Below are 144,179 nucleotides of genomic sequence, written 5' to 3' on the forward strand. Positions count from 1 at the left end.
CGACACTAAGGATATGTCCCAAGTATTTCATTACATCCATTTCTAAGGGATATTCCTATGCTAGCACCTGCATCTTTTGCACCCCTGTGAGTTGTCATGTTTGGTGTGTCTCATGGATACAGTGTCTCTTTCCTATTGATTTCATGGGCAGCTGCATTTCCTGACCTGAGAACAAGAGATGGGCCATGCCATTTGAACCAGTCAGGGTTTCACTGAGTGCTGTGAGCTCATTCACACAAACCTCCCCACAGGCATCTCTGTCAGTGAGGAGACATGCTGCCCTCTCCTGGTCGTGTAGCAGGAGTTCCTGCAGAGCCTTGCAGCTGGCCTGTATTCTGTAGCACTGGGCTTTGATCTGCCATTTGTGATTGTTATCTTTTGTGTTGGATACCCTCTGTTTGAAAAAAGTATGTAAATCTTATCGCAGTTCTTCCTGAAAGGTTCAAACCTGTACATGACTTGGCTGTAGTGGGTATCAGAAAACTGAGACATCCTGGACCTGAGAATGGCTTTGGCATTTGTCTTCTCTGGGAAACTTCAGATAAGAAGTTTTGGTATGGGGAAATTGACTTGCTAAGGTGTAAATTGTATAATAATAAAAAGCTTCATGTGAAGCAAAATTCAGTTCACCAGAAGATGGTTCCCCTACCCTGGCAAAATCCAAAATTCATCCTGGTGTGACCTTATTTCTTCCACTGACCTCCAAGAAACTGAACATCCACACTTGACATGGTGAGATGAGCTCCATGTGATGAACTTGCCTCAGATGACTGACAGCCACACTTGGCATCTCATCTGTCCTCTCTGACCCAGATGGTCAGATGTAGAGTTCCAGCAGAGGCATCTTGTTTTGTGGATATGAACTCCCCAGGATGTAGGGTCAGGATTCTTCTCCAACCTTGATCCATGGTCTCCATCCACAGCACTCCACATGAACCACAACTACTGACCACATAGCCAGATAGACTCTGCTGGGGGAGTCCTGTAACCTGTGTGTCCATCAGAGTGTGCCCAGCTGAGGACACTTCTTCTTGCTTTTCACAAACTCCTCATGGTGGAATGCAGGAGAGTCTCTCTCTTGAGTCCACCTCACTACTGGGCAGAAACTAAATGCCTGGAACTTGAATGTAGACTGTGTTTGTGTGACTCTGAATGTAACCATACCATGTCTTGTGTCTTGTTGTTTGAGGCAGTGATTGATTTTCTATCCTTTCCAAGTAGGTTCAGGTCTTGATTATTGACTTTTAATGAATTTCTTTTTCTTCTTCAGTTTGAGGAAACACACTTCGCATTATTTATATCATGTGAATGAAGCACATACATTACACCCTGCCACACATGCACGCGCACGCGCACACACACACTGACACACACACACACACACACACACACACACACACACACACACACACACAAGTGGAAATTTTAAACCCAACCTTGAATTCTGGAGTTAGCTTGTTTGGATCAGGTCTATCATTCCATTCACATTCCTAGGTGAGTTTTCTGCTAATAATTTTTCAGCATTTTTAGTCCCTCCCTAGACAGGAAGAAAATTTCCACCCAGCTTCACGATGGAAAGAGCAGGCTCCTGTCTTCTCCTAAGGACACCATCAGGCCTGGCTGCACCGACAGAGAAGGCTGTATAGAGAGCTGTGGGAGAGAGAAGAAGGGTGTTCAAATAGCTTCCTACATTTCCTCAGCTGAAATCTCACCATGCCAGCCACTGAGGACTTGTGTTTCTCTGTCTCTTAATACTTGTCCACTCCCATCACTCTGCTCTCCAACTTTCTCCCTCCAGGAATCCATCCTTACTATGCTTATCACCTTCTGGAATCCTCCAGTGGCACCTGGGTCAAGTGTAGACTTCTGACAATTCCTGCTGGACTCACCTTCTACAATAGAATGTCCAGCAGCTCACCGGGGGCAGAGAGAACAATACAGCTCTGTGCATTATATTGTTTTGTCTGCCACCAGCTGCTCAAAGAGTCCAAGGGGAGGTCACACTGAGAGAACCCAGTCTAAGCTTTTGTCCAGAGAACACAGGGTTGTCAATTTCTCCATCTCTGGCCATCAGAGAGACACCGGACTGTCAGCCTCTCCAATAGTCTAGTGATGAATTCCTGGAGCCCTTCTGATGCAGTTACCATAGGGTCACCGTAGGCAAGAAATGTCCACTGTGGAGGAAGGGTGAGTTCTTTTTAAAATATGTTTTTAATGGAAATAGAATTACATCACTTTCACCCTCCATCCATCCCTACCCTCTAGCCCCTCCCAGGCACCTTTCCTCCAAAGTCTCACATGCCTCCCACTCTCAAGTGTATAACTTCTTTTTATTTGTCTATCATTATTATTTTATGTGTGTACATATGTGTGCACAAATATATAATTACGATCTGCTGAGTCAGTCTGTTTTTGTTGTTTGTGTGTATCATTTCAGATATACACAATTTCAGACACCCTCATCAAGAAAGCCTGTCTTTACAGTAAATGGAGGCAGTCATAGAAAATCACAACTGGATACAAGAGGAGAGACCCATGAATTGTGGGGAGTACAACCACATAAGGTACTTCTACATCATAACTCCTGCATCCAGGTTCCAGGGAACATGACAGAAGAGGGTGCAGAAGGATTGTAAGAGTCATAATACCAAGAATTCTTCAAATTCTTCAGCAAAACACTTCCTCTTTCTTTCTTTCTTTCTTCCTTTCTTTCTACCTTCCTTCTTTCCTTTCTTTCTTTTTTTCTTTTTCTCTCTTTCCCTTCCTTCCTTCCTTCCTTCCTTCCTTCCTTCCTTCCTTCCTTCCTTCCTTCCTTCCTTCCTTCCTTTCTTTCTCTTTCTTCTCTATCACATTCTTTCTCTCTCATTTTATGCCTTTGTAGGCCTCTCCAAGCCTCCGCTTCCCTGTCTCTATCTTCTTCACTCTCTCTCCATTTCTCTCTCTCTCTCTCTCTCTCTCTCTCTCTCTCTCTCTCTCTCTGTGTGTGTGTGTGTGTGTGTTTGTGTGTGTGTGTGTTTGTGTGTGTGTATTAGATGCAGCTTGTGTCCTGATCTGAATTTGCCGTGTGGGGAGAATAGGTTTGCTGGGGATAGATTGGCTCTCCTGATTGTGCTCATCAGGAAAGGATTCTGTGACACTGGAGGAAGAAGAGCCTTTGGGATATTATCAGCATGGCAGAAGGTAGGGACCAGAGCAGAAGGATAAAGTATATAGTGTAAAGGATGAAGTGGGTACAGAGGCCCAGAGTGCTGCAGTGGTGGATGAATCAAGAGTATAGACAGATTTCTTGAGTCTTCACTGCACTTGGGCTGTGCTGATGTCCCAGGGTCAGTATCACAACAGCTCAGATTTTGACTGTTTGTGGTTATTATCAGAACGAGAATGGAAGGATGGATAAGCTGAATAAGGCTCTTCACTCCTGAGATTGATTGCATCATTAACCATGGTCATCACAGATAGTGACAGAGCAGGTTTCCAAAGTTATGCAAGCCCTAGATGACTCTGGGGAAGCTGACTTCCCTCCTTGCCTGGCCTTGTGATTTCTAACTGGAAATTTCCATACCCTTCTGACTTCCTCATTTCTGGCACAGGGAGCCCCTCCTACTCCATCCTCTTCTTCCACACTTCCTGACTCTTTCTTTTCCCTGTGTTACTTTTCTATCTGGACCACACTTCCTGATATCACACTGCAGATAATGTCTCAATGCCCTCATGTGATCAAATAATCTGGCTGCTCTGTAAGGTACAAGAATATCATTTGCTGACTTTTGAGCTCAAGATGGTATTTATCTTTGGGTACAGTGAGGCAGTGCCCTGTCTTTCAGGGTTAGTGTGAGAATCAACTAGTTCAGTGGCATGTGAGGATTCATATATAGATTCTAATTTCTGAGCATAAGAATCAGGCTGGGAGAGTGCAATGGTTATGTTTTTCATCTTGAGGTAGACTAAAGTCACCTGTGAAATAGGGAAGCTCACCTGAGGATGTGCTTTGATCAGATTACACTTTAGTCATGTCTGTTGGCCCTTCCTGATTAATGAGTCTAAGAGACATCAGAACCTGATGCTACCCTCTCAGAGGAAAACACATGGAAGCAAAGTGTGGGACTCCTGACTTGGTCACTTGTATCTGATTCCAGAAAGTACTTTGCTGACTTCGGTATAGGAGGAGGGTCTATAATTTCACAGATACTAGGCATCTTTGCTGGATCCAACCAGCCCTTTCTCTTCTGGTTCACTTTGGTGTTGCTCATTCCTTCCCTGACAGCTTCATGTGGAAGTGGCTGAACTATTAGGGAGTATTGGTAGTGGCTGAAGATAGGACAACCATTTCTTTCCTGAGGCAGAGACAATAGATTCTGCTCATGCTTCCATTAGCAACCTGTTCCCCTCACCACCTTGCATAACTTCCTATAAACTAGTGTTGTGCACAGAGTAGAAAGGACCTTAGAGCATCTAGGCTTGGTGTTGTCATGTAGCACGCCAGTTCCTTGTACGTCTCACTTGACCTCCAATGTAGTAACTATCAGAGTATCAATTTCTACATTTATTTTAGGCATCATGTTTCTGGACCAGGACATATCTCCTCCCTCCATGGGCCTCCAAGATTCAGACGAATGTCTGACAGGTCCAGGTAACATTTTCCATGAGGACAGAGTGAGGTGGTGTATTGATGGGGTGGACAAGTGTAGTCTCCTAGGGCCTGCTCAGCTGCTAGTTCTGGTGGCTCATTCTTTTAAACTCAGACTTCTGAGGCAGAGGAAGGTGGATATCTGTAAGATTAAGAACAACCAGGTCTTCATAGTGAGTTACAGGACAGTTATGACTCTGCAGAGTGACCTTGTCTTGAAAAAAAACCAATAACACACCAAAAAGCAAAAAGGATCTGCTTATGTAGAGAAAGAAATTGAGTACAGGCTACCTAATTAACTGGATATTTAGGTCGAGAGAATGGAATTTGTAAGCTAATCCATGCTGTAAAGACAGCATCACCTAATTATAAATCAAGAAAAAGAAATTAGAAGAAACAAATTATAGGCTAAAACCTCCCATGAACACAGATGGAAAATCTACAAAAATATCACTCCTGCAACCTGTAGAGACATCCTGAAGAGCAAGTAATCTGTGGCATCATATTCATGAGACTTTGCTAAGTATTTTACAATGTTAACAATGTAAAAAACATTGACTAAATGTGAGTTTTTAGATGATATCCTGCTGTTAGCCATGAGTATGTGTTATAAAATGAAAAGAACACCTCCTGAAAAAGTAGAATTTATCCATTCATGTAAATTCCATCCAACAATGTAAAGCATATGGTATTAATGATAGTAACAGGGTTAAAATAAAAAAAATATATAATGGAGGCAGTTTTTGATGAAGAGTTAGTATTTGTGAGGTTCCATAGCCATTTATCATGAACAGTCACAGGAAATTAGTCACTGAGACCCTCCAGAGTCAGACTAATTAATGTATCAAAATACCAATGTTAGTATCATACTGAATTGTGAAAAAGTAGAAATTTTTCATTAAGTCTTGAAGTTAAGAGTCACCTCTCTTTACACATTGCAGCTTTGTACTTAAAGACTTAGCTAATACAGAAACAGAAGTATAGGATGAGAGAGAGAGAAAGTGAGAGAGAGAGAGAGAGAGAGAATGAGAGAGAGAGAGAGATGCCACTGTCGTTGTGTGAACATAACATGATTGTCTATGTAGAAATTATGAATCATTGTATGATAAGTCTTTCTAGCAAGGTGAATCTGGGATGATTGATCTGCAAGCCATTTGTTTTTCCATATATGAGAAATAGGCATTGGAAAATGCAATGAAAAACACACCAATTTCATTCAGGGCTCACCACCCTCACACCTGTCATGTTACTTTGCTGTTGTGAAGGTTTCTTTGATGGGGTTATTTACAGTGGTTAGCAATTGCTACAAATCAGAAATTTGTGTTAAGAAAACACTGTCCAAGTCCTGCCCACACTGTCTTGTGGGACAGTCCATATTCCAACAGTGTGGTAACATTGGCTTTATATTTCAAGAGAAACTCTGTGAAGAACATGTGTTGAAGACTGAAAGGATGGAGGGTCACAAGGAGTGTTTTGGGACATCATAGGCAGAGTGACTTTGAATTACGGGCTCTGACTTTCCTTGTCATTTTTTGTTATTGAGGTACATTCTTTATTTCTAATTCAATAGAGAGACACTTCTGTCAATAAAATGTGACAATTTATTAAAATGGAAAATTACACATGGGGAGGGGGAAAATGTACAGAAATGAGCTAAGCCAGGCAGATGGGACAGGATATTCCCTCACTATATAGATCAATAAAGGAGTTGGTTCAGTCAGCAAACACCCACAGTAGGTGGAGGGATGTAAACTCATTTGCTGAGGAAGGATCTCATCACACCCAAGGTTACCTCTGCACCCAAAACACATTCGCTCCCTGGACATTCTCTCTCCAGTTCCTCAGTGTAAGAACTGGATTTTCTTACAGAATTCTTGGGATTGTCACATTTATTTCCCAGACTCTGGAACCTTGAGAGATGTACTTCTTTCTTCTCTGATTACTTCTCAGCTGCACGTTGGGCCCACGTCTGGCTGCCCCAAGCCTCAAAGACCAGAATCCCAAGGACTATGAGGATCATGACAGCAAACCCCATCCTGATGAGATTCTCCACTGTGTGATCCTGGATCTCTGAGGCTGCGGTTGTGGACAAACAAGTTACAGAGGTTACTGATGGTCAAATGTTCTCAATAGAACTATATGTTCCCAAGTAACTAAATGTCCACCCAGGTCCCCTGCCTTACTTTGACAAAACCTGGAGCCCCTGTTTCCAATGTTATGACTTTAAATTTTCTTTGTTTAACTGTGTTGGATTTAGGCATGTTCTGGGATGGACTGAAAATCTCAACTGATTCTGAGAACAGAAGAGGAGAAATAGGATGTGTGCATGCTTAAGAGAGCTGCAGGATGTTTCTTCTGTATTCTACTTTCATTTATTGTAAATACAAATAATTCTTATCCTAAAAGCTCATAAAGTCTTAAATGAATCTTTTCACTGTTATAGCTGGGCTCCCTCTCTTATTTTTTTTAAAAATGCATTCATTTACTTATTTGTTTGGTTATGTTACATCCCAGCTACAGTTCCCGCCATTCTTCTCAGTCACTCCTCCTCAATCCCTCTGTTCTCACTCTTGAATCCACTCCTCCATTTCTCCCATGAGTATCAACAACACATGATGTATAGTCGAGGTAAGACTGAGTACTTCCCCATGCATTAAGGTGGGGTTGTAGTATTGTATTCCCCCAAATATTGTGCATGCTAATAAACTTCTCTGGGGTCAGAGACAGAGCAGCCACAATATTAAACATAAGAGATACGCAGTGGTAGCACATGCCTTTAATCCTAAAATTCCAGAGACAGAAATCCATGTGTTCAAGGATACAGACAGGTATGGTGACTCATCACACCTTTAATCCCAGAAAGCAAACCTTTAATCCAAGGGAGTGATAGTAGAAGGCAGAAAGATATATAAGGCATGAGGACCAGAAACTAGAAGCATTTGGCTGGTTAAGCATTTGGCTGGTTAAGCATTCAGGCTTTTGAGCAGCAATTCAGCTGAGACCCATTCCGGATGAGAACTTAGAGGCCTCCAGTCTGAGGAGACAAGACCAGCTGAGGATACTGCGAGGTGAGGTAGCTGTGGCTTGTTCTGTCTCTCTGATCTACCAGCATTGACCCCAATAACTGGCCTCGTGTTTGATTTTATTAATAAGAACTTTTAAGATTCATGCTACATGGGTTAAAGTACCAAGTATTAGGAGTAGGGTCCCCAAAGCTGGTAAAAGATTCAGAGACAGTCTATGTTCCCATTAGGAGTTCTTATTATATTCTTCAGGACCACTGTGAAAACCCCTGAAAACAGTAAATTCAGAGTAGAAAAAATTGACAAGACATTCCAGGCACGGAACCCTGAGTCATGACACTGAGCAGCCACAGGGCCATTCTGAATGTGGTGTCTCTGTTTAGCTCAGAAGAGGTTGTGTGGACAACATTCTCAGTTTGGGATGATTTCCTAAATGATTTTTCCTGAGTGTTTGTTCTCTTGTCCCACATAGACCTCCCATCTCTCCTGTGATCTGAGACTTTCACTGATCTATTCTGAGTACCCAGGGACCACCCAGGGCTGGTCAAGAGAAAAGAACTTACAGTATCTCAGAAATGAGATATAGTTCCTGCTAAGACAGAGAACATGTGTCTTGTTCATAAACTTTCCCAGAGGTTCCTTCCCACATGAGACCAAGAAACTTCTCTATGTCCAGTTCAGGTAAGAGCTCATCCTTCGGATGTAGATTGTCCTCCATCTCTTTCCTTTCATATATCATGTGGGGAAAAATGGTGTGGAGCCTAGTCATGCAGAGGGTTTGCAGTCCTGGCTCTCAAAATAAGATGTGAAGTGTGTGTGTGTGTGTGTGTGTGTGTGTGTGTGTGTGTGTGTGTGTGTTTATGTATGTTTATGTGTGTGTATGTGTGTGTGTGAAACAGGGAAGAGTATATTGTACATCTCTGCGCTTTCACCTAATATTTCCCTCAAAGGCATGGCTAGCCCACACTAAGTATAAATGCCAAGACTGACATGAAAGCTAGTCCTCAGGGAGGAGGCTTTCAGGTTAGCTCCAGTTAGAAAGGATTTTTCTGTATTTATTTAGACAATCATGCTATTTTTGTCATTAAGACATGTATGTGGTTTATTACATTTATTGACTTGTATACTTTCAAACTTCCCTCCTATTTCTTGGACAAAGGAAACTTGGTCATTGTGGGTCCACATACACACACACACACACAAACACACACACACACACACACACACACACACACACACACACACACACACACCTATACCTCTCTAGTTGGGTAGGTCTTATGTTCAGGAGTAGTTAACCAAAAACTAGTTGACTATATAGTTTTTTATGTACTATTATTGGTTTAAAGCTTGGTGTTTTATTTTGCTGTTATTATTGCTGTTACACTGTTTTATTTCTTTTGAGGTATTGTATTTTGTTTTCTAGGTTTTGTGGTTTTGTTGTTGTATTGGGTTTTTGATTTGTTTTTTTTAGAAAGAACTTATACTTGAGGGTAGGGAGGAAGAGAGGACTGGAAGAACTTGGGGAAACAGGAGAATGTGACCAAATACATCTAAATTTAAACATTATTTTAAATAATAAATAATATAATAAAAAGATGGCCAAAGTATGGTTGAATAAACAAACAAACAAAAAACAAATAGTAGTTACTTGGGACAAACAGGACAGTTATAGTGTGAGGAGAGAGTGGTTTAGGTCTCTCATCACTCTAGGAGACTCAAGGGTCCATGGTTCATTGTCCCCTGAGGTCCTGTCCCTAAAACTTCTCTTGTTCAGATGAGCACACCAATGGCAGGGGGAGGACATTCTTATCTGTCACCCCTCAAAACTAGGCTGAACCCATACAGTCTCAGTTCCTCAATTTCACCCTGAAGAGAAATGTTTCAGACTCCACAAAGCAATAGATTTTGACTGGGACTGCTGGATTTTATTGTGCTTAATGTGATCATTTTTATGTTCAGGTTCTTATGACAAATTCTATTTGGTAGGGTTGAGCTATGGATGTGGATCTGTTTTGAACAGAAAAAAAGCATAGCAGGATTTGTACTTACTACACCAAGGCTGCCTCCTACCATAGATACACCATGGGTCATAGATACACTGAGAGTAACTGAACTCTCTTTTGGGATCTCTGTTCACTCCCACATGCATAAGCTGAAGTGACAGTGAAATGAGAACTTTTCTGGCCTAACAGCCAGGAGCTCCATGAGTATGTAACACACTACCTGCACTGAAGTGCCTGATACTCACCCGCTGTTGGCATGGGCCTTGAGGGTGGCAGGCTGGAAGTTCCAAAGAATCCTAGGAAAATGAACAAGAGGAGAATAAGAGTTAGGTGAATACCCAGGGAACTGCCTCTGCTAACTATTCAACATCTACTATGAAACATCCCCATGATCTTCATGCTGTCTTCCCCAAACCTAGATTGCAATAGAGGATGGAGTGGACATCATTTGTGGAACCTATGCTGGCGTCTATTTCTTTAGATAAGAAAATGCCATCTGACTAACCTTCCTATTGTCCCCTTAATCCCACCCAAGTTAAGGACTCTTATGGTTTGGATTTTATGTCACTCTGAGGGGTCACGGTCACCTCACCTGAGACAGTGAGCTCCACAGGGGCACTGGCATGTGACAAGAGGTAGGGAGATGAATCTTGAGAACCATAGCACCTATAGGTGCCTGAGATGTCAGAGGTCACAGCACTCATGGAGAATTCTGCCTGGAACTCCTGAACTTGAAACTTTGATTTTAGTCGCTGGGGTTGTTGGTCTGCTCCCTCCTTGGACAGAATGAAAGTGTCCACTTTGAATGTTGACTGACACAGCAGGGTCACGTTGTCTCCAGAGTGTACTGTGGAGTTAGGCTTCACTGAGAGGGAAGGACTGAAGGGAAGCTGTCCTAAAGAGAAGAGGGATGATGAGAGGCTGCCTTCAATTACCTGAGCTGAGGTATCATCTCATCTGCCCTGAGCTCCTGGGACTGTCTCTTTTCTCTGTCTGACCCCCCTCTTGGTCCTCCATCTCCCCATCTGTTCCTGCCAAAGGTGTCTGTCCCTCAAACCATCCATCACCTTCTTAACTTCCCCATGAGAACCCATGCATAGGTTAGATATCTGAGGGAATCTATTTAGTTCCTCACCTGTGATCAGGATGTCCAGGGGGTCACTGGAGGCTGACCACTCAGAGGAGAGGTTGTGTGCACCATAGCATCTGTATTGGCCTCCAGTAGAGCTGCTCACGGGGCCCAGTGTGAAGTTGGCCAAGGAGAGGCCACTCTGGGTCCACTGGCCACCATACTGCGTGAAATCAGCTCCCCCTAACTTGTACAGAGCAAATCTGTCATAGTTGATGTCAGAGCAACACTGCAGGGTGAGGCTCTTCCCAGGGTCCAGGATATGGCCTTGGTGAGTCAGCAAGGAGGGTTTCTTGGACAGGCCTAAAGATGGTGACAGGCTAGTGATTGAGGGGCTGGATTTTTACCACTTATCCCTGCCCATCTCCTGGGCACATGCCACTGCTTTTTTTTTGGAGTCAGATTCTGTCTCAGCCACCAGGTTATTCCATTTTCACTCTCTACCGGCAATTACCCAGTGGGACAGGTCCATGACAAAATGCTCAGGGTAACAAAACTTGATTGGTCAATGATGGGACTGACTCACCTGAGATGTGTATTTCCAGGGGTTCACTGGGTACTGACCAAAGCTGTGGGGTATGGTTGTAGTAACCGTAACATCTGAATGTCCCTCTGTGGTCTGGTGTTACATGATCTGTAGAGAACAAGGCTTGCCACTGCCTAATACTGTGTATATACTGTGTGTTCTGAGAACTGAGGAACTTCTGATCTTCCTTGGTGAGAACAAGTTTTTCATATCCCTCCCATGAGACACACTGGAGAGTGATATTCCCTCCTGAAGTCACCACAGGGCTGGACAGGGATGACAGCCTTGGTTTACTGTTATAGATTCCTAGGAGAAAAGGAGGCAGCCTGTTACATGGGCTTACACAGCCTCCACATTTCCAGGACTAGGCTGAGGGAGGGCAATATTCCTGAGAGCAGAGCCTGGGGCTGAGACCTTGACTGTCCCCTCACCTGTCACCACCAATTCCCAGGTGTCACTGTGCTCTGACCAGCCAGCTGAGCTGTAACAGTAACAGCGATATTGTTACCCATGTTGCTGTGTCACAGAAGGAATGGAGAACTTGGCCTTGTTCCCAGGCTTCTCTGGGGTCTGTGTGCCCCAGGGTTTTTGGCTTCCCTCTTTATGCAGAACACATATTTCTGCATCCAGGGTCCCCTGACACCAGATGGTCATGTGACTTCCTGATGTGACCACAGAGCCTGGCTCAGCTTTGATTGTGGGTTTGTGGAGAGTCCCTGCAAGGACGTAGGACATAAGGAAGTGTGTATATCTGACAGTGGCATGGAGAAAGTCTCACTTGTGGATGGCACTAATATTTTCTTTTAGTTTATTCTTCTGTCATACTATACATCCCAACAGCAGCCTCCGACCTCCCCTCTCCCCCAGATCCGCTGCTCTTCTGTTTCCCATTTAGAAGAAAAGAGGCTTCCCAGTGATGTTAACTGAACTGGCATAACAGCATGCAAGAAGACTAGACACACCCTCGTATTAAGGCTGCACAAGGCAACCCAATAGGAGGGAAAAAGATCCCGTGTGCAGGCAAGAGTCAGTGATTTCCTCACTCCCATTGTTATGAGTCTAACAAAAACCCCAAGCTAGCCATGTGATGCTGGTGCACACCTTCAATCCCAGCACCCAGGAGACAGATGCTGGGAGATCTCTGTGAGTTCAAGGCCAGCCTGCTCTACAGAGTGAGTTCCAGGATAGACAGGGCTACATAGTGAAACTCTAAAAAATACAAACCAAAAAAGAACCCAAGGTAAAACACCACAGCATTGTGCAGAGGGCCTAGGGAAGACCCGTGCAGGCTCCGTGGTTGCTGTTTCAGTCTCTGTGAGCCCTCATGATCCCTGCATAGTTTATTCTGTGGGCGGTGTTCTCCTGATGTCCTTAACCATTGTGGTTCCTACAACACTTCCTCCCTCTCTTCTCTGGGGTATTCTGAGCTCTTGTGAATGGTACATGAGTTCATCCAGAGTAACAGAAGGCCCCATAAGGATTCATCGCTGTCTTGGACCTCCTGGGCTTTGCTGTCATACTTTGCCTTGGACTCTATCTTGTGTTCCACTCTCTACCATGCTCTGTTGTCAGAGGGCTCAGGAGCCCTGGCCCCTCACTCACACCACACACCAAGACCTCCCTGAGCACCTGTATCTTTTCAGCATCATTCTAAGGAAAGGCTGGGGTTCCTCACCTGAGACCAGGAGCTCCAGGGGGTCACTAGGTTCTGACCACAACTGTGGTCTGTACTTGTTAAAGCTGTAACATCTGAATGTCCACCTTTGGTTGGAAGTCACAGGGCCCACAGAGAACAGGGCCTGGAACTGTCTAGTAGAGTAGTGTGAGTCCAGTGTCCAGAACAGCCTCTGTGGTCCTTCCTTCATCAGTATGAACCTGTCATATTGCCGCCATGAGGCACACTGGAGGGTGACATTTCCTCCTTCAGTCACCACAGGGCTGGGCCTCGCTGACAGGCTGGATTTACTATAGGCTCCTGGGAGAGAAACAGGAATCAGTTAAATGTATCAGGCCTCATTATCCTCCAGGGCTGTGAGGTGGAGAGGGCATCCTTAAGAGCAGACTCACTTCTTGACCGTGAAGCCTGAGGCAGGGGACCTTGTGCATTCTCTCACCTGTCACCACCAGCTCCAGGGTGTCACTGTACTCTGACCATCCATCACGAGTCTGATATTGACATTGATATCGTCCTGCTTGGTGATGGGTTATTTTTGAGATTGAGAATTCAGCCTTGTTCTTAGGACTTTGTGGATTCTCTGTTTGCCTTAGATATTGGTATCCATCTCTGTAGAGTCTGTACACTTTGGCTCCTGTGGTCCCCTCACACAAGAAGATTACTGTAGTGTTCTTGTAGACCACTGAGTCTGGCTGTACTGTGAGGACAGGCTTAGGGAGGGCCCCTGCAAGGAACAGAACATATAGGACCCAGGGCAGCCAGCCTCAGATTGCAGACCCAACCCCAAACCTCCAGCCATCCCAGGGCCAGCACACATATGTTGTTCTCCATCCTCACTGCCCAGGCATGGCTGCAGGAATGATGAGAAGTGAAGGTCAGGACATCGGCAGACACTGACTCACCTGCCAGCACTGGGGTCCCCAGGCCCAGAGTCAGTCCTGGAAGAGAGTTCCCTGTGAGAGGTTTGTCCCTGAAGCTTGAACAGGTCCTCCCCTCTTTAGAACCTCCTGAGACCCTGGGGTTTCCTGATGAGCCAATTCTGGGCTGTGGGGCAGCATCAACCCTAGACCACAGTACCCCCTCCCCATCTCCACATCTCACCCAGACAGAGCAGGGCTGTGCAGGTGAAGGTCATGGCATCTCCTCCAGGAGGCTGTAACTGTGCTCATGGGCAGAGCTACAGAGACTGTGTGGAGGGACAGGTGACACAGGGTGTGGTCTCTGGACCCTGGACATTCCCCATGACATGGTTGTACTGGAGCAGCCCCACAGGAAGGGGAAGTGCCCTCCTCAGGCTCCAGTCTCTGACTTCCCCAAGGCTGGTGCTAGGTCAGGTAGCAGAGTCTGCAACCAATTCTTTGTCTGTTTCATCTGTCCTCATCTTTGTCTGTTCCAATTGGAACTGGCAAATTAGCAGACATGACTGAATATTACACATATGAAACACAAATTTACATATGGGTTTGCTTTATTCTTTTCACACTTTTTATGTGAAACACTTCTTCGCATTCAAAATGTTTAAAGGTTTCTGTGAAGAGTCTCACTGTGTACATCTGCATGCAATGAAATTTACAATCCTCTTCCTCATAGTCTCAATGCTGGGTTTCAAATGTGTACCTCTATTTTGGTTTTTTGTTCATTTTTGGTGTGTGTAGTTTTCATTACAACCTTAAATTGGACTTGTTTATTTATTAAAACTTAATTTTTAAAATTGCTATCATTTAATATTAATAAAAATTACACTTATTTTGTTTTTTTATGTGTGTACATTCACATGTGCCACAGCACACATATAGAGGTCGGATTTCTATTGAAGGCAGATTTCTGCTTGCACAATGTAGATCAGAGTCAGGGCTGAAGTTGGCAGCAGCACTTATATACTGGTTCATGTTTTTAGCCCAACTTAACCTCATCACTTTCCTTGGTCCTTCTGCTTCAGTCAAGAAATAATATTCCTTGGGTCCAGAGTGCCTTGGGCCAAACAAGGTCTAAGCATTATTTGACTTTCTGGGAGAAAAGTGGTGGTACTTTGTTTGTACTCTAATAAACAAAGCTTGCCTCAAGATCAGAGGGCAAAGCCAGTCACTAGTTAACCACAGAGTCCAGGCAGAGGTGGCAAACAACTTTAATCCCAGCATGTGGGTTCTCACGCCTGTGATCTCAGTACTCAGGAGGCACTCATGCACTGGGGCTGGGGTAGAGAGAGGAACTGATATGGCTGGGCAGAGAGAAGAGTATAAAGCAGGAGGAGACAGAAGCTCAGCCCTTTTGAGGATTCAGTCGAGGTAAGAACTCTGTGGTGGATGTGGCTTGCTCTTTGGTCTCTCTGATATTTCAGAATTTACCCTGATATCTGGCTCTGGGTTTTTATTAAGACCAATTAGAATTTTTTCTTCAGAGCACAGGCTGGTGATATGGTCACTCTTCTTCTTAAGGCAGATGACCACACAGGGCTACGGGTACGTGCAGCACTTGTGGGCAGCAGTGCACGGCCTTGCTACAGTTGTATTTATTGAGGAACTGGCAAAGGGATGGATTTTTGATGCCACCACACAGGCACAGCACCAGATCAAGGGTGGGACTCTTTGTGGACCATGCTATTGGGCAGGGTGCAGCCACCCTCCATCTAATGGCATAAATACCAGCCACTACTGGTCAGATGGGATTCTGTCCTTGTCTTGGATCTTAGCCTTGGCATTCTTGATGGAATCACACACTGAGATGGACCTTGAAGGTCTTGGTCTCACCCTTCTGGACTTTGCCAAAGACCTGTATGCTGGTGTCTGTTTGGATGCCTAGTTGAAGAGAATGAGGGCTCAGTAAAAATATTTTATTTCCTTTTTTTAGTGCTAGGGTTTGATGGAAGGGCCTCCAATATTCTACTAACATTGAGCCATAATCCACCCCTGAGCTATTTCTGATCTTACTTTCAATTTTCTTCATATGCTATCTTTTTCTTTTCTTTTCTTTTTTTCTTCTTCTTTTTTTTTTTTTGGTTTTTCGAGACAGGGATTCTCTGGCTTGTTTTCTGGAGTGTAGTACAAAAGCTAGTAGCTTTGTGCCTTTCCTGGAACTGGCTTTGTAGACCAGGCTGGTCTGGAACTCACAGAGATCCACCTGCTTCTGCCTCCCGAGTGCTGGGATTAAAGGTGTGCACCATCGCCGCCTGGTGCTATCTTTTTCTTATCCTTATGGATTAAATTATTTTTGTTGATTTGAGACAGGCTCTCTCTGTGGAGCCTTTGCTGTCCTGGAGCTGTTTGTATAGACCAGGCTGGGCTGGAACTCACAGAAATTCTCCTTACTCTAATTCCAAATGTTTGGATTAAAGATGTTGTCCACCTCACCTGGTGATGGGTTTAATATCTTAATTGTTTGAAAATGCCCTATCAGTATGTATTGTGTTTTGATGGAATCTACCCTCCCTCCCCTTCCCTTGTCCCTCACCGTCCCTTGCTGGTTCCCTCCTCACTGACCTGATTTTCTTTTTGATTCCTTCTGTGACCTGTTAGTTGTCAAAAATCCACTGCCTTTCCTTACACACCTAACTTTCTGTTCTCTTCCTCCCATGCAGCTCAATTTGTGCTTCCCATAGTCTTGGTCATATTTTCAGGGTAGACACCATTAAAGAAAACTGACTTTCCCTCTCCCAGTACACCTCAGTTGCCAATAGCTCTTCATCTCTGGGTGGGATTTTGTCCCCAACTCACATCTCCATACTCGATTTGTTCTGCACTGATATTACATAGGATTTATAGATGTCAACACAACCACTGTAGCTCAGATGTTCAATTGTTCTGCAGTGCCCAAAAAAGTGTACATTGTCATCATCCATCAGACCTAGGTCTTAAAAATTTTCAACCTCCTTTTCAGTAATGATCCTATGCTAGGAATATGTCACACGGGGAAAATTGTCTAACCCAACATCACTCAAAGGATGGTCCATGGCACAAACATGTCCTGTTTATCACATACAGAATGGGACAGAGGTCACTGAGTATTCTCCCAGTTTTGTTTCTGAGCCCAAAAGACTTCCTTAATTTCCTTTTTGTATCAATGTCAATATGAATAATTACCATCTTGTATGTCTGCCTGTGTATGTCCTTTACTACAACAGAAAAGAGCTCAGTTGGTAGTGTACTTGTTGTGTGACATTCTTAGATGTCTGTCTGGGTTTCAATCACAGTACTGCATAAATCTGATATTGTGGCTGAAGCTTTGACTTCAGCATTCAAGAGGCAGAGCTAAGAGTATAGAGAGTTTAAGAAAACTCTTACTATGCAGTGAATTTGGGGTCAGCCTGGGCTATATCAAGACCTATCTTCTACAAGGAAAGAAAAAGTCCCCTAGAGTATGGGATGAACATGATCAAATACATTTTATGCATGTAATTATCTTCATAGAAATAATGACAATATATTTACTATAAAGCCCCCACACTGTGGATATGTTCCAAGTATTTCATCACATCCATTTCTTTTTTATTTTAATTTAATTTAATTTTATTTGTTTTATTTTACAATACTATTCAGTTCTACATAACAGCCACAGATTCCCTTGTTCTCTCCCTTCCTGACCCCTCCCCTTCCCCCCAGCCAACCCCCCATTCCCACCTCCTCCAGATCAAGGTCTCCCCTGAGGACTGGGATCAACCTGATAGACTCAGTCCAGGCAGGTCCAGTCCCCTCCTCCCAGATTGAGCCAAGCGTCCCTGCATAAGTCCCAGGTTTCAAACAGCTAGCTCATGCAACGAACCCAGGACCTGGTACCACTGCCTAGATGCCTCCCAAACAGATCAAGCCAATCGACTGTCTCACCTATTCAGAGGGCCTGATCCAGTTGGGGGCCCCTCAGCCTTTAGTTCATAGTTCATGTGTTTCCATTCATTTGCTTATTTGTCCCTGTGCTTTATCCAACTTTGGTTTCAACAATTCTCACTCATATAAACCCTTCTCTTTCTCACTAATTAGACTCCCAGTGCTACACCTGGGGCCTAGCTGTAGATGTCTGCATCCAGATTCCTCAGTCCTTGGATGGGGTTTTGGGCCAACTGTTAGGGTGTTTGGCCATCCCATCACCAGAGTAGGTCAGTTCAGGCTGTCTCTCGACCATTGCCAGCAGTCTTTTGACATCACATCCATTTCTAAGGGGATATTCCTATCCTAGCATCTGAATCTTTGCACCCCTGTTAGTGGTCATGTTCGGCATGTCACATGGATATAGTGTCTCTTTCCTGTTGATTTTATAAGCAGCTGTTTTTCCTGACCTGAGAAGAAGTGATGGGGCATGCCATTTGAACCAGTCAGGGTTTCACTGAGTGTTGTGAGCTCATAATTACCTACCTCCACTAATCATTGTCGGTGAGGAGCGGTGCTGCCCTCTCCTGGTTGTGTACCGGTAGTTCCCACAGAATATTTGCTTCTGTCCTGTATTCTGGAGTGTTAGCACCAGGGCTTTGCTCTGCCATTTGTGATTGTTATCTTTTGTGTTCTCTACCCTCTGTTTGAAGTATGTAAATCTTATCTGAGTTCTTCCCAAAAGGTTCAAACCTATACGTAACTTGGTTGTAGTAGGTATCAGAAAATCGAGATATCCTGGGCCTGAGAATGGTTTGGCATTTGTCTTGTCTGGCAAGCTTCAGATAAAAGGTTTTGGAATGGGGAAATTGACTTGCTAAGGTGTAAATTATATAACAATAAAAAACATTGTGGAAAGTAAAAGTCAGTCAGTTCACCAGAAACTGGTTCCCCAGCTGTAGCAAAATCTAAAATTCATCCTGGTGTGACCCTCTTTCTTCCATGGACCTGTGAGAAACTGAACATCCACACCTGACATGGTGAGATGAGCACCATGTGGTGAACTTGCCTCAGATGACTGACAGCCACACATGCATCTCATTCGTCTTCTCTGACACAGATGGTCAAATGTAGAGTTCCAGCAGAGGCATCTTGTTTGCTGGTGGATATGAACTCCCCGGGATGTAGGGTCATGGTTCTTCTCCAACTTTGACCCAAGGCCTCCATCCATAGAACTCTGCATGGACCATAGTTACTGACCACATAGCCAGATAGACTCTGCTGGGTGAGTCCTTTAACCCTGTGTGTCCATTATTGTGTGCCCAGCTGAGGATGGTTCCTGTTGCTTTTCACAAACAGCTCATTGTGGAATGCAGGAGAGTCTCTGTCTTGAATCTACCTCATTATTGGGCAGAATTTGAGTGGTTGGATCTTGAGTGCAGGCTCTGTGTTTGTTTGACTCTCTTTAATGTTACACTGTATGTAGTGTTTTGCTCTTTTGGGCAGTGAGTGATTTTCTATCCCTTTCCAAGTATGTTTAGATCTTGATTAATGACTTTTGATAAAATTATTTTTCAGTTCACGGGAACACATTTCTCATTATTTAATCCCTGTTAATGAGGCACACACATCCACATCCTGGCACACATGCACATGTACTCACACACACGAGTCTATAGTTTTACCTTTGTAACCCAAATTTGGGAGTATGCTCATGTTGATCATGTCTGTCATTACATCCACTTGCCAGGATATATTTCCTTCTTATATTTAGCTCAGGATTTTTCATCAACCACTAGACAGGAAGAAATTTTCCACCCAGCTTCATGATGGAAAGAGCAGGCTCCTGTCTTCTCCTAAGGACACCATCAGGCCTGGCTGCACTGACAGAGAAAGCTGTACAGAGAGCTGTGTGGGAGAGAAGAAGGGTGTTCAAATAGCTTCCTACATGTTCTCAGCTGAAATCTCACCATGCCAGCCTCTAAGGACTTGTGTTTCTCTGTCTCTTAATACTTGTCCACTCCCATCACTGTGCTCTTCAACTTTCTCCCTCCAGGAATCCATCCTTACTATGCTTATCACCTTCTGGAATCCTCCAGCGGCACCTGTGTCAAGTGTAGACTTCTGACTATTCCTGCTGGACTCACCTTCTACAATAGAATGTCCAGCAGCTCACCGGGGGCAGAGAGAACAATACAGCTCTGTGCATTATATTGTTTTTTCTGCCACCAGCTGCTCAAATAGCCCAAGGGGAGGTCACACTGAGAGAACCCATTCTAAGCTTTTGTTCAGAGAACACAGTGTTGTCAGTTTCTCCATCTCTGGACATCAAAGGGACACTGGACTGTCAGCCTCTCCAATAGTCTAGTGATGAATTCCTGGAGCCCTTCTGATGCAGTTACCATAGGGTCACCTTAGGCAAGAAATGTCCACTGTGGAGGAAGGGTGAGTTCTTTTTAAAATATGTTTTTAATGGAAATAGAATTACATCACTTTCACCCTCCATCCATCCCTACCCTCTAGCCCTTCCCAGGCACCCTTCCTCCAAAGTCTCACATGCCTCCTACTCTCAAGTTTAAAACTTTTAATTTCAGAAGATTGTAAGAGTCAGAATACCAGGAATTCTTCAGCTAAATAGTTTCTCTTTCTTTCTTTCTTTCTTTCTTTCTTTCTTTCTTTCTTTCTTTCTTTCTTTCTTTCTTTCTTTCTTTCCTTCCTTCCTTCCTTCCTTCTTTCTTTCTTTCTTTCTTTCTTTCTTTCTTTTTTCCTTCTTTCTTTCTCTTTCTTTTCTATCACATTTTTCTCTCCTCACTGTATGTCTCTGTAGGCCTCTCTAAGCCTCCCCGCCCCCCCCCGTCTCTGTCTATTAGATGCAGCTTGTGTCCTCAACTGAATTTTCCATGTGGAAAGAATAGGTTTGCTGGGGATAGATTTGCTCTCCTGATTATGCTTATCAGGAAAGGATTCTGTGATATTGGAGGAAGAAGAGCCTTTGGGATAGTATCAGCAAGGCAGAAGGTAGGGACCAGAGCAGAAGGATAAAGTATATAGTGTAAAGGATGAAGTGGGTACAGAGGCCCACTTGCTACAGATGGTGGATGAATCAAGAGTATAGACAGATGTCTTGAGTCTTCACTGCACTTGGGCTGTGCTGATGTCCCAGGGACAGTATCACAACAGCTCAGATTGTGACTGTTTGTGGTTATTATCAGAATAAGAATGGAAGGAAGGAGGACCTGAATAAGGCTCTTCACTCCTGAGATTGATTGCTTCATTAACCATGGTCATCACAGATAGTGACAGAGCAGGTTTCCAAAGTTGTGCAAGCCCTAGATGACTCTGGGGGAAGCTGACTTCCCTCCTTGCCTAGGCTTGAGATTTCAAAATGGCAATTTCCTTACCCTTCTGACTTCCTCATTTCTGGCACAGGAAGCCCTGCCTGCTCCCTTTTCTTCTTCTACACTTCCTGACTCTGTTTCTTTTCCCTCTGTTACTTTTATATCTGGGCCACAGTTCCTGATATCACATTGCAGATAATGTCTCAATGCCCTCAGCACTAATGCTCAGGGAATCAAATAATCTGGCTGTTATGTAACGTACAAGAATATAATTTGCTAACTTTCGAACTGAAGATGGTATTAGTGTATATCCACCCCTCCTTGGGTACAGTCAGGCAGTGCTCTGTCTTTCAGGGTTAGTGTGAGAATCAACTAGTTCAGTGGCATGGGATGATTCATATATAGATTCTTATTTCTGAGAATAAGAATTAGGGTGGGAGAATGGAATGATTAGTCTTTTCATCTTGAGGTAGACCAAAGTCACCTGTGAAATAGGGAACCTCACCTGAGGATGTGCTTTGATCAGATTACACATTAGTCCTGAGTGTGGGGCACATTCTTGATGAGTCTAAGAGATGCAGAACCTAATGGTACCCTCTCAGAGGACAACACATGGAAGCAAACTTTGAGACTCCTAACATGGTCACTTGCATGCCAAAATGTAATTTGCTGATTTAGGTATAGGAGGAGGGTCTATAATTTCACAGATACTAGGTGTCTTTGCTTGATCCATCCAGCCCTTTCTCTTCTGGTTCACTTTGGTGTTGCTCATTCCTTCCCCGACAGCTTCATGTAGAAGTGTGTGAAATATTAGGGAGTATTGGTAGTGGTTGAAGATAGGACAACCATTTCTTCCCTGAGGCAGAGACAATAGATTCTGCTCATGCTTCCATTAGCAACCTGTTCCCCTCACCACCTTGCATAACTTCCTGTAAAGTAGTGCTGTGTACAGAGTAGAAAGGACCTTAGAGCATCTAGGCTGGGTGTTATCATGTAGCACGCCAGTTCCTTGTACATCTCCCATTGACCTCGAATGTAGTAACTATCAGAGTGTCAATTTCTACATTTATTTTAGGCATCATGTTTCTGGACCAGGACATATTCCTCCCTCCATGGGCCTCCAAGATTCAGACAAATGTCTGACAGGTCCAGGTAACATTTTCCATGAGGACAGAGTGAGGTAGTGTATTGATGGAGTCGACAAGTGTAATCTCCTAGGGCCTGCTTAGCTCCTAGTTCTGGTTGCTCATTCTTTAAAACTCAGACTTCTAAGTCAGAGGAAGGTGGATATCTGTAAGATTAAGAACAACCAGGTCTTCATAGTGAGTTCCAGGGCAGCTAGGGCTCTGCAGAGTGAATTTTTCTTGAAAAAAAAAAACCAATAACACACCAAAAACCAAACAAAAGGATCTGCTTATGCAGAGAGAGAGAAAATGAGTACAGGCTACCTTATTAACTGGACATTCAGGTCAGAGAATGGAACTTGTAAGCTAATCCATGCTCTAAAGACAGCATCACCTAATTGTAAATCAAGAAAAAGAAATTAGAAGAAACAAATTATAGGGTAAAACCTTCCATGAACACAGCTGCAAAATCTACAAAAATACCATTTTTGCAACCTGTAGAGACAGTCCTGAAGAGCAAGTAATCTGTGGCATTGTATTCATGAGACTTTGCTAAGTATTCTATAATGTTAACAATGTGAAAAACATTTACTAATTGTGAGTTCTTTAGATGATATCCTGCTGTTAGTCATGAGTATGTGTTATAGAATGAAAAGAACACCTCCTGAAAAAGTAGAATTTAATCCATTCATGTAAATCCCCTCCAACATTGTAAAGCATATGGTATTAATGATAGTAACAGGATTAAAATTAAAAACATATATAATGGAGGCAGTTTTTGATGAAGAGTTAGTATTTGTGAGTGTCCCACAGCCATTTATCATGAACAGTCACAGGAAATTAGTCACAAAGAACCTCCAGAGTCAGACTAATTAATGTAACAAAGTACCAATGGTAGTATCATACTCAATTGTGAAAAAGCAGAAATTTTTCATTAAGTCTTGAAGTTAAGAGTCATCTCTCTTCACACATTTTCAGCTTTGTACTTGAAGACTTCGCTAATACAGAAACAGAAGTATAGGATAAAAGAGAGAGAGAGAGAAATAAATACCACTGTCATTGTGTGAATATAACATGATTGTCTATGTAAAAATTATGAATCATTGTATGATAAGTCTTTCTAGCAATATGAATCTGGGATGATTGATGTGCAAGCCAATTGCTTTTTCATATATGAGAAATAGTCATTGGAAAATGCAATGAAAAACACACCAATTTCATTCAAGACTCACCACCCTCACACCTGTAATACTACTTTGCTGTTGTGAAGGTTTCTTTGATGGGGTTATTTACAGTGGTTAGCAATTGCTACAAATCAGAAATTTGTGTTAAGAAAACACTGTCAAAGTCCTGCCCACATTGTCTTGTGGGACAGTCCATATTCCATCAGTGTGTTATATTGGCTTTATATTTCAAGAGAAACCCCATGAAGAACATGTGTTGAAGACTGAACGGATGGAGGGTCACAAAGAGAGTTTTGAGACATCATAGGCAGAGTGACTTTGAATTCTGGGCTCTGACTTTCCTTGTTTTTTTGTTGTTATTGAGGTACATTCTTTATTTCTAATTCAATAGAGAGACACACATCTGCCACAGAGAATATGAAAATTTATTAAAATGACACATGGGGAGTGGGAGAAAAAAATGTACAGAAATGAGGAGCTAAGCCAGGCAGATGGGACAGGATATTCCCTCACTATATAGATCAATAAAGGAGTTGGTTCAGTCAGCAAACACCCATAGTAGGTGGAGGGATGTAAACTCACTTGCTGAGGAAGGATCTCATCACACCCAAGGTTAACTCTGCACCCAAAACACATTTGCTCCATGGATATTCTCTCACCCGTTCCTTATGGTAAGAACTGGATTTTCTTACAGAATTCTTGGGATCATCACATTTATTTCCCAGAATCTGGAACATTGAGGTATAATTCTTTCTTCTCTAATTACTTCTCAGCTGCATGTTGGGCCTGCTTCTGGCTGCCCCAAGCCTCAAAGACCAGAATCCCAAGGACTATGAGGATCATGACAGCAAATCCCATCCTGATGAGATTCTCCACTGTGTGATCCTGGATCTCTGAGTCTGTGGTTGTGGACAAAGAAGTTACAGAGTTTACTGATTGTCAAATTTCCTCAAGATGACTATATGTTCCCAAGATAACTAAATATCCACCCAGGTCCCCTGCCTTACTGTGACAAAACCTGGAGCCTCTGTTTCCAGTGTTATGATTTTAAATTATCTTTGTTCAACTGTGTTGGGTTTAGGCATGTTCTGGGATGGACTGAAAATCTCAACTGATTCTGAGAACAGAAGAAGAGTAATAGGATGTGTGCCTGCTTAAGAGAGCTTCAGGGTGTTTCTTCTGCATTCTACTTTCTCATTTATTGCAAATACCAATAATTCTTATCCTAAAAGCTCATGAAGTCTTGAATGAATCTGTTCACTGTTATAGCTGGGCTCCTTCTCTTATTCTTTTTAAATATCCATTTATTTATTTATTTATTTATTTATTTATTTATTTATTTATTTGTTTGTTTGTTTGTTTGTTTGTTTATGTTACTTCCCAGTTGCAGTTCCCACCACTCTTCCCAGTCACTCCACCCCAATCCCTCTGTTCTCACCCTTGAATCCACTCCTCCATTTCTGTTTAGGAAAGGGCAGGTCTCCCAGGATCATCACCAACATATGATGTATAGTTGAGGTAAGACTGAGCACTTCCCCATGTATTAAGGTGGGGTAAAGTACCAAGTATTAAGAGTAGGGTCCCCAAAGCTGGTAAAAGATTCAGAGACAGTCTATGTTCCCATTAGGAGTTCTTATTAGATTCTTCAGGACCACTGTGAAAACCCCTGAAAACAGTAAATTTAGAGTAGAAAAAATTGACAAGACATTCCAGGCACTGACCCCCGAGTCATGACACTGAGCAGCCACAGGGCCATTCTGAATGTGGTGTCTCTGTTTAGCTCAGAAGTGGTTGTGTGAACAACATTCTCAGTTTGGGATGGTTTCCTAAATGATTTTTTTCTGAGTGTTTGTTCTCTTGTGCCACGTAGACCTCCCATCGCTCCTGTGATCTGAGACTTCCCCTGACCTGTTCTGAATACAAAGGGACTAACTAGGGCTGGTCAAGGAGAAAAGAACTTACAGTGTCTCAGAAATGAGATACAGTTCCTGTTAAGATTGAGAACATGTGTCTTGTTCAAAAACTTTCCCTGATGTTCCTTCCCACATCAGACCAAGAAACTTCTCTATGTCCAGTTCAGCTAGGAGCTCATCCTTCTGAGGTAGATTGTCCTCCATCTCTTTCCTTTCCCATATCATGTGGGAAAAAATGGTGTGGAGCAGAGTCATGCAGAGTGTTTGCAGTTCTGGCTCTCAAAATAAGATGTGAAGTGTGCATGCGTGCGTGCGTGCGTGCGTGTGTGTGTGTGTGTGTGTGTGTGTGTGTGTGTGTGTGTTTGTTTATGTGTGTGTGTGAAACAGGGAAGAATATATTGTACATCTCTGGGCTTTCACCTAATATTTCCCTCAAAGGCATGGCTAGCCCACACTAAGTATAAATGCCAAGACTGACATTGTAACCCTTACTTGTCTCCTCTTTACAAATAGTAGTTACCGAGACAAACAGGACAGCAATAGTGTGAGGAGAGAGTGGTGCAGCTCTTCCTTCACTCTAGGAGTCTCATGGGTCCATGGTGGATTGTACCCTGAGGTCCTGTCTCCAAACCTTCTCTTATTCAGATGAGCACACCAGTGGCAAGGGGAGGACATTCTTATCTGTCACCCCTCAAAACTAAGCTGAACCCATACAGTCTCAGTTCCTCAATTTCACCCTGAATAGAAATGTTGTAGACTCCACAAAGCAATAGATTTTGACTGGGACTGCTGGATTTTATTTTCCTTAATGTGATTATTATTATGTTCAGGTTTTTATGACAAATTCTATTTGGTAGGGTTGTGCTACGAACGTGGATCTGTTTTGAACAGAAAAAAAGTATAGCAGGATTTGTTTACTCTACCAAGGCTGCCTCCTACCATAGATACACCATGGGTCATAGATACACTGAGAGCAAGGGTCTGAGAATATTGATAAATGGAGGGTGATGAGCAGAGGTTGTCACTGGGGACTGGTTTCTGCCTAGTATCTTATATCTGTCTGTGGTCTTCTCAAGATGGTCTTTTAGACAACCAGAAAGCATTCTGGGTTCCATAAGCAGGGACTGAAGTGAGCATGCCTAGAAATATCCATGTTGGCCTCCACCATCACGAGGGTGAATATATATCTGGCTGACTTCTGCAGGATTTGTAACCCAATCCTAGCCAATAACTGTTGTAAATGTATAAGACTGATATACCCTTTAGCTCAGAAAGATCTGGATCACCTCAACTTGGACAATGAGCTCCATATGGCCACTGGCACCAGACTACAGGTACAGAGGTGAGTTGATTTACTCATAGTACCTGTAAGTGCCCATGATAGTGTAGGTGATAGAACTCATGGAGAATACTAGAATCAACACCCTTGATCCAGAGGGAGGGGTCCTGAATCCCCTGATGTGGCCCTGTGCCTCACCCTTGCACATGTCACCACAGCTGTGGGACAGCCCCACTGCAGAATCAGGTGTTAGAGGATTCTTCTTTCAAGAAAAGCCAAGGCCAGAACTGAAAGTAACTTAAGGGTGTGGGCCTCAAACTTCCATTTATAAACAGAGGAGCAGCTTTCTGGAAACAGAAAAATTTGTCCAGTTCTGCATCTCTAGAAGCAACTGTATTAAGCCGATAACTAGCTACTGTCCATCAAGGCCCCACATTCCAATAGGGTATTTACATAGCCTCCTTGGGTCTGACTCCATGCAGCTGAGATGTTTGTTCTCAGATCTTTAGTGGCAGAATGGGGAATTGAGTGTCTGGGTTTCCTTTTCTCCATGTCACCCACCTGGCCCATCCTCCAGGCTGAGCCTAAAAATCTCTGGAATCCACCTTCTGTAGCACTAACTAATCCCTGCATTTCTGAACTCTCAATTGAGATCTCTGTTCACTCTTACATGCATAAGCTGAAGTGAGAACTTTTTCAGGCTAAGAGCCATGAGCTCCATGAGTATGCAGCATACTCCCTTCACTGATACTCACCATCTATTGGAATGGGCCTTGAGGGTGGCAGGCTGGAGGCTCCAAAGGATCCTAGGAAAAAGAACAAGAAGAGTGTAGGAGGTAAAAACCCAGGGAACTGCCTCTGCTAACTTCTCAATATCTGCAATGAAACTTTCCCATGATCCTCATGCTGTCTGCCTCAATCCTAGATTGCAATAGAGGATGGAGTGGAAATTACTGGAAAGACCGCTGCTGGCATCCACTTCTTTGGCAGGGAAATCGCCTTCTGACTAACCTTCCTATTGTCCCCTTAATCCCACTCAAGTCAAGGGCTCTCCTAGGGTTTGGATTGTAAGTCACCCTGAGAGTTCAGGGTCACCTAACCTGAGACAGTGAGCTCCACAGGGACACTGGCTTGTGTCAGCAGGTAGGGAGATGAGTCTTGAGATCCATAGCACCTGTAGGTGCCTGAGAGGGCAGAGGTCACAGCACTCATGGAGAATTCTGCCTGGAACTCCTGAACTTGAAAAGTTGATTTTAGTCTCTGGGGTTGTTGGGCTGCTCCCTCCTTGGACAGAAAGTAAGTGTCCACCTGGTCTGTTGACTGACACAGCAGGGTCACATTGTCTCCAGAGTGTACTGTGGAGTTAGGCTTCACTGAAAGGGAAGGACTGAAGGGAAGCTGTCCTAAAGAGAAGAGGGAGGATGAGAGGCTGCCTTCAATGTTCTGAGCTGACACCTCACCTGGGTCTGCACTGAGCACCTGGGACTCTGTCTCTTTTCTCTGACTTAGCCCATCTCCTGTTCTCCTGTCTCTGTATCTGTTTCTGAATAAGATCCCTGTCCCTCATCCCAGCCATCAACTTCTTAAATTCCCCATGAGGACCCAAGCAGAAGCTAAGTACCTGAGGGAAAGTGATTAGCCCTCACCTGTTATCAGGATGTCCAGGGGGTCACTGGAGGCTGACCACGCAGAGGAGAGGTTGTATGCACCATAGCATCTGTATTGGCCTCCAGTAGAGCTGCTCACGGGGTCCAGTGTGAAGTTGGCAAAGGAGAGGCCACTCTGGGTCCACTGGCCCCCATTCTGGGTGAAGTCAGCTCTCCCTAACTTGTACAGAGCAAATCTGTCATAGTTGATGTCAGAGCAACACTGCAGGGTGAGGCTCTTCCCAGGGTCCAGGATCTGGCCTTGGTGAGTCAGCAAGGACGGCTTCTTGGAGAGGCCTAGAGGGAAGGGGACAGGCTACTGATTAAGGAGCTGATTTCTACCAAACACTTATCATTTCCCATCTTGCTTCCTCATGTCACTGCTTCTCCCCAGGAGTGGGGCTCTGGCTCAGCCACCAGAGTCTTCCTCAACCACTGTTTTTTTTTGATTTTTCGAGACAGGGTTTCTCTGTGTAGCTTTGGCACCTATCCTGGAACTCTTCCTGCCTCTGCCTCCCAAGTGTTGGTATTAAGGTGTTCACCACCACCACATGACCCTCAACCACTCTTTACCCAAAACTACCCAGTGGGACAGGATTGGTCAATGATGAGGCTGACTCACCTGAGATGTGTATTTGCAGGGGCTCACTGGGCACTGACCACAAGTGTCGGGTATGGTTGTAGTAACCATAACATCTGAATGTTCCTCTGTGGTTGTGTGTTACATGATCTATAGGGAACAAGGCTTGCCACTGCCTAATATGGTATATATGCTGTGAGTTCAGAGAGCTGAGGAACTTTTGATCTTCCTTGGTGAGAATGAACTTGTCATATCCTTCTTGGGAGACACACTGGAGGGTCAAGTTCTCTCCTGAAGTCACCACAGGGCTGAGCAGGGCTGTCAGGCTGGGTTTATTGTAGTAGATTCCTAGGAGAGAAGGAGGCAGCCTGTTTCATGGCCTCACACAGACACAGTGTTCTCCAGGACTAGGCTGTGGGAGGGGAATATTCCTGAGAGCAGAGCCTGGGGCTGAGACCCTGACTGTCCCCTCACCTGTCAACACCAGTTCCAGGGTGTCACTGGGCTCTGACCAGCCAGCTGAGCTGTAACAGTAACAGTGATATTGTCCCCCATGTTGCTGTGTCACAGAAGGGATGGAGAACTTGGCCTTGTTCTCAGGCTTCTCTAGGGTCTGTGTGTCCAAGGGTTTCTGTCTTCCCTCTTTATGTAGAAAACATATTTCTGCATCCATGGTCCCCTGACACCAGATGGTCATGGGGCTTCTGTAAGTGACCACAGAGCCTGGCTCAACCTTGTTGGTGGGTTTGTGGAGGGTCCCTGCAAGGAAGTGGGAGAGAAGAAGGTGGGTATGTCTGAAAGTGGCACAGAGAAAGTCACAGTTGTGGATGCCACTTTTTTCTTTTCAATTTATTTTTCTCTCATACAATACATCCTGACAGCAGCCGTCCCACGTCCCCTCTCCCCCAGACCCACTGCTCCTCTGTTTCCATTCAGAAAGAAAAGTTTTTTTCCAGTGATATTAACTTAACACCAAATAACAGCATGCAATAAGACTAACCACACACCCTCATATTAAGGCTGTACAAAGCAACTCAGTAGGAGGAAAAGATTCCACATGCAGGCAAAAGAATCTGAGACATCCCCATTCCTATTGTTATGAGTCTAACAAAAATCCCAAATGAGCTAGGCAGTGGTGGTGCATGCTTTTAATTCCAGCATTCAGGAAAGAGATGCAGGCAGATCTCTCTGAGTTCAAATCCAACCTTGTGTACAGAGTGACTTCCAGGACAGCCAGAGCTATACAGAGAAACTCAAAAACAAAACAAAACAAAAACACCCAAGGTAACAACCACAGCATGTGTGCAGAGAGCCTAGGACAAACCCATGCAGACTGCATGGTTGTTGTTTCTATCTCTGTGAGTCCTCATGATCCTTGCTTAGTAGATTCTGTGGGCCGTGTTCTCCTGATATCCCAAGTGCTCTGGCTCCTGCAACCCTTCCTCCCTCTCTTCTGTGGGTTTCCCTGAGCTGTTGTGGATGGTACATGAGCTCATCCAGAGTAACAGAAGGCCCCATAAGGATTCGTCTCTGTCCTGGACCTCCTGGGCTTTGCTGTCACTGTCTGCCTTGGATTCTGTATCTTGTGTCCCACTCTCTACATGCTCTGTGTGAATGGGCTCAGGAGCCCTGGCCCCTCACACACACCACACACCAAGCCTCCCTGAGCATCTGTATCCTTTCAGCATCATTCTAGGGAAAGGCTGTGGTTCCTCACCTGAGACCAAGAGCTCCAGGGGCTCACTAGGTTCTGACCACAACTGTGGTCTGTTCTTGTTAAAGCTGTAGCATCTGAATGTCCACCTTTGTCTGGAGGTCACAGGGCCCACAGAAAACAGGGCCTGGAACTGTCCATTATAGTAGTTATACTGTGAGTCCAGCATCCAGGAGAGCTTCTGAGGTCCTTCCTTTGTCAGAACAAAACTGTGATATGACTGCCCTGAGACGCACTGGAGGGTGACATTCCTTCCTTCACTCACCACAGGGCTCGGCTGGGCTGACAGGCTGGGTTTACTGTAGACTCCTAGGATAGAAACAGGAATCAGTTAAATGTATCAGGTCTCATTATCCTCTATGGCTGTGAGGTGGAGGTAACCCTGTTAACAGACCCACCTCTTGACAGTCAAGCCTGAGGCTGGGGAGCCTGTGTGTCCTCTCACCTGTCACCACGAGCTCCAGAGAGTCACTGTACTCTGACAACCATCCATCATGGGTCTGATATTGACAGCGATATTGTCCTGCATGTTTTTGGTCTATTTTCGAGATTGAAAATTCAGCCTTGTCCTTAGGATTTTGTAGAAACTCTGTGTGCTTTAGTTTTTGGTTTTCCTCTTTATAGAGTCTGTATACTTTGGCTCCTGTGGTCCCCTCATAGAAGAAGGTCACTGTAGTCTGCTTGTAGACCACAGAGTCTGGCTGTACTGTGAGGACCGGCTTAGGGAGGGCCCCTGCAAGGAAAAGAGCATCTAGGACTCAGGTCAGCCAGCCTCAGATTGCAGACCCAACCCCAACCCTCCAGCCATCCCCAGGGTCAGCACACATGTGTTGTTCTCCATCCTCACTGCCCAGGCATGGCTGCAGGAATGATGAGAAGTCAAGTTCAAGACATCTGCAGACACTCACTCACCTGCCAGCACTGGGGTCCTGAGGCTCACAGTCAGTCCTGGAAGAGAGTTCCCTGTGAGAGGTTTGTCCCTTAAGCTTAAGCAGTCCCCCCACTCTACAGAACCACCTGAGACCCTGGGGTTTCCTGATGGACAAGTGCTGAGCTGTGGGGCAGCATCAATCCTAGACCACAGTATCCCCTCCCCATCTCCACATCTCACCCAGACAGAGCAGGGCTGTGAAGGTGAAGGTCATGGCATCTATAGTGGGAGGCTGCAACTGTGCTCATGGGCAGAGCTACAGAGACTGTCTGGAGGGACAGGAGACATAGGGTGTGATATTTAGAGCCTTGGCACTCCCTATGACATGGTTATACTTCAGCAGCCCCACAGGAATGGGAAGTGCCCTTCTCAGGCACCGGGTTCTGACTTCCCCAAGGCTGTGTCTAGGTCAGGAGGTAGACTGTGCAATCAATTCTTTGTCTGTTTCATCTGTCCTCATCTTTGTCAGTACCAAGTGGAACTGACAAATTAGCAGACTTGAATATTACACATAAGAAACACAAATTTACATGTTGGTTTGCTTTATTCCTTTCACATTTTTAATGTGAAATAATTCCACATATTCAAAATGTTGATGGTTTCTGTGAAACATCTTGCTGTGTACATCTGCATGGAATAAAATTTATAATCCTGTTCTCAAAGTCTCCAGTGCTGAGTTACAAACGTGCTTCATTGTTTCTGGATGTTCGTTCTTTTTTTGATGTGTGTACTTTCATTACAACTTTAAATCACACCGATTTATTATTTACACTTATTTTAAAATTATACTCACTTAATAATAATAAATTACACTTATTTTCTTTACTAAGTGTGTAGATATACTTGTTCCACAGCATGCTAATGGAGGTCAGAGGTCATAGAAAGCAGTTTTCTCCTTGCATAATGTGGATCAGAGTCAGGGCTGGCAGTTGGCAGCAGGTACTTATATACTGATCCTTGTTGCTAGCCCAATCTTACCATCATCACTTTCCTTAGTCCTTTTTCTTCAGGCAAAACAGTAGTCACTGGGCTTGGGCCAAACAAGGTCTCAGCATTATTTGACTTTCTTGCATCACAGGTTAAAGGTAGGGCCACATTTCTTCTTGAGGCAGTTGACTGCACAGTATTGCAGTTGTGTGCAGAACTTGTGGGCAGCAGTGTACAGCTTTATCATAGTTGTGTCTCTGGAGAAACTGGCAAAGGGATGGCTTTTTGATGCCACCACACAGGCACAGCACCAGGTGATTTGTTGGACTCTTTGTGGACCTTGCTGTTAGCCAGGGTGCAACCAGCCTCTATCTCATTGTCCAGGAATGTCTAAGTATTTAAAACATTTTAAATGCCATATTCTGTAGGTCTTTGAAGTGCTTGAAGATCATATACCTAATTGAAATATATCTATATATACCTAGAAAACTTAACTAACATGATTTTAAGTTTGATTATCATGGATGGCTAATTATTAATCTGTATTTTTTAATTATTCATTACAATTTCAATGAGCTACACAAACATATTACCTTAAACAAGAGTAGAAATATATATACAGTATAAGAAAATTAACTTTAAATTTGTATCAATAAACTAAAATCCATAGCAATGTGAAACAAGTTGTTCTTTAAAAGTAGATTCATTAATCTACTCTTTCATCCAATTATATCTGTATCATACCCCCTTTTTTCTTTTAGAAAGATATTGACAATGACCCATAGCAACTTGTAACCAATCTCTAACAAAGACAAATATCTATAATCCATTTTTTTTCTGGAATGTGGGTGTAGTGTTCCAGGTTACTTCCTGCTGATGGAGGGCACCGTATTCTTATGGGGATCCTGAGAAAATTAAGAATTATGATCAAGTCTTGAGTGGAATAGTCTGTGATGCTGCATTCTATGAGCCAGTTGCCTTGAAGCCGCTCTGGATGTTGGATCATCTGGGCCATGATGCCATCAGAGACCTTTCAGAGGGCCTTGGATGATCAACCATATCAGCCTGGAAGTAATCCACATATGGTGATATCATATTTGTGCTGAAATGTGATTTTATTTGTATGTTAATAAATAAAGTTGCCTGGGGGTCAGAGCTAACAGCAAGCCATAGCGGAAGACTGGCATTGGTAACACACACCCTTAATCTGATCACATGGCATGCAAAGTCTCTGTGTTCAAGGACATAGCCGGCTTGGAGACACATGCCTTTAATCTCAATACCAACCATAGAGACCTGGAGGTCTGTATAAACAGGCAGTGACAAGGAGGTCATGTGGTTAGGTTTAGAACCAATGAGAAGGCAGAACAGAATAAAAATACAGACACACAGGAAATAGGTCTCTTTTCTCAGGGGAAGGATGGCAGAGGCTGGTGCACTAAGGGCTACTCTCTAGTGCTCTGACCTCTTGGGCTTTTAAGTCTATATTTGGCTCTGTGTTTCTTTTTTAAAAAGACCGTTAAGAATTACATTTACACCTTCGGCGTAAACAAAAGCAGAACCTCTTTTCCAAAGTAGCATATCTTTAGTCATGAACTTTGAAGTCCAGACACTTTTAAAATATATATAGTGGCCTAACTCAACAGCCTTTACAATCAAATGTCTTTCTATAGTTAAAAATCCCAAAGATAATACAATCCAGATTCTCTGTGTTATTTCCATCTTTATGTGGCTTATGTTTTTTATTACTTTTAATTTCTTTAAAGATTTTATTTTTTAAAACTATTTCTTTATATAACTGTCTATCTTCCTTTTCCTCTATCTTCCAAGCCTACGTACATTTTTACATACATTGTAAACTATTTAGGGTTTTATTTAATACGAAAATGTTTTACTGTGAATCTATAATTCTTCTCTGACCAGGAGAGATTTTACACTGCTGAAATTCTTGGCTAGGGCCAACTTGACAGCCTTGGGTGCTGACTCATCCCACCTCAGCTTCCAATCATGGCAGATAAATGCTTATCACCAATTCCTGGAAGCAGTATGTCTATGTTTTTAAGAAGCAACATGTTGCCCAGAAACCTCTCTCTCTCTCTTTTTTTGTCTTTACTAGCAAAAGGTAAATCCATCATGTTGCGTGCTGCATGGCTTGCAGAAGCCACTGTGTACAGTAGCAGGAATCTGCCTGCTGCACTCAAGGTCATATACTATGAATCAACCATTTTGTAGCTCAAGTCTGTATGCCACAGCCTCTCTGTACCTTGGTGTCTCTATATCTCGACCTACATGAGATATAAAGTAGAAACCTTTTTGGCTTCATTATTGTGTGTTTAGAAGCCCCTTTCAACTCTTTTCAGCCTTATGAAACTCAAGAGGTCCATATTGGTACACCAAGTATAGTTGGAAGTTTTTCTGTGTCCTGCCTGGCCCATAGTCAAGACAAATCTCTGACCCACAGTCCCGCAGTCATTTATAAAATAATCACCCAGAAGCTTATATTAATTATAACTGGTCAGCCATTATCTCAGGCTTATTACTGACTAGCTCTTACACTTAACTCAATTCTTTTTTGTTTAGACACACGTGGCTTGGTACCTTTTCTCAGTTCTGCCTTGTCATCTTGCTTCCTCTGTGTCTGGCTGCTGACTCCTGACTCTGTTCTTCCTCTTCCCAGCATTCTCCTTATCTACTCATCCTGCTTATACTTCCTGCCTGGCTACTGGCCAATCAGCATTTTATTTATCAACCAATCAGAGCAACACACATGCACATAATTTAGAACGACATTTCACAGCACTCTATTCCCCCCCTCAAAATACCCTTCCACCAAGGTCTCATATGCCTCCCACTCTCAAATTGATAACCTCCTCCTCCTGTTTCTCTTCAGAAAATGGAGGGCCTTCCATAGATATCAGCCAGCCATTGTATATAAAGTTACACTGAGACTAAGCACCTCCTCTTCTATTAATGCTAGATGAGGCAATCCAGTAGGAAGAATGGGTCCCAAAAGTAGGCATCAGAGCCAGGGACAGCCCCTGCTGTCACTGTTAGGAGTCCCATAGGACCAAGATACACAACTGTAATAGATATGCAGTAGGTCTAGGTTAGTCTCATGCAGGATCTCTGGTTGTTGGTTCATTAAATTTTTTTAGGGGTCAAGTCTAGGCTGATGTGAAAGAACTTTCTTCCTAGGTTTTCTTTGTCAGGTTTTGTTAATAATTTTCTGGTCTGATAAACTATGTTGGGCTATATTTCCTCTTTCTCTAGTTTTGTAATGTCTTTATTTCAAATTCCCAAACATTTAGAAAAAGCTTCCAGAAAGTGAATTTCCAAAGGGGAACTTTTCTATAAAATTATTCATAGTGCTCTGCTGTTATTACAATTTTAACTAATGTAGGGAGGCTGGAAAGGTAGCTCTGTGGTTAGGAACATGCACTGCTCTTGCTGAGGACCTGAGTTCAGTTCCCAGCACCCACAGCATGTAGCTCACAAACACATATAACTCCAGCTCCTATGTTCACTCTGGCCTCCATAGGAACCCGCATACACATGGCATAAAAACACACAAACACATATACATACACATAGATAAAACATAACACACCTTTAAGAAAATAAAGTGAATATATGTTGTACATATGGGAACCCAGGCAGAAGGACAGCAGGTTGGAGGCCAGCCTTGTTGGGATCACAGGCCTACACCACTACACCCAGCTTTCATTTATGATTGCTAGTCTATATTTTAAATTGTTTTAATTATTTCTTGGGTGTGGGGAAGACACCAAAGACTTAGGTGGAGGTCAGCGAACAAATTGTGGGAGTCAGTTTTCTCTTTGCCCGATTCCTGCTGATTGAACTTAGGATGTCAGGCTTGGTGGCAAGTACCTTTACTGGCCAAGCCATCTCACTGGCCCTATTTTATTTACTTATTCTTTGAGACATGGTTTCTGTATGTAGCTCTGGATACTTGGAACTAACTATTAGACAGGTGACCTCAGATTCAGAGAGACCTGCCTGTCTCTACTTCCTAAGTGCTGAGATTGAAGGCTTGCACCACCATGCCTGGCTTATTTATTTTAAAACAGTGTCACATGTGTTCTAGGCTGGCCTCTTACTCCTGTGCTAAGAAGGTGAAGATGACCTTGACTTCTTGATCCTCCTGTCCACACCTTCAAAGTGCTTGGATTTCAGGTGTATACCTCCACCCTGGCCTTTGGTGGTTAATGTGTGAAACATGTTTCATTCTGCAGCTCAGGATGTCATGAAATTCAGTAGGTATGTCAAGATAACCACAAAACAAAGGCAATTCTCCTGCCTCAGCCTCCCAGGGGTTGGGATTATGGATCTGTGCAACCAAGCCAGTAAATTTTCTCATTTCACAGCTTTGATGAGTGATGTCATTAAAATTAGTACTCAGTGTGAAACCATTTCCTTCTATTTAGTTTCTCATTTCACGTGTTTATTGAGAAATCTGCTTTATTTCCAAAATGTATGATGTTAGTTAAAATGCAGTCGTATTCACAAAAGTTCACAGAACCCCTTGGAGGTCTCTGTTCGGTCTCCCGGCAGGCAGAGGGTCATTGCTCCTTGTTACTGGGAACAGAATCCAGTTGAGTGACTGCCAGAGCAGCATATACAGTGGACTCCTCTGGGGCCTCCCCTGCCTGGGAGGGAGGAGGTGCAGCTGTCCCCTGTCTAAGTGACCTGATGCATACATAGTTGGGCATAGGTCACATCCTGGGGCTCCTTGGATTCAGCAACCTGTAGTGGGAAGGAGTGAGAGGAAGGTTATGCTTGGCTTGGGGGATACTAAAGTCCTGGTGAGGTCAGGACTCACCTGACTGTCCATCTCTCTGTCATCTTCTGCTTGTCCATCTTTGGTGTCCAGGACTTCTGACATGACAGAAGGAAGGATAGCTCCTGCCCTCCTGAGCCTGGAGCCTTTCACCTGGGCATATTTCCCTCCCTGGGGGTCTTCCTCAGCTGGTCTCTGTAGCTGGGAAGTAGTGAGGGACAGGCAGTGTCTCCCTGTTCCCCTGGGTATCTCTGGCCAGTTTTCCACAGCATGGCCAGAGTGACCCATTTAGATAACAACATCCCTGATGGGATCTTCTCGGGCTTCCTTCCTACATTTCTGGTCACCTATCCTGACATTCTAAACCTTGCTGTCTTGGCTGTACTCACACAGTCCATCTACCTGAAAACATGTTTCTGGGGGCTGGAGAGATGGCTCTGTGATTAAGAGTACTGACTACTACTTCAGTGGACCCAGGTTTGGTTCCCAGAACCCACAAGGCAACCTATATTCATATATAACTCTCATTTCAGGGTATATGGCATTCTCTTCTGGCCCCTGAGAGCACCATGCAGGCATGTGGTTCAAAGTCATACATGCTTGTAAAACATCCACACACACAATACAAAACCCCATGTTTCTGCCCAAGTCCCTTTGATTCCTGCCTATAGCTGCTACTTCCATAAATGTTTCTGTGGGTTTTCCCTTCCAGGCTTCCCCTCAGAAGACAATCAGACAGATGCCAAGGAGCCAGAAAGGGGATAGAATCAATGAGACACATGATTCCGGGAAACCAGGAGAGAGTGAGGCAGGTTGTACTTGCAGAAGAGAGGGAAGGGTCAGCTGTGGTTGATTCTGATGGCCAAGGGATGGAGAACAAAAAAGGCTCTCTGGACTAAAATGGGTCCTAAATTCTTAGCACTTCAGATAAAGACAGAAACCTCACCCAATTGTCCAGATTGGCACCATCCTCAGGTTGTGTGTCCTCTACTGAAGTGTCTGTCCAAAGAACAAACTGAATGTCTCCTGAGCAGAGTCTAGGGATGACCCTGACCCCTGGTTTCCTACATTGCCCCAGGTGTGGACAGAGAATCAGGGAGTGTTGTGATTTCCAGGGTCTATAGTGAGAAGTTTAGACCCAAATAGCAAAGACCCCAGAGCCTCTCCTCCACCCCTGCAATGCTGTGTCCTCAGACTTCTCCCTCCCCAGGACCCTCTTTATCTCACAAAGTCTTTCTTCCTGGGTGGCAGCAGCTGGATTGGATCTGGAGAGACAAGAAGATGTCAGTTGTCAGTGAGGTGTGTCAGGAAGGTGGGGTCTATGTCTCTGGCCATGAGTTACCTCTTCTGGGAGCCTCTGTCTCTGGTTACAGGCTCTGCAGCTCCTGTAGTAAGTTGCAACTCCATATCTTTATGGCCTGCAAGAGAGAGAAGAGTCTCAGCTTCCTCCTCCCCCCAGGCATGTACAGGCAAGGAAAGAAGGAAGGAAGGAAGGGACCTTTACATCATGGGTGAGAGAGCAAATGTCCCAGGACATGGTGAAGCTCATAGAACACCTGAAATTGCACAGTTTCTGAGATCACGTTCTTTCTGATCTGAGATCAGCAGTGTTTCTAAACTACCCAGCCCAAATTTGAGGGTTCTCTGAGGCTGGTGTCCTGATCTTGTGCTTGAATGTTCACAGGGGAACCTGAGACCCAGGTCACCCACACCATACTCACCATCCTTCCTGAATTTTCCCTGATGCCTTCGTTAGAGGAGGAAGATGAGGATGAAGAGGAACAGGAGGAAGGCCACAGAGACTCTACCCAGAGCCTCAGGTACCCTTCCAGTCCTGAGACACAAGTGACGTCATGAGTGGGGAATGTTGCTGCTTAACTGAGTACCTACTGTGTGACAGACACATTCTGGGTCTTTGCACTCATCATCTCTTCTCCTCAGAATCATGCAACAAGGAATTGTCTCTTTTTCTGTCCCCACATTTCACTGGCCTCATGAGGATCACCTGACTGGAAGTGGCAGAGCTGGGAGCTGAACTCAAGGACTCTTCCAGCTTTTTTTCTCTCCACCTGAGCTGAGCTTCCTGAGCTGGAGGGGAGGAGCCTGAATGTCCTGCCCTGGCCCTGTGACTCACCCTTACACATGTCACCACCACTGTGGTACAGACCCACTGCAGAATCAAGTTCTGAAGGTTTCCTCTCAGGAGAGGTCACAGCCAAGGCCAACATTGAAAGAAATGTGGGCCAGGCTTCTCTCCTTTTTACTCAGGAAAAGAGCGGTCTATCCAGAAAAGGAAAGTTGGTCCAAGTTAGCATCTCCAGAGTCAGCTGTGTATCAAGCCCATAATTAACTATTGCCCTCTTGGTCCCATCTTCTGACAGAGACCTTATTATCCCTCTGGAACCTCACTCCATCCATGCTTTTGAGAGGTTTGTTCTCAGGGCCTTAGAGGCAGGATGGTGAGGCAAATGTCTGAGATCCCTCTTCTCCACCTCACCCACCTGCCCCGTCCTCCAGATTGAGCCAAAACATCTCTTTCTGGATGCCAACTTCTGTATTCCAACCTCAAGTCCGGGTTTCTAGGGTCTCTGTTTGGATCTCTATTTGCCTCTGACACTCACAAATTGAATGGACATAGAAATGAGCACCTCAATGGGCTAACCTGTGGTGGGAGCCTACGTCCTGCACTGAGGTGTGTTATACTTACCGGCCCTTGGCATGGGTCTTGATGGGGGTGGTCTGGAGGCTCCAGTAAGTCCTAGGAAACAGAACAAGAGGAGGGTGAGAGTTAGATGCTTACCCAGGGACCTGTCTCTGCTCACTGTCTTACCTTTGTCCTGTAACCTCCCCAAGATCTTCATGCTGTCTACCACAAACCTAGATTGCAGTAGAGGGTAGAGTGGACATTACTTGAGGGATCCCTGCTTGGATCTACTTCTTAGAAAGGAAAGTGCCTTCTGACTGATGTTTCCTACTGGCCCCTTAATCCCATCCAAGTCAAGGGCTCTCTTACAGTTTGGATTGTAAATCACGCTGAGAGTTCAGGGTCACCTCACCTGAGACAGTGAGCTCCACAGAGGCACTGCCATGTGACAACAGGGAGATGAGTCTTGAGATCCATAGCACCTGTAGGTGCCCGAGAGGGCAGAGGTCACAGCACTCACGGAGAATTCTGCCTGGAAGTCCCAATCTTGTAACTTTGACTTTAGTCGCTGGGGTTGTTGGGCTGCCCCCTCCTTGGACAGAATGAAAGTGTCCACTTTGTATGGTGACTGACACAGCAGGGTCACGTTGTCTCCAGAGTGTACTGTGGAGTTAGGCTTCACTGAGAGGGAAGGACTGAAGGGACGCTGTCCTAAGGACAAGAGGGATGATGAGAGGCTGCCTCTATTATTCTGAGATGACACTTTACCTGGATCTGCCATGAGGATCTGGGTTTCTTTTGTCTCTCCCCGACCTCCTGTCCTGCTCCCCATCTCTGCATCTGTTGCCGAATAATAATATCCTTGTCCTTCATCCCAGCAATTACCTCCTTAACTCCACCATGCAGAAATTAGGTGTCCGAGGGTAACTGTTTAGTTTCTCACCGGTGATCAGGATGTCCAGGGAGTCACTGGAGACTGACCACCCAGAGGAGAGGTTGTGTGCACCATAGCATCTGTATTGGCCTGCGGTAGAGCTGCTCACAGGGCCCAGTGTGAAGTTGGCCAAGGAGAGGCCACTCTGGGTCCGATGGCCAACATTCTGGGTGAAGTCAGCTCCCCCTAACTTGTACAGAGCAAATCTGTCATAGTTGATGTCAGAGCAACACTGCAGGGTGAGGCTCTTCCCAGGGTCCAGGATCTGGCCTTGGTGAGTCAGCAAGGAGGGCTTCTTGGACAGGCCTAGAGGGAAGGTGACAGGCTAGTGATTGAGGAGCTGGTTTTTATCAAACACTGATCCCCTCCCTTCCTGCCCTGCACATGTCACTGCTTCTCCCCAGGAGTGGGGCTCTGGCTTAGCCACCAGGCTCTTCCTCTCCCACTCTCCACCCACCACTACCCAGGGGTACAGTTCCATGGCAAAGGGCTTAGGGTGTCAAAAAAAATTGGTCAGTGGTGAGGCTGACTCACCTGAGATGTGTATTTCCAGGGGCTCACTGGTCACTGACCACCAGTGTGGAGTATGGTTGTAGTAACCATAACATCTAAATGTCCCTCTGTGGTCTGGTGTTACATGATCTATAGAAAACAAGGCTTGGTACTGCATAACACTTTGTGTATACTGTGAGTTCAGAGACCTGAGGAACTTCTGGTCATCTTTGGTGAGAATGAACTTGTCATATCCAGGATATGAGACACACTTGAGAGTCATGTTTCCTCCTGAGGTCACCACAGGGCTGTGCAGGGCTGTCAGGCTGGGTTTATTGTAGTAGATTCCTAGGAGAGAAGGAGGCAGCCTGTTTCATGGACTCACACATGTAGAATGCTATCCAGGGCTAGGCTGTAGCAGGGGAATACTTCTGAAAGCAGAGCCTGGTCCTGAGACGCTCACCTGTCACCACCAGTTCCAGGGTGTCACTGTGCTCTGACCAGCCAGCTGAACTGTAACAGTAACAGTAATATTGTCCCCCATGTTGTTGTGTCACAGAAGGGATGGAGAACTTGGCCTTGTTCTCAGGCTTCTCTGGGGTCTGTGTGCCCCAGGGTGTTTGGCTTCCCTCTTTATGCAGAACACATATTTCTGCATGCAGGGTCCCCTGACACCAGATGGTCACTGCACTCCCGGAGGAGACCATAGAGCTTGGCTCAGCCTTGGTGGTGGGTTTGTGGAGGGTCCCTGTAAGGAAGTAGGAGAGAAGGAGTTGGGTATGTTTGGCAGTGGCACAGAGAAAATCTCTCTGTGGATGGTACTGTTATTATCTTTTCAATTTATTCTTCTGTTATATAATACATCCTGATGACAGCCTCCTTGCCACCCCTGTCCTCGAGATCCACTATGCCTTTGTGTCCTTTCAGATTAGAGAAGGCTTCCCAATAATCTTAACAGAACAAGGCATAGCAACATGCAACAAGACTAGGCACACACCCTCATATTAAGGCTCTACAAGGCAACCCAGTAGGAGGAAACAGATTCCACATGCAGGCAAGTGTCAGAGACATCTCCATTCCTATTGTTATGAGTCTAACAAAAACCCCAAACTAGTCAGGTCATGCTAGTGCATGCCTTTGTTCCCAGCACTCAGGAGACAGAATCAGGGAGATCTCTGTGAGTTCAAGGGCAGCCTGGTCTACAGAGTGAGGTCCAGGACATACAAGGCTACGCAGTGAAACTCTAAAAACAGAAACAAAATAAAAAAGAACCCAAGGTAAACCACCGCAGCATGTGTGCATGCTAGGTCAGACCTAGGGCAGGCTCCATGGTTGCTGCTTCAGTCTCTGTGAGCCCTCATGATCCCTGCTTAGTTGATTGTGTGGTCCATGTTCTCCTGATGTCCTGAGTGCTCTGGCTCCTGCAACCCTTCCTCCCTCTCTTCTGTGGGGTTCCCCGAGCTGTTGTGGGTGGCACATGAGCTGATCCAGAGTAACGGAAGGCCCCATAAGGATTTGTCTCTGTCCTGGACCTCCTGTCTTTGCTTTCACCGTCTGTCCTGGAATCTATATCTTGTGTCCCACTCTCTACCATGCTCTATGTCATGGGCTCAGGAGCCCTGGCCCCTCACACACACCACACACCAAGGCCTCCCTGGCACCTGTATCATTTCAGCATCATTCTAGGGAAAGGCTGGGGTTCCTCACCTGAGACCAGGAGCTCCAGGGGGTCACTAGGGTCTGGACACACCTGTAGGATGTTCCTGTTAAAGCTGTGGCATCTGAATGTCCACCTTTTTCTGGAGGTTACAGGGCCCACAGAAAACAGGACCTGTAACTCTCCAGTAGAGTAGTTATACTGTGATTCTAGTGTCCAGGAGTGCTTAGGTGGTTCTTCCTTAGTCAGAACAAAACTGTGATATGACTGCCTTGATGCACACTGGAGGGTGACATTCCCTCCTTCAGTCACAACAGGGCTGGTCGGGGCTGACAGGCTGGGTTTACTGTAGACTCCTAGGAGAAAAACAGGAATCAGTTAAATATATCAGGTTTCATTGTCCTCCAGGGCTGTGTGGTGGAGGTAGTCCTGTGAATAGACACACTTCTTTACAGTTTAACCTGAGGCTGGGGACCCTGTGTGTCCTCTCACCTGTCACCACCAGTTCCAGGGAGTCACTGTACTTTGACCAACTTCCACTATGGGTTTGATATTGACAATGATATTGCCCTGCATGCTGTTGATCTATTTTTGAGATTGTGTAGACAAGCCTTCTTCTTCAGATTCTGTGGAATCTCTGTGTGACTTATTTCTTCATATTCTCCTTTGTAGAGTCTATATGCTCTACCTCCTATGGTCCCCTCACAGAAGAAGGTCACTGTAGTCTGCTTGTAGACCACGGAGTCTGGCTGTACTGTGAGGACAGGCTTAGGGAGGTCTCCTGCAAGGAAAAGAGCAGCTAGGACTCAGGGCAGCCAGCCTCAGATTGCAGACCCAACCCCAACCCTCCAGCCATCCCCAGGGTCAGCACACAGGTGTTGTGCTCCATCTTCACTGCCAGGCATGGCTGCAGGAATGATGAGAAGTGAAGCTCAGGACATCTGCAGACACTCACTCACCTGCCAGCATTGGCGCCCAGGACCCAGAGTCAGTCCTAGAAGAGAGTTCCCTGTGAGAGGTTTGTCCCTGAAGCTTGAGCAGGTCCTTCCCTCTGCAGAACCTCCTGAGACCCTGGGGTTTCCTGATGGGACAGTGCTAGGCTGTGATGCAGCATCAACCCTAGATCACAGTATCGCCTCCCCCTCTGCACATCTTACCCAAACAGAGCAGGGCCTTGAAGGTGAAGGTCATGGTATCTCCTCCTGGAGCCTACAACTGTGCTCATGGGCAGAGCTACAGAGACTGGAGGGAGAGGAGACACAGGGTGTGGCCTCTTAAGCCTGGGGACTTCCAATGACATGGTTGTACTTCATCAGCCCCCAGGAAGAGGAACTGCCCTACTCAGGCACCAAGCACTAATTTCCCCCAAGGCTTTGTCTAGGTCAGGTCGTAGACTCTGTGATCAATTCTTTGTCTGTTTCATTTGTCCTCATCTTTGCCTGTTCCCCTTGGAACTGACGAATTAACAGACATGTCTGAATATTACACATAAGAAACACAAATTTACATGTGAGTTTCCTTTATTCCTTTTCACGTTTTTTTATGTGAAATACTTCTTCGTATTCAAAATGTTTGAAGGTTTCTGTGAAAGGTCTCACTGTGTACATCTGCATGGAATGAAATTTATAAATCTCTTCCTCATAGTCTCAAGTGCCAGGATACAGATGTGCACCTCCATTTCTGTTTTTTTTTGTTCTTTTTGATGTGTGTACTTTATGCTACAACTTTAAATTACATATATTTAGTTATTTACACTTATTATTTTAAATTACACTTATTTAGTCATAATAAATTACCCTTATTTTTTTCTTTATTTTCTTCTTTCTTCTTTATTTTCTACCCTTATTTATCTCCACAGCAGATGCATGGAGGTCAGAGGACAACTGCCGGAGGCAGATTTTTCCTTGCACAATGTGGATCAGAGTCGGGGTTGAAGTTGGCAGCAGCACTCATACGCTGATCTGTGTCAATCACCCAGTCTTGGCATCATCACTTTCCTTAGTCCTTCTGCTTCAATTCAAACATTGTCATTGGCTGCCTGGAGTCCTGGGCCAAACAAGGTCCCAGCATTATTTGACTTAATTGTGGTGCAGGTTGTTGGTGTGGTCCTTCTTCTTCTTGAGGCCGTTGACCACACAGGGGTGCCAAGGTGGGAAGCACTTGTGGGTAGCAGTGCATGGCCTTGTCACAATTGTATTGCTGGAGAAACTGGCAAAGGGATGGCTTTTTGATGCCACCACACAGGTGCAGCACCAGGTGAAGGTTAGAACTCTTTCTTGACCTTGATGGTGGATAGGGTGAAGCCACCCTCTATCTGCTGGCAGCAAATACCAGCCACTACTGTTCAGGTGTGATGACTTCCTTGTCTTGGATCTTGGCCTTGCCATTCTTGATGGAGTCATTCTTTGGGCTGGACCTCTAGAATCACGGTCTTGCTCTTCAGGACCTTGCCAAAGTCTGTGTGTTGGTGTCTGTTCGGCCATCTAGGTGAAGAGTGGGTGCTCAGTAAAAATATTTTCTTTGCTTTTCCTTTTGGTACTAGGGACTGATGACAGGAAGGTCAGTATTCTACTACCCTTGATCCATACACCACCCCTGAGCCACACCACCTTATCCTGTAATTGTAAATTTCTGACCTTACTTTAATTTTTTTTTGCATCTGTCTTTTTCATATACTTATAGGCTTAATTATTTTGTTGTTTATTTGAGACAGGCTCTCTCAGTGGATCCCTGGCTTTTCTTGAGCTGGTTATGTAGGCCAGGTTAGGCTGGAAACTCACAGAAATCCTTCTGCCTCTGCTTTCTAAATGTTTGGATCAAAGATGTGAGACACAAAACCCAGCAATGGATTCAATACCTTAAGTGTTTCAAACTGTCCTATCAGTGTGTATTGTGTTTTGATGGAATCCACCTTCTCACCCTCCCCTTCTCCCTCACTCTCTCTTGCTGGTTCCTTCCTCACTGACCTGATTTTCTCTTTGATTCCTTCTGTGACTCATTAGTTGTTGAAAATCCACTGCCCTTTGTTACATACCTAATTTTCTGTTCTTTTCCTCCCATGCAGCTCAATTTGTGCTTACCATAGTCTTGGTCATATATCAAGGGGCCACACCATTAAAGAAAATTGACTCTCTCTCTCTCTCCCAGTAGGTTTCAGATACCAATAACTCCTCGTCTGTGAGTGTGAACTTGTGCCCATCCCCATACTGGATTTGTTCTGCACTGAGCTTACATGAGACTTGTAGAGGTCATCACAACCACTGTGATCTCAGATGTTTGACTGTTCTGCAGTGTCCAGAAAAGAGATTATTGTCATCATCTATCATGTGTGGATCTTAAAAATTTTAGCCTCCTCTTTAGTAATGATCCCATGCTAGGACTGTGTCACATGGGGAAAATTCTGTAAGTTAGCATCACTTCAAAGGATGGTCCAGAGCACACACATCTCCTATTTGTCATATGGAGAATGACATAGAGGTCATTCAGTATTTCCTTCTTTTGATGCTGAGGCCAAGACATTAGTAATTTCCTCTTTGTATCAATGCCAATATGAATAATCACCTTTTTGTAAGTCTGCTGTATATGTCCTTTACAAAATCAGAAAAATCCTCAATTGGTAGAGTGCTTGTGTGACTATTCTTAGATATCTCGGTTTAATCCCCAGTACTGCATAAATCTGATGTTGTGATTCAAGTCTTTGACTATATCATTCAGGAGGTAGAGCTAAGATTAATAAGAGTTTAAGGAAACTCTTACTATGCAATGAGTTTGGGGTCAGCCTAGGCTATATCAGGCCCTGTCTCATCAAAGGAAAGAAAAGGTCCCCTAGAGTATGTGGTGAACACGATCAAATATATTTTATGCATGTGATTATCTTCAAAGAAATAATGATAATATATTTATTATAAAGCTCCCACACTGCGGATATGTCACACGTATTTTATTATATACACTTTTATGCTTCCCTTCAATTATTCTTTTTCCCCCATTTCTAACAGGGATATTCCTATCCCAGCCCCTGTGTCTTTTGCACTCCTGTGAGTTTTCATGTGCAGCATTTCACATGGCTATAGTGTCTCTTTAGTATTGATTTTATGGGCTGCTGTTTTTCCTCACCTGAGAATAAGTGAAGAGGCATGCCATTTGAACCAGTCAATGTTTTACTGACTGCTGTGAGCTTATTCACATCTACCTCTCAACAGGCATCATTGTCAGTGAAAATGGGTGCTGCCCACTCCTGGTTATGCAGTGGAAGTTACTGAAGAGCCTTACAGCTGGCTTGTAGTGTGGAGTTTAATGCCTTGCCTTTGATGTGCATTTTCTGATCTTTACATTTCTGTCTATTACCCTCTGTTTGGTCTTTCTTTCCTTCTTTCTTCCTCTCTTTCTTTCTTTCTTTCTTTCTTTCTTTCTTCCTTTCTTTCTTTCTTTCTTTGGTTTTTCAAGGCAGGGTTTCTCTGTGTAGCTTTGTGCCTCTCCTGGAATTCACTTGGTAGCCCAGGCTGGCCTCAAACTCACAGAGATCCGCCTGGCTCTGCCTCCCCAGTGCTGGGATTAAAGGCGTGTGCCACCATGTGCCCTCTGTTTGATGTATGTAAATCTTATCTGAATTCTTCCTGAAAGGTTCAAACCTATGCATAACTAGGTTGTGAGGTCTCAGAAATTAGACAGGTCCTGGGACTGAGAATTGCTTTGACTTTTGTCTCCTTTGGGGAGATTCAGATAAGAGATTTTGGAATGGGGAAATTGACTTGCTAAGATGTAAACTGTATAACAATAAAAAAGAGCCTTTTTGAAACAAAAGTCAGTCAGTTCACCAGAAATCATCTCCCCTGCCTCCGCACAAGCCAAAATCCTCCCTGGAGGGTCCCTGTATCCTCCATGGACCTGTGTGAAACCAACAACTGACACTTGACATGGTGCGATGAGCTCCATCTGGTGAACTTGCCTCAGATGACTGAAAGCCACACATAGCATCTCATCCATCCTCGTTGACACAGAAGGGTTAGATATAGAGTACCAGCAGAGGCATCTTGTTTGCTGGTGGATATGAACTCCTCAGGATGTAGGGTCATGATTCCTCTCCAACCTTACCCTGTGGCCTCCACCCACAGCACTCCACATGGACCACAACTACTGACCACATAGATAGATAGACTCTGCTGGGTGAGTCCTGTAAACCTGTGTGTCCATCAGAGTGTGCCCAGCTGAGTATGGTTCCTGTTGCTTTTCACAAACAGCTCATGGTGGAATGCAGGAGAGGCTCTGTCCACTTCAGTACTGGGCAGAGTCTAAGTGGCAAGCTCTGTGTTTGTTTGACTCCCTCTGCTGTCACAATGTATCTATCTGGTGTTTTTCTGTTTGGGCAGTAAGTGATTTATATTCTTTTTTGAGTATGTTCAGATTTTGATTATTGACTTTTGATCAGATTTTTTTTTCAATTTGAGGGAACTCATTTCCCATTATTTATTACCTGTGAATGAAGAACACCCACCCACACCCTGTCATATATGAACATGGATGCACACTTGAGTTTGAAGTTTTACATTTTTAACCCAACCTTGTTTTCTGGAAAAAGCTCGTGTTGATCATGTCTATCATTCCATCTATATGCCAGTATTTATTTCCTGCTAATATTTAGTTCATGATTTTTAGTCTATCACTAGATGGGAAGAAATTTCCACCCAGCTTCATGATGGAATGATCAGGGTCCTGTTCTTTCCCAAGGACATCATCAGGCCTGGCTGCACCGACAGAGAAGGCTGTACAAAGAGATGCGTGGGAGGGAAGGGTGTTCAAAGACCTTCCTATATTGTTCTCAGCTAAAATTTCACCACTGCCAGCCTCTGAGGACTTAAGTTTCTGTGTCTCTTATCACTTGCCCACTCCCATCACTCTGCTCTTCAACTTTCTCTGTGCAGGAATCCAACCCTTATTATGCTTATCACCTTCTGGAATCCTCCAGCGGCTCCTGTGTAAAGTGTAGACTTCTGACTGTACCGGCTGGACTCATCTTCTGTGATAGATTGTTCAGCAGCTTACTGGGGGCAGAGAGAACAATATAGCTGTATGCATTATACTGTGTTTGCCACCCCCAGCTGCTCACAGAGCCCAATGGAAGTCATACTTAGAGAACCCTGTTTAGGCTTTTGTTCAGAGAACATGGGGATATCAGTTTTTCCATCTTTGCACTCAGAGAGACATGGGATTGTCAGTCTCTCAAATAGCCCAGAACAGAACATTTCTTGGCCAGTAGGGATGAATTCCTGGATACCCTTCTTGGGAGGATGAGCAGTGAGTTCATTGCTACCCTACATCTTCCCTTTCCGATCCTCTGATGCATGGCTCCCCTTATCTCACACTCTGACAGAGGAGAACTCAGCTCTGTTCAGTCACATTTCATCTGTGGCTCTCCTCAGTACACAGCTACTGAAAAGACCTACAGGTCTTGAACTAATTGGTTCAGAGTTAGGACTTCCTCACCTATGACCAGAAGCTGCAGGGTGTTGCTGGTCATTGACCACACCTGTGCTTTTATTCTTGCAGTAAGTGGAACATCTGCATGAGCTCATGTGGGTCAACATTTTTTTTGGCCCAGGATCAACATTCTGTTTGTCTATGGACTTGATGTGCATTCAGGGTGCAAGAATACTTATGATGTATTCTCCTTCATGGGACAGAATAAATCTTCCAAGACTGTACTGTGATCAGCACTGGAGGGTTCCAGTCCCTTCACAGTCACCAATTTGCTGACAGGTTCAGTGCACTGTAGAGTTATAGAAGGAGGCAACATCAGTTGGTAATGGACTGTGATGGGGACTCCTGAGAAGAGGACCCTTTCCCTCTTTAGGGCAGGGTTGGTGGTGGACCGCTGAGTGCCCTTTCCTCTATCATCATGAGCTACAGGTACCACTGCTCTCTAACAAGGCAGTACTTGTATGATGGAAACACTGGTATAGATCTTCATATTATCTTTCATAAAAAGGATCATTAATGTTGTTTTTGTCCTGATGTTCAGCTTTCTTGCCCTAAACCTTGAATTTCCTTCTCTAAGGTATGTATGGTTGTAACTTCCAGAATCTCCAGACACCAGAGGTTTATGGATTCCACAAAGGAACGACAGTGTATGACTCAGGCTGAATTATTCTTTGGGGGCCTTGATTTTCACTGAATCAGAGGCCACGTCCTAGGACATTCTCCAACCATATTCACTATCTCAGTTTGCCTCATAACCACCTTTTTTTCTGGCTGCCATGGGAAGTTGCTACTTATAGCTACAGTATATTCCCACAGTTCAAACACCAGATCAAGGGCTGGAGAATTTGCCTCAGTGGTTAAAAGCATTGGATGCTCTTCCAAAGGATACTGTTTCAGTCTCCATCAACCATTTTATTTATCTCACCACCCTTAGCAAGAGCCCCAATGCATCTGATGCCCATGTCTTCCCTCCACAGACACGAGGATAGATGTACATCGAAGGAAAAACACCAGTATATGTAATATTAAATGACTACATTTAAAAATTCTGAAAAATATCCCCATAGATGTGCTCATTGGCTTTTTTCTTAGTTGATTCCAGACCTAGTCAAATTATTAGCCAAGATGAGCCATCACAGCTGGCCTTTGTATTCTCCTGAAAAATTTCTCATCTTGACCTTGGAATTTTTATACCTGATTGCAAGCTCTCTCTGAAGATCTCTTGTTTAATAGGAAAGAGTTAAATAATGAATATTTTGGCAAAAAATTCACTGTTTTGGGCAACACTAATTATTTTAAGTAGAAGTCACAACAGTATGTCACATTAATTTGGTTCTAAGTCATACCAACATTGGTTGCCCTAAGTTCTAGCTGTCCATCACAGAGCACACCCTCCTCCCAGAGTGGGCCCTGAGTTCCCTTTGGAAACCAAGACAAATAACTTTGTTGGGCACCTAAGAAAACAGAAGATGTAGTGTGCCCTTAATACATTATTACAATGATGTAAATTTAGCAAGCACCCAGTGCTTTCCCCTACAATGAAGTTAGGCCCTGTGATAGTAATTAATTCCCTACGATATATGGATTTCAAGCGCCACAGACCAGGCATCACTAGAGCTGATTTGTAGGCATGGAGCTGTTCATCTCCAGCAATGATTTTGTGTTCACTGTTTTGGGGATTTCATTGTAATATGGGAGATGGGAGCCTAGGTGGTTCTGTTTGTTGGGGCTAAGAAAAATCTTTACACATACTTGCATATCTCAATGAGGGTTCAGTGAGGACTTAGCCTCTTTCCTGAAACAGGTGAGCTGTTCTGAATCCTGTGTCTCACCATGAAACATTAAGATTATCTTTATATCATTGTTGTACCACGTAAAGGTGAAATTTCATGAAAGAAGCCTTTTATAAGAGTTTTCTATTACTTGTTTCTCATAATTAAAGATAAACTCCAAAGATAGTAATATCTTACATAGTAGTATATGTAAAAAAGACAAGGACAATCAATGAACAATGTTGGATGAAGTTTTTAGACTTGAGAATTAGAGAGGATAATGTGCCTTTGGATTTTGAGATGCCCCTTGTTGAACACACCAAGGGAAAAACTACATTCCAGTGGAGTATGGTGTCAACAGTAGCAGTCTCAGAGATTGACAGCTGAGGAAGGAAAATGGTGAATTTTATTTTTTCTAGTGATGAAACTAACTTGAAATCTCTGCTAACACTCCAGTTACCCTTCAGTTTTAATGGAACAATTTTTTTGAGTTAATCAATTGTCCATAATAAACTAACTCTAAACTATACAAGACTTCCAACTCCAGATCCATCTTTTGCTTGAGTAATATGATACTGAGCACAGGTTAACAGAGCTTTGAGTTGAAATTCATAATTAAGATCTCAACCATGGTCTGTCCTCAGATCCAGCATTGGGTTGAATCTGCATCTTCTTCCATTTTTCCCCAGACTCCTTCTTCATTCTCCATGAAGTCTGTGCTGTCCTTGTGGCAGTCAGATGAGAACCTGGTTACCTTGGCAACATGCTTCACCTATGATTGCTTAAAGCTCTGGATGCCCATGAAATGTGGTGTCAATGAGTAGACAAGGGCTGTTATCATATAACCATGTCATGGACGGATTTGCAGGAAACATAGGCAGGATCCTTACAGCCATATGAATTCCCTGTTAAAAGGCAGAGCTTGTTAAAAAACATATGCAGGTTGTTTTCTGCTAAGGAGATCCACATCAGGAGCCAAGGCTTATCATGGGGATAGAGTGAAACCAGGTACTAGGGAAGCTCCTAGGAAACTACAAAGATGACCCCACCTTAGACTACTATCAATAATGGAGAAGGTGCCTGAACTGGCTTAGCCCAGTAAGCAGATTGGTGAATACCCTAATTATCATCATAGAACCTTCATCTAGTAATTGATGGAAGCAGATGCAGAGACCCACAGCCAAGCACCAGGCTGAGCTCCAGGAGTTCAGTAGAAGAGAGAGAAGAGGGGCACAAGGGGTGTCAAGATCATGATGGAGAAACCTACAGAAACAACTAAACCAACGTAGTGGGAACTCATGAACTTTAGGCCAATAGCTGTGGAGCCTCCATGGGACAGGACTAATCTCTCTGCATAAGCGAGACAGTTATGTAGCTTGATCTGCTTAAGGGGCTGCCTGGTAGTAGGATCAGGATCCATCCCTGGTGCATAAGCTTGCTTTTTGAAGTATACTGCCTATGGTGGGACACGTTGCATAGCCTTGATACAGGGGGACAGGCTTGGACCTGCCTCTACTGAATGTACTAGGCTCTGCTGACTCCCCATGGGAGGCCTTAACTTGTTACAAGAGTCTTGTATAATATTAGAGGGACCAGCCTTAATATTATACATCCCAGGGGCTCAGGAGAGAGAACTACTAACGGCGAGGACTATTATCAGGAAATATAATCTCAGCACACCGAGTTCTATAGTCCACTTGCTTTAATTCCTCTGGCATAGCATCCTTTATACACAGCTTCAGTTCTGTTCTCATGTCTAGCTCCTTTCTTGCCTGATTTCTCTCTATATTTATCTACTGTCCCCTCTATGTTCTATCTTAATTCCTTTGTCTAGTTCTTCCCCTTCTAGGTTCTCATTCATCTTGTTCCTTCCCATATCATCTCCTCTCCCGTCTCCTTCTCTCTCATCTGGCTCTTCCTCATCTTCCATCTTGTTCCTCTAGTACTCTGCTGTAGCCCTTCAATCTACTTCTCTCCCATCTCAGTTTGTTCCTCTCAAGTTCTTACCCATCTAGTTCTTCCATTCTCTTCTCCCTTTCCTGTCCTCTGCTTTACAGTTATATGTCTCCCCAAAATCACAATCCTCCCCTCCACCCAGGACACTCAGCCTGAACTTCCTCAGGCAGTGATTGTCCACTATCAGGATCAAATGGAGGGTTGATAAGAATTACAAAGAGGGGCACTAGTTGTTAATTACCATTTGTGACCCAAAGGGGAAGTGACTAATGAATTAACTAAAGGCTAAATATGGGTAATATCTAAGAAGAGGGATCTTACGTGTACAACTATAATCTTAAATGTGTTTGGTAAAGGATGTTAAAAATCTATAAGTTGCTAGGTCAATGGGAGAAAATAAAACTGTCTTCTTTTTTCCTGTGGCTCCTATCTGTCCAAGCTGTCTGCCGTTTTTCTGCAGGGTGGGGGAAAGTGTGCTCAGTCTCTAGGCAACCTGTGTACAGCTAGATGCCCCTGGTGATAGTTAAAGGGAGATCTGGAACTGGAGGTAAGATTTGGGAAAGGAGGAAGTTAAGTTTAATTAGCACATCCACCAGGCCTTCTCAAACAGGTAGCCTGGATGCTTAAGTCTGTTCTTAGAGAGTACAGAGGTATCTCTGATAAGGTACTTTCCTCCATCCGGTGATGGACCTGGCCGGATGCTACCAATAATGATAATTACAGGGAGGCTTGAACTGGGAGTTCTGGCTGAGCATAGCTGTTAGCACAGAAGGTTATCTAAATATTCCTAGAAGTGGTTAGGTAAGTAGTTAGAGGGCTATAAAGTTAGTAAGGCTGTAAGAAAGGAGGGGTCTGAGCTAAATTGTGTAAAGCTATTACTTAATGTCTACCTGACCTAGGCGGTGTCCCCTTGTGGAATTTACCTTAAGTCAGGAGACTCGCCTGTGGGTTGTTATCACTGTTAATCCTCGGAAATTGGGTGACCACCTGGGTGATGTCTCCTTTAGTCCTTGAAAGTGGCTAGGGGAGATATCTGATTCCAGAGAAAGCCTTTCCTGAGGCTGTTCTCCAAATGCCTGGAATGTGTATGTCTAGAGAGTGATCAGTCCACATTGTTAGCCCTTCTTAGGGAAAAATCAATTGGGAAAACTATGAAGGCACACATGATTTTCATAACAGAATACAGCTGATATATAACAAGCCAAGTAACACCAAAAACTCCTTGGGATTTGGCTTCCTCTGGAGGAATTCCCTGATTCCTCCAGGTAGTGACTTTGCCATAACCAGCTGAGTTTTTATGATATTCCTGCGGCCCGCAGCACAAGAGGGAATGGGGGATGGTTTGGGTGGGAGAAGCTTGAGGGGCAGGAGGAAGGGAGGGAGGGGGTCCTGTGATCGGTATGTAAAATGAATAAAAACATTCCTTAATTAGATAAACATAAATAAATAAAAGTGTGCACCAAAAAAGAGCTGAGACTTGTGATTTTTGTTTTGATAGTATAGATAATAGTTTATTTAAATTATCATATAATCCTTTACCTTTTGTTCATTTTTACACTTTTAAATTGGAAATAGACTTTTATTATACAGTGTATTCTAATTATGATTTTTCTCCCCTCCAACTTCTCCCAGTTCCTCCACCCCACACCAACCACCCCACACCATATCTTTTTTTGTGTCTCTCATTAGGAAAAAAGTTCTTTACAAAGTAAGTATAATAAAATAAGCTGAGAAAAATAAATACAGCAAACAATAATAGGTTAAAACAAACAGAAATAGGTGCCAAAGAATAAGTATAAAAATACATAGTGACACAGAGACACACATTTTTGCACACATAGAAATATAAAAAAGAGAAAACAGGAAATCATAATATGTAAGCAAAGGACATAAAAGATAAAAAAATCTCCAGACAAACATTATGACATAAAACCTCAGAAAATATCAAACACCACTGAGTGTACATTGTGTTTCCAATCTACTGCTTGGCATGGGGCCTCCCCTTATGTGTGGTTAAAATACGGTGAGACTGCATTGGAAAAAAAACAACTTATGCAAGTGTTTATCAATTCCAAATATCTTCTGGGTTAAAGATGTGGTCCTGTGTCCACATCCCCTCCCAGAACTGGGACATGATCTGGTTTAAACCTGTGTAGGCCCTGTGCATGCTGACACAGTTTCTGAGAGTCCATATTTGCATTAGTTTGTTGAGTCTAGATGGCAATGTTTTCTTAGTCTGTTCCATCTCCTCTGGCTCTTCCAATCTTTCATTCTCCTCTTAGAGTTCCTTGGACCCAAAGGGGAGGGATTTGATGACTACATTCTATTAAGGATTTCAGGGCCTCTCTATGCACATTGTCCAGTTCTGGGTCTTGTATTAGTTCCATCTCCTTCAGGAGGAAGCTTTTCTGTTGATGGCATAGAAAGACATTGATCTATGACTATAACAGAATGTTGCTTAGAGTCATTTTATTGCTTTATTCCTTCAGAAAAACAGAAGTATATATCCACGACCTATCTTGCCTCACTTTCTTGGCTACCTACAAAGTGTTGAGGCTGAGATTGATGGGTGCTTGTATCCCAGTTTCCTTGGGTGTCAAGACTGTATCCCTAGCTACAGAATCATGTCTTGGATGGTATGAAGGTTCAACTGCTCTAAATTGGAATCTGCCCTTTAAAACTTTCCTCAACTATTGCTCGCATGTTTCTCAGAGAATTATAAAATCCACAATGAATATAGACCTGGATTTGGGAAACGTGAAAAGGTATGTGACAACAAGCACACTTGCAGCTAATCACAATGAGAATTTATAGAAACCACAGTTCTAAATAAGAAAAAGAGGCCAGGCTAATGTACTGTCAGGAGACTGACTTCTGAGAGCATTTAACCTATAGTCTAGTAGTGTGTGAGAGTTTTAATTTTAACACCCATGACAATCTCATGGCCACATTGATGTCTGGGATTGGATTGAGTTAGGCATCAAGTATCATTGATATTCATATGGAAGCCAAGACTTTCCCTTCAGAGAACATCATTCCAGGCACAGATCTACTTCCTCACAGCTTTACCTTTTAAATATCATCACTTTGACCTGAAAGGCATTCGGAGCTGGGAAAAGATGAAATTTCTTTTCAGCAATTTGAGAGAAGCAAAGATATTAGATCCATTCACAACACTTCTCTTTCTGTAGCAAGTTCTACATTTGTCCTAGTTATTTTTCTTTTTTTATTAAATGCATGCATTATTTCACAATGTCATATGTGGATATAATGTATTCCGATTATTCTCTTCCCACCCTATTTCTTTCTTGTCTGTAGCAGTTCACATATCATTCCTATAAATCCCACTCCCCTTTCTGTGTCTCTTTGTCTTGTTATTTCTCAGTGACTTTAAGCTGATGGGTGCCGTACTAAAGACATGTGATGGGCTCACTGATGAGAACACAGCTGAAGACAAGAGTCTCCACCCAGAATTCATCACTAGTCAATAACTTGTGAGCAGAACCACATGAATCCACACCTGATGCACAATTGATCACTGACAGGATCAGTCTTTGTAGGACCAGGACAGTCTGCATAGTTCACTGCTGTGGTATGTTCTGTATGTCCTGTGGGAGCCTGTTCTCAGGTTCCTCTTGACTTTACCCAGCAGGTCCCCATAGAGAATGATTAGGACCACAGGCCCGAGTGCAGGTGTCTGAGATGGTCTGCACTTGGCTGTTCTGTGGAGTTGTCTGTATGTGAAGTTGCGCTGATTGGTCAATCAATAAAACACTGATTGGCCCGTGGCTAGGCAAGAAGTATAGGCAGGACTAACAGAGAGGAGAAATAAAAGAACAGGAAGGCAGAAGGAGTCACTGCCAGCTGCCACCCTGACAAGCAGCATGTGAAAATGCAGGTAAGCCACGAGCCGTGTAGCAGTGTATAGACTTGTGGAAATGAATCAATTTAAGCTATAAGAACAGTTAGCAAGAAGCCTGCCACGGCCATACAGTTTGTAAGCAATATAAGTCTCTGTGTTTACTTGGTTGGGTCTGAGCGGCTGTGGGACTGGCGGGTGACAAAGATTTGTCCTGACTGTGGGCAAGGCAGGAAAACTCTAGCTACAGTACACATTTGCAATGGCTGTGTTATGCCCAGAAGATAACATTTGGCCACCATTTCCCCAATATTTTGGCTCTTATATTCTTTCTTCTTCCTCTTCCATGATGTACATATGCAGTGATATCTACCATGAATCTCTTCCCATGGCTATACCCAAATGAGAGAAATGCATGGCATCATTCATCAGGTCAATCATCCTACCAACAGCTTCTGTCATTTGCTCCTTCCTGTCTTTATATGATTCCCCATCAAATAGAAAGCCAATTTCTTTGATTTCATAGACGTCAACAAGCTCTGATGCAATTACCATAGGGTCAACTGAGATAAGAAATGCTGATTGTAGCTGAGGGGATGGTCCTTATAATTCTTCTTAAAATATATTTTTAATTGACATAGGATTATGTCATTCTCCCTCTCTATTTCTGCCCTCTAGCTCCTCCTAGGTACACTCCCTTCAAGGTATCACATGCCTCCTACTCTCAGGTTGACAACCTCTTTTGATTTGCTTCTCATTGCCATTATGTATATGTTCATGTGTTTACACAAATATAGGCACTGTCTGTTGAGTCAGTCTGTTTATGTTTGTTGTTTGTGTGTATATTGTTTCAGAGTATCAAACCCTCACCAAGAAAGCCGGTCCTTACAGCAAATGGAGGCCATCACAGAAAACCACAATGGGACCCAACAGCAGAAATCCATGAATTATGGATAGGCTCCAAAAGATACTTCTACATCAGAGGTCCTGCATCTAAGGCCCAGGGAACATTACAGAAGAAGGCACAGAAAGATTGTAAGAAATAGAATATCAGGAAGTCTTGACAACAGTTTCTCCTGGAAAGGGCCAAAGAAATGTCTAACTTACTTTTCCCTGAAATAAACAAGACCTGAACAATGCCCTCTTAGTGAACATATTAATGTGAAAAGGTGTATCTTCATTGTGTTCCATGTATAGGCAGAGAACTACAGTTAACTAATGACCATTAGAAGAGGGAGAATTAGTCTCTCTCATGCATGAGTTGCTTTATCAGGTGTCCAACACAGAGTGGTATTATTAGCTCCATTTGTGAGGACCAGCAAAAGTTTTCAGTCTCATTGAACATAAGATTTATTTTCATTCAATGTGTGGAAAGAAACTGAGGTCCTCTACAAGCGATGCCAGTGCTCTTAAGTACTGATCTCTCTCTGCAATATCTCATTAATGGTTTCATTAATTAAATTTGTTCTTTAATCATTTCAGGCTTGTATATAATGCATTCTAAGTACTCCCCCTCTCTTTTCTGTCTCCTGGTCCTGTCAAATTCTATTATTCTCTATAAATCGATTTCTGCATTCTTGTCTTTTTGTTTTGTTTTGTGACTCTCAGATCCATTTGTGTAGCCAAAGATTTAGAACCATCCATGAAAGTAGTGAGTTCACCAATGGGTGGGTACACAACTGAAGACAAAAACTACGCACTTCCCAAAATCTGTCAGTAGCCAATAGTTCATCAGGGGTAGGGTTCCAAAAGACCTTCCCATCTATGAATAGTTGTTGACAGTCTTATTCAGGGTCAGAGCAAGTGACCACAGCCCTTCTAAGTTCATATTTATAATAGCTGTACCATTCTCAGAAGATAGAATTTCACAACTCTCTTCCATGACTTGTAATACTTCTTGTAATACTTGTAATGCAGGTACTTGTGACATTTCTGCTCTTCTTCCCACATTGTTCCTTGTCGTGCTGTACATGTCTTGTTTTGTCTTATCAACCAACCATCATTTATTGTCAGCGTCTTGTGCAACCATGAGGGAAATGGCATTTCCGTAGGAAGTAAATAGGGAGTCTGGAGGCAGCCCTCACTAGAGCGCTGAGGAAATGAGAAGCAGGTGTCTAGGGAGTGAATTGCACCTCCCTATGGGGCTGCTGTAAGGACAGCCACAAGACAAGTTTCAGCAGCCTCTCTCGCTCTCTTGTATGCTTGTCTATCCAGTCAAATATTATGACTCCTTGGAAGAGATGCCATGACTTTGACATTCACAAGCCTGCACTGTCTAGTTAAGATGTGAAAGAGGAAGAGGATTTTGTGGTTTGTGAGATAAATCAGCCCATAGTTTAGCACTGGTCCATCAGAAAAACCTGCATAATCCAGGAGGCTCTAGATAAGAAGGAAACCTGACTGGACTTCAGGAAAGAAACATCTCATAGGGCACCTTATTCTAGGGCTGAGTCTACACTCCAGGACCATGATATTGATGAGTGAGTGCATTTCTAGTTGTCCCAGGTTACTTTTTTTCTAACTGTTGACCAGGAGCCACTCCTGGGCAGTACAGATGGTGCATAGCCAGTATGGGCTGATCCTAGAAATGTTAGGCAGGTCCTTTGGCAGAGGGCAAGCAGTAAACCTCCCTAAACTCATTCTCAGAACTGAGCCAAGCTCTGTGGTTCCCTGGGGGGACTGGAGTGACAATCCTTTGTGAGAGGACAACATAATTCCAGGAATATCATCTCTGTAATGATGGAAGCTCAGATCTATGGTGCAGATAGACCCCACTGGAACATAGGAGCAATGCTCCTTTTCCATTCCAATTATTGAATGGCACCATGTAGGGAGCTAAATCATTGTTAGCTGCCCTGTTTTCAGAAATTCCTTGGGTCTAGTGGGGACAGGTGAAATAACACCCATTGTTCCCACTCTCAGGATCTCCTTTCAGAAAAGGCATCTTCACTTATAAGTGTCTACTATTACAGCCCAACACTGGCTGTCAATGAACAACTTGAGTGCTCATTTAACACACTGGCTCCTTTCCTCTTAGGGGTCTACTAGAGAGAGCACAGCATGTCAACCCCATCCAGTTTGTAAAGACAGTCCTGAAGAGCACATAATCTGTGACATCATATTCATGAGACTTTACTAAGTATTCCATGATAAACATTTACTAAATGAGATTCTTTGGTCATATTCTGCTGCTAGTCTTGAGAATGTATTATAAAATGAAAAGAATACCTCATGAAAAAGTGAAATTTATCCAATCATGTAAATTCCATCCACTGTTGAAAACGAGATGTTATTGATGATAATAACAAGATTAAAATTAGAAACATACATAATGGAGACAGCTTTTCAGGAACAGTTAGCATTTGTCAATGACCCAGAACCATTCATCATGGACACTTTGAAGAAATTAGAACAGAGAACTTCCAGCATCAGAATTACTTCATGTGCCAAACCTCCAAAGTTAACATCATAGTGAATGGTAACAAAGCAGAAATTTTGTATTAAATCTTGAAGAAGATTCCAGAATCTCCTCTCTTCACACATTTCCAGCATTGTACTTGAAGATCTCATTAGTACAGAAACAGAAGTAAAAGTAAATATATAAATTGAAATGCTCTTCCCAGCAAAGTGATTCTGGAATAATTGATCTGCATGCCAATTTCTCTTACATATACAAAAAATAGGCAATGGAGAATGAAATGACAAACATAAATTTCATGCAACTCTCCCACCATCACACTTGTAAGGTTATATTGCTATTGTGAAGGTGTCTTTCATGGGGTTATATAGAGTGGTCAGCAAATGCCACATATCAGGGTTAAGAAAATGCTTTCAAAGTTGTGCCTACACTACCTTGACAGACAGTCTTCATTCCACCAGTGTGATAATATTGGCTTTATATTCACGAGAAACTGTATGAGGAATAACTATTGAAGACTGACAGGTTGGAGTGTCATAGTGAGAGTTTTGGAGACTCATAGGCAGAGTAACTTTGAATTCTGGGCTCTGACTTTACTCATAATTTTTGCTATTGACACACCTTTCTTGTTTTTGCTCAACAGACAGAAGCTTCTGCCATGGAGAATGTGGCAATGTATAAGAATGAAAAATGACACATGAGAGGGAAGGAAGAATGTACAGAAATGAGGACCCATGCCCAGCAGATGAGACAGTGTATTCCCTCACTTTATAGATTCAGAAAATAATTGGGTCAGTCAGCAAATGCCTGTAATAGGTGGAGGGATATGAATTTGCCTAGGAAGCATCTCATCACAACCCTCACATCACAACCTTCCTCTGCATCCAAATCACATTTGCTCCCTGGACATTTTCTCACAACAGTTCCTCAACATACAAAAAGGACTTTTGTACAGAAAACTTGGATCATCAGGTTTATTTTCCATGCTCTGGAACCTTGTGAGATGTACTTCTTTGTCTTCTGGTTACATCCCAGCTACATGTTTGCCCTGTCTCTGGCTCCACCAACCCTCAAAGATGAGAATTCCAATGACTATGAGGATCATGACAGCCATCCCCATCCTGATGAGATTCTCCAGTGTGTGATCCTGGTTCTCTGAGGCTGTGGTTGTGGACAAAGAAGTTACAGAGGATAGGGACAGTCAAAACTTTCTCAAGATAACTAAATACCCCCAAGATAACTAAATACCCCCAAGATAACTAAATACCCCCAAGATAACTAAATGACCAGCCAGGGATCATGTCTTCATTGGACAGAACTTGACCCTCTGTTTTCAGTGCTATGACTTTGAATTCTCTTTATGCAACTCTCCTGAGATTGGGAATGTCCTAGGATGGGCTTGATAGTCTCAACTGATCCTGAGAACGGAAGAAGAGGAGGAAGATGTGTTTATGCTTTGGAGACCTGAGTATTTCATCTGCATTCCACTCAGTTACTGTAAAATACCCATCATTCTCATTCTATAAACTCATGAAGTGCTGGAATGGATTTTTCCCCTGGCATAGCTGGGTTCCCTCCCCTATTCTTACTAGTTATTTTTTTAGCACCATTTTTCAAACACCAGTGAAAATATCAATTCAGAGTAGAATAAATTATTAAAACATTATTGGCCTTGATCCTAAGGCACCACACTGAGCAGCCACAGGACCATTCTGAGTGGGGTATCTGTATGTCTGGTAAACTCAGCAGAGGTTGTGTGGACTCACATCCTCAGTCTGAGATGATTTCCTAAATGGGTGCTTTTGCCGAGTGTTTGTTCCATTGTCACACTTAGACTCTCCCATCTCTCCTGTGACCTGAGTATTCTCCTGATCTCTTCTGAGTACCCAGAGACCAGGAAGCGGTGGTTGAGGAGGAACTATCTTATTGCCCCAGAGAAGAGATATGGTTTCTGCTAAGGTTGAGAACCGGTGTCATGCTGACAAACTTTCCCAGATGTTTCTCACCACATCAGACTAAGAAATTTCTCTATGTCCAGTTCAGGTAGGAGCACATCCTTCTGATGTAGATTGTTCTCCATCTCTTTTGTTTCACATATCACTTCAGAAATGCAGGACCAAGGTGTGGGGCAGTGCTGTGCAGTGTTTTGTAATCGTGGCTCTCAAAAGAAGATGTGAGGTGTGTGTGTGTGTGTGTGTGTGTGTGTGTGTGTGTGTGTGTGTGTGTGTGTAACCAGTAAAGATAGTAGATGGGAAGCCACTGGGCTTTCACAGAATATTTCTCCTAAAGGCATGGCTAGCCAACACTAAGAATAGATGCCAAGACTAACATATCTAACCCTTACTTTTCTCATCTTTACAAATAATAGATACTGAGACAAACAGGACGGCTGTAGTGTGAGGAGAGATTGGTGCAGCTCTTCCATCACTTTAGGGTAAGTTGTGTACAGCCCCTGGCAGCTCTATCCCTAAACTTCTTGCTTAGATGAGTGCACCAAGGGTAGGCAGAAGACTTTCTTAGCTGTCACCTCTCAAAAGAAGGCAAATCCATTATTCTCAATTTCTCTATTTCACCCTGAAGTGAAATGTTGCAGACTTCACAAAGGAGCAGGTTTGACTGACACTGCTGGATTTCATTTTACTTAATATGATCATTGTTATTTTCAGGTTCTTATGTAAAATTCTATCTGGTAGGGTGGAGCTATGGCTGTGGATCTGTTTTGAACAAAAGGAAAATATAGCAGGACCTGTACTTATTACAGAAAAGCTACCTCCTCCACTGGGGACACTGTGGGTCATACATGCCCTGACAGTAATGGTCTGTGAATACTGATAACTGAAGGGTGATGAGCAGAGGTTGTCACTGGGGACCAGTTTCTGCTTAGTAGCCTATATCTGTCTGTGGCCTCTAAAAGATGCTCTTTCAGACTATGTGATACCTTCTGGACTCCATTAACAGAGACTGTAGTGAGTATTCCTAGGAATATCCATGTTGGCCTCCATCATCATGAAGGTGAATATCCATCTGACTGAATCTCTGCAGCATTTGTAACCCAATCCTAATCAACAATTGTAAATTAAGAATGCTGATATAACCCTTTATCTCAGAAATACCTGGATCACCTCAACTGGAACCATGAACTCCACAAGGATAATGGCACATGACAACAGGTACAGAGATGAGTTGACATATCTTGTAGCACCTGTAGGTGCCACTGAGACAGGAGGTCACAGAAATCATGGAGAATACTAGAAATATGCTCACGATCTAGAAGAAGGTAGCCTGGATGCCCTGCCATGGCCGTGTACCTACCCCTAACATAACCATATGGTACCTAACATACCATAGTCACTGTGGGACAGATACACTGCAGAATAAGTTTCTGGAGGATTCTTCTGTCATGAGAAGTCACAGCCAAGGCCAGCACTGAAAGCAACTTAAAGATGTGGGCCACACTTCTACCTTTTATATGCAGAGAAGCAGCAGTCCAGAAATGGAAGAAGTTGCCCAATTTATCATCTCCAGAAAGAGCTGTGTCAAGTCTACAAGTAGCTATTTTCCATCAGGGTCACTCATTCTAGTAGGGTCTTTACATAGTCTTCTGGGGCCTGACTGCATGTGGCTGAGAGTTGTGTTCTCAGAGTCTTAGTGGCAGGATGGGGAGTTCAGTGTCTGTGTTTCCTGTTCTCTACCTACCCACTTGGTCCATCCTCCAGACTGAGCCTAAACATCTTTCTCTCTCTGGATGGCACCTTCTATAGCACAAACTAAACCCTGAGATTCTGGGGTTTCTGTGGGGATCTGTTTGCCTCCCACACTCAGAAGTTGAAGCCACAGAGACATGAGGACTTTTATGGCCTATGAGCCGGCAGGCTCCCTGGAGATGGAGCATACACCCTGCACCAAAGGGCTTGGTACTCACCAGGTGTTGGCATAGGCCCTGAGGGTGGTGGACTAGAAGGTCTAATGGATCCTAGAAAAAGAACAATTATAGGATGAAAGTTAGATGCTAACCAAGAGACCTGCCTCTGCTCACACTTTTACATCTGCTCTATAATATCCCTACAATCCTCATGCTGTCTATGCCAAACCAAGATTACAATAGAGGATGGAGTGGACATTAGTAGAAGGACGACTGCTGGCATCCACTTCTTTGGCAGGGAAAGTGCCTTCTGACTAACCTTCCTATTGTCCCCTTAATCCCACCCAAGTCAAGGGTTGTCCTAGGGTTTGGACTTAAGTCACCATGAGAGTGCAGGGTCACCTCACCTGAGACTGTGAGCTCCACAGGGTCACTGGCTTGTGTCAGCAGGTAGAGAGATGAGTCCCAAGAACCATAGCACCTGTAGGTGCCTGAGAGAGCAGTGGTCACAGCACTCATGAAGAATTCTGCCTGGAAATCCCAAACTTGAAATTTTGATTTTAGTTGCTGGGGTTGTTGGGCTGCTCCCTCCTTGGACAGAATGAAAGTGTCTACTTTGTATGTTGACTGACACAGCAGGGTCACGTTGTCTCCAGAGTGTACTGTGGAGTTAGGCTTCATTGAGAGGGAAGGACTGAAGGGAAGCTGTCCTAAAGAGAAGAGGGATGATGAGAGCCTGCTTTCAATGTTCTGAGCTGACACCTCACCTGTGAATGCCCTAAGCTCCTGGTACTCTGTCTCTTTTCTCTTCCTGTGCCAGTTTCCTGCTTCCCTATATCCACATCTGTTCCCTAATAAGAGTTCTATCATTTATCCCAGTCATCAGCTACTAGACTTCCCCATGACAGACCATGCAGATGCTAAGTACCTGATTGAAATTTCTTGGTTCCTTACCTGCGATCAGGATATCCAGGGGGTCACTGGAGGCTGACCACTCAGAGGAGAGATTGTATGCACCATAGCATCTGTATTGGCCTCCAGTGGAGCTGCTCACAGAATCTAGTGTGAAGTTGGACAAGGAGAAGCCAGTCTTGGTTTGCTGGTTCCCGTGCTCAGTCAGGTTGTCTTCTCCTACCTTGTACAGAAGAAATCTGTCATAGTTGACATCAGAGCAACACTGCAGGGTGAGGCTCTTCCCAGGGTCCAGGATATGGCCTTGGTGAGTGAGCAAGGAGGGCTTCTTGGACAGACCTAGAGGGAAGGTGACAGGTTAGTAATTGAGGAGCTGGTTTTTAACCAAACACTTATCCCCTCCCTTCCTGCCCTGCACACATCACTGCTTCTTCCCAGGAGTAGGGCTCTGGCTCAGCCACTAGGCTTTTCCTCTACCACTGTCTACCAACAACTACCCAATGGGACAGGTCCATGACAAAGGGCTTAGGGTGTCAGTCAAGAAATGATTGATCAATCATGGGGCTGACTTACCTGAGATGTATATTTTCAAGTGGTCACTGGGTACTGACCATAACTGTGGGGTATCATTGTAGTAGCCATAACATTGAAATGTCCCTATATGATCTTGGGTCATAGAAGCTATAAAGAAATAGGCTTGGTACTGCCTAATACTGTGTATATACTGTGAGTTCATGGAGCTGAGGAACTTCTGATCTTCCTTGGTGAGAATGAGCTTGTCATATCCCACCCATGAGATACACTTGAGAGTTATATTCCCTCCTGGGGATATCACAGGGCTAGGCAGGGCCGTCAGGTGGGGTTTCTTGTAGTAGATTCCTAGGAGAGAGGGAAGCAGACTATTGCATAGGATCACACAGCCACAACGCTCTCCAGGGCTAGGCTTTGGGAGGGGAAAATATAAGAGCAGAGCCTAGTATGGAGATGCTGACTGTCCCCTCACCTGTCACCACAATCTCCAGGGTGTCACTGCGCTCTGACCAGCCAGCTGAGCTGTAACAATAACAGTGATATTGTCCTCCATGTTCCTGTGTCACAGAAGGGATGGAGAACTTGGCCTTGTTCTCAGGCATCTCTGGGGTCTGTGTGCCCCAGGTTTTCTGGCTTTCCTCTTTATGCAGAACACATATTTCTGCATTCATGGTCCCCTCACACCAGATGGTCACAGCACTTCTGCAAGTGACCACAGAGCCTGGCTCAGCCTTGATGGTCAGTTTGTGTAGGGTCCCTGCAAGGAAGTAGGAGAGAAGAAGTTGGGTCTTTCTGAATGTGGCACAGAGAAAGTCACACATGCAGATGGCACTTTTTTCTTTTTAATTTATTCTTCCCTGATACAATACATCCTGACAGCAGCCTACCCACATCCCCTCTCCCCCAGATTCACTGCTCCTCTGTTTCCTTTCAGAAAGAACATGTTTTCTGGTGATATCAACTGAACACAGAATAACAACATGCAATAAGACTAGTCAGACACATTCAAATTAAGGCTGGACAAGGTAACCCAGTAGGAGGGAAAAGATCCCACATGCAGGCAAAAGAGTCTGAGACATCCTCACTCCCATTGTTATGAATCTAACAGAAACCCCAAGCTAGCCAGGCAGTGGTGGTGCAGGCCTTTAATCCCAGAACTCAGTAAAGAGATGCAGGGTGATCTCTGTTAATTCAAGACCATCCAGGTCTACTGAGTGAATTCCAGGCCAGACAACACTACATAGTGGAACTCTAAAAGACCAAACCAAACCAAACCAAACCAAACCAAACCATCCAATGTAAAGAACCACAGCTTGTGTGCAGAGGGCCTAGGGCAGACCCATGCAGGCTCTGTGCTCACTGTTTCAGTCCCTGTGAACCCTTATGATCCCTGCATACTTGATTACATGGGCCATGTTCACTTGATGTCCTGAAGGCTCCAGTTCCTGCATCCCTTCCTCCCTCTCTTCTGGTGGGTCCCCAGAGCTATTGTGGATGTTAAATTAGTTGATCCAGAGTAACAGAAGACCCCATAAGGATTCATCTCTGTCCTGGACCTCCTGGATGCTGCTGTCACTTTCTGCCTTGGATTCTGTATCTTGTGTCCCACTCTTCTATGTACTGTGTCAATGACTCAGGAGCCATGGTCCTCACACACACCACACACCAAGGCCTCCCTGAACATATGCATAATTTTAGCATTACTCTAGGGAAAGGCTGGGGTTCCTCACCTGAGACCAGGAGCTCCAGGGGGTCACTAGGTTCTGACCACAGCTGTGGTTTGTTCTTCTTAAAGCTGTAGCATCTGAATGTCCACCTTTGACCAGAGGTCACAGGGCCCACAGAGAACAGGGCCTGGAACTCTCTAGTAGAGTAGTTATACTGTGAGTCCCGTGTCCAGGAGAGCTTCTGTGGTCCTTCCTTTACCAGAATAAACCTAGTATATTGCTGTCTTGAGATACAGTTCAGGGTGACATTCCCTCCTTCAGTCACCACATGACTAGGCTTGGCTGACAAACTGGGTTTACTGTAGGCTCCTAGGAGAGAAGGAGGAATCAGTTAAATGTCCTCAAGGCCTCATTGTCCTCCTGGATTGTGAGGTGGGAGCCATTCCTGTTATCAGATCCACTTCATGCCAGTCAAGCCTGAGGCTAGAGACCCTTTGGGTCCTCTCACCTGTCACCACCAGCTCCAGGGAGTCACTGAACTCTGACAATCCATCACCGGTCCTGTAGTGACAGCGATATCATCCTGCATGTTTGTGGTCTATTTTTGAGATTGAGAATTCCGCCTTGTCCTTAGGAGTCTGTGGATTCTCTGTGTGTCTTAAATATTTGTGTCTATCTTTGTAGAGACTGTACTCTTTTGCTCCTGTGGTCCCCTCACACAAGAAGGTCACTGTCATATTCTCAGAGACCACAGAGTCTGGCAGTACTCTGAGGATAGGTTTAGGGAGGGCCCCTGCAAGGAAAATAGCAGCTAGGACATAGGACAACAATCCTCAGATTGCAGACCCAACCCCAACCCTCCAGCCATCCCCAGGGGCAGCAGACATGTGTTGTTCTCCATCCTCACTGCCCAGGCATGGCTGCAGGAATGATGAGAAGTGAAGGTCAGGACAGCTGCAGACACTCACTCACCTGCCAGTACTGGGGTCCCCAGGCCCAGAGTCAGTCCTGTAAGAGAGTTCCCTGTGAGAGGTTTGCCCCTGAAGCTTAAGCAGCTCCTCCCCTGTTCAAAACCTCCTGAGATCCTGCGGTTACCCAGTGAACCAATGCTAGGCTGTGGGGCATCGTTATTCTTAGCCCACAGTGTCTGGTCCCCCTTTCCACATCTCACCCATATAGATTAGGACTGTGAAGGTGAAGGTCATGGCATCTCCTCCTGGAAGCTGCAACTCTGCTTATGGCCAGAGCTACAGAGACTGTATGGAGAGACAAGAAACACAGGGTGTGGCATCTGGAGGCTGGGCACTCCCCATGACATGGTTGTACTGGAGCAGCCCCACAGGAAGGGGAAGTGCCCTCCTCAGGCACCAGGCTCTGACTTCCCCAAGGCTGTGGCTAGGTCAGGTAGTAGACTCTGCAGTCAATTCTTTGATGGATGAAATTTCCATAATCCCATCAGTGTCTGTCTCATCTATCCTCATCCTTGTTGGGACCAGGTGGTAGCAGACATGTATGAACATTACCCATATTAAATACAAATTTATGTGTCGGTTTGCTTTATTCCTTTTCACACTTTTTATGTAAAATTCTTCTTCATATTCAAAATGTTTGAAGGTCTCACTGTGTACATCTGCATGGAATAAACTTTATAATTGTCTTCCTCATAGCCTCAAGTGATGGGTTACAAAAACTGTACATCACTATTTTTGGTTGTTTGTTCCTTTTTGATGTATGTACTTCTATTACAACTTTAAATCACATTCATTTAATTACACTCACTTAATAACAATAAATTACACTTATTTTCTCCTTTATGTGTGTATACTGAAATGTGCCACAGACACTCATGGAGGACAGAGGACAAGTGTAGAAGGCAGATTTCTGCTTGTGCAATGTAGATCACAGTCAGGACTGAAGGTTGGCAGCAGTACTCATAAACTGGTCCATGTCACCAGCCCAATCTCGGCATCATCATTTTCCTTAGTCCTTCTGCTTCAGGCAAAAAATATCCAATGTTTCCCCATGGGTCCTGGACCAAACAAGGTCCCAGCATTATTTGACATTCTTTAGGAGCAGGCTGTTGGTGTGGCCACACATTTTGAAGCAGTTGACCACACAGGGATGCAGGCACGTACAGCGTTTGTGGGCAGCAGTGCATGGCCTTGTTACAGTTGTGTTTGTGGAGAAACTGGCCAAGGGATGGCTTTTTGATGCCACCACACAGGCACAGCAGCAGTTGAAGTGTGAGACTCTTCCTGGACCTTGCTGTTGGCCAGAGTGCAGCCACCCTCTATCTGCTGGCAGCAATACTACCTGCTGCTGGTCAGGTGGGGTGCCTCCATTGTCTTGAATCTCAACCTTGCCATTCTTGAGGGAGTAACTCACTGGGCCAGACCATGAGGGTAATAGTCTTGTCCGTCAAGACCTTACCAAAGCCCTGTATGTTGCTGTCTGTTCAGCCACCTAGTTGAAGAAAAAGAGAGCTCAGTAAAAATATTTTCTTTCCTCTTCTCTTTAGTGCGAGGGATCGATGGCAGGGCCTCCAGTATTCTACTGCCCTTGAGACATACTCCACCCCGGGCCACACCCACCTTATCCTGCAATTGCAAAGTTCTTATCTTTAATTTTTTTCAATCTTCTATATGTTTCTTTTTGTTGAATTTTATAATTTAATTTAATTTTACATATCAGACACCAATTCCCCTGTCCTCCTTCATCCCACCCCCTCCCCCTAACTTACCCCCCATTCCCATTTCCTCCAGAGTAAGGACTCCCCTGGAGATTCAGCTCAGCCTGGTAGATTTAGTTGAGGCAGGTACACTCCCTTCCTCCCTTCACCCAGGCTGAGCAAAGTGTCCCAGCATAGGCCCCAGGCTCCAAAAATCTAGCTCATGCACTAAAGACAGGACCTGATCCCACTACCTGGGGGCCTCCCAAACAGTTCAAGCTAATCGACTGTCTTACTTATCCAGAGGGCCTAATCCAGTTGGGGGCTCCTCAGCTATTGGTTCATAGTTCATGTGTTTCCACTAGTTTGACTATTTGTCCCTGTGCTTTTTCCAGTGTCGGTCTCAATATCTCTTGCTCATACAATCCCTCCTCTTTCTTGTTGATTGGACTCCCAGAGCTCCACGTGGGGCCTGGCCGTGGATCTCTGCATCCACTTCTATCAGTCATTGGATGAGAGTTCTACCACAACAGTTAGAGTGTTTGGCCATCTGATCACCACAGTAAGTCAGTTCAGGCTTTCTCTCCACCATTGCCAGTAGTCTATTGTGGAGGTATCTTTGTGGGTTTCCTTGGAACTCTCTAGCACTCTGCTTCTTTCTATTCCCATGGGGTCTTCATTTATCATGGTTTCTTATTCCTTGTTCTCCCTCTCTGTTCTTGATCCAGCTGGGATCTCTCACTCCCCTAAGCTCTCTTTCCCCCAACCTTTGCCCTTCATTACTCCCCCTCACATGCAGTTTGCTCACGTAGATCTCATCCATTTCTCTGTCATTGGGCAATCCCTGTGGCTTTTTAGGGTCCTGTTTGCTACGTAGCCTCCCTGGAGTTGTGAGTAGCAGTCTAGTCATCCTTTGTTTTATATCTAGTATCCACTTATGAGTGAGTACATACCATGTTTGTCTTTCTGAGTCTGGGTTACCTCACTCAGGATGATTTTTTTCTAGATCCATCCATTTGCCTGCAAACCTCATGATGTCATTGTTTTTCCCTGCTGAGTAGTACTCCATTGTGTACATGTACCACATTTTATTTATCCATTTTTCATCTTCTATATTTTATGTATGTTTATGGGTTTAATAACTTTTGTTTTTGACTGGAGACAGGCTCTCTCATTGGAGCTCATTATGTAGGCCAGGCTGGGCTGGAACTCACAGAAATCCTCCTGCCTTTGTTTCCCAAGTGTTTGGATTAAAGGTGTAGGCCACCAAACCTGGCCATGTACTTACTATATTAATTGTTTGAAATTGTCCTAGCAGTATGCATTGTGTTTTGATGGAGTCCACCCTTCCAACCTCCCCTTGTCCCTTAACCATCTCTTGCTAGTTCCCTGCTCATGGACCTGATTTGCTTTTTGATTCCTTCTGTGACCTGCAAGTTGTAGAAAGTCCACTGCTTTTCCTTATACACATAAATTTCTGTTCTCTTTGTCTCATGCAGCTCAATTTGTGCTTCCCATAGTTTGGGCATACACCAATTAATGAAAACTGACTCTCCCTCTTCCAATAGGCATGAAATGCCAATAGCTCTTGATCTATGGGTGGTACTTTGTGTCCATCTCCCATCACCATACTAGATTTGCTCTTCATTGAGCTTACATGGGGCTTGTAGATGCCATCACAACCACTGTGAGCTCAGATGTTCAACTGTTCTGCAGTGTCCAGAAAGGAGTTTATTGTCATCATCCACCATGTCTGGGTCTTAAAATTTCAACCTCTTCAGTAATGACCCCATGCTAGGAGTGTGTCACATGAATAAATTGTCTAACTTAGCATCACCTCCCAGGATGGGTCCAGGGCACACATGTCTTGTTTGTCACATGGAGAAAGAGAGAGGTGTCACTGAGCATTTCTTCCTTTTGTTGCTGAGCCCCAAACACATTCTTAATTTCCTCTTTGTATCAATGTCAATATGAATAATCATCATCCTTTAAGTCTGTCTGTATATTTCCTTTACTGAATCAGAAAAATGATCATTTGGTAGAGTACTTGTGTCTGGGTTTGATCCCCAGTATTGCATAAATATGATGTTGTGGCTCATGTCTTTTAACTTCATTCAGGAGTAGAGCTAAGAGTAGAGGGAGTTAAGGAAATTCTTATTATGCAATGAGTTTTGGGTCAGCCTGGGCCCTGTCTCATCAAAGTAAAGAAAACGTCCCCCAGAGTTTGTGGTGAACAGGATCAAATATATTTCCTATAGAACTCTCACACTGTGCATATGTCCCAAGTATTTCATTACATCCATTGCTAAGGAGATATTCTTATCCCAGACCCTGCTTTTTCCACCCCTGTGAGTTGTTATGCCCAATGTGTCACATGGTTGTAGTATATCTTCTCTGTGGATTTCATGGGCACCTGCTTTTTCTGACCTGAGAATAAGTGATGAGGCGTGCCATTTGTACCAGTCAGGGTTTCACTGAGTGCTGTGAGCTTGTTCATACCGAACTAACACAGGCATCACTGTCAGGGAGAAGAAGTGCTGCCCTCTCCTGGTTGTATATTGGGAGTTCCCACAGAGCATTGAAGCTGGTTTTTTTTTTTTTTTTTTTTTTTTTTTTTTTTGGAGTGTTAGTGCCTGGGCTTTGATCTGTCTTTTGTGATTCTTACCTTTTGTGTCTACTGCCTTCTGTTTGAAGTATATCAATCTTATCTGAGTTCTTCCTGAAAGGTTCAAACCTATTCAAAACTTGGTTGTAGAAGGACTCACAAAAGTGTGAGGTCCTGTCCCTGAGAATTGCATCGGCATTTGTCTTTTTTGGGAAGTTTCAGATAAGAGGTTTGTTATGGGGAAGTTGACTTGCTAAGGTGTAAATTGTCTAACAATAAAAGGGCTTCTCCCCTGTCTCTGCAAAAGCCAGAATTCTTCCTGGAGTGACCCTGTTTCCTCCACATACTTGCATGAAACCAAACACCAACACTTGTCTGGGTGAGATGAGCTCCATGTGGTGAACTTGCCTCAGATGACTGACAGCCACACATGGCATCTCATTCACCCTCTCTGACACAGAAGGGTAAGATGCAGAGTTCAGCAGAGGCATCTTGTTTGCTGGTGTATATGAACTCCCCGGGATGTAGGATCAAGATTCTTCTCCAAACGTGATCCATGGCCTCCATCCACAGCTCTTCACATGGACCACAATTACTGATCACACAGCCAGATAGACTCTGGTGGGTGAGTCCTGTAAACCTGTGTGTCCATCAGAGTGTGCCCAGCTGAGGACGGTTCCTGCTGCTTTTTACAATCAGCTCATGGTGGAATGCAGGAGAGTCTCTGTTTTGAATCTACCTCAGCACTGGGCAGAATCTAAGTGGCTGTATCTTGAGTGCAGGCTGTATTTATGATTCCAGATGCAACCACGCTGTATCTGCTGTATTTGGTGTTTTGTTATGTTGGGCAGTGAGTGATTATCTATTCTTTTTGAAGTACTTTCAGATCTTGATTATTCACTTTTGATCAAATTCTTTGTCTTCTTCAATTCGAGAGAACACATCTCCCATTTTTCATTCCCTGTAAATGAAGCACACAAACCCACACCCTCCCATACATGCACACACACACACACACACACACACACACACACACACACACACACAGAGAGAGAGAGAGAGAGAGAGAGAGAGAGAGAGAGAGAGAGAGAGAGAGAGAGAGAGAGAGAGTTTGACACATATATTTTTAATACAATCCTGAATTCTGGATTATGCTATGCTCATGTTGATCATGTCTATCATTCCATCCACATGCCAGGGTGTGTTTCCTGCTAATATTTAGGTCAAGTTTTTATTTTATCCCTAAAAGGGAAGAAATTTCCACCCAGTTTCTTGATGGAATTTTCAGGGTCATGTTTTCTCCTAAGGACATCATCAGGCCTGGCTGCACCGACAGAGAAGGCTGTATAGAGAACTATGTGAGGGAGAAGAAGGCTGCTCAAATAGCTTCTTACATTTCCTCAGCTATCTCACCATGCCCTGTTTCTGAGGACTTCCTTGTCTGTTATTATTTTTCTTTTCCCATTGCTCTGTTTTTCAAACTTTCTCTCTCCAGGAATCCAAGCTTTTTTATGGTCATCACCATGTGGAATTTCCCAGTGGCATCTGTGTGTCCAGAGTTCTGACTACATCTGCTGGGCTCATCTTCTATGATAGAAAGCTCAGCAGCTCACTGGGAGCAGAGAGAGAGAGAGAGAGAGAGAGAGAGAGAGAGAGAGAGAGAGAGAGAACTCTGTGCACTGTAGCATTTTTACTGCCCTCCAGCTGCTCACAGAGCCCAAGAGGAAGTCATACTGAAAGAACACAGCCGAAGCTTTTGTCCAGGGCACACAGTGACATCAGTTTCTCCATCTTTGGATATCAAAGAGACGCTGGACTATCAGTCTCTCAAATGGCCTAGGACAGATTATTTTGGGGCCACTAGTGATGATCTCCTGGGTATCCCTCCTGTAAAGACAGGCATTGGGTTCATTCTTACCCTAAATCTGCCCTCTTCCATCCTCTGGTTCAAGTTTCCCCTTATCTCACACACTGGCAAATGAGAACTCAGATGCATTCAGTCAAATTCCATCTGTGGCTCTCCTTAGTACAGAGCTATTGGAAAGACCTTCAGGTTTTGAAGTAGGTGGTTCAGGGTTCGAACTTCCTCACCTTTGACCTGGAGCTATAGGATATTACTGGGCATTGACAACAACTGTGGTTTTTAGTCTTGCAGTAAGTGGAACATCTACATGAGCCCTTGTGGGTCAGCATTTGTTGGCCCAGGATGGACATGCTGTGTGTTTATAGTTTTGGTGTAAGTTCAAGGTGCAAGAACACTCATGGTGTGTTCTCTTCCCTTGGACTGAAAGAAGCTTCCAAGATTTTACTGTGACCAACACTGGAATGTCAGAGTCCCTTCCCATGTCACTAACGGGCTGGTCAAGGCTGATAGGCTCAGTATACTGTAGAGTTCTAGACACAGGTAGCATCATCTAATACTGTACTTGGATGATGATTCCTGAGAACAGGACCTTTTCTCTTTTAGGGCAGGGTTGGTGATGGTACCACTGTATGTCCTTTCCTCTGTCATCATGAAGTACAGGTGTCAGTGCTTTCTGACAAGACAGTACTTCTATGATGGAAACACAATATAGACATGTATATTCAGCTCTCATGTAAAAGGCTGTAAACTTGGTTTTGGTCCTAAGATGAAGTTCAGCTTATCTTGCCCCAAATCTTGAATTTTCTTCTCCAAAGAGTGTATGATTGTGACTTCCAAAGTTCCTAGACACCAAAGAGTCATGGAATCCACAAAGGGTCTCACAGTGTGTGGCTCAGGCCAAATAATTGGTTTGGGGAATTTCCCATCCTGAAATCAGAGGCAGATTCCTAGGACATTCTCCAACCACATTCACCTTCTCATGTTTCCTCATAGTCACCCTTTTATCTGGTTGTGATGTAAAGTTCCTACCTGAACTTATAGTTATCCTCACAGTTCAAAAACAAGATCAAGGGCTGGAGAGTTGCCTCAGTGGATAAATCATTGGCTGCTCATTCAGAGGATACTGTTTCGGTTTCCTTCTTGTTCCTAAGCTGAAGTGAAAACTGTTTGCACCACTGATATGGTTTCCTTTCTGTAGGTGTAGTAGTATTTGACTCCTGATGTCCTCTCCTACAAGATGGTCGCCTTAGTTTGCTGGGAAAGTATGGAATGTGGCTGTGCTCTGAGGATGGGCTTAGGGATTGTCCCTGAAAGAAAATGAGCAGTTTGAATTTAGGATATCCATCTTCAGAATGCAGGACTGAATTTCACAGCCCTCCAAACACCCCAGGATCACCCCACACATGTTCTTTTCCATCTACACTGCCCAGGCATGGCTCTTGTGTATGATGACAGAAGCATACCAGGACAGCTGTGGATACTCACCTGCCAGCACTGGGGTCCTGAGACCCAGAGTAAATCCTGGTAGTGTTCCCTGTGAGAGGTTTGCCTCTGAATCTTGAGCATATCCTCACCTCTGCAAAAATTCCTGAGACCCTGGTGTTTCCTGGTGGGCCAGTTCTGGGCCATGGGGCAGGATAATTTAGACCACTATAATCACCTCCCCCTCTTCATATCTCACCTAGACATAACAGAGCTTTGAAGGTTAAAGTCATGTAACCTCTTTCAGGAGCTACAAATGTACTTATCCATATACAATACCTATCTGAAGGGACAGGAAACAGTGTGTGGCCTTTTGAGGCTGTTTTTCAGGAAACTCACAGGAAGGGGAACTACCCTGCTCATGAACCTGGCTCTAACTTCCCCAATTTTGTGGCTAGGTCAGGGAATAGACTCTGCAATTTTTACACAGATGGCATTTTCACAACCCCATAAATGTCTGCCTCATCTGTCCTCAACACACTCAGGTCCAGGTGGTAGTACACATGTATGGATATTTAAAAGAACAAATACAAATTTAAATGAGTGTTTGCTTTATTCTTTTACACATTTGAACACTAGATCAGTCCCTTGGAGGCTTTCTTTTTGTTGGTTCAGACGCTGTGACCCTATGTGACCAAGTTAGTTGCTTTTGTGGGTTTTTTTTGTGATGTTCTCTGTATCTGTTTCTATCAGTTACTGGATGAAGCCTCACTGATGACAGTTAGGATAGGCACTAATCTATGAGTATAGCAGAATATCATTAAGCATCATTATGATAACTTGAAAAATAAATTGATTCATTCATTTATTTTACATCTTTTTTCATTCATATCTGGTTCTATCCTAGGATGCTGGGTTGTCCAGTCTCTGAGTTCTAGCACTCCAGGCAGTGTCAGGGAAAGGCTCACTCTTGTGGGATGAGTCTGAGGATGGACCAGTCATTGGATGGACATTCCCACAATCTCTGCACCACTTTTAACTGAGCACTTCTTATAGGCAGGAGTAACTGTAGCGCAAAGGTTATTGAGCTGGGTTAGTATCCCAGTTTCTCCACTGGAAGTCTTGCATGGTCACAGGAGATGGTCAATTCAGGATATATATCCATTATTGCTAGGAGTCTTAGCTGGGGTCCTTCCAGTAGATTTCTGAGAGTTTCCCTTGCACCCGTTTTCTACCTGACCCAGAGATACCATAAATTTCCAATAGTCTCTTTCAGTACTCTCAGTTTCCCACCCCTAAACCCAATCTCTCATGTTCCTAAGGCCACCTGACTCCAGTCCACCCATGAGATCTCTCCTATTTTCCCTTCCCATGGAGCTGCACCTGTCTCCCCTTGAGTCCTCCTTCATACCTAGTCATTCTGGATCTGTGTACTGTAGCATGATTATCCTTTCTTTTATAGCTAGTACCCTCTTATAAGTGAGTACATAGCATGTTTATCTTTCTGGTTCTGGGTTATCACATTCAGGATGATTTTTTTTCTAGCTCCTTCAATTTGTCTTCCAATTTCCTGGTGTCCTTGTTTTTAACATCAAAGTAATACTCTATTTTGTAAATGTACAACATTTTCTTTATCTGCTGTTTGGGTGAGGGACATCTAGGTTGTTTCAAGATTCTGGCTATTATGAAGAAAGCTGCTATGAACATAGTTGAGCAAGTTTCTTTGTGGTAAGATGGAGCATCCTTTGGGTAAATGCCCAGTAGTGGTATAGCTGGATATTAAACTGTCTTTATTTTAGTTAGTTCAGACAAAGGCTCGTCTATCTTTATTTTTTATTTTTGGTTTCTCTGTGTAGTTTTGGTGTCTGTCCTGGATCTTGCTCTGTAGACCAGGCTGGCCTCAAACTCAGAGAGATCCACCTGGCTCTGCCTCCTGCGTGCTGGGATTAGAAGTGTGCACCACCACTGCCTGACAAGGTTTGTCTATCTTGTTGATTTTCTCAAAGAACCAACTCTTTGTTTCATTGAATCTTTAATTTCTTATTTAAGAAATTTTATGCATTTATTTTTTAAATTAATTTTACATACTAACCACAGATCCCTGGAAAGGGTAATTAGATGAGATCTCCATGAGTAAACCAAGGGTGAGTGGACCAATAGAAGGTAAGGGATGGGGAATGAGAACATAAGGGAACAGGATGGTTGATCTGGAACAGGGATGGAATGTGAGAACAATGAAAGAGTTACCTAGATATAGGGAGACATCATGGGGACAGGGAGAAACCAGGTACAAGGGAAGTTCCTAGGAATCCACAAGGATGACCCCACCCTAGACTACTAGCAATAGTGAGAGCTGGCTTACCCCAGTAATCAGATTGGTGAATGCCCTCACTGTCACAATAGAGCCCTCATTGGATAACTGATGGAGGCAGATGCAGAGATCCACAGAGATTCACAGCCAAGCACCAGGCCCAGCTCCAGGAGTCCAGTAGCAGAGAAGGAAGAGTGATTTTATGAATAAAGGGCATCAAGATCATAATGGAGAAATGTACAGAGACAACCAAACCAAACTAGTGGGAACTCATGAACTTTAGACCAACAGCTGTGGAGCCTCCATGGGACTGGGAGACAATTGTGTAGCTTGGTCTGCTTAAGGGGCCCCTGGCAGTGGGATCAGGATCTATCCCTGGTGCGTGAGCTGCCTTTTTGGAGACCACTACCTATGGTGGGATACTGTGCACAGCCTTGATGTAGGGGGAGGGGCTTGGACCTGCCTCTACTGAATATACCTGGCTCTGCTGACTCCCCAGGGGAAGCCTTGCATTTTTGGAGTAGGGAATAGTGGATTGGGGGTAAGACTGGAGGGGAGGGAGGTGGGAAGAGGGGCATATGTGATTGGTATGTAAAATTAATAAAAAATTCTTAATATAAAAAGGACTGAAAAAAACAAATAGAGTTATAAATAGGTCCAGACATCTAACTTTAAAATATTCTTTTGTAAGCACTGTGATCTATTTCCTTATCAAGGTGAACATGGACTGAGCATGAATTCAACCAGTTATCACCGTCTCTGTGGATGCTCTGTGGAATAAACATGGGGAGATCTTGTGTACATAATTTATAGAATTGTAATGATATAGTTAGAGGGCACGTACACTGTTGCAAAGTCTGCTTTAGGCTAAGGAAGAAGGCTACCAAATCTTTTTTTCTAGTTTGACTAGTCCCAAGTGGAGACACGATCAACAAAATTGATTCATACTTCTTCTGAGAACTAAGGACTCAGCCAGGCTGACAGGAAAGTCTCTGAGAGGAGCATGCTCCTTCTGTCTGCAGCACAGCAGGCAAAATCTGATCACTATTGATAAGTGAGCAGAATGTGGTCACTGTGGCCCCAGTGCACCCTGTTGAAAGCCCAATGCTTGTTGGCCACACAGCATCTGCTCACCACAATATGGTAATCACAGGTGTCGCGGAAAACTGTGAAGTAAGACCCAGAGGGTTGTTTTCTTTTGGGTGTTTGAGACAGGTATTCTCTGTGTAGCTCTGGCTGTCCTATAACTCACTCTGTAAACCAATCTGACCTCAAACTCACAGAGATCTGCTTGCCTTTGACTCTCTGAGTGGTAGGATTAAAGGCATGAACTATCACCAGGCTGAGTTCCAGAATTTAACACAGCCCCAAACAAGGTTCCAATGAATCCCACAACTCACCATTTCAAAATATTTTTATTAAGACATTTTTATTTATTTTATGCACCAATGGCAGATTTCCTTCTCTTCCTTCCTCCTGCCCATTTCAAAATTTTTATGCACTGAAATCATGGTGCCCACAGATCTTGGGAATGCCCTCATCTATTGAAGGTACATTATGTGGCCCATGGCCATCATCTCTTCATTTTCCCACCCACTCTTGCAGTGGTGCAGATAACAGTTCTGCGCTGTACACTTGAAACCTGCTGTGGAGTTCGTGTTCGTTACTTTACTACTGCTGCCACTAACGCCATGACCAAGGCACCTTACAAAAGAAAGTGGTAATGGGGTTTACAATTTCAAAGGGTTATAGATAGTTCATAATGGCATAGTGAAGGAATCCTCACAGGAGCAACAGAGTTCTCATGTTTCAACAAGCAGGAATCAGAGAGCACACTGGGGATGGTGGGTGTCTTTTGAAATCTTCCTACTTGGCCGCAGTGATACACCTCCTTCGATAAGGTCAGACTTCCTAATCCTTCCTCCCAAAGTATTCAACCAACAGTGGACTAAGTGTGTAAACATACCAGCTACTGTCATCCAAACCACACAAGGGATTATGGTTTTTTATTTTTAAAAATTTAAACTTTATGCTACACAAAAAAGTGAAACATTTTCTGACAATTCTGACTTTACAGTTTTTGAAAGTTTTAAGATTTTTTTTGGTCTGGGTTTTATTTTGTTTATTTTTGTTGTTGTTTGCTTGTGGTATTGTTGCTACTGCCTTGGGATGTTTTCTTTCTCCCTGTAGTTTGAAGTGTGGTTCTTTTTAAACACCCATAAACTTTGAGTAAGCATAAATAAGTCCCAGTTCTTAAAAGCACAGGCAGCATTTTTCCTGTTAAATAAATAAATGTAATTATGTGTTTAGGATATCTCAAAATAGCTGAGGACGATAATCAGAATGACATTTTCCTCATTCAAATCATCATCCACTCAAAAGGGTTTCAAACGCTTAAAGAAATGTTTTTTAATTGTAGAACCAGGAGGATTTATGGCTAGTGTCGGGGGAACTTTTGAGAACAATTATTTGTTTTACTGAGTCATTTTATGTGAAAAATCCTCAATTTATTGTTTTACTGAGTCATTGTATGTAAAAAAAATCCTCAATTTATTTTTACTCAGATTTAGATTGGAAACCTTAAAGAAAGGAAGTAAACACTTTATTCTAGTAACTTTTTTTCATGCAAGAGTTGTTCCTCTTTATTGCAGAATAACATTTTATAGTTAAAAAAACTAACCATACAGAAAGGAAATATGGATTATATATAGCTTTTTGTCATCCCAGGCAACTTTTCTTTGCTATTGTTTTTTGTTACAAAAATACATTTTCTCTTTTTTTATTAAGAAATTTTCTATTCATTTTACATACCAACCACGGATTCTCCTCTCCTCCCTCCTCCTGCCCCCAAGCCTTTCCCCTCAAACCCCCCCATTCCTACCTCCTCAAAGGCAAAGCCTCACATGGGGGTTCAGCAGAGCCTGGTACATTCAGTTGAGGCAGGTCCAAGACCATTCCCCTACATCAAGGCTGTGCATGCAGAATATTCCACCATAGGTAGTGAGATCCAAAAAAGCAGATCATACACCAGTGATGGATCCTGATCCTATTGCCAGGGGGCCCTTAAGCAGACCGAGCTACATGATTGTCTCCCTTATGCAGAGGGCCTAGTCCAGTCCCATGGAGGCTCCACAGCTGGGTATAATAGTCTGTGCTGGCATCCATGGCCTCTTAGTGTCTGCATAACATCTTTCTAGGACCTTCTGGCTTTCAGAGTCTCCATTTAGACATCAGGTATTATTCCAATGGGTCTGCCTTTATATGTTACTTGGCCTTTTTCCTTTGTAGTTCTTAATTTTTTTCTTTATTCTCTATGTTTAGTGGTTTAATTATTATGTGGTGATGGGACTTTTTTTGGATCCAGTCTATTTGGTGTTCTGTAAGCTTCTTGTATCTTCATAGGCATCACCTTCTTTAGGTTGGGAAAGTTTTCTTCTATGATTTTGTTGAATATATTTTCTGTGCCTTTGAGTTGGTATTCTTCTCCTTCTTCTATCCCTATTATTCTTAGGTTTGGTCTTTTCATGTTGTCCCAAATTTTCTGGATGTTTTGTGTTATGCCTTTGTTGGCTTTAATGTTTTCTTTGATTGACGAATCTGTTTTCTCTATTGTATCTTCAACGCCAGAGAATCTCTCTTCCTACTCTTGCATTCTGTTGGCTATGCTTGCATCTGTAGTTCCTGTTCATTTACTTATATTTTCCACTTCCAGCATTCCCTCAGTTTGTATCTTCTTTATTTTCTCCATTTCAGTTTTTAAATCTTGGACTGTTTCCTTCACATGTTTAATTGCTTTTTCTTGGCTTTCTTTAAGGGATTTACTGATTTCCTCAATTTTTTGTTTTTTTCCCTTGATTTCTTTAAGGGAATTTTCTTTCATCTTTAAGGCCTCTATCATCTTAAAGTTATTTTTAAGGTCAATTTCTTCTGCTTCCTCTTCACTGGGATGTTCAGGTCTTGCTGATGTAGAACCACTAGGTTTTGGTGATGCCATATTGGTCTTTATGTTGTTGATTGTATTTTTGCACTGGCATCTACCCATCTCTTTGTCCACTTGGTGTAAAAGGTGTCTGTCTGAGGGAGCCTCTCTTGGTCCATCAATACTCTTGGTCCAACCAGAGCTCATGATTCAATGGGAACTCTTGGTCTAATCAGATTTCTCCAGCCAATCGATGCTGATGGACTCTGTGTTTCAGGGAGCAGCTGCAGTCTTGGAGGGTGGGTGGGTTTAGGGGATGGGGTGGGGCTTGTACGTCTTTATTGTCTGGTGTGGGATAGTAGTAGTCTGGCCTGCTTGCAGGAGACCTGCCTGCTGGCTGGCCTGAAACTGGGACTGCAATGGGTGGTGATGTGAGGGCATAGGATTATACTCCTGGAATCAAAGCCTTGAGGCTGGGGTGATTGGTATGAGAACAAAGACTCACCTCTTAGTCTAATTGGTGCTGGTGAACTCTGTCTCTGAGAGCAACTGCAGTCATGGAGAATGGGTGGGTTGGGGGAAGGGCCTTGTAATTTACAGGGTCCCATGGGGAAGTGGTAGTAGTATAATCTGCCTTCAGGAGACCTGCCTGCTCAAGGCTGTCTCTTGTTACAGCTAAGTGGATGGATAGAGGTACTGAGAGCATCAGGACTCTTTTAGTCACATGATCTTAGATCCCAGGGACATGTTAACAACCAGAGAGATGCCAAGGAGTCAGAAAGGGAACACAAGTATGAAGACATGGAGTTCTGAGAAAGCTAGGGTAGAATGAGACCATAGCACACAGGAGGCAGGTGTTTGCAGAAGGGAGGGGTCAGCTGTAGATGTCCTTGAAGGTCTAGAGAGGTAGAACAAAGAAGGCCCTCTGGACTAAATAGGGGCCCTAGTTCTTATCACTGATGATGGGGTGAGGGACCCACTAAACTTGCAAGCCCTACACTGTCCTCGAACTCTTCCTGCAAATGAAGCATGAGATGAGGCAGAAAACTGGGGATTGTGAAGTCCTAGGTTTAGTTCCTCAAATTGCTGAACCCGGAGCCTCTCCACAACCACTTTGATACTGGGATCTTGGACCTTCCCCCCACCTCTCTCTCTCTCTTCACCTTCTTCCTCCCACACAGGTTTCATTCATGGATGTCCCGGTAACTAACCAGGAACTGGCGAAACAAAAGGGCGTTATTTGGAAGTCATCACTATCCAGCAGGTGGCAGTATGTGTCTGGACTAAAATTACCTCTTCTGGTGACCTCTGTCTTTGGTCACTTTGCTCCACAGATTTTGCAAAAAGTTCTAAACTGGTTGTCACCCTCTGGACTGCAATAGAGGAAAGAGTCTCAGGCAGGAGGATAGCAGACCTGTAAATTCAGGCACATGCAGAGAAATATCAGTGTTTTTTACAACACATGATATATGTTTTATGAGTTGGAAAATTGCACAGAATGTTTGGCATCTGCCCAGGTACTGAGATCACATTTGCTCATCTGAGATTTTATAAAAGTGTTTCTAAGTTCATCTGTCCCAGTCTGGATCATTTCCCTGGTCTTTTGCATTGAGCCCTGATTTTACTGCAGATAGTGGAGCTCATCACCTTCTGAGACCCTGGCCACCTGTACTCACACACTTCCTTCCTGTGTTCCCCAGGGAGGAAGGCCACAGGTATTCTGATGAGAACCTTCACTTCTTTCCAGTCCTGGGACACAAGTGACATAAGGATTGAGTAACTGTGATGCCTTCTTGAATACCTGCTATGATCAAGACTCATTCTAGATGTTTGTATTTATCACCTGCCACTCTTATAATCATACTACATGAATTCACCTACACTCCAATTTAGTCAGATCACCTGGAAGGATGTGGAAAACCTTGGGATTGAACCCAGGGGATCTGACTTCTGGCCCTTCTCCTCACACTAGAGCTGAATTCCATGAGCTGGAGGGAAAGGGCCTGAATGTAGTGCCATGGTTCTTTGCTCTACAGAAATCTATGCCACTATCATTATGGCAGATGGGACAGGCTAGCTGCAGAGTATAGTTCTGGAAGTCCTGTGTCAGGAGACATTACAACCTGGGTCAACATTGAAAGGAACATAATAATGTGAAACTGACTTTTCCCCCTTACATTTGGAGAAACTGAGTCTTGGACAGAGGAAAGACTTGTAAAAGATAATTTCTTAGTTAGGGGTTCTATTGATGTGAAGAGACATCTTGGCCACAGTAACTGTTATAAAGGAAAATATCTAAAGGTTTACAGGTTCAGCAATTTAGGTCATTAGCATCATGCTGGGTAGCATTGAAGCATTTTGGGAAAGCATGGTCCTGGAGAAGGAGCTGAGACTTTTACATCAGATTAACCGGCATCAAGAAGAAAGTGTAACACCAGGCCTGGATTGAGCATTTGAAACCTCAAAACTCAAACTCAGTAACAAATATCCTCCAACAAGGCCACACCTCCTAATAATGCCACTTTCTATGACACTATAGGAGCTACTTTCATTCAATAAACACAACATTCTTCTGATGATGACATTATCATCAGAAGAGGGTTCACTAAACCAATTATTTTCTCTAGCCACCTAGGAGATATCTTCCAACACTGACCACAGTATTCTTAGTGCCTGGATTCATATGGGTGAGAAGAAATATCTGATGAGTGATGGGCAGATGTGGGACTGGGCTCTCTGCTTTCCATCTTTACCATATGTTCCTCCCCAAGCTGAGCCCCAACATCTCTATCTGGATATTTTCTTATGGAACCCAGTATCTAAGGCTCTGGGATGCTTCAAATGCTGCTGAGATCTCAGTTTGGCCCTTGGGTCCTTGGACACAAATTGAGTTGACAAAAAAACCTGGATAGATGTGCTGAGGGTTAGCAGGTAACCTGGGGATGGAGCAAATTCCCTGGAGAAAGGCCACTGTCAATCACCAGATATTGGGATGGGCTCCATATGTGGTGTTGGGGTCTACAGAGGATACTGGGAAAGAGGATAAGAGAAGTGTGAGGGAGAGAGGATGACTATGGTGTAATATGAATTGCTAAACAGTCTTATTAATTAAAAAAACCCAAAGCCAGATATTGGGTTAAAAACTGAGAGATCAGAAAAGCAGAAAGAAGCCAGCCATGTTCTTACCACCTGGAGAGCTTCAGCCAAAGAGACCTACTTCCTGTATACACATGCCTATATGTCTTTCTGTTCTGCATCTCACTTCCTCTCTTCTCCCAGCTACATCACTTCTTGTCTGTCTATACAGACCTCCAGACATCTATGGTTAGTGCTGGGATTAAAGGCATGTATCACCATGCTTGGCTCTGTTCCCCAGTGTGGCCTTGAATTCACAGAGATCCAGATGGATCTCTGCCTCCTGAATACTAGGATTAAAGGTGTGTGCTACCATTTCCTGACTTCTATGTTTAATATAGTGGCTGACTTTTTCCTCTGATCCTAAGGTAAGCTTTATTAGGGTACACAATATATTGGGGGACACAATATATCACCACACCATGGAGACATCATCTCCTAGTCTTACATCTGTCTTGCAGCTGCTGCAAGAATCCCCTGTGTCCCAATGAGAATTTTCTGAATTTCAATGAAGAGGTGGCATGGGCATTCTTCAAAGGGCCCTGCTAGGTTCTGCATCTTTGAGTGGTGCATCCCCATGTGACTGACCATCCCTATTTCCCCTCACTCATACTCAAGCTAAGAGCACTTCCTGGTGTAGGATCACACATCACACTTTAAGGTCAGAGAGGACATTGTCCCCTGACCTGAGAGGACAAGTTCCACAGTTACTGAGGTGTGATAGCAGTTGGGGAAGGAAGCCTTAAGAACTGTATCACTTGTAGTTGTCCCTGATAGCAAAGGTTAGACACACACGGAGAATTCTATGACTGCCGAGCTTGCACCAGTGATTTTTAACAGTGGCGGGTGGGGAGTCCCATCTTTGGACATATGGAAGATATCCATCTGTCCAGTGATTGACACAGCAGAGTCAAGTCAGTGTTTTCAGAGGACACTGTGAAGCAAGTGTGGGCTGAGAGTGAGGATGTGACAGGAAGCTGTCCTAGAGAGAAGAATGGATGAGGGATTGCTCACCTTCAACTGAGCTGAGATTCACCAGAATCACATTCTGAGGACCTGGATCTCTCTAATTAAACATCATTTCAGGATCTGTTCCTTATTGAGACCACTGCCCTCATTATGACCTCAGCAAACTTGACATCCACAGAAAAACCTGTGTAATTGGGGGCTCTGCATGGAGTAGCTAGATCCCTCACTTGTGATAAGGCTTTACATGAGGTCACTTGGGGTGATCACTCATAAGAAAGGCTATTTTATTTGTACTGTGCCATCTATACTTGCTCCCATGGGAGCCGTTCCTGGGGATTGGAGGGAAAGTTAGACAGAATGATGTGGGGAGCAGAGGACAGTGTGGCAGGAGAGCTCAGTTACCTTCCCTTTCATGGACTGAGCAAATCCACTGAAGCTGGTGTCAGAGAAACACTGATGGTTATGGAATCTCCTGAAGCCAAGACTGGACCAGGGTAGTTCTGGAAGGAGGACTTTCTGGACAGCATTGGAAGGAAGACAGCTGGTTCCTGACACACATCTCTACTTCCCATCATATCCTGCAGGTGCTACTTCCTTAACATTCCAAAACTCTAGTGTAAGAGCCACGAGTTTCCTTTGGCACCATCCTGCTTGGGACACCCCAGGGAGCAGAGCTCATGCCTCTTAAAACATGACCACATCCATGCTGGGGCTAAAATGCCTGAGATTTGTATTTCCAGGGGGTCACTGGCCTTAGACCACATGTAGGGACTATTTTTGTAGCTATAACATCTAAAGTTTTCACTATGACTAGGAAAAGAGCCTAGAACTGCCAAGTAGAATTTACATGGTGTGAGTCCAGTAGCCTGAATGAAGAATGCCTCATCTTCTTTTGTCAGAATGAAACCATCATATTTCTGCCATTGGAGACACTGGAGTGTGGTGTTCCTTCATGAGGTCACCACGGGGCTGGACAGGGCTGACAGTCTGGCTGAAAGGGCTGAAGAATTCTAGACAGAAGAAGGCATCATGTTGCATGGGCTTACAGAGAGCAATTTGTCCCCAATTGTTGGGCTACAGGAGGGAAACACCCTTGAGAATAGACCCCTTTCTTGAAGTTTGGGACTTGACCTGGAGATCTTGAGTGTTCTCTTACCTATTACTACTAACTCCAGAGAATCACTGTTCCATGAGGCTTCTGACAGAAGCAGAGATATTGCCTGACATGAGACCATTCAATAAACAGGATGACTAACTCAGCCTTCAGTCAGGACAGCATTTGGGACACTCTGTACCAGGAATACAGGCTTTCATTTAATAAAGAATAATTCCAGGTACATGAGGTCCCCTCACATGTTGTGATCACATGTCTTCCTTTGGAAGCCACAGGTCTTGGCTCAGCCCTGAGTGGAGTCTTTGGAAAGATCCCCACTTGAAATCAGCTTCTCTGTCGTAGGACATGAGGCTTCAGAGTTGCAGAACTCTGCCCCAGGATCCAATGACATTTCACAGCATCTGTCAACATCTACCGTTTTCCATTACCAGTGTCAAGAGATGTTCTATTGTCCTCCGTGATTAGGAGGGATCTGACATTTTAGAACACACTTACATTCATGCACTAGGTTCAAGCACAGAGTCAGTCCTAGAAGAGAGTTCCCTGTGAGAGGTTTGTCCCTAAGGACTGAATAGGCCCTTATTACCACAACCACCTTCAGAGATCCTGAGGTGTCCTGATGGAACAGTGCCTGGCTGTGGGAAGTAAAGCCATCAACCCCACAGTAGGATGTCTGCTCACAATCTTCACATCTTCACACTCTCTCTCTCAAAGAAAAGCTGAGAGAATTGCAGTCATGGCATCTCCTCCTGTGGCTTTTACAACCTTGCAGTTGGTTCGGGACAGTCCTAGCCAGATGGGAAGACACACAGCGTGTGGCTTTTAGTTGGTGGGCCCCCCCTCTTACCACACTGCTATCATTTCATCATCCTCACAGGAAAAGGAATTTCCCTCTTCAGAAAACTGTCTTTGGTTTCCCAAATACTGCAGCTCAAGCACGATCTAAATGATTTCTTTTTAGAAAGAGCGTCATGAACCCCAGGCAGTCCTCAAACTCTTGATCCTCACCCCTCAGCCTCCTGTACACTGAGATTATAGGCCAGTGATGAGATAGTCTTTTCTTACAGAAGCAGCAATTCCATGAAATCGCTCTATGCCTGTTTGAATGATTTTCATTTCATCAGTGGCCAGAACTTAGCAATAAATAGTCCTAGTGTCTCCCTGAGAAGGAACTTTCCATCTGAGAGTGATCTAGACATGGCCATTTCCTCTCAGAGCCTCCATGTTAGGTCTCCTTCATTAATTCATCCAGACCATCCTTACAGTGTTATGAGGTCGAAATCATGGCCAGTCTGCTACCTACCCCTTGAATTGTTTTGAAGATGTTGTGTGAATTATTTTGGAGACTCATAAACACTTTATACTCACCCAGATGATACATAACTGACAAATAATGACACAACACCACCAAGCCAAGCTTGGTGAAGGAATTGGTTACAGTTTTTTGTATGAGAAGAGAATTAGCATCTATTTAATGCCTACATCAATAAAGAAAACATTTTCCCCAGTAACCTTTAACAGCCTATCTGCTATCTGTCCTTAGGGATAGGTATGATCTCCTGAGATTCTACGTGAAGGAACACCTTAATGGTCCCAATCTTATATACATCACCGTTAGGCCATCATAGAGGCTCAGAGTCCAAGAAAGCAATGGTCACTCCTTGCCTGCTGGACAGCATCCCATAGCAGGAAAGATGAATATTGATGCTGCAGGGAGGATGCAAGGCAGATAGAGACACTGATCACATGACTTTGCCCCTCACATGTAGCTTTTATCCTGGAGATGAACACACAGGGATTCACAGAGAGAAAGCAAGGGAAATGGGGCTGTTCTCGTGGCTCTCTGGTTTTATGTTCCCTCTACTGTAGTGTATCCTGTAGGTCCCTTCTCCACTTCTTTTTTTTTTTTCTTTTTTGGTTTTTCGAGACAGGGTTTCTCTGTGTAGCTTTGCGCCTTTCCTGGAGCTCACTTGGTAGCCCAGGCTGGCCTCAAACTCACAGAGATCCGCCTGCCTCTGCCTCCTGAGTGCTGGGATTAAAGGCATGTGCCACCAACGCCCGGCTCTTCTCCACTTCTTATTAACACAAACCACCACATCTCCCAAGAAGCAATTATCTCACCTGTTCTCTCCTTGGTGCCCCATATTTCTCCATGAGAATGAATATCCTTAATTGTCTTTTTCATCAATTATTCTCATCATCTATGTCTCAATATTTATTTTTATCTTCTTTGTTGTACCAAAATGTTGCTCCTTGGCATCACATTATGGCTCAATAGATTACCTTGCATCCATTAACATCTTTCAATGATCCAACACCACATAAATCTGGTGTGGGCATTGATGCCTATAATCTTGGCATTTAGATGATGGAGAAAGGATAATCATTTGTGCCACACAGTGAGTTTAATATCAGCCTAGGATACATCAGACACTGTCTAAAAACCAGCAAGTGGATACACAAACAATGAGACACCTATACTGCATAGTAAATTCCAAACTTGTCCTTACATCCACTTCTAAGGAGACATGCTCAGGCTCTTTCAGACACAGCAGCACTCACTCAACCCCTTGCAGCTTATGCATCCTTGTGTCCTCTCATGCACAGTGTGACACATACTATCTTTCTTATTAATTTATGGATACTTGTTGTCTCTGACCTGATAGGATGTGGTGGGTTAACCCTGTGAACCAGTCAGACTTGCAGTCAGTGTTGTGAGATCAGTAACACCATCCTCTCCATAGAAATCATTCTCACCAGAAAATGTCCTTCCCCCTCCTGGTGGGGAGAGTTCCATGTGTTGGACTTCCTTGAGATGACTTGTGGTCTCAACAAATGGCATCCCATCTGGCTTCTCTGATCACACACACTGGATGTTCAACCATAGCAGTAATAACATGTCTCTAGTGAGAAAGCAACACTCCAGGAACTTGATTCCAGGTTTATTTCCCAATCATGCTTATTGGCCACCTCTTTCATGATTCATTCTTCATGCATTATTGTCATGGAGGCATAGCTAGATGACACCTACTGGGTTAATACTGTAATCCTGTGTCCACTAGCATCCACCCAGCTGAGGACAGCTCTTGCTGATCATGATGGGAAGAAGCAGTTTCTTTATTGAATCAGCCTCAGTTTTGGGCAGGTTCTGAGTACCTAGATATTGAAGATGGGGCTTTCACAAGGGTTATGTGATTCCTCCCTTGGCAACACTTGCAGAGTACTTTGTGTACATGGTTGGTTAGAACAGTTATTACTGTCCATTTTCTTGTGGGTGCAGATTTCAGATGATTTTGTTGTTATATCATGAGAAGTCTCTGAGGTAGTAGGACTTGTGTGATATTTATGTAGTCTCCTTAACCCAGGACTGCTTTCTGATACTCCTATGTTGTCAGTGACTTTAAAAATTTCCCTTTCTTACAGACAAAGTGGACATCACCTGTAAATAAGATGGAAAGGCTCCTGATCCTTCTGCAGTAGATTAGAACTTTTCCATTCTGATGATGTATTTGTGGCATTCCCAAATGGTCAGATGAAAAGTTTTTGGAGACTATCTCCATTGCTTTCTGAGGTCCATGCCTGCCCTGATTTCCTCATGTAATAAGATATTGAGATTCTGGTTGAAACAAAGAACAAAACTGGAAAAGTTTAGTCTACTATTTTTGTGAATGAGTGTGTTTTTCTGGATAAGCATCATCAGTATTACATAACATTTATTATCAGAGTTATCAAAACCTCTTTGGTGTTCAAATGAATGGGAAAGAGTGAGAACTGCTCATGCTCAGAAAGAGTGTATTGACAATGTCTATCTATGAATTTTTTACACTTTATCCCAACCTCTTTAAAACTTTTATTTGGAACCAGTTCTCACTGAGATCCCTAAGATGATCTGAATTGTCTTTTTAGCACAAACTGGCCTGAAAATTAATAATGCAGCCCAGGTGGACCACAAACTCATGATCCCCGTGCTTCACCACTAAATGGTAGGATTACAGGTCTGCACATAACACTCATCTTCAGGTGTAGCTTTTTTTATTTAAGACCTTTATTAACAGGTGCTTGCAGTTTGTTGACTTTTTTTAAAATAAAGTTGTAAACTTATTACAAATTAAAAATGAAGTTCTTAAAAATCTCAACTTGACCAGATATGAAACAATTCAAAAACCATTAAAGGTGTATTGAGAAAAACCAGACCTTTTTTTAAAAATAAAATAAAATAAATAAACAAAAAAAAAACATTTGTCATTACCAAAAAGAAACATCTTTAGGTAAAAATAATAAAAACCCATGCTGCATAGATAATGCAGATAGTTCTAGTGTATCTGGTCAACGGGCAAAAAGCAAGCACTTAAGGTCTTCAGCTCCAATCTTTGTTCATTTCTTATTGCTGGAATTTCATATCATTTCTTCTTGTTGGATGACCAAACCGGATGATGGTAGAGATGGTAAGCCGGCATTTACTCAGCCCCGCCCTGCTCAGCCTCGGGAGCGGACGAATTCTCAGCTGGAGGATGGGCTGCTTTTGTCTCTTTGCCATCTTGTGGTTTAGGGTTCTCTGGGCGTCTGCGTCGGTAATTGAAGTTGCGGAGGTACCAACGTTGAGGTGGCTGCTGACCTTGGGTCTCGTCTCCTTGATTTTCCTTGTCCTCTTCATTGCCATCCTCTCTAGGCTGTCTTTGGCGAGGAGGGCCCCTGCGGAATCGTGGTCTGTAACCCCAATACATATTCTGTCTCACTGGTCTACCTTGCTCTCCTGCACCCTGGTTGTCAGCACCCTCCATCACTTCTCCTTGCACAGGAGGGTTGGAATACTGTGGTCGACGCCCATAGGGTCTCCTCAAATAGTAAGGTGGGAACCTTCGCCTGCGATAGGGCCGGCGTTGTTGGGCTTGGCGTTCAGGAGCGCTTTTCGACCCCTGGTTCTTTTCCCTGCTCTCACTATTCTGGTAATTTTGCTGGTAATTGCGTGGAGGACCCCTACAACGTGCATAGCGTCTATAATGGTTACGGTCTGCTGCGAATTTACTGCCTTGAACTGGAACTCCACCAGGTCCTGTACCCTTGGTTGCCTCCACACCCTTTTCTCCTTCAACAACTCCAAACTCCACAGTCTCTCCATCTCCTACACTGCGAAGGCACTTCCTGGGGTTATTCTTCTTTATGGCAGTCTGGTGTACAAATACGTCTTCCTTGGTGTCATTCCTGTTGATGAAACCGTATCCGTTCCTTGCGATGACCTTCTTGTCCCCGCCGGCGGGTGCGCCGATGTGAGGCCGCCCGGGCCGCCACTCCCCGTGCCTTGCCGGTGGAGCCGGGCTTGGTGTCGACGGCGCTGAGGGCGGCGGCGGGGGTGGTGGGCGGCTGCTGGGTTTGGGCCTCGCTGCTCATGGTTGCAGTGGTGGTGACTTGGGCCAGCGACGACGGCTGCGGCTCCTGCCGGGGTGTGATGGTGACTAGGCCTAGGCCGGCAGCGGCGGTGGGGCTCTCAGGGCTCTCTGGGGTCCGCTCTGCACTCCCGCTACCGACCGAACTCCAGGTGTAGCTTTTTATTAAACTTTCAAGTACAAATTTCATTGATAAAAATGTTTTAATTTTTCTCCAAACTATTGTTTTTGCTAACATTGATAACTTATGTCTACCTTTCTCAAAAAATGGTTTTCTCTTTTTGGTGATGTAGGCTTGAATTACTAATTATTCAAACATAAGCTTGTTTTTTTCTTTCCAGAGCTGAGGACTGAACGCAGGGCCTTGTGTTTGCTAGGCAAGCGCTCTACCACTGAGCTAAATCCCCAACCCCTTCAAACATAAGTTTTGCAAAACTTGTATTTGAGGCTTAATTTATCCATTATCTTCAGTGTGGTGTGCAATTTAAAAACATATAGTTATACAACTTTATGTGTATATATGCGTGTCTTGGTGAATGAAAAAGCACCATGTGAATACACTGATTTGCAATTTTAAACCAATATACTTGGTCATTGTGTGATTTACTTTTCTAACTCATTGGTTGTTAGGAGCTAGATAGACCTTGTACGTAAATCCTGTATACTTTATGGATACTCTTTGACAGCATTTTCTAATATAGGCACTATATTTGTTAGAGAAACACATGAGATACTCAGATTTATTTCTCAGATTCTGTTTCCATGAGAATCTACTGCTGTCTCATATGTACACACAAGGGCTCCACATAGCTTCCTTCTCTGTCTGTGCCAAGGTTCAAAAAAGAGAATCTTGAGAATCACAAAAACCAGACAAATAATACCCAACCTAACGAGATTCCTCATTTTGTCATCCTGGGGTTGTGAGGCTGGAGTTGTACAAAAAGGAGTCAGGACACACCAAAATCACCCCCAAGATACTGGATCTCAACCCAGGGCACTTGACTCTGTGTCCAGCCCAAAATCTGAGATTCTCCTTACCTCCCTTGGCTCCTGACAGGCTGAATTTCTCAGATGCTCAAGAAAAATAAAAAGAGAAGTAGGGATCCTGCCCCCTACTTCCCTTCTGGACCAGAGGTGAGTATCCGGCTCCAACCCGGACTTCATCCCTGGGCACCAGCCACTCTGGGAAGACCTGCCCAACTTGGCCACAGGCTCTGGCCACCGGGCGGGTCCTCTTCTAGCCCCACCGGGAGGGATCCCCTTCTCCAAGCCCCCCGGCAGCCCCTGCAATCCCCGTGCCCTGCCCCCACGCCCATCTGCCCGAGACCCCAGCCACTTCGTGAGACTTAGAGACCGGCCCCCAGCTCCCATCCTGCTCCCAACTTCCCTTCTGGACCAGAGGTGAGTATCCGGCTCCAACCCGGACCCCATCCCTGGGCACCAGCCACTCCGTGAAATCCTGTCCAACTTGGCCACAGGCTCTGGCCACCGGGCGGGTCCCCTTCTAGCCCCACCGGGAGGGATCCCCTTCTCCAAGCCCCCTGGCAGCCCCTGCAATCCCCGCGCCCTGCCCCCACGCCCATCTGCCCGAGACCCCAGCCACTTCCTGAGACTTAGAGACCGGCCCCCAGCTCCCATCCTGCCCCCGACTTCCCTTCTGGACCAGAGAGAGTTGGACAAGAGAACTCCCTTTTGGACAAGAGAGAGAGACTTCCTGAATCTGTCAGCTCTTTCTGAAACAAGTACACTGATAAGACCAAGAAGGAACCACGAGGAGATGGGCAGACGTCAAGGCAGAAGTACAAACAACAAAATGAAGAGCAATACAGCATCACCAGAACCTAGCCCCCCTCCAACATCTAGACCTGAACACCAAAAATTGGAAGAAGCAGAAGAAAGTAGCCTTATGAGTAACTTCATGAAGAAGGTAGAGGCTTGTATAGAGGAAAAGACAAGAAAATTGGAAGAACGCTGTAAACAACTAGAGGAAAGGGCAAACAAATTAGAAGAAAACAATAAAGCCCTCCAAGAAAACAATAAAGCCCTCCAAGAAAACAATAAAGCCCTCCAAGAAAACAATAAATTCCTGGAAGAAAACAATAAAGCCCTGCAAGAAAACAATAAAGCACTGAAAGAAAACAATAAAGCACTGAAAGAAAATCATGAAAAAGTAATGAAACAAAGAAAGGAAACTGTCCAAGAACTGAAAAGGGAAATTGAAAAAATAAAGAAGACACAAACAGAGGGAATGCTGGAAATAGAAAACCTGAGTAAAAGATCGGGAACTTCAGATGCAAGTATAACCAACAGAATGCAAGAGATGGAAGAGAGGATTTCTGGCATTGAAGACACAGTAGAAGAAATAGTTTCATCAGTTGAAGGAAACACTAAAGCCAACAAAGTCATGAACCAAAATGTCCAAGAAATTTGGGACACCATGAAAAGACCAAACCTACGAATTATAGGGATAGAAGAAGGTGAAGAATACCTGTGGTGGTAATCTAATTGTACTGAAATGTGATTTTGATTGTATGTTAATAAATAAAGTTGCCCAGGGGTCAGAGCTATTAGAGCCATAGACAGAGTGTGGCGGTGGTGGTGCACGCCTTTAATCCCATAGATCTCTGTGTGTTCAGGGATACAGCCAGCATTGGAGACATATGCCTTTAAGACCTAGGGGGCTGTACATTCAGACAGTGATGAGGCAGTCATGTGTTTGGGTTTCCATCCAATGAGAAGGCAGAACAAAATACTATAAATAGAAGAACAGACAGGAAATAGGTCTCTTTTGGGAAGCTGGGACACCGCAGGCGGAAGGGTGAGATTTTAGCTCTGAGGTCTGACCTCTCGGCTTTCTCTGTTACATTGTTTCTGTGTTTCTTATTTAATAAGACGGTTAGATACATCTACATCTGGCGCCCAACGTGACAAGAATCCATTAAAAACTGCTTGGCTTGGCGGCAGGTCCGCTTTCCCGCAAGGGAAGCACCGGGTGGCCGGCTTCCTAGTCCGAGCGCCGGATTCCTAGTCCGAGCGCCGGCTTCCTAGTCCGAGCGGCAGCCCCCTAGTCCTTGGCCTCAGGCCGGACTAACTGCGCTGCTTGCTTAAAGCCTGCTAGCTTAAAGCCGGTGCTACAAACAACTCAGACCTGCCCTGCCAAACAGGGCCCTGCCTGTAAAGCCAACGCACATGGTTGGAGATTAAGGAAGCCAGACCCAAGCCTTGACTCGGCACAAGAGGGAACACGTGGCTGGATTTCAGCTTTAGCCGGCTACGCTTTCTTGTGCATTCTCTCTCTCTCTCTCTCTCTTTCCTCTCTCTCTCTCTCTCTCTCTCTCTCTCTCTCTCTCTCTCTCTCTGGATTTACACCTGGGACACTAGGTGGCTGCTTTGAAAATCCCCTCGGATTTCTACTGTTCTACGCAGATTTGGTGAGTCATAACATATCAGATATTTTAAAGGAAACTATCTAAAAGAGAATTTTTTCCACATTAAAAAACAAATGGGTTTTATGTGTACATTGGAAGAAAATTGGTTTTTGTTCGAAATTTTAGGCAGTCTGATAATGGAACAACTATATAATATTAGTATTGGTGGAATTATGCAGCTTATCACTATACTAATCCACATTTTAATATTTAAAAAATAGTCAATTTAAGTGCCAGGATAACAGCTTTAGAAGAACTTGTTAAACCTCTAAAAATTCAGACAGAAGAAATTAACAGTGAAGTTGTTTCAAGTCGGGATCATAAGGTTGTAGAAAGAAAGCCTGTTTTCACACAGTCACCCTTAATTTATCCTGTAACCGTACAGCAAATGCCTGATCAAATGGCTACACAAAATATTTGGGCTCCAATTGAAATGTTGGATTTAAAAAGGTTTAAGGAGGCAATAGTATCTTATGGCATGCATTCCCCATATGTAAAGCAAATGTTAAACTCTTGGTCAACATATAATAGGATAGTACCAAAGGACTGGCGGGACCTTGCACAAGGTGTTCTGGAACCCAGCCAGAGACTTCAATTTCTGACTTGGTTTAAGGAGGAGGCTAAAAACATAGAAAAACAATGGAGGGATAAAGGAATGCAAGTTTGCCAGGATCAGCTTATTGGAGAAGGCCAATATGCTTCAGTACAAACACAATGTTTATATGATGTCTAAACCCTAATTTTATGACGAACAGCAGCCTTGAATGCATGGGACAGAGTTGAGGAACCAGGAAAAAAAACTAAGTCATTTACAAAGTTGATGCAAGGCCCAAAAGAGTCTTTTACAGATTTTTTACAAAGACTGGCTTCAGCAGTAAAGAGAATGGTCTTGGATTCAGAAGCTGGTAAGGCAATAATTGAATCTTTGGCCTTTGAGAATGCAAATGCAGCATGCAAAAGAATAATCAGGCCATTAAGGGCAAGATCTGCACCTATGGAAGATTGGATTAGAGAAACAATTAATGTTGAAGCTGATGAGCATGATGATACATGGGTAGGAGAAATAATTTCAAAAGGTTTGAGGAGTGTTAGATGTTTTGGATGTGGAAAGCAAGGACATTTGAAAAGGGACTGTAGACAGGTCATTCCCAGAAACAATGTTTCTTCAAGGAACAATGGCAACAGAATGCCCCTTCCTTCTGGAGTATGCAGAAGGTGTGGTAAGGGAAAACACTGGACCAACGAATGTAGATCAACAAAGGACAGACAGGGTAATCCTTTGCCTCAGTCTTTGGGAAACTCCCAGAGGGGCCTCGCGCAGGCCCCCAGTGCAAATCCAGTTCAAACCTTTCCTGCAGCCATACAGGAAATCCCTGCTCTGGAGAGCAATTAAATAACCAAATGCCTATTGGAATAAATCATGCTGGTCAGGTTGATGAAACAGAGAGAATAGAAAATTCAGGAGAAAACATAAAGAAAATTTTTTGGCAAACTTCTATTAATGAACAAAGACCAAAATTAATGATAAAAATAAATGGTGTTTTGTTGTCTGGTCTGGTAGATACAGGTGCAGACGTTACCATAATTGCACCAGAATTTTGGCATCCAACTTGGTCTCTTCAGGAGGTAAACGTTCAACTGTTAGGAATTGGGACATTATCTCAGGTGAAACAGAGTGCAAGATGGCTCGAATATATAGGTCCAGAAGGACAGAGAGGAAAATTAAAACCACATGTGGCTAACATAACTATGAACCTGTGGGGTCGAGACTTGTTGCAACAATGGAATACTCAGATTAACATCCCTCCAATCTCAGAAACAAATCATAAACTAACACATGTTACTGAGAGAAATATTAGAAGATATTATTCTAATGAGTGGTCACCAGCCATCCATATTATACAAGAACAGGGCACAATAACTGATGATCTTCCAAAGACACCAACAGCTCTACCTTTAAAATGGTTAACAGACAAGCCTGTAGGGGTCCAGCAATGGCCTTTAACAACAGAGAAACTCCAGGCTTTAGAAGAGCTGGTAGAAGAACAGTTAAATGCTCAGCATATTGAAGAATCAACCAGCCCTTGGAATTCTCCTGTATTTGTTATTAAAAAGAAATCTGGTAAATGGAGAATGGTAACAGACCTTAGAGAAATTAACAAAGTAATTCAGCCAATGGGCTCTCTACAATCTGGGATGCCTTTGCCTACTCTGTTACCAAAAGGATGGCCTCTCATAGTTATTGATTTAAAAGACTGTTTCTTTTCAATACCCTTACAAGAAAAAGACAAAGAAAGATTTGCTTTTACAGTGCCTACTTATAATAATTCTCAACCGGTTAAAAGATTTCAATGGAGGGTCCTCCCTCAGAGAATGTTGAATAGCCCAACTCTGTGCCAATATTTTGTACAACAGCCATTGGAAGTGATACGTAAAAAATTTCCTAAATCTATAATTTATCATTATATGGATGATATTTTACTAGCTGACTCAAATGCAGATACTTTAGAAATAATATTTGAAGAAGTAAAGAAAACTTTGCCTTGCTGGGGATTACAAATTGCTCCTGAAAAGATACAAAGAGGAGATTCTATTAATTATTTAGGATATAAAATAGAGCTACAAAAAATTAGACCCCAAAAGGTGCAAATTTGGAGAGATAGACTACAGACTCTTAATGACTTTCAAAGATTATTTGGAGATATTTCTCATCTATGAACTATTGTTGGGGTAAAAAATGATGAACTGACTAATTTGTTCAGAACCTTAGAAGGTGACAAGGACTTAAATAGTTCAAGAGAATTATCACCTGAAGCTGAGAAAGAATTGGCGTTGGTAGAAAAGAAAGTGCATGAAGGACATGTGGATCATATTGATCCAAAGCTGGATTGCATTTTGGTTATTTTACCTTCTAGGCGTTCTCGTACTGGAATATTAATGCAGAGGGAAGATATTATATTGGAATGGATATTTTTACCAAATAAACCAAATAAAAAATTAAAAACTTATGTGGAAAAAATCTCTGACTTGATTTACAGAGGAAAATTGAGACTTCGTCAATTAGCAGTCATAGACCCAGCAGAAATTGTCGTACCATTAACTAAGGAGGACATTGAAAAATTATGGACAGAAAGTGAACCTTGGCAAAGAGCTTGCAGTAATTTTTTGGGAGAAATTAACAGCAAATATCCCAAAAGCAATAGAATTGATCTTATAAAGAGAGCTGATTGGATCTTGCCTCGAATTGTACGGCAAAAACCCATATCTGGAGTTCGTACATTTTATACAGATTCCAACAAAGAAGGAAAGGCAGGTTACAAATCAGAAAATTTAAGTAAAATGGTTCAAAGTCCGTATAATTCAGTTCAAAAATCAGAATTGTATGCTATTCTGTTGGTATTAATGGATTTTTCAGAACCTCTCAACATAGTAACTGACTCTCAGTATGCTGAAAGAGTGGTATTGAGACTGCATAATTTATCCCTGATGCTTCAGAATTAACTTCACTATTTATTCAATTACAAGATACAATCAGGAAAAGGAATCATCCTTTATATATAACTCACATTCGATCCCATACTGGTCTGCCAGGCCCTTTAGCACAAGGCAATGGTGAGATTGATAAATTATTGATAGGAAATGTGCTGGAGGCCTCAGAATTTCATAAAAAAAACATCACGTCAATAGTAAAGGTTTAAAAAAGGATTTTTCCATAACCTGGCAACAAGCCAAAGAAATAGTAAAGAAATGTCCTACTTGTTCCTTCTACAATCAAACACCATTACCAGCAGGATGTAACCCAAAGGGTACTTAGAGAAATGAAATCTGGCAGATGGACGTGTTTCACTTTGCAGAATTTGGAAAATTGAAATATGTACACTACACTATCGATACTTATTCAGGATTTCAATGGGCAACTGCTTTGAGTTCTGAAAAAGCTGATTCTGTAATCACTCATTTGCTAGAAGTTATGGCCATCATGGGTATACCTGCACAAATCAAAACTGACAATGCTCCATCATATGTCTCTGTTAAAATGAAACAGTTTTTTGCTTATTACAATATAAAGCATATTACAGGCATACGCCATAATCCTACAGGTCAAGCAGTTATAGAAAGATCAAACAGAACTCTAAAGGATATGCTAAACAAACAGAAATGGGTAACAAAACCCCCAGAAATAGACTGCATAATGCTCTTCTAACTTTGAATTTTCTGAATGCCAATGAGAAAGGAACAACAGCTGCAGAGAGACATTGGATAATAGAAAAAACTACAGAATTAAATCAGCCTATATACTTTAAGGATGTGCTGACCGCAGAATGGAAACCAGGGTATGTATTACATTGGGAACGAGGTTTTGCTTTTGTTTCTACAGGAGAAGATAAGCTGTGGGTACCATCAAAATTGATAAAGGTTCGATTTGAAAAAGAGAGACCTCTTAATTGAGGAGGTGATAGTTCATCAACCAGCATGAACATCCAATTTAAACTAACTTGTACCAGTAACACATGCCTTTTCATTTAATCAGATAATAACTTGCCAAAAAGGAACATCCCCAAAATTAGTCTTGGGGAAAGGTTTTTGTTTTTGTATTTTAGGAGAATGAAGGTTAAGGAATTTGAAGAACACTGGACAAATGAGACAACTGAAGAAAAGGAACAAATCATCTATCCCAAGAAACAGAATGAAATGGTGTATGGGTATATATTGTCTAAAAAAATTTTATGTCTTCCTAAATGTTTGTTTCTGCTTTTCTCTAAAGATTTAACACTATTGGTCTTCTAATAGTCCCAGTTCAATTAAAATTTAAAGCTGACTTTGGAGTTGGAGAATGGCTCTCTCCTTCTTTAAACTCAAGCATGTTGTTAAAAGGAAAATGCAAACTCCCTGTATCATACCAGAATAAAAGAGCCATCTTCTGCTATGGTACAGGACAAAAGCAAAATTAATTAAGGGACTATTCTATTACTAATCTCAACTCTTTGATTCTTTTCTGATTCTTTAAACTTTTCTTAAAGTATGAATTTTATATCAAAATTTACAAGATTAACATATATAGATACATATACATTTTAAACTTTGTTAAGATATGAATGGTCATATAGAGTACTAACTAATTCTAGAAAAAACGCTAGCTGCATATATATGTTTTTGTGTTCGAGTCTCTTATCAGTTTTCTGCAGGAAATCACGGCCAGGCCTAACATCAACTGAAGTCTCCAGAAAGAAGATGGGGCCCCACAACAACAACAATTCCACGTGGACAATAATAATATCATTAAGCTGACAAACATCATCCACAGATCAGCTTTGAACTACAAGGTGCTCAGAGCAATTTTGAGATGACTAGCTGAGATGATCCAGTCTCAAAGACTACTTGAATAAGGACTTGAGATAAACCCTGAACTTTGGCATTATACACAGACTGGATAATGAAGGATATAGTTACCTTTCCCAGGATTTGACAATTAACCTAAAATTTTTCTTTCAGGATAAAGAAAACACCCATACCCAGCAGGAAACAATTTTAAGAATACGACACCCACATTCCCAAAGAGGTGGTGTGGGGCGGGTGGTTTTTTTTGGTCTTTTTAATGGGTTTTGGGTCTGGGATAATTTTCAGTATTTAGGGGGGTTGGTTACAAGTTATTGTCAAGGGTTAAGAAAAAGGCTAAGCAAAGGAGATTAGATTTAAGGTTCTTGTTTTAAAAAAAAGAAAAAGAAAAAAAAAGAAAGAAAGAAAAGAAAAAGACAATTACTAATACTTTACATTGGATTGAATTGTTTTATATTGTATACAAATTTGAAACTGATATTGTTAGAAAATGCTATATGTATATTTCTAATTGTATTTATACCATTCATTTAACAATGTAATACAAATTTCTGATCCTTGAATGTTATTATTACCAACTACTAGGATATAAAGAAATGAAAGTTAGTAGTTAGACATTACAATAGAACTTGTAGTCATATTAGATATGTTTTAAAAATTGAGCAGAGATGTTTTAGACAGGTCATCTTCAAACCCTTCAGAGATCTACAGAATATGACATTTAAAATGTTTTAATAACTTAGAAAATTTTTCTTTTTTGAGACATGTTGGCTCCTGGCAGTACCAATCTACTTCAGAGAAAATATGGGCATTGAAGAAACTGCATATGGAGTCAACTTTCATTGTGGCAAAAGTTAGCCACTGGACAACAAAGTATCCTTGAATCAACAGGACAAAATGGACAGACAGAACATGAAACAAGGGACTACTGATTCTTGCCAAAACAGGTGTGGTTATGGCTTTATCAAAAGGCATCTTCTGAGGCCAGGACAATATGGCCCCATCCCTGAAGTGGCCTTCGCAATCTGGAAAAGGTACAGTGCCCTTTTCTTCGAAGGCAGCTTAACAGGCAGAGGGCCGATGGCTTCTGTTGTGCAATGCAACAGCAGCCGAAAGCTCATGCCTCTCGAAAGTAGACTGTCATTTAATAGAGGGATGTGGAGAAGAAGGGGATGCTGAGATGAAGCCATATATACACAGCCAAGAAGAATGAACGGCTGAATTTAAAAACTGTCAACAATTTCCAGAATTTAAAATCCTGAATCATGACAGGACACTAGTGGAATTCAGGTGTTTCTGGTACATGGACTGCTCTCACTCAATGTGAGGTTGAACTGTTGACCTTGTGTACATCCTACATCACAAATGAGTCTGTCAGATACACTAAGCCTATAGGCTGAAGATGATGCCCCAACACTGTGGAGAAACCTCAGGTGACTGCCCAGGCAGCTGGCTGTTTCCGTCAACTCACAAATTTTTTGGAAGTTGCTTGCATGCACTTCCTGTTTTTATTTTTGTTAGCTAATATTATTCCCTTCTTGGGTCTCTGAGGGAGTTGAAGATTAGTTAGTTATAGTTGAAAATTAATTAGGATAGAAAGTACATTAGATACATCTTGGAATTACAAAATAGGATACATAATGGAATTATTTTCTCTGATTTGTCAAATACCTGTTTAGGTATTTATTACTTGTATATATTGTATATAGTTATTGTACTTTTGTATATAATTTTTCTTTTGTTAGTTATAACCTTTTGCTTTTTTCTTTTTATTAAAATAGAAAAGGGGAAATGTGGTGGTAATCTAATTGTACTGAAATGTGATTTTGATTGTATGTTAATAGATAAAGTTGCCCGGGGGTCAGAGCTATTAGAGTGTGGTGGTGGTGGCACACGCCTTTAATCCCATAGATCTCTGTGTGTTCAGGGATAGAGCCAGCATTGGAGACATATGCCTTTAAGACCTAGGGGGCTGTACATTCAGACAGTTACAAGGCAGTCATGTGTTTGGGTTTCCAACCAATGAGAAGGCAGAACAAAATACTATAAATAGACGAACAGACAGGAAATAGGTCTCTTTTGGGAAGCTGGGACACTGCAGGAGGAAGGGTGAGATTTTAGCTCTGAGCTCTGACCTCTCAGCTTTCTCTGTTACATTGTTTCTGTGTTTCTTATTTAATAAGACGGTTAGATACATCTACAAATACCACTCAAAGGCACAGAAAATATATTCAACAAAATTATAGAAGAAAACTTTCCCAACTTAAAGAAGGAAATGCCTATGAAGATACAAGAAGCCTATAGAACACCAAACAGACTAGACCCCCAAAAAAAGTGCCCTCGATACATAATAATTAAACAACTAAATGTACAGAATAAAGAAAGAATATTAAGAGCAGCCAAGGAAAAAGGCCAAGTGACCTATAAAGGTAAACCCATCAGAATAACACCCGACTTCTCAATGGAGACTTTGAAAGCCAGAAGGACCTGGAGAGATGTAATGCAGACACTAAGAGACCATGGATGTCAGCCCAGACTAATATACCCAGCAAAACTTTCAATCATCATAGACGGAAGGAACAAGACATTCGAAGACAAAGCCAGATTTAAACAATACCTATCCACAAACCCAGCCCTACAGAAAGCACTGGAAGGAAAATTCTAACCGAGGGAAGTCAGATACACACTCGAAAACACAGGCAATAGATAAAGCCACAACAGTAAACCCCAAAGAAGAGAAGTACACACACACTACCACCAAAATAACAGGGATGAACAATCACTAGTCATTAATATCCCTTAATATCAACGGACTTAATTCACCTATAAAAAGACATAGACTTACAGAATGGATACGAAAGCAGGACCCATCTTTCTGCTGCATACAAGAAACACATCTCAAATTCAAAGACAGACACTACCTAAGAATAAAAGGCTGGGAAAAGACTTTTCAATCAAATGGTATTAAGAAACAAGCAGGGGTAGCCATCCTGATATCCAACAAAATAGACTTCAAACTAAAATCAATCAAAAGAGATCAAGAAGGACATTACATAATCATCACAGGAAAGATCGACCAAGATGAAGTTTCAATTCTGAACATATATGCCCCAAACACATGGGCACCCACATATGTAAAAGAAACATTACTAAAGCTTAAACCACATATAAAACCCCACACATTAATAGTGGGAGATCTCAACACCCCACTTTCACCACTGGACAGATCTCCCATATTGAAACTTAACAGAGAAATAAAGGACTTAACTGATGTCATGACCCAATTGGACCTAATAGATATCTACAGAACATTCCATCCTAACAAGAAAGAATATACCTTCTTCTCAGCACCCCATGGAACTTTCTCTAAAATCGACCACATACCTGGCCACAAAGCAAATCTCAACAGATACAAAACAATCAGAATAACCTCCTGTGTTCTATCAGACCACCATGGTTTAAAGCTAGATTTCAACAACAACAAAAACTACAGAAAACCTACAATCTCATGGAAACTGAATAATGCTCAACTGAATCACCAATGGGTTAAGGAAGAAATAGAGAAAGAAATTAAAGACTTCCTAGAGATCAATGAAAATGAAGACACCACATACCCAAACTTATGGGACTCTATGAAAACAATGTTAAGAGGGAAATTCATAACACTAAATGCCCACATAAAGAAGTTGGAGAAATCCCACACTAGTGACTTAACAGCACACCTGAAAGCTCCAGAACAATAATAAGCAAAGTCTCCCAGGAAGAATAGACGCCAGGAAATTATCAAAGTGAGAGGTGAAATTAATAAATTAGAAACTAAGAGAATAATACAAAAAATTAATGAAACAAAGAGTTGGTTCTTTGAGAAAATCAACAAGATAGACAAGCCCTTATCCAAACTAACCAAAAGACAGAGAGAGAGAATCCAAATCAACAAAATCAGAAATGAAAAGGGGGACATAACAACAGACATTGAGGAAACCTAGAGAATTATCAGGTCATATTTCAAAAACGTCTACTCCACAAAACTGGAAAACCTAAAAGAAATGGACATTTTTCTGGATAGATACCACATACCTAAGTTAAATCAAGACCAGATAAACTATTTAAATAGTCCAATAAACCCTAAGGAAGTAGAAACAGTCATTAAAGGTCTCCCAACAAAAAAAGCCCAGGACCAGATGGTTTCAGCGCAGAATTCTACCAGATCTTCAAAGAAGAGTTAATACCAATACTCTCTAAATTGTTCCACATAATAGAAACAGAAGGAACATTACCAAACTCCTTCTATGAGGCTACAATTACCCTGATTCCTAAATCAAACAAGGATACAACAAAGAAAGAGAACTACAGACCGATCTCCCTCATGAACATTGATGCAAAATTACTCAATAAAATACTGGTAAACAGACTCCAAGAACACATCAGAACAATTATCCACCATGATCAAGTAGGCTTCATCCCAGGGATGCAAGGGTGGTTCAACATATGAAAGTCCATCAATGTAATACACCATATAAACAAACTCAAAGAAAAAAACCACATGATCATCTCACTAGATGCAGAAAAGGCATTTGACAAAATCCAACACCCCTTCATGATAAAAGTCTTGGAGCGATCAGGAATACAGGGAACATACCTAAACATAATAAAGGCAATATATAGCAAACCAACAGCCAACATCAAATTAAATGGAGAGAAACTCAAAGCAATTCCACTAAAATCAGGAACGGGGAAGGCTGTCCACTCTCCCCATTCTTATTCAATATAGTACTTGAAGTTCTAGCCAGAGCAATAAGACAACAAAAGGAGATTAAGGGGATTCAAATTGGAAAGGAAGAAGTCAAGCTTTCCCTATTTGCAGACGACATGTTAGTATACTTGAGTGACACCAAAGATTCCACCCAGGAATTGATAAAGCTTATAAACACCTTCAGCAACATAGCAGGATACAAGATCAACTCAAAAAATCAGTAGCCCTCCTATATACAATGGACAAAGAAGCTGAGAAGGCAATTAGAGATACATCACCCTTTACAATAGCCAAAAATGACATAAAATACCTTGGGGTAACACTAACCAACCAAGTGAAGGACCTATATGACAAGAACTTTAAGTCCCTGAAAAAAGAAATTGAAGAAGATCTCAGAAAATGGAAAGATCTCCCATGCTCATGGATAGGCAGGGTTAACATAGTAAAAATGGCAATCTTACCAAAAGCAATCTACAGATTCAATGCAATCCCCATCAAAATACCAACACAATTCTTCACAGACATGGAAAGAACAATACTCAACTTCATATGGAAAAACAAAAAACCCAGGATAGCTAAAAGAAACCTGTACAATAAAACAACTTCTGGAGGCATCACAATCCCTGACTTCAAGCTCTACTATAGAGCTACAGTAATAAAAACAGCCTGGTATTGGCATAAAAACCGACATGAGGACCAATGGAATCGAATTGAAGACCCTGACATTAACCCACACGCCTATGGACATATAATTTTTGACAAAGAAGCCAAAAGTGTACAATGGAAAAAAGAAAGCATCTTCAACAAATGGTGCTGGCATAACTGAATATCAACGTGTAGAAGGCTGCAAATAGATCCATATCTGTCACCGTGCACAAAACTTAAGTCCAAGTGGATCAAAGACCTCAACATAAATCCAGCTACTCTGAACCTGCTAGAAGAGAAAGTAGGAAATAGTCTTGACAGCATTGGCATAGGAGATCACTTCCTAAATATAACACCAGTAGCGCAGACACTGAGACAAACAATCAATCAATGGGACCTCTTGAAACTGAGAAGCTTTTGTAGAGCAAAGGATACGGTCAACAAGGCAAAGTGACAGCCTACAGAATGGGAAAAGACCTTCACCAACCCCACATCTGACAGAGGACTGATATCCAGAATATATAAGGAACTCAAGAAATTAGACATCAAAACGACCAACAGTCCAATTGAGAAATGGGCTTTAGAACTAAACAGAGAATTCTCAACAGAGGAAACCCAAATGACTGAAAGACATTTAAGGAATTGCTCAACTTCCCTAATCATCAGGGAAATGCAAATCAAGAAAACTCTGAGATACCACCTTACGCCTGTCAGAATGGCTAAGATCAAAAACACTGAAGACACTTTATGCTGGAGAGGATGTGGAACTAGGAGAACTCTCCTCCACTGCTGGTGGGAATGCAAGCTTGTACAACCACTTTGAAAATCAATATGGCGCTTTCTTAGAAAATTGGGAATCAATCTCCTCCAAGATCCAGCTATACCACTCCTGGGCATATACCCAAGAAATGCTCAATCATACCACAAGAGCACTTGCTCAGCTATGTTCATATCAGCATTGTTTGTAATAGCCAAAACCTGGAAACAACCTAGATGCCCTTTAACTGAAGAATGGATAAATAAATTGTTGCACATATACACAATGGAATACTACTCAGCAGAGAAAAACAATGACATCATACGGTTTGCAGGCAAATGGATGGATCTAGAAAAAATCATCCTGAGTGAGGTAACCCAGACTCAGAAAGACAAATATGGTATGTACTCACTCATAGGAAGATGCTAGATGTGGAACAAGGATGACTGGACTACTACTCACATCACCAGTGAGGCTACCTGGAAAACGGGACCCCCAAAAAAGACACGGAGAAATGGACGAGATCTACATGAACAGCCTGGTCATGAGTGGGAACAATGAAGGGCGGCGGTCGAGGGAAAGAGAGTGGGAGATCCTAGCTGGATCAAGAAAAGAGAGGGAGAACAAGGAATAGGAGACCATGGTAAATGAAGATCACATGAGAAGGTGAGAAGGGGGGGAAGCAGAGAGCTAGGGAGGCCCACGGAGATCCACAAAGATACCCCCGCAAAAGACTGCTGGCAATAGTCGCGAGAGGGCAGGAACTGACCTACTCTGGTGATGGGATGGCCAGACACCCAGATAGTGGTGCCATAAACCCCATCCAAGGACTGAGGAATCTGAATGCAGACATCCACGGCTGGGCCCCTGGTGGAGCACTGGGAGTCTAATTAGTGAGAAAGAAGAGGGTTTATATGAGCGAGAATTGTTGAAGCCAAGGTTGGATAAAGCACCGGGACAAATAACCAAATGAATGGAAGCACAGGATCTATGAACCAAAGGCTGAGGGGCCCCCAACTGGATCAGGCCCCCTGAATGGGTGAGATAGTCATTTGGCTTGATCTGTTTGGGAGGCACCTGTGCATTGGTGCCAGGTCCTGGGCTCGTTGCATGTGTCGGCTGTTTGAATCCTGGGACTTAAGCAGGGACACTTGGCTCGGTCTGGGAGGGGGCGGGAATGTACCTGCCTGGACTGAGTCTACCAGGTCGACCCCGGTCCTCGGGGGAGACCTTGATCTGGAGGAGGTGGGAATGGGGGGTGGGCTGGGGGGAGGGGTGGGCGAGAGGGGGAGAACAGGGGAATCTGTGGCTATTATGTTGAACTGAATGGTGTTGTAAAATAATAATAAAAAAAAGGAATTGAAAAAAAAAAGAGAGAGAAGTAGGATATGTGAAGTGTTAAAAGGCCCTAGTCTTTCTCCTGGGCTTCACAGTCTTGATCTCTTTATTTCTTGTGTCCTGTGAATGTGTGTTATTATCATCATGTAACTTCACAAAAATCTACATAACCCTCTTCCCCTGTTGCAACACAGCTCCTTCCAGTCTTCTTGATGGATTTTTCATCCCCATGGTGCCATATGAGTTCAGAATTTATGTCTGGATTTCTTTGGAATGTATCTATTTTAGATCTGAGAGCTCAGTGTGAGAAAAAGTTCTCTCAGTTCATAAATGATGGAGGCCCCTGTATTCTCTGCTCAGCCTGGGATACAGGATGATAGAAGCTGCTTACACTGGACATGAATTCCCCTGATTCACCAGTGGAGGACCCAGAATTCAGGGGTAAAGGTTGCTTCCCAGGAGTGCCTGGATGTTAAGAGCCAAAGGAATGACATTCTGGGACTTTCTTGCTTGTATCCACCACAGCCAGTTTCCAAAATGGTTCATCATCCTTCAACATCTCCTTAACTACAATACCCACAGTGCATCTCACAAAGACATACGGATACATTTATAGCACACACACACAAACTTATTTGGTCTAATGCATCATGGTGTATGCCTATGTTGATTAGTAAATAATAAACATGTACAAAATATTCTAGCTGGACATATTGATGTGAGTAAGGTTCTGTAGTTCTAAGCACATATAAATACATAATATGTAGAATTAAAGATGAACTTTTATATACTTATGTAATTAAGTGTATATATATATATATATTTGAAAAAATTGACAGAAGAAAAATTTCTTTGTTTTGAAATGCATATAATCTAAAGACAAATTGTGTTTGTTTTCCTTTATCTATGAATCCTACATTTTCTATATATTAATAAATAATACATATTTCCTATATTGTGTATATATGTCTAGAAATGAATTAAAATAGTGGGAAAGAAAAGAGGAATGTGGTTGTGTGAATGTGATAAAAGTACACAAGATACTTATATAAAAACCTCATGAATTTCATCACTATCTAAAATGAGTATATAAAAAACTTTTTAAAAAATAAATAAAGTTTCTATCTTACAATAATTGGTATATTTAATATCTGTAATTAAAAAGCATTTAAGGGAAAGTAATTAAAAAGGAGTATAATTTATGTATATGAAATAAAACTAATGTCCAAAGAAAATTCTTTCATATGTTTTTGTAGAAAATTAAAAAGATTCAAAATAATAAAAACAAATTATTAAAATAAATTGAGCATTGCATAGATGTTTGCTTGGATGTGAATAATTACTGTGAAAAAATTCTAACTATTTTTGGATATTAGTAATTGCCAATGAAAATATGTGGGATAGGAGTTGAATAGATCACTCAGCAGTTAAGAAAAGTGGTGTTTTTACAGAGGAACTGGGTTGCTTCCCAGCTCCCACAGTACGGATTATATGCATATTGCACACACATCAATGCGGATAAAACACTCATATTCATGAAAGGAATAGTTCATTAAAAATTAAAAATAAAATGTATAGGATATAAAGACTTAATATGAAGACAAAATTAGGCTTCAAAACTGTTATACAAAGGTGATTAAGTCTACTGAAGATAGAAATAGATATATACCCATTTAGGATGAAATAATTCCAAATAATTTAAACAAGTTTCAAAAGAAAGCAATGTTTGGATTTTTTTTAAAAGAGCAACAATAAACTACATAATCAGGAAATTCAGAGTGGTCACAGATTGATTTGCTGGAGACTTTCCAGCTAGTCATGCTCAGAATCACTGCAGTGAGCAGGTACAAAGTGCTACCCCTCTCAAAATGCACTGAGTATGGAGGCCCCAGTGAGTTCAGGAGGGCCACAGCATGGGGTACTTCTTTATAAAGGACTGTGACTGCAGAGGGCACCAGCTTCCTAAAAATTCAGGCTCCTCGGTGAACTTAGCAGTCTCACCCCCTGTGTGAGGAAAATTCAGGGACCACCCAAGCGTGGGTAAGGGGCTGCATCCTCAGAGGAACACTTGTTGCTCAGGGAGAGTCCCTGTTTCTTGTCTCCAATGGACCCAGTTGCATCTCTTCAGAATCAGACCCAGAATCATCCCAGGTCCAACTCATGATAGGAACTGCACTTAGCTGACAAAACCTATTCTTCAAGTACTTTTTTTTTATTTGGTAATATTTTTATTTTTTTTATTTTACAATACTATTCAGTTCTACATAATAGCCATAGATTCCCTTGTTCTCTCCCTTCCTGCCCCCTCCCCTTCCCCCCAGAACACCCCCCATGCCCACCTCCTCCAGATCAAGGTCTCTCCCGAGGACTGGAATCGACCTGATAGACTCATTTCAGGCAGGTCCAGTCCCCTCCTCCCAGATTGAGCCAAGCATCCCTGCATAAGTCCCAGGTTTCAAACAGCTAACTCATGCAACGAGCCCAGGACCTGGTACCACTGCCTAGATGCTTCCCAAACAGATCAAGCCAATCGACTGTGTCAACTATTCAGAGGGCCGGATCCAGGTGGGGGCCCCTCAGCCTTTGGTTCATAGTTCATGTGTTTCCATTCGTTTGCTTATTTGTCCCTGTGCTTCAAGTACTTCTTATGTAGAACCTGGGAAAGGCTGATTAAAGCAGGAGTGGGTATCCTACAGAGTTTGATGTATTGTTATCTCTAAGGTATCTCTAAGCAAAGGATCCAAAAGATTTTGGGGGGATTATAAATGAGTGGATTCTAAACTACTGGGATTCCTTATATTTGCTTTTTCAACTATAGACTTTACTCACACTTAGTTTAGACCCCAAGTTCAATGAATAAGTCCAATGCTCCTTTTCTTACCATAACTTTAACTCTTATAAATCAGAGTTGTGAGAGATGTGGGGCAAGACATAGAGGGATTGGGACTGTCATGATCTATGATCTGGCCAATCCAGAATTTCCAAATGTCAGCAATGTAAGATCCCCTAGAGGCCACATCCATATAGCCCTACTTGTTCAGGTGGGATAGACATTCAGAGTGGAAGGAAGGGGGAATTATTGGCTGTCACCTTGCACAGAGGGCAAAGCAACACACACTTGGCCTCTCCATGTCACTCTGAAGGCTGTGGTCATGGAGATCATGGATTATTCTTGGTGATACTGATATGCTGAAAATCTAGATCTTACACATGGTGAGGGATGGTAAATGACTTCACTATTCTGTGTAAAAACACTGTTGACAAGGCTCCCTGATTAACACTATCAGGCACTTCTTTGCCAGGGGATACTCTGAGATATGGATCCAATGACAGTGACCTCTATTAAAAGAAAGTCTTGGGAATGGGGACTATAGAAGATAATGATGGGTTGATCTGTACTCATTCTTCATTTACCCTGCAATATATTCAAAACATATTCATATTCTGTGTGGGTCCCTGAAAATACTATGTCCAGCAGAGGAACAATTGGCATGAAGCAAGAAGGAAATCCAGTTCAGGACAGCTTAAATATCCAGTGTTGTTTTCAACTTCTAGAGTGTGATGCTGAGCAGTTTACTGTAAGCATATTAAAACACAGTACAATTTAGAAAAAAAATTCCTGGTGTAATACAATCCTCTGTGCAGAAGGAGGCATCATTATATTTAAACTCAACTTAAAGTTTAAGTGACTTCTTTTAAAAAGATAGGTTTTAGACATAGGTTACATGTACTATCTTAAGACCATGGTATGGTTTCAGTTTTACACATATCACAGTGGTCACTTGAGTTATGAGTCACAATTGGTCTTTGTTGTGGGAGGTCGGGGCAGCCCCTGGATATACAGATAATGCAGAGGTCACCTAGGCTCTTAGCCACCTTCTTCCTGCTTGTGGAATCGTCCCCTACCTAGTAATGACCATCACTATTCCCCAAGTGTGGCTCCTAGTGACTAGTTAGGAAAAAGAAACATGGAGATTATGGAAACCAACCTCAAGCCTGGAAGACAGTGTCTTGTGAAAATTTTGTCCCTGAAGTCCATTTAGGTCCTCTTTATTTCTACATTCTACTAGATCCCACGCCCAGTGTTTTCTGATGCACCAGCAGTAAGCTACTTTTTATGTTATCTCCCGGACTCAATGTCACCTTCCATCTTCACAACTCACTCATACAGAGCTGGGATGTGAAAGTAAAATTCACAGCATCACTTCAAAAGAGCCACAAGGCCTCACTGCGTGGACAGGCACACGGGATGTGGTTGAAGGAGGATGGTGTTACCTGTCATTTGGTTTTCATTACAGCAGTCCCACATAAAGGCGTATCCCACTCCCTAGGTGTCTTGTCATTTTCTCAGTGCTCTGACTAGGGCAATTTTAAGACCCTGTATTCATTGATTAAGAATATTGTGTTGCCCTCATGGTTGCATGAGATGTTTAGAATCAATGAGTTTTTAGCCCTAAACAAGACATTTGTAAGACCCACTTCAAAGGCTCAGAAAACACCCTGTTAAGGAGAGCAGAAGTAGGCCCAACCCGGACCCCATCCCTGGGCACCAGCCACTCAGGGAAGACCTGCCCAACTTGGCCCCATGTTCTGGCCACTGGGTAGGTCCCCTTCTAGCCCCACCAGCAAGGATCCCCTTCTCCAAGCCCCCTGGCAGCCCCTGCAATCTCCACGCCCTGCCCCCACGCCCACCTGCCCAAGACCCCAGCCACTGTCTGAGACTTAGAGACCTGCCCCCAGCTCCCATCCTGCCTCAGACTTCCCTTCTGGGCCAGAGAAGTGAGTATCTGGACCCAACCCAGATGCCATCACTGGGCACCAGCCACTCAGGGAAGACCTGCCCAACTTGGCTTCAGATTCTGGGTACTGGGCAGGTCCCATTCTAGCCCCACCGAGAGGGATCCCCTTTTCCAAGCCCCGCCCCGGCAGCCCCTGCAATCTCCACGTACTGCCCCCACGCCCATCTGCCCAAGATCCCAGCGACATCCTGAGACTTAGAGACCTGCCCCCAGCTCCCATCCTGCCCCCAACTTCCCTTCTGTACCAGAGGTGAGTACCCGGGCCCAGCCCGGACCCCATCCCTGGGCACCAGCCATTCAGGGAAGACCTGCCCAACTTGGCCCCTGGTTCAAGCCACCAGGCAGGTCCCCTTCTAGCTCCACCGGAAAGGTTCCCCTTCTCCAAGCCCCCTGGCAGCCCCTGCAATCTCCATGCCCTGCCCCCATGGCCATCTGCCCGAGACCCCAGCCACTTCCTGGGACTTAGAGACTGGCCCCCAGTTCCCATCCTGCCCCGGACTTCCCTTCTATAGGCTTCTTGTATCTTCATAGGCATTTCCTTCTTTAAGTTGGGAAAGTTTTCTTCTATGATCTTGTTGAATATATTTTCTGTGCCTTTGACTTGGCATTCTTTACCTTCTTCTATGCCTACAATTCATAGGTTTGGTCTTTTCATGGTGTCCCCAATTTCTTGGACATTTTGGTTCATGACTTTGTTGGCTTTAGTGTTTTCTTCGACTGATGAAACTATTTCTTCTATTGTATCTTCAATGCCAGAGATCCTCTCTTCCATCTCTTGCATTCTGTTGGTTATACTTGCATCTGAAGTTCCTGATCTTTTACTCAGATTTTCTATTTCTAGCATTCCCTCTGTTTGTGTCTTCTTTTTTTCTAATTCCCTTTTCAGGTCTTGGACTGTTTCCTTTCTTTGCTTCATTGCTTTTTCATGATTTTCTTTCAGTACTTTATTGTTTTCCTCCAGTACTTTATTGATTTCTTCCAGGACCTTATTGATTTCCTCCAGGACTTTATTGTTTTCTTCCAGGGCTTTATTGATTTCTTCTAGGACTTTATTGTTTTCTTCTAATTTGTTTGCCCTTTCCTCTAGTTGTTTACAGCGTTCTTCTCATTTTTTTTGTCTTTTCCTCTAAACAAGCCTCTACTTTCTTCATGATGTTATTCATAAGGCTGTTTTCTTCTTCTTCTTCTTCTTCTTCTTCTTCTTCTTCTTCTTCTTCTTCTTCCAATTTTTGATGTTCAGGTCTAGATGTTGGAGGCAGGCTAGGTTCTGGTGATGCTGTATTGCTCTTCATTTTGTTGTATGTACTTCTACCTTGATGTCTGCCCATCTCCTTGTGGACCTTTCTTGGTCTTATCAGCGCACTTGCTTCAGACAGAGCTGACAGATTCAGGAAGTCTCTCTCTCTTGTTCAGATGGGAGCTCTCTTGTCCAAATGGGAATTCTGAGGCATGATGGAAGCTCTTATCTGGATAGGAAGTCTGGGGCAGGATGTGAGCTCTTGTTCAGTAGGTAAGTCCAGGTCAGAATGTGAGCTCTTGTCCAGAAGGGATGTCCAGGGCAAGATGGGAGCCCTCTCTAGTCCCCTCGACACATAATAATTAAACAACTAAATGTACAGAATAAAGAAAGAATATGAAGAGCAGCAAAGGAAAAAGGCCAAGTGACATGTAAAGGCAAACCCATCAGAATAACACCCAATTTCTCAATGGAGACTTTGAAAGCCAAAAGGACCTGGAGAGATGTAATGCAGACACTAAGAGACCATGGATGTCAGCCCAGACTAATATACCCAGCAAACTCTCAATCATCATAGATGGAATGAACAAGACATTCCAAGACAAAGCCAGATTTAAACAATACCTATCCACAAACCCAGCGCAACAAAAAGCACTAGAAGGAAAATTCTAACCTAAAGAAGTCAGATATACCCTTAAAAACACAGGTAATAGAAAAAGCCACAGCAGTAAACCCCTAAGAAGAGAAGTACACACACACTACCACCAAAAATAACAGGAATGAACAATCACTGGTCATTAATAACCCTTAATATCAATGGACTTAATTCACCTATAAAAAGACACAGGCTTACAGAATGGATATGAAAGCAGGACCCATCTTTCTGCTGCATACAAGAAACACATCTCAAATTCAAAGACAGACACTACCTAAGAATAAAAGGCTGGGAAAAGTCTTTCCAATCAAATGGTATTAAGAAACAAGCAGGTATAGACATCCTGATATCAAGCAAAATAGACTTCAAACTAAAATCAATCAAAAGAGATCAAGAAGGGCATTACATAATCATCACAGGAAAGATCGACCAAGATGAAGTTTCAATTCTGAACATTTATGCCCCAAACACATGGGCACCCACATATGTCAAAGAAACATTACTAAAGCTTAAACCACATATAAAACCCCACACATTAATAGTGGGAGATCTCAACACCCCACTTTCACCATTGGACAAATCTCCCATATTGAAACTTAACAGAGAAATAAAGGACTTAACTGATGTCATGACCCAATTGGACCTAATAGATATCTACAGAACATTCCATCCTAACAAAAAAGAATATACCTTATTCTCAGCATGCCATGAAACTTTCTCTAAAATCGACCACATACTTGGCCACAAAGAAAATCTCAACAAATACAAAACAACTGGAATAACCTCCTGCATTCTATCAGACCACCATGGTATAAAGTTAGATTTCAACAACAACAAAAACTACAGAAAACCTACAGTCTCATGGAAACTGAATAATGCTCAACTGAATCACCAACGGGATAAGGAAGAAATAAAGAAAGAAATTAAAGACTTCCTTGAGATCAATGAAAATGAAGACATCACATACCCAAACTTATGGGACACTTTGAAAGCAGTGCTAAGAGGGAAATTCATAGAAATAAATGCCCGCTTAAAGAAGTTGGAGAAATCTCACACTAGTGACTTAACAGCACACCTGAAAGCTCTAGAACAAGAAGAAGCAAAGTCTCCCAGGAAGAATAGATGCCAGGAAATTATCAAAGTGAGAGGTGAAATTAATAAATTAGACTAAGAGAATAATACAAAAAATTAATGAAACAAAGAGTTGGTTCTTTGAGAAAATCAAGAAGGTAGACAAGCCCTTATCCAAACTAACCAAAAGACAGAGAGAGAGAATCCAAATCAACAAAATCAGAAATGAAAAGGAGGACATAACAACAGACATTTAGGAAACCTAGAGAATTATCAGGTCATATTTCAAAAACGTCTACTCCTCAAAACTGGAAAACCTAAAAGAAATGGACAATTTTCTGGAGAGGTACCACATACCTAAGTTAAATCAAAACCAGATAAACTATTTAAATAGTCCAATAACCACTAAGGAATTAGAAACAGTCATTAAAAGTCTCCCAACCAAATAAAGCTCAGAACCAGATGGTTTCAGTGCAGAATTCTACCACATCTTCAAAGAAGAATTAATACCAATACTCTCTAAATTGTTCCACATAATAGAAACCAAAGGAACATTACCAAACTCCTTCTATGAGGCTACAATTACCCTGATTTCTAAACCAAACAAGGATACAACAAAGAAAAAGAACTATAGACTGATCTCCCTCACAAACATTGATGCAAAAATACTCAATAAAATACTGGCAAACAGGCTCCAAGAACACATCAGAACAAATATCCACCATGATCAATTACACTTCATCCCAGTGATGCAAGGGTAGTTCAACATATGAAAGTCCATCAATGTAATACACCATATAAACAGACTCAAAGAAAAAAAAAACACATGATCATCTCACTAGATGCAGAAAAGGCATTTGACAGAATCCAACACCCCTTCATGATAAAAGTCTTGGAGCAATCAGGAATACAGGGAACATATCTAAACATAATAAAGGCAATTTACATCAACATCCAACAGCCACATCAAATTAAATGGAGAGAAACTCAAAGCAATTCCACTAAAATCAGGAACGGGGAAGGCTGTCCACTCTCCCCATTCTTATTCAATATAGTACTTGAAGTTCTAGCCAGAGCAATAAAACAGAATAAGGATATTAAGGGGATACAAATTGGAAAGGAAGAAGGCAAGCTTTCCCTATTTGCAGATGACATGATAGTATATTGAGTGACCCCAAAGATTCCACCCAAGAATTGATAAAGCTTATAAACACCTCTAGTAATATAGTAGGATACAAGATCAACTAAAAAATCAGTAGCCCTCCTATATACAATGGACAAAGAACCTGAGAAGGCAACCAGAGATACATCACCCTTTACAATAGCCACAAATGACATAAAATACCTTGGGGTAACCCTAACCAACCAAGTGAAGGACCTATATGACAAGAACTTTAAGTCCCTGAAAAAAGAAATTGAAGAAGATCTCAGAAAATGGAAAGATCTCCCATGCTCATGGATAGGCAGGACCAACATAGTAAAAAGGGTAATTTTACCAAAAGTAATCTCCAGATTCCATGCAATCCCCATCAAAATACCAACACAATTCTTCACAGACCTGGAAAGAATAATATTCAACTTCATATGGAAAAACAAAAAACCCAGGATAGCCAAAAGAATCCTGCACAATAAAACAACCTCTGGAGGCATCAAGATCCCTGACTTCAAGCTCTACTATAGAGCTACAGTAATAAAAATAGCTTGGTATTGGCATAAAAACTGACATGTGGACCAATGGAATCAAATTGAAGACCCTGACATTAACCAACACACCTACGAACATATAATTTTTGACAAAGAAGCCAAAAGTGTACAATGGAAAAAAGAAATCATCTTCAACAAATGGTGCTGGCATAACTTCATATCAATGTGTAGAAGGCTGCAAATAGATCCATATCTGTCACCGTGCACAAAACTTAAGTCCAAGTGGATCAAGGACCTCAACATAAATCCAGCTACTCTGAACCTGCTAGAAGAGAAAGTAGGAAATAGTCTTAAACGCATTGGCATAGGAGATCACTTCCTAAATATAACACCAGTAGCACAGACACTGAGACAAACAATCAATCAATGGGACCTCTTGAAACTAAGAAGCTTTTGTAGAGCAAAGGATACGGTCAACAAGGTAAAGTTACAGCCTACAGAATGGGAAAAGATCTTCACCAACCCCACATGTGACAGAGTACTGATATCCAGAATATATAAGGAACTCAAGAAATTAGACATCAAAATGACCAACAGTCCAATTGAGAAATGGGCTTTAGAATTCTCAACAGAGGAAACTCAAATGGCAGAAAGACATTTAAGGAATTGCTCAACATCCCTAATCATCAGGGAAATGCAAATCAAAACAACTCTGAGATACCACCTTACGCCTGTCAGAATGGCTAAGATCAAAAACACTGAAGACACTTTATGCTGGAGAGGATGTGAACTAGGGGAACTCTCCTCCACTGCTGGTGGGAATTCAAGCTTGTACAACCACTTTGGAAATCAATATGGCACTTTCTTAGAAAATTGGGAATCAATCTCCCCCAAGATCCAGCTATACCACTCCTGGGCATATACCCAAGAAATGCTCAATCATACCACAAGAGCACTTGCTCAGCAATGTTTATATCAGCATTGTTTGTTATAGCCAAAACCTGGAAACAATCTAGATGCCCTTTAACTGAAGAATGGATAAATAAATTGTGGCACATGTACACAATGGAATACTACTCAGGAGAGAAAAACAATGACATCATGAGGTTTGCAGGCAAATGGATGGATCTAGAAAAAATCATCCCGAGTGAGGTAACCCAGACTCAGAAAGACAAATATGGTATGTACTCATTCATAGGAGGATACTAGATGTGGAACAAGGATGACTGGATGGCTACTCACATCACCAGTGAGGCTACCTGGAAAACGGGACCCCAAGAAAGACATGGAGATTACCCAATGATGGAGAAATGGATGAGATCTACATGAACAGCCTGGACATGAGTGGGAGCAATGAATGGCGAGGGTCGAGGGAAAGACAGCGGGAGATCCCAGCTGTATCAAGAAAAGAGAGAGAGAACAAGGAATAGGAAACCATGGTAAATGAAGACCACATGAGAAAAGGAAGAAACAAAGTGCTAAAGAGGCCCACAGAAATCCACAAAGATACCCCCACAAAAGACTGCTGGCAATGGTCGAGAGACAGCTGGGACTGACCTACTCTGGTGATGGGATGGCCAAACACCCTAATAGTTGTGCCATAAACCCCATCCAAGTACTGAGGCATCTGGATGGAGACATCCACTGCTAGTCCCCCGGGTGGAGCACCAGGAGTCTAATTAGTGGGAAAGAGGAGGGTTTATATGAGCGAGAATTGTTGAAACCAAGGTTGGATAAAGCAAATAGCCAAATGAATGGAAACACATGAACTATGAACCAAAGGCTGAGGGGCCCCCAACTGGATCAGGCCCTCTGAATAGGTGAGACAGTTGATTGGCTTGATCTGTTTGGGAGGCATCTAGGCAGTGGTACCAGGTCCTGGGCTCATTGAATGAGTTAGCTGTTTGAAACCTGGGACTTATGCAGGGATGCTTGGCTCAATCTGGGAGGAGGGGACTGGACCTGCCTGGACTGAGTCTATCAGGTCGAACCCAGTCCGCGGAGGAGAACTTGATCTGGAAGTGGTGGGAATGGGGGGTGGGTTGGGGGGAAGGGGAGGGGGGCAGGAAGGGAGAGAACAAGGGAATCTGTGGCTGTTATGTGGAACTGAATAGTATTGTAAAGTAAAATAAAAAAATTTAAAAAAAGGAAAGCAGAAATAACACATGATGGCTGTGAAGTGGTGTCTTCTGGGCATGACATCGCTGTTAGGGTCATGAATGTAAAACAGCTGGATCGCTTTCTCTCCCCCTGCACACTCCAGTCAACAACAGTTACAGATGATGAGGGGCTCAGGAGCCTCTAGCACCAGCCCTGTTGGACTACTGGACAGTGAGATTCTGGGAGATGCAGAGTTGCTATCTTCAGTTACGCACCCATGATGGGTGGTCTCTCCATGCTCCCTTCAAGGGTTTTAATCCCCTTTCACAGAGATAACATTGGTGAAACTCTGTTAGTCACAAAACAAAGCAAACAGAGAAAATGTACAAACTCATTAATAGGGAGGAGGAGGAAATGAAAGGGGTGGAGAGAGATAAAGAATGTGAAGGCCAGAATTATTTGAATGTATTATATTCATGCCCTAAATCATCAAAGACCTAATTTAATTAAAAAAAAATATTAACGAGACACTTGAGAGATAGGTTAGCAATTAAGAGCACTGGCTCTTCTTTTAGAGGACCACAGTTTGGGGTGATACAGTTTATGAGATTACCTATTACATTCAAGGAGACAGGAACTATTGTTTTGCTTTCACAGCTTGAGTTAATAATACATCCTGAGGTCACTTAATAACAATTACCTGCTTGGCATTCAGCCTGTTTTCCCTACATTTAAGAGAACAGTGTAACAACCTACCTTTCTTTCTTGTATTTACAAAAAAATGAGCATTTACAACATATGCTAATGCACAACTTTGTTCTTAAATCAGGTACTCTTTCATTCTACTAACCCAGAGTAATGTATGAAGGTTTGTGTGCATTATGGTAATAATTTGGTGCAAATAGCAGACAGGTTAAATGTGGTGATATATTGTATACCCTAATAAAATTTACCTGAAGATCAGAGAACAGAACAAGCCACTACATGAAACATAGAGGCCAGACAGTGGTGGCACACATGTTTAATCTTAGCACTTAGGAGGCAGAGATCTGTTTGCATCTCCGTGAGTTCAAAGCCACCCTGGACTACATGAGATTTACTCAGTCTAGAAGAGAAACAGAGGCAGGCAATGGTGGCACGTACCTTTAATCCCAATACTTGGGAGTCACATGCCTTTAATCCTAGCACTTGAGATCTCATACTTTTGCTTGGGAAGTCACATGCCTTTAATCCCAGAACTAAAAAGGAAGTGATATGTTGGGTAGAGAAAATCATATAAGGCATGAGGCGACAGGAACTAAAGACTTTTCAGCAGAAGCATCCCTTTCAGCTAGTAACTCTTTCAGCTGAGGAAAGCTGATCAGGCTGAGGAGTCTTAGAGGTAAGAAATGGCTTATTCCTTTGTCTCTCTGATCTTTCAGTATTTACCCCAATATCTGGTACTGGATTTTTTATTATATGACCTTTTAACATTCGAGCTACAGTTAACCGTGATTTATACAACAAATACCCATTATAACTGTAGCTCATTTGTAAAAGAGTCTTGTGTGTGGGAAGAATGCTTCATGGGGGATATCAGGGTGGTGTAAAAGGAAATGAGAGCTGATATGACAATATTTCATTCTATATATGCGAGAATTTTAAAAAACATATAAAAGTTTTAGAAAACATTTCTCAAACTGAATGAAAATAAAAACACAACCTACCAATCTCTAGAAGATATAATAAAGGGAGTCCTAAAAGAGAAGTTTTGAGCTCTAAATGCCTACTTCAAAATCAGAGTGTTCTCAAATGAGAATGATTAAGGGCTGTGGATAAACTCAAAGTAATAGATAAAAATAATGAAGAGATAATGAAATATAAACAAAACAAACTGAGATGGGAAAATGTCTCAGTGAGTAAAGTAGCTGGTAACACAGAAAGGGGACCTAAGTTTGATTCCAGAACACATAAAGTTGAAGGAGAGAATTGAGTCTCACAAGTTGTGCTCTGAACTCCACATGTATGAAAGACAAGCACACATATATGAATGAATGAATGAATGAGTGAGTAAGTTAATGAATGAATGAGAGCCTGGACAGATCACTAAGTGGTTAAGAGCCTCTATAGGTCTTTCAGATGACCCAGGTTCAGTGTCCAGTGTCAAATGGTGGCTCACGATTTCCTGTAACCCTCGTCACCAGGTGCATTATGCACTCTTCTGACCTCCCCAGGCACTGCACATGCTTGTCTCACATACGTACATACCAACAAACATTCTGAAACATGAAGTAAAGTTAACAATATTTTAAAAATTAAAACTTGATAAATTCAGAAAAAAATTGAATCAGTGTCCCATTCTTCGAAAAGATAAACAGCGTAGTCTAGACTGTAACAAAATTATCAAAGGAAATACAACAAGGAGTCTTAAAGTAACATGATTAGAGCTGAGGAGACAGTATCTTGGATTGGTAGTACCTGTCCTTAATCCTTTATCTCAGCACCCCAGATACAGAGATAGGCAGACCTGTGTGAGTTCCAAGTGAATCTGATCTACACAGTGAATTCCAGGCCAACAACAGATACATAAAGAGACTATGTTTCAGTCTTTTCAAGAAGCAGACTGTCCAACAGACGGAACTATACCCATTGCAGTCGAGAACAACCCTTTTTTCCTTTCTTCCTGTCTGAATTCTCTGTACTCATCTCTATGTGGGCTGCACAGGCACTTGGTCATTCTGTTTTTGCTGCTCTATGTTTGCCCTGCAGTGACAAGCTGCATCCTCCTGAAGCATTACCAGGGATAAGGAAACTGTCAGTTTTGAAAAGACTTTTGAAAAGACCCTAGGATGCAGATGCAAGAGTAAAAGAAACCACATGGGGAGTCTCAAGAAAGACATGAGGTTTGTTTACTGCTACCATCTGGATTGAGTTTAAAGAGGACAGGGGAGTCAGGCACTGATGGGGTTGCGAAATGTCATCTATGTAATAATTGATTGTGGAAAGGATACTACCTGGCCTAGAAACAGCACTAGAGAAGTCAGAGCCTGCCATCTGAAGTGGGCAGTTCTTATTGTGGGGCTGATGAAGTAAAACCATGTCATGAAGAGTGCCTGCTTCCAAAGGCCACACCTAGTTTCCTGGCCCTCCAGGCAGGCTCTGTAGCTCTGCCCCAAGTCACAGTTGCAGAGTCTGGGAGCAGATGCCATGAACTTTGACCTCACACTACTGCTCTGTCTGGGTGAGACGTGGGGAGGGAGGGGGATACAGTGGTCCAGGAATGTACTTGCCCTACGGTCTATGCCTGGAACTTTAGGAAGCCCCCCGAGGTCTCAGGTGGTTCTGAAGAGGGCAAAATCTACTCTATCCCAAAGTTTCAGGAGCAAACCTCTCACAGGGAACCCTGTTCCAGGACTGACTCTGAGCATCAGGACCCCTGTGATGCCAAGTTCATGTCTGCAGCTGTACTGACTTTCACTTCTCATCATCCCCAGGTGCCGTGACTGAACAATAAGGGTGAAAAACAACACATGTGTTTTGATCCTGTGGGTGGCTGGAAAGTTGGATTTGAGGACTGAAATTCGAGGACAGATGTGCTGGCTCATAGCTGCTCATTTCTTTGCAGGGACCCTCCTGAAGCCTATCTTCAGAGCTCACCCAGACTCTGTTCTCTGTGCAGGCTAAGGTGACCTTCTTGAGGGAGGGGACCACAGGAGCCAAAGAGTACAGTCTGTACAAAGATGAAGGCACATATCCATAGTGCTCAGAGATTGCACTGTATCCTGGGAACAAGACTGAATTCACTATCTCAACAGTTGAGCAGCACAATGCAGAACAATATTGCTGTCACTATCATACCCATAATGAACAGTGAGAGAGGACTGTCACCCCCTGGAGCTATTCATGACATGTGAGAGGACAAACAGGGTCACCAGCTCAGGCTTGACTGTCAAAAAGTGCATTTCTTCACAAGTATGCCCCTACCCACCAACTCACCTCACAATCAAGGATGTTAATGGGACCTTAAGATATTTAATTCATTACTCCTTCTCTCCTAGGAACCTCCAGAAAACAAGCCTGTCAGTCCAGCCTAGCCCTGTGGTGACCTCAGAAGGAAAGGTGTGTGTTTCATGGCAGAAATATCACAGGTTCATTTTGACTGTAGAAGGACACATCAGCTCTCCTGGACACTAGACTCACAGCATAACCACTTAACTAGTAAGTTCCTGGCTCTGTTCTCTGTGGGCCTTGTAATATCCAACCAGAGGTTGACATGCAGATGCCAAAGTTAAGACAGTACAAGACCAGAGGTATGGTCAGAACCTAGTGACGCACTGTGCCATATTTAAACAATATTTATGGACACACCAGAACACAGAAACATAGAAACTTTCTAACAGCACAGGAAAACACAACTTTCTAGAGAAACAGACGAAGAAAACTGTCTATGGGAAACACACTTCGTTAGGAATTATATAGATTTTTAAACCATGTCCAATGAGCAACTTACAAATCCTCAGATAAGAGTTTACAGCATAATCTTAAGAGATAGAGAAAAGATTTTTAGTGGGTCTTTGAGACTGCCACAGGCAGGATTGCAGCTACTAGAAGAGCAGAGAGAGAAGGAGAGGAGATGTCCACATTGGTTCAGCAGGCTGCAAAAGTCAGACAAGCACACATGTGCCCATGTGGAGAGTAAAAGCAGTAGTTGAAAATATGGTCTTTATAATTTGGACTCACAGACAAATGATCTCTACATGCCTTCAATCAGCAGATGCTGTATGGGAGATCCTGTGCCTGCTGAGCATGCAGCAGCTGGCCTCTCCACCTCTGACTCACATGTTGCAGCAAATATATAGACAAACCATTTAAGCAGTTTAGGGAGAGAGAACAGATGGAAACAAGCAGATTTTGGAAGGAAGCAAAAGGAATAAAGAGTGGAGAATGATTTTTTCATCCCCTGATCACTTGTTCCAAAGTGAAGGCATCTGGTGACAAGTGATGGATGACATAACTGCCTTGCCAACAGAGACAGGATGCCACCTTGGTTGTAGAAACGACTACAAATTTAGGCAGTTTATGATAAAAAGGTGAGGAAATAGGAAGAGATAGCTGATGAGAAGTGGAATTTTTCATTGCGGAGAAAGTATGAAAATGCCAAGGCCAGGGTGTATGTGTGTGTGGGGGGGGCATTCCCAGGGCATTGAAGTGCCACTGGGGGTTCTCCAAAGTCCTAGACTCAAGCCTACCCATTGATTTGAGAGATTGGCAACTGCTGTAGAGACTTTCAACTGGGTGCTGCATTACCAGGTTTTTTTTGAACAGCATCTATCTACCTATCTATCTACCTACCTACCTACCTACCTACCTACCTACCTACCTTCCTATATATATCTGTTTTACACCCCAGACATGGTTTCCCCTCTCCCAAGTCCCTTCATCCCCATTCAACCCCCTTCCCTCTTCCCTCAATACACTTCTCAGTTTCTGTTTAGGAAAGGGCAGGTCTTACATGAGCATCAACAAAACATGGCATATCAAGTTGCAATAATACAAAGCAGCTCCCCACGTAGTTAGGCTGAGCAAGGTGACCCAGTGAGAGGAATAGAATTCCATAAGACTATAAAAGAGTTGGTGACAGGCCTGTTTCCACTGTTAGGAGTCCCACAAGAGGACCAAGCTACACATCTGTAACAAATATGCAGAGTTCCTAGATCAGTTCCATTCAGGCAACTCTATGAGTTGCTCTCAGTCCTGTTAGCTGATTCTGTGAGTTTTCTTGTGGTGGCCTTGACCCCTCTGGCTCCTGCAATCCTTTCTCTCCCTCTTCTGCATGATTTCCCAAATTCTGCCTAATGTTTGGTTGTAGTTCTGCATTTGTTTCCAGCAGTTGCTGGATGAAACCTCTCTGATGGTAATTGGCCTAGGCACCAATCTGTTCGCAAGAGATGGCTGTGTATCTTCTGTTGCTAGGAGTCTTAGCTGGGGTCGCTGTAAATTCCTGGGAGATTCCCTTGTGCCAGGTTTTTACCTGACACAGAAATGCCCACCCCTTTCTGTAGTCTCTTTCTGCACTTCCCCTTCAGTTCCAACTTCAACCTGATCACGTATGTTCCCATCCCCACCATTCCTTAGTCCACTCACAAAATCTCTTCTATTTCCCCTTCCCAGGGACACCTAGGCAATCCCCATTAACAATCCTTGTAATCTGGTCTCTCTGGGTTTGTGGACTGTACCATAGTTATTGTTTTTTGACAGCTAATATCCACTTATGAGTGAGTACATACCATGTTTGTCCTTATTTGTCAGGGTTACTCAGGATGATTTTTTTCTAGTTCCATCCATTTGCCTTCAAATTTCCTGGTGTCCTTGTTTTTAAGAGCTGAGTAATACTCTGTTATGTAAATGTACCAAATTTTCTTTATTCATTCCTCAGTTGAGGGATATTTAGGTTGTTTCCAAGTTCTGGCTATTACAAATAAAGCTGATATGAAAGTAGTTGAGCAAGTTTCATTGTGGTATTATCAAATATCCTTTGGGCATATTTCCATTGCCTGGGGGACCAGCCTCCAGCAGCACCAGGGCTTAAAGGGAACCATGAGTTGGCACATATTATGACTTTTTTTTTATCTGAATGGGTAAAGAGAAAAGATATTCACACACTCTCTTGATGTTTTCCTTCAGGTATTTTCTTTATTCTTCTTTCATATTCTATATTCTTTATTTTCCTAGTGATTTTCTTTTCTCATTCTTGATGTTTTCCTTCTAACTTCTTCATCCCTGATGTTTTCCTTCTAACTTTATCTTTATTCCTTCTCATTGTCTCTAGGTTTTTTTTTCCTTTACAGCTTATATACCCCAGCAAAATCCTTCAAGAATTATAAAAATTGCAATGTGGTTACATTCTGTTTTTGAAGTGAATGATTAAAATTAATACAGGAAAAACAGCATGTTTTCCATATCCTTTACATGATTGAATATTTTACATATTACAGGTGAAAAATAAATTATCCCAAGAACCCACATACATTCACACCCAAGCAACTTGTTATAAATTAACAGTGTAAGCAAGCCAAGGTATTCTTTTGCTGGCAGGCTGCATTTTATGGTTACTAAGAAAGAACCAACCACTTTATTACTTATCTTGAAAGGTAATCTTATAAGGAATCTTAAAAGAACCATGAACGTAAACTTTTACACATGAAAAAAAATCAGTCAGCTCTACTTTAAATTGTTAGTATGAATACTCACTCATCAACAGTATTTTATATCAGGAGAATGAGGGCAAAAATGGATATAAGGAATTAATCATTGCCTAGGGACAAAGGCAAATCAGCTAATGATAACTGGGACGCTTTGTTCTTGTTCCTTGACCTTAAAGAGTTCCTCACTCAAATATATGCCTATCAATAACAGAGTTCTAGCTTGACTTGACTCCCCACTGCGACTGGTTGTCTCTAGGTAAGAGGGAGGCTGGGGAACCGGCAAGTGGAGCACTTACCTTTCCTTGGTTCTAGGCCACCTCTTCACAGGTGACCTAAGTTCCCAGTGGGGCAGGTCCCCACATATCTTAATCCACTAAATGGTTATATATTAATGAGTGCGATTGATAATCACTGAATGAGTATTAGAAGGATGGACAAGTTCTTGCAAAAACAGAGGTCTTGGTCAAAGGGCGTGGCTCCACCAGAACTGGAGTCATGTGCTCAAGTGTCTATGCTGCTTTCCATAGTCTGGGAAGGCATCAGCCTGTATCCTCACCAAACCATCTTCAAGACCGAGAAGATGACTAGTTGTCATAAGAAGCCAAGTTCTGTCTAAATGGACAGGTTGAAGAAATTAAAGAAACACACGCAGAGGTTCTGACAGAGTAGGAGCAACCAAGTCTCCCACATTGGGGATATTTGAGTCACCTCAGAATAGAAAAGGAAACACTTGCGTCAGAGAGTAGGTTCTGATTGTGAGGACATCTGGAATTGTCTTTTCCTTCCTCTGCTTCAGAACAAGTCAGAGTGACTCTTTCCTCAGGACGTGTTATTTCCACTTTACACATCAGCACAAGTTATATTTGTTAGAAAAGGACATTTTACAGCCACCCTTTGAGCAGGACTCATAATAAACAAACACTCAACTCTTGATGTAGTTTTCTTCAGCTGTGCCCACCAGGATAGGCTTGTTCCAAGTTCTTCCTTTTAAAAGGGAGTTCACAGGAATTCCAGGATGTGGTCCATGGTACCTGTGGAAAGGTCTTCTGATGACAGATCACAGTCTTCTGATGACATGTTCTGTCCTCTCATTGGTCCCACATTCCCTGTGAGCATCCATGGGTGCGGCATCCATGCTCATCCATGACTATCATGGGTGTGGCATGTTGCTAAGGTAATGAGATTCGTATCCTGTATTTATCAAGTACAGGTCAGACCTTTTGCTGGATGAAGAAGAAGGTTTCTGGAATGATCATACCCCATGGAAAATATGAGGATAGTCTGTGATAGAGATCCCTACCAGGAATCCAGCACGGGCCTTTTATTGAAAATAGATGATTTTCTCATATGCTATATCCTGGTTATTGTTTCCCTCCCTCACTTCTTTCTAATACTCCATACTTCCCCTCCCATCTTGACCCACTCCTTCTCTGAATCTCATCAAAAGGATAGGATGCTAAGAGATAATATTAAAACATAACAAAATAAAATAGAAGATTAAGAGAAAAACTAACACGTCAAAGTTGGATGGACAAGCCAGCAGAAGGAAAAGAGCACAAAAGAAGGCACAAGGATCAGAGACCCACTCATCTGAACACCCAGGAATCCCACAAGAGCAGTAAACTGGAAGCCACAATATTTACACAGAATCAGATGTTTTCATTTTATTTTATGCATGAGACTTTTACCTGCATGCACATATGTGCAGAAGAGGGCAGCAGGTCCCCTGGAACTGGAAGTAAGAATGCTTGTGAGCAACCACTTAGGGCCTGGGGATTGAACCTGAGTCGGCCTGTAAGGGAAAATTGTCCTCTTTACTCTCCAGCTCCCCTCCCACCACAAGCTTTTTTTTTGTTTGGTAGTAATTCTGAAGTATACTTTTTTCCCACTGGGGTTTTTGCTTAAGGACGCCAGGAAGGGTAATCTCCTGTGGATTCATCATTCTGCTTGTTCCAGGTGAGTCACTGCTCCTGGCACTCAGGGGCAGGGGAGGGGAGTGTCACACACCAGTGACCAGGGAAATTACGAATTAGCACCTCTGGACAGAACTCCCAAGAAATGTTATCAGATCTCAGAACAGAGAAATGGGACCCCGAGGCCCCTTTGCATGAGTCAGTGTGTACTGTGTGCTAGCACCGCATGTGGGATTCTCCCCACAAAGTCAGAGAGCCAAATAACTGGACCCAAAACTTTTATATTTCGTCGGCTTCGTTGTCTTTGCTGTGGTGTAACCTACATTCCTGCTGTGCTCTTTACTCTAGAATTTGGTAAAAAAGCTGGGGTGGGAGAGAGGGACGGCAAAGGTGGTTGCAGAAGGCATGGGCCGAGGTTGCATCTGCAGTCAAGGACCCTGACTAGCCTACATGGTTGTTCCCTGCGTTTCTTTTTGACTGTTGATGACCCCTACCATATAACATCTTATCCTGACATTCTGATCCTTGTTGTCTTGTCTCCTACCACACAGCCTGTCTTCCTGCTCCAGGTCTTTGCCTCTGCTGTGTCTTCTGCCTACAATTCCTGATCTTGTCCATGTCTCTTTGAGCCTCTCCATCTTTCAGAGTCCATCTTGTAACACACTGGCCCTCCCTGGTACACATACTTGACACCCTTACTCACCTTTGTTTTTTTTCCCCCAGACATTTTGGATAGCACACACTCTGCATTTATTAGCACAATTGCCATAGCCTGGAAAGGGAATTTGCCCGTTGCACTAACTTTATCCTCCTCGGTGAGCCTGATAAAAAAATGTCTCTTGTGACAGCCAGGTGGATGGGCAGAGGTGTTGGGAGCATCAGGACTCATTTAGTCACATGATCTTAGATCCCAGGATCATGTTAACAACCAGAGGGATGCCAAGGAGCCAGAAAGGGAACATGAAGGTGGAGACATGGGGTTCCAAGAAAACGAGAATAGAATGGCACCATAGCATGCAGGAGGCAGGTATTTGCAGAAGGAAAAGGTCAGCTGTAGATGTTCTTGGGGGGGCGGGCATCTAGTGTGTGAGTGTTACCACTCTAAAGGGAAAGTTATCCAGACCTATCAGAATAGGACAGTTCTGGAGACTGGAGCCACTATAGGACAGCTCAGATCTGGAGGGAGAGGTATCCTGACTTGTCAGGAATTCAGGCTGTACCTGGAGTTGCAGTAGGAAAGCTCAGCTCTTGGGGTGGGGGTGGGGGTGGGGACTGGGGGAGAAGGTATCCGGACTTGTCAGGAATTCAGGCTGTACCTGGAGTTGCAGTAGGAAAGCTCAGCTCTTGGGGTGGGCGTGGGGGAGAAGGTATCCTGACTTGCCAGGAAGCCAAACTATACCTAGAGCTGCAAATATGACAGCTCTTGAGGGAAAGTTATCCTGTCAGGAAGTCAAGCGATACCTGAAGCTGGCATGTGGTGGGAGATGGACTCCCATAGGACATAGCATTTCTGCTCCTCTTCAAGAGAGAGATGTTACATCTCAGCTTTCCACCCCCACCTCCCCACGCCTTGAGGGGCCTTCCCAGCAGAGCTCAGCTTCTTCGCTCTGGCCCAAGATGTTACTTCTCTGCTTTACTCTGCTGAAGGGGAAAATCCTCCAGAAATGTAGCAATCCTCTCCAGCTCCAGCAAAAAAAAAATTGTGACTTTTTTCTCTTCAGCCTTCCTAAGGGAATATCTCAGCAAGATCTTTTTCTGCTCAGTTCCCTTAAGTGACATCTCAGTGAGGTTATTCTGTAATGCACTGGCAAATGAAGATCTTCACCCAAGACTCCTGTGAGAAAGAGATTTATCTGAGAAGGAGGAGTCCAGGAGAGTGGCTGCCTCTGAGAGGGTGGGAAAGCACAGCTAACTGAGGAGACAGAGGGGCTTATACAGGGCTTCTTTGGGGTGGAGTTTCTTCAGGGAGAAGGTTTTATTCTCAGGCATTGGTTAGTTGTCTTGCTCAGGGATGGGTTGGTTTCACTGGTCAGGGGAAGGGATGGCTCTGATTTCAGGGCCCAACTGTGTTTCCTTCACTGGTCCTGTTTAGCCTTTTGGTTCTAATTTTAGAGCCAGGGTGTATTTCTTTTACCGACAAAAGTGTGTCTAAGGACAAAGTGTGTTTCTGTTGCTGGTTGAGGTCTCAGGGCCCGGGTGTGTTTCTTTCATTAGCTCTGGTTTCAGTGCCAGGCTGGGTTTCTTTCATTAGCTCTGATTTCAGGGACGGGATGGGTTTCTTTCACTACCTCTTGTTTCAGGGACAGAGTGGGTTTCTTTCATTAGCTCTGATTTCAGGGACGGGATGGGTTTCTTTCACTACCTCTTGTTTCAGGGACAGAGTGGGTTTCTTTCATTAGCTCTGATTTCAGTGCCAGGGTGGGTTTCTTTGACTAGCTCTGCTTCCAGGCATAGGGTGGGTTTCTGTGGCTGAACCCATTTCCCTACATAAAGAGGTAGAACAAACACTGCTCTCTGAAGTAAGTAGTGACCCTACTTCTTAGCACTGCAGATGGGGATAAGGACCTCAGTCACCTTGCAAGCTCCACACTTCCCTCAAGCTCTTTCTCCAAATGAATCAAGAGATAAAAACAGAAAACCAGGGATTGTGGTGAAGTCCTGGGTTTAGTTCCTCAGATTGCTCAGACTGCTGATCTCAGTGAGGGTTTTAATGCCTCAGGGTGCTGAACCCAGAGCCTCTCCACAAACAATTTGATACTAAGATCTTGGATCTCCGTCTGTCTGTCTCTGTCTCTCTGTCTCTGTCTCCTGTCTGTATCTGTCTCTCTGTCTCTGTCTCTCTCTCTCTTTCTGAACCTTCTTCCTCTCACACAAGTTTCCTTCATGGATGGCAGTAACTAACCAGAAACTGTGAAACTAAAGGGTGTTAGTTGGAAATGATCACTGTCCAGCAGGTGGCAGTCTTTCTCTGCGCTAGAATTGCATCTTGTGATGACCTCTGTCCCTGGTCACTTGCTCCACAGATTCTGCAAAAAAATTGTAAGCTAGTTTCCTCTCTCTAGACTGCAATAGAGAGAAGGGTCTCCTCTCAGCCAGGAGGGTGGAGTCCCTGTAAGCTCAGGCACCTGCACAGAAATGTAAGTGTTTTTACAACTCATGGGATAAGTTTCAAGAGGTGGAAAATTACACAGAATGTCTGACATCTGCCCAGGTACTGAGATCACATTTGCTTATCTGAGATTTTACAAAAGTGTTTTGTACTAAATTCATCTGTCCCGGTCTGGTTGGGTTCCCTGGTCTTGTGCACTGAGTCCCTGACTTTATTGCACATGGGAAGCTCAGCACCTTCTGAGACCCCTGCCACCTCTACTCACAACCATGAATGTTTTTTTTCCTGAATTTGCCTCAATGCTGGTGCCAGAGAAAGAGGTGTTTGAAGAGTGAAAGCCATAGGAAGAAGGCCACAGGCATTCTGATGAGGACATTCACGGTCTTTCCAGTCCTGGAACACAAATGACATAGGAATGAGCAACTGTGATCCCTGCCTGACCATCTGCTATGAGCAAGACTCAGGCTAGATCTTTGCATTGACCATCCGCAACTCTTATAATCATGCAGCATGGATTCATCTACCCGCCACTCAGACCACCTGGCTGGAAGGGGCAAACTGGTTACTGAACCCAGGGAACCTGACTTCTGGCTTTTCTCCTCACACCAGAGTAATGGAATCCCATGAGCTAGAGTGAAGGGGCCTGGATGTAATGGTCCTCCGCCCCACAGATGCCTCTATCACTATGGCAGTGGGGACAGGCTAACTGAATACTATCGTTCTGAAAGTCCTGTGTCAGGGGACATCACAACCTAGGTCAACATTGAAAGGAACATAAAAATGAAAACCTTGCTTCTCCCCTTGACATTTGAAGAAACTTACTCTCAGACAGAGGAAAAACTTGTAGAAGACAGTGTCTTAGTTAGGGGTTCTATTGATGTGAAAAGACATCTTGGCCACAGCAACTGTTACAAAGGAAAGTATCTAATGGGGCCTGGTGTACAGGTTCAGAGTTTTAGTCCATTATCATCATGCTGAGTATCATTGAAGCATGTGGGAAGGCATGGTCCTGGAGAAGAAGCCAAGAATTATACATAGATTGGCAGGCAGCAGGAAGAAATTGTGACACTGGACCTAGATTGAGCATTTGAAAGCTCAAAGCCCAATCCCAGGAACACACTGCCTTCAACAAGGCCACACCTCCTAATAATTCCACTCCCTAGAACACTATGAAGGTCATTTTCATTCAGACTCCCACAGACAGCATCTATAGAACAGGCTACACTAAGCCAATTCATTCCTCTGCACACTATAGCTTCTCTCCCAACACAGACCTCACTATCCTTAGGAACTGGATTCCCATGGGTGAGAGTAAATATTATAGGTCCTGATGGGTGATGGCAGATGGGGGGCTTGGCTCTCTGTTCACCACCTTACCCATCCACTCCTTCCCAGGCTGGACACCAACATCTTTATCGGTATATTCTTTTAAGGAGTCCAGCTTCTAAGGCTCTGTGACACTGCAGACCCTGCTGAGATCCCAGCTTGGTCTCCAACTCACTGAACACAAATTGAGCTGACAGAAAAACCCAGATAGATGTGCTGAGGCTTGGCAGGCAGCCTGTGGATGGAGCAAATTCCTTGGACAGAGGCCACTGACAATCACCAGATAAAGGGATGGGCTCTTAGTATGTGGAGTTGGGATCGACGTGGGATACTGGGAAAGAAGATAAGTGGAGTTTGAGGGAGAGAAAGTGACCATGGAGACCTCATCTCAGATTGTCCTACGTCTGTCTTGCAGCTGCCCCAAGAACCCCCTGTGTCCCAATGAGAATGTTCCGAATTTCAATGAAGAGGGGGCACTGGCATTCTTCAAAGGGCCCTGCTAGATTCTGAATCTTTGAGTGGTGCATCCTCACATGACTGACTGTAGTGGGTAGCCATTCCATCTTTGATCTGGAGTTCCAATCTTCCCCACCCCACCAGGCTTCAGTAACTGTCACGCCTACAAGGCGGGGCTGAGAGAGGACCCTGAAGACCTGAGATCTGGATGCACCGGCTCTCTTGGTTCCTGGACCCTGGACCCTGGAGGTAGACTGCACAGAGTTCTCTAGAGAACACCAACAGACTGTGCTACACCTTTCCCAGACCCTGTAACCTATCCCTTCACTTGTAAGTTACCCCACAAAATAAACCCCACTTTTCACTATGTGGAGTGGCCTTAATAATTTCACCAATATCTGGCACTCACATGGGGCAAATTCCAAAGGCCTGGGTGGCTCCCCTCCCTAGCCCGAGGCTTCCACAGTTTCACCTAGTTAAAATAGACAGGCACTGTCTCCGGCAGTGGCACCCTACTTAGGCACAGAGAGGGCTTGGAGCTGTGCCCGCTGGCAGACCTCCTGTCTGTAGAGGCAGAGAGAGGCTTAGAGCGGCCTGGAACTCTCCATGCCCTGAAGCTCCAGGGAGTCATCGGAAGAACCCCCTGTGCTCACTCTCCCACCAGCCAAGGCATTCAAAAGGACCTGCTTTGGAGCTATACCACCGCCACCTGCTGGCTAAAAAGTGCTACTACACTCCCCCAAACCAAGAAAAGGGAAGATAGGCAAAACAGTGTCTTATTTCAAGTAAAGTAATTGATAATTTTACACCTTAAAACCGACTAACAAATTTTGAATAATTATTGTAATATGGCCAACAACATGACCTCACAAAAATTTAAAAACCTTTTTGTCTGTATGATGAATGACATTTTCCTGGAAATATATGACCTTCCTAAGGCATATCTGGCCTGTACCATTTTGGCATTCATCTTAATAATTCACACAGTGTTCAAACACTGGAATAATAATAACAACAAAATGAGTCATTATTGGGACTGATGCAGGCTTTAAAAGATAGCAATGAAGGTTTACATAAAAAGATTCTCTCTCTGGAATCTGCTAACCATGATTTACAAAACAAGCTTGTACCCAAAATTGATTTTATTGATAATAAATATAAATATTTAATAGATAGAACACTAACTCCCCAGAGTAAAGTTGTGGCTACTCAAACACTATATAAGGAAGAAATATTATCATTAATTGATAAGATAAGGTCCATGGAATCATGTGTTTCTGAACATAAAAACTTCCATGATTCCATGAGAAATCTGGAATCCCTTGCAAGAGAGGAGGTTCACTCCCTAAAACAGACCCTAGGTGCTCGTCTGCAAGCCCTGAAAGAAACTCTCAGTAAACATGACAAGGGACCTAATAAACAGAAGGGCAAGACCATAAAGGTTGTAACATCTCCCAATGGCTCTCATACAATGGCTTTTCCTGTTATCATCCAAAAAAAGCCAACAGATGATACACACTGTGAGCCATATATGACATACACATTACAACCAGTTTCAACAAGGGACTTTAAAAATATAAAGTGGCCTCACTTGTGATAAGGCTGTACAGGAGGTCACTTGGGGTGATCACTCATAAGAAAGGTTATTTTATTTGTACTGTGCCATCTATACTTGCTCCCATGGGAGCCATTCCTGGGGATTGGAGGAAAAGTCAGCCAGAATGACCGGGAGGGAGGGGGCAGAGGACAGTGTGGCAGGAGAGCTCAGTTACCTTCCCTTTCATGGACTGAGCAAATCCACTGAAGCTGGTGTCGGAGAAACACTGATGGTTATGGAATCTCCTGGAGCCAAGACTGGACCACGGTGGTTCCGGAAGGAGGACTTTCTGGACAGCATTGGAGGAAGATAGCTGGTTCCTGACACACATCTCTACTTCCCACCATGTTCTGCAGGTGCTACTTCCTTAACATTCCAAAACTCTAGTGTAAGAGCCATGAGTTTCCTTTGGCACCATCCTGCTTGGGACACCCCAGGGAGCAGAGCTCATGCCTCTTAAAACATGATCGCATCAATGCTGGGGCTAAAATGCCTGAGATTTGTATTTCCAGGGGGTCACTGGCCTTAGACCACATGTAGGGACTATTTTTGTAGCCATAACATCTAAACTTTTCACTGTGACTAGGAAAAGAGCCTAGAACTGCCAAGTAGAATTTACATGGTGTGAGTCCAGTGGCTTGAAGAATGCCTCATCTTCTTTTGTCAGAATGAAACCGTCATATTTCTGCCATTGGACACACTGGAGTGTGGTGTTCCTTTATGAGGTCACCATGGGCCTGGACAGTCTGGCTGACAGGGCAGAAGAATCCTAGACAGAAGAAGGCATCATGTTGCATGGGCTTACAGAGAGCAATTTGTCCCCAATTGTTGGGCTACAGGAGGGAAACACCCTTGAGAATAGACCCCTTTCTTGAAGTTTGGGACTTGACCTGGGGACTTGAGTGTTCTCTTACCTGTTATTACTAACTCCAGAGAATCACTGTTCTAGGAGGCTTCTGACAGAAGCAGAGATATTGCCTGTCATGGGACCATTCAAAAAACAGGATGAGTAACTCAGCCTTCAAACAGGACAGCATTTGGGACACTCTGTACCAAGAATACAGGCTTTCATTTAATAAAGAATAATTCCAGGTACATGAGGTCCCCTCACATGTTGTGATCACCTGTCTTCCTTTGGAAGCCACAGGTCCTGGCTCAGCCATGAGGGTAGGCTTTGGAAGGATTCCCATTTGAAATCAGCATCTCTGTCATAGGACATAAGGCTTCAGATTGTAGAACTCTGCCCCAGGATCCAATGCAGTTTCACAGCATCTGTTAACATCTGCCATTCTCCATTCCCAGTGTCAAGAAATGCTCCATTGTCCTTTGTGAGTAAGAGGGATCTGACACTTTAGGACACACTTACATGCAAATACTAGGTTCAAGCACAGGGTCTCTCTTAGAAGAGAGTTCCCCATGAGAGGTTTGTCCCTGAGGACTGAATAGGCCCTCATTACAACAACCACCTTCAGAGATCCTGAGGTGTCCTGATGGAACAGTGCCTGGCTGTGGAAAATAATTATGGCCAGTCTGCTACCTACCCCTTGAATTGCTTTGAAGATGTTGTGTGAATTATTTTGGAGACTCATAAACACTTCATACTAACCCAGATGATACATAACTGACAAATAATGACACAACACCACCAAGCCAAGCTTGGTGAAGGAATTGGTTACAGTTTTTTTTGTATGAGAAGAGAATTAGCATCTATTTAATGCCTACATCAATAAAGAAAACATTTCCCCCAGTAACCTTTAACAGCCTATCTGCTATCTGTCCTTAGGGAGAGGTATGATCTCCTGAGATTCTACATGAAGGAACACCTTAATGGTCCCAATCTTATATACATCACCGTTAGGCCATCATAGAGGCTCAGAGTCCAAGAAAGCAATGGTCACTCCTTGCCTGCAGGACAGCATCCCATAGCAGGAAAGATGCATATTGATGCTGCAGGGAGGATGCAAGGCAGAGAGACACACTGATCACATGACTTTGCCCCTCACATGTAGCTTTTATCCTGGAGATGAGCACACAGGGATTCACAGAGAGAAAGCAAGGGAAATGGGGCTGTTCTCGTGGCTCTCTGGTTTTATGTTCCCTTTGCTGTGGTGTATCCTGTAGGTCCCTTCTCCACTTCTTATTAACACAAACCACCACATCTCCCAAGAAGCAATTATCTCACCTGTTCTCTCCTTGGTGCCCCATATTTCTCCATGACGATGAATATCCTTAATTGTCTTTTTCATCAATTATTCTCATCATCTATGTCTAAGTATTTATTTTTATCTTCTTTGTTGTACCAAAATGTTGCTCCTTGGCAGCACATTACGGCTCAATAGATTACCTTGCATCCGTTAACATCTTTCAATGATCCAACACCACATAAATCTGGTGTGGGCATTGATGCCTATAATCTTGGCATTTAGATGATGGAGAAAGGATAATCACTTGTGCCACACAGTGAGTTTAATATCAGCCTAGGATACATCAGACACTGTCTAAACACCAGCAAGTGGATGCACAAACAATGAGACACCTATACTGCATAGTAAATTCCAAACTTGTCCTTACATCCACTTCTAAGGAGACATGCTCAGGCTCTTTCAGACGCAGCAGCACTCAACCCCTTGCAGCTTATGCATCCTTGTGTCCTCCCAGGCACAGTATGGCACATACTATTTCTTTCTTATTAATTTATAGATACTTGTTGTCTCTGACCTGATAGGATGTGGTGGTTTAATCCTGTGAACCAGTCAGACTTGCAGTCAGTGCTGTGAGATCAGCCTTTGGTTCATCGTTCATGTGTTTCCATTCGTTTGCTTATTTGTCCCTGTGCTTCAAGTACTTCTTATGTAGAACCTGGGAAAGGCTGATTAAAGCAGGAGTGGGTAGCCTACAGAGTTTGAGGTATTGTTATCTCTAAGGTATCTCTAAGCAAAGGATCCAAAAGATTTTGGGGGGATTATAAATGAGTGGATTCTAAACTACTGGGATTCCTTATATTTGCTTTTTCAACTATAGACTTTACTCACACTTAGTTTAGACCCCAAGTTCAATGTGTAAGTCCAATGCTCCTTTTCTTACCATAACTTTAAATCTTATAAGTCAGAATTGTGAGAGATGTGGGGCAAGACATAGAGGGATAGGGACTGTCATGATCTATGGTCTGGCCAATCCAGAATTTCCAAATGTCTGCAATGTAAGATCCCTTAGAGGACGCATCCATATAGCCCTCCTTGTTCAGGTGGGGTAGACATTCAGAGCGGAAGGAAGGGGGAATTATTGGCTGTCTCCTCGCACAAAGAGGGCAAAGCAACACGCACTTGGCCTCTCCATGTCACTCTGAAGGCTGTGGTTATGGAGATCATGGATTATTCTTTGTGATACTGCTATGCTGAAAATCTAGATCTTACACATGGTGAGGGATGGTAAATGACTTCACTATTCTGTGTAAAAACACTGTCAACAAGGCTCCCTGATTAACACTATCAGGCACTTCTTTGCCAGGGGATACTCTGAGATGTGGATCCAATGACAGTGACCTCTATTAAAAAAAAGTCTTGGGAATGGGGACAATAGAAGATAATGATGGGTTGGTCTGTACTCATTCTTCATTTACCCTGCAATATACTCAAAACATGTTCATATTCTGTGTGGGTCCCTGATAATACTATGTCCAGCAGAGGAACAATTGGCACTAAGCAAAAAGGAAATCAAGTTCAGGACAGCTTAAATATCCAGTGTTGTTTTCAACTTCTAGAGTCTGATGCTGAGCAGTTTACTGTAAGTATATTAAAACACAGTACACTTTAGAAAGAAATTTCCTGGTGTAATACAATCCTCTATGGAGAAGGAGGCATCATTATATTTAAACTCAACTTAAAGTTTAAGTGACTTCTTTTTAAAAAGATGGGTTTTAGACATAGGTTACATGTACTATCTTAAGACCATGGTATGGTTTCAGTTTTACACATATCACAGTGGTCACTTGAGTTATGAGTCACAATTGGTCTTTGTTGTGAGAGCTCGGGGGAGCCCCTGGATATACCGATAATGCAGAGGTCACCTAGGCTCTTAGCCACTGTCTTCCTGTTTCCGGGAGCTTTATTTGGCCTGGCCATACAGATAGAATGAATCACCTGGTTATTAACCACCTCCATTGCCAAACTTCTAGGTAGAAAAGTAGGTAGTACACTCTATCCTTGAAAAGACAACTCTGCAAGTATATTCTTAGTTTCTCTAGTGCTATCAGTAATCACAAGGACTTTTGTGTTCCAAAGAATAGTCACCTGTCATTTTCTTGATTCCAATGAACATGTTTGGATGGGCATTTCTAAAGACAAACCTATTGGTCTCCACATCAATGACTTGCGAATATCACTCTGAATTATCACCCCTACATCACATCTAATTAACATCCCTCACAACTAACATCACTCACTAACTCCAGAATAAAAAATTTTCAGTAGGAAGTAGGCCAAGTGACATTTGAGTTCAAGAGAACAGGCCATTGGCACCTCTTGAAAGACAATGAGCTTCAGGTGGCAATCAGATATAAAAACTGTCTACGGGATGAATCTTGAAAACTACAGCATTTGTTGGCACCTTTAAGGTCCTATGTCTCCAGGTAATGAGCTGAGTTTAGGACTCTGCTCTTAGATGCAATGAGGATAGGATGTTGCTATTTGGACAGAAGCGGTGTCTACCGGATGTCATGACTGAAACTATGTGATTATATACCAGAAGATACCATAAGTCCTGGTTGCACTGAGAGGCAGGTAGTGCCAGGGAGCTGTGCATTAGGAGCGGTGAAGGGATGCCAACTTTGTTCTGAGCTGAGACATCACAAAGGCCTGTCTCTGAGGACCTGGGTATTCTATCTTCTCTGCCATTTCATTGCTTTCCTCTCCTGGATGGATGAGTTGTCATCCCAAACATTGGTTGCTACCAAGAGTGCCTTGAAGATGATGGGTCTTTGATTGGAACTTTTGGTCTTCTCCCCTATAATCAGTCTTTCCAGTGGTTAATATGGACCAGTGACATGGAGAAGTTGTGTGAACCTTACCATCCACATTGGTCAATGTGGGAGGCACTCACAGGGCTCATAGTAAAGATTTTATTAGAAAATCTAACCTGGAATTGCCAGTCTGGTCACCTCCTTTTTTTCTTGAGCAGATTGACTCTGATAGCTAATGCCATATCAACATTGGAAGGTCAGATTTTCTCCAGTGGCCAAGATAGAGCCATGAGAGTTTATCAGGGAGGACTTCTTGCACAGCCCTAGATTGAAGTCTGGCTGAATGCTGAAGAATTATTCCTTCCAAAAATGTGTCCTCTTCCATCCGGCCTTCAGGGGTCATTGCCTCTCACACTCTGGCACTCTAGCACAGAACTGTAACTCCTCCATCTACATTCCACCTGGACACCATGGGAGCAAATATTATGAAAAGGAGTTAAAATCTTAAAAAAAAAAAACTATAGTGTCAAAGATGTGGCTTCCTCAATGCAGATCTGTATTTCCTGGGCGGAGGGTGGTCACTGCATTCTAACCACACCTTTGGGTTTCTCTTGTAGTAGCCATAACATCTAAACATGTACATTTTCTTGTTGGTCACAAAGACTACAGGGAACAGCGCCTGGAAACTGCCCACTGAATGTCCAAGGTAGCTTTTCTTGTCCTTGTTTAATCAGAGCAAGCCCATCAGACCTCAGCTGTGAACAATGCTGGAAGTTCATGTTGTCTCCCCAGCTCACCATAGGGATCATATGGAATGGCAGTGAATGTTTGTTGTACAATCTTATGTGAGAAGGAGTTAAGCAGGATCAATTGTCCACCTGTCCCTCAGGGCTGTCTGTGAGAAGGGAAGATCTTTAAAAGCAGACCCATTTCTGAGGGAAGGTTCTTGGGCTTGTATCCCTGAGTGTCTTCTCACCTGTCCTCCAATGTGTTCTGACCAGCCATCAGGCTATAAATCAATGGTGATATTGTCCTGTCTGTTCCTGTGTCATGGATGGGATGGAGAACCTGGCCTTAGGCGTAGATTTCAGTGAAGTCTCCCTGTCCCAAGGTTCTAGGATCCCTTCTTCATGCAAAATATATAGTTGCATTTCCACAGTCCCCTGACACCATGCTTTCATGGGAAACCCCGAGTTGATCACGGAGTGGTTGTTTGAAGGGGACCTGAAAGGAAGCATGTGAGGATGTCAGTCTCTTTGAACAGTGATGCAGAGAAGGTCATACTCAGAGATGATATATAGTCTGATTCTGACTAGCAGATACACATGTGGTGCCATATGAAACCCATATTTTCTGAATACCCCATGGTTCCCTTTCATAGCCATTCTTTGGCTTAGGTATCTTGGATTCCACTGTTTCTCACGCATCGTGTCAATAGGCTCAGGAGCCTGGCTCCCCTCACACATTGGCTATAGGGAGCTAAGGAGCATGGCTCCCTTCATTGCATCAACCTCACCATTATTTAAAGAAGTGTTTGGGCTTCCTCATCTGATGCCAGATGCTCCAGGTCCTCAGTGGGTTCTGACCATGCACATGGATTACTCCTGTATTAGCCATAACATTTGAATGTCCACCTTTGGCTGAAGGTCACAGGACCAACAATGAATAGAACCCTTGATTGCCTGGTGTATAAAAACTGTGAGTCCAGGGTCCAGGAGAGCTCCTGTTTTCTATCCTTGGTCAGGGTGAATGTGTCTTGTCCCTGTGTTGAGATCTTGAGGGTCTCATTCACTCTTGAGGTCACAGCAAAGATGAATGGGGTTGACATTCTGCATTCTTTCTATGCATTATACACTAAGAGGGAAGGAGACATTGTGCTAAATGGACACTTACCTTACACATTGTCAATCAGCGTTGAGCTGTGATAGTGGACACTCCTAAAAAAAGACCCCTTTTCTGAAGGCAAATCCTCAGAATGGGAAGCATGGATATTCCTTTATCTGTCCCCACCAGATCTAGGGAATTACTGAAAACAGACTAGCTGGCAATGCATAGTCACAGAGGTATCTCCTTCCTTGATACCATCCAATGATTGCAATAGAAATTCAGCATTGCTCCTGGGTTCCTGTAGGGTCTGTCTGCACTACAGATTTGGCCTTCCATTTTTACAGAGGTGGTATTCCTAGGATCCTGTTGTCATTTTACACAGGATTGTTATTTAGGTCCCCCAGGAATCACAGAGCTTGGTTCAGTCTGGAGGATTGGTTTAGGGAGGGTCTATGCCAGTTCTCAGCTTAAGGAACTTTCTAGCATTTCCAGGGGCAGTTCATATCTACGGATGACTATCACTACTGCCCAGGGTTGGCTTCTAGTCACCAGTGAGGAAAGAGAAACTTGGGACAGCTAGAAACACATTCACTCACTAGTACCAGGGTCTAGGAGTCCAGGCTCAACCCTGAAAGAGAATGTCTTATGAGAGATTTGTTTGTGAAGTCCAGTTATGTATCCTTTTTCTCTCGAGTCTCCTGGACCACCCAGGGCTTTCCAATGGACCTGTGCTAAGTTCTGCGTCATTTTATCTTCCAATGACCAAAAAGTCACCTTTCCTCTTCACATTTCACCTAGTCAGAGCATGGTTGTAAAGGCAAGAATCGTGGCATCTCCACCAAGAGGCCACAATGCCTGACTGACTGGACAGGTTCACAGGATGTGGCTGATGAAGGCTGGTTCTATTTGTCATGTGGTTGTCATTGCAGCAGCCCCACATAAAGGGGCATTTCATTCCCTAGGCACCTGGTTCTCATTTCCTCAATGCTTTGAGCAGGACAGCCCTAAGCTTCCATATTCATTTCTTAGAAAAATGGCATTTCCATCATGGTTGCAGAAGACATTGAGAATAAACAATGGTTCTGTGATCAGCCATAAACCAGACATTTATAGCACCACAAGGAACACCATGGGAAGGAGAAAAAGAAATGATAGCAGCACCAGAAGTTAGGGAGCATGGTTGTGAAATGCAGTCCTCTGGAAATGGCATGGCTCTGACAAACCAGAACTTAGAACAGCTGTGGTCACTTTCTCTGAC

General features: G+C 43.2%; 2 protein-coding genes and 3 pseudogenes across 4 annotated transcripts; all 5 read right to left on the bottom strand.

Annotated features, from left to right (window-relative positions):
- Positions 1-6,223: 6,223 nt before the first annotated feature.
- LOC102909591 (paired immunoglobulin-like receptor B) lies at positions 6,224-14,189 on the bottom strand. The gene is made up of 9 exons (XM_076568416.1): positions 14,088-14,189; positions 13,889-13,924; positions 13,426-13,710; positions 12,987-13,286; positions 11,312-11,617; positions 10,792-11,088; positions 10,249-10,551; positions 9,902-9,952; positions 6,224-6,703 (listed from the first exon to the last, which is right to left on the bottom strand). Exons 1-9 carry the CDS (start codon positions 14,119-14,121, stop codon positions 6,567-6,569), a joined length of 1,749 nt encoding a protein of 582 aa, XP_076424531.1. The 5' UTR covers positions 14,122-14,189; the 3' UTR covers positions 6,224-6,566.
- A 9,647-nt stretch (positions 14,190-23,836) lies between these two features.
- On the bottom strand, positions 23,837-31,762 carry LOC102919391 (paired immunoglobulin-like receptor B). Its single transcript, XM_076568420.1, has 10 exons — positions 31,672-31,762; positions 31,473-31,508; positions 31,006-31,293; positions 30,564-30,869; positions 29,321-29,605; positions 28,889-29,194; positions 28,267-28,563; positions 27,721-28,023; positions 27,376-27,426; positions 23,837-24,327 (listed from the first exon to the last, which is right to left on the bottom strand). Exons 1-10 carry the CDS (start codon positions 31,703-31,705, stop codon positions 24,191-24,193), a joined length of 2,043 nt encoding a protein of 680 aa, XP_076424535.1. The 5' UTR covers positions 31,706-31,762; the 3' UTR covers positions 23,837-24,190.
- Positions 31,763-36,848: 5,086 nt separating this feature from the next.
- Positions 36,849-43,912, bottom strand: LOC102928019 (paired immunoglobulin-like receptor B; annotated as a pseudogene). The gene is made up of 13 exons (XR_013045241.1): positions 43,903-43,912; positions 43,436-43,724; positions 42,994-43,299; positions 41,750-42,034; positions 41,329-41,634; positions 40,804-41,100; positions 40,230-40,571; positions 39,924-39,974; positions 38,938-39,050; positions 38,559-38,634; positions 38,163-38,481; positions 37,259-37,411; positions 36,849-37,182 (listed from the first exon to the last, which is right to left on the bottom strand). The product of XR_013045241.1 is annotated as a paired immunoglobulin-like receptor B (transcript).
- Positions 43,913-61,385: 17,473 nt separating this feature from the next.
- LOC102921144 (paired immunoglobulin-like receptor B) lies at positions 61,386-68,669 on the bottom strand (annotated as a pseudogene). The gene is made up of 10 exons (XR_013050289.1): positions 68,569-68,669; positions 68,370-68,405; positions 67,906-68,190; positions 67,461-67,766; positions 66,203-66,487; positions 65,773-66,078; positions 65,242-65,538; positions 64,695-64,997; positions 64,348-64,398; positions 61,386-61,586 (listed from the first exon to the last, which is right to left on the bottom strand). The product of XR_013050289.1 is annotated as a paired immunoglobulin-like receptor B (transcript).
- A 23,022-nt stretch (positions 68,670-91,691) lies between these two features.
- On the bottom strand, positions 91,692-92,792 carry LOC102927417 (Y-box-binding protein 1 pseudogene; annotated as a pseudogene).
- Between the last annotated feature and the right edge of the window lie 51,387 nt (positions 92,793-144,179).

This window comes from Peromyscus maniculatus, chromosome 1 (assembly GCF_049852395.1).
Source record: "Peromyscus maniculatus bairdii isolate BWxNUB_F1_BW_parent chromosome 1, HU_Pman_BW_mat_3.1, whole genome shotgun sequence".
NCBI classification, from domain to species: Eukaryota; Metazoa; Chordata; class Mammalia; order Rodentia; family Cricetidae; genus Peromyscus; species Peromyscus maniculatus.

Bases quoted from the DNA above. Each gene is read 5' to 3' on its own strand.
- LOC102909591 (XM_076568416.1), bottom strand. From the start codon at position 14,121: ATGACCTTCACCTGCACAGCCCTGCTCTGTCTGG. The intron at 13,711-13,888 runs GTGAGTCAGTGT...TGTTCCTTGCAG, and splicing joins GGGGACCCCAGTGCTGGCAG to GGGCCCTCCCTAAGCCTGTC. The intron at 10,552-10,791 runs GTGAGGAACTAA...TCTTCTCTTTAG, and splicing joins CCTGGACATCCTGATCACAG to GACAGCTTCCCTTCAGTCCT.
- LOC102919391 (XM_076568420.1), bottom strand. From the start codon at position 31,705: ATGACCTTCACCTTCACAGCCCTGCTCTGTCTGG. The intron at 31,294-31,472 runs GTGAGTGAGTGT...TTTTCCTTGCAG, and splicing joins CAGGACCCCAGTGCTGGCAG to GGGCCCTCCCTAAGCCGGTC. The intron at 30,870-31,005 runs GTGAGAGGACAC...TTTCTATCCTAG, and splicing joins TCTGGAGCTCGTGGTGACAG to GAGTCTACAGTAAACCCAGC.